The 144,179-nt window shown below is 38.6% G+C and overlaps 7 protein-coding genes and 1 pseudogene across 7 annotated transcripts; 4 read left to right on the top strand and 4 right to left on the bottom strand.

The window, feature by feature from the left end:
* Positions 1-24,060: 24,060 nt before the first annotated feature.
* Positions 24,061-25,026, bottom strand: LOC116600262 (olfactory receptor 688-like). The gene has a single exon (XM_032360410.1). The coding sequence runs from the start codon at positions 25,024-25,026 to the stop codon at positions 24,061-24,063; it is 966 nt and encodes a 321-aa protein (XP_032216301.1).
* A 10,040-nt stretch (positions 25,027-35,066) lies between these two features.
* Positions 35,067-44,898, bottom strand: LOC116600325 (olfactory receptor 52L1-like; the record flags this gene model as incomplete). Its single annotated transcript, XM_032360484.1, has 2 exons — positions 43,909-44,898; positions 35,067-35,075 (listed from the first exon to the last, which is right to left on the bottom strand). Coding segments are annotated over exons 1-2 (999 nt in total), but the record flags the coding sequence as incomplete, so codon positions are not given.
* Positions 44,899-71,484: 26,586 nt separating this feature from the next.
* LOC116600179 (olfactory receptor 56A1) lies at positions 71,485-72,429 on the top strand. Its single transcript, XM_032360304.1, is given in 1 exon segment — positions 71,485-72,429. A coding segment is annotated over 1 exon segment (945 nt).
* Positions 72,430-74,915: 2,486 nt separating this feature from the next.
* Positions 74,916-75,040, bottom strand: LOC116600524 (annotated as a pseudogene).
* A 13,786-nt stretch (positions 75,041-88,826) lies between these two features.
* On the top strand, positions 88,827-89,780 carry LOC116600141 (olfactory receptor 56A4). The gene has a single exon (XM_032360260.1). The coding sequence runs from the start codon at positions 88,839-88,841 to the stop codon at positions 89,778-89,780; it is 942 nt and encodes a 313-aa protein (XP_032216151.1). The 5' UTR covers positions 88,827-88,838.
* An 8,596-nt stretch (positions 89,781-98,376) lies between these two features.
* Positions 98,377-99,336, top strand: LOC116600113 (olfactory receptor 56A4-like). The gene has a single exon (XM_032360190.1). The coding sequence runs from the start codon at positions 98,377-98,379 to the stop codon at positions 99,334-99,336; it is 960 nt and encodes a 319-aa protein (XP_032216081.1).
* Positions 99,337-108,334: 8,998 nt separating this feature from the next.
* LOC116600006 (olfactory receptor 56A4-like) lies at positions 108,335-110,190 on the top strand. The gene is made up of 2 exons (XM_032359936.1): positions 108,335-108,583; positions 109,495-110,190. Exons 1-2 carry the CDS (start codon positions 108,335-108,337, stop codon positions 110,188-110,190), a joined length of 945 nt encoding a protein of 314 aa, XP_032215827.1.
* A 9,506-nt stretch (positions 110,191-119,696) lies between these two features.
* Positions 119,697-120,641, bottom strand: LOC116599823 (olfactory receptor 56A3). The gene has a single exon (XM_032359790.1). The coding sequence runs from the start codon at positions 120,639-120,641 to the stop codon at positions 119,697-119,699; it is 945 nt and encodes a 314-aa protein (XP_032215681.1).
* Between the last annotated feature and the right edge of the window lie 23,538 nt (positions 120,642-144,179).

Raw genomic sequence — 144,179 nt, 5'->3', positions numbered from 1 at the left:
CATTTTCTTACTGTTTTTTTTTTCTCTTCTGGCTATAGTATATCTCCATATATTCCCTGTCTCATTCCTAGCGGTGTTAATTTGTGCCTTCCCTGATTTCCTGGTTTGTCCATGTTAAACATTTATCAGTAGTATGAAAATATTTAAATGTTATACTTATATCCATTTAAATTAATGTTAGCACTGGATTTTTGGCTTTAACTTTTCTTGTCACATTTTGTGCAGAGAGGACTGCACTGACACAGCTCCTCTGGTAATAGAAGAACAACTCCCTCATCAATTCACTAAAGGATTGCTTTCAATTTCTGTTATCAGTTCTAATGATTCTAAACCTGGATTATTTCCTGAATCTCTTAATAAGAACATTTCTCATATCTGCATCAAGCTTTTCCCAGTCCTTTCCCTAGCTTATAATTCTAACCTCCACACACACATACCTACATTGGTTTGTAGCCTCTTCATTCTGTTTTTCCTATAAAGCCAATCCAATGTGAATTATGAATTCCAAAAATTTCTCAAAGTATTTGTACCATTCCTTGTCCATTTCACATATCAAGTACTGGATTAAATTATCTTACATCTTAATTTATGTAGCCATTAAAGGGAAACTTTGACAGATAGGGGAAGTAAATAATATTTTTAGTCTAACATCTTGAATCATAATTATTACAATTTTAACTTAATCTTGTGACATCACTTGTGCTGTATGTATTTTCCATGGTAGACTAGAGTCCAGAGAGACAGTAGTTGTTGTCTTCTTCTTCTTCTTCTTTCTAAAAAAAATATTTTATTTATTTATTTATTTAAGAGAGAGAGAGAGAATGAGAGAGTGCAGAGGGGGAAGGAGAGGGAGGAAACAGTTTCCAGCAGACTCTGCAGTGAGACAGATCCTGACAGGGGGCTAGTTCCCATGGCCCTGAGATCATGACCTGAGCCAAAACCAAGTCTGACACTCAACCCACTGAGCTACCCAGACACCCCAAAACAGGAGTTTTCTGTGTGTTATTTACTTCTCAATACCAAGTGGCTGACTTACTTCCCAGTGCAATAAACATCTTATTAATTATTTGTGATACAGGATGAATGCACAAACTTGATGTCTCTGCTGTGATTCCCTTTTCTTCTTTCTTTCTTTCTTTTTTTTTAAATTTATTTTTTATTTATTTTCAGCATAACAGTACTTTCTTTCTCTCTCTCTTTCTTCTTTCTTCCTTTCTTTCTTTACTTGTTTCTTTTTAAATTAATTAAATTATATTTTTTAAAAAGGTTTTATTTATTTGCCATAGAGAGAGAAGAAGTGAGTGAGTGCACAAGCAAGAGGAGTGGAAGGTTTAGAGGGAGAAGCAGGCTTCCTTGTGAGCAATGAACCCAATGGGGGACTTGATCCCAGAACTGGGATCATGACCTGAGTCAAGGGGAGATGCTTAACCAACTGAGCCATGCAGGTGTCCCTCTTTCTTTCTTTTTTAGTAATTTTTAGTGTTATTTTCTGTTTAGGGGGACAGATCTTCCATCCTAGAATTACATGCTAATGATCTGATGGAGACAGGGTGCCACTTGATAGAAAAAAGCTCATTTTGTGGAGCCTAACAAATAGCATGGAGGATATGGGGAGTTAGAGAGGAGAAGGGAGTTGGGGGAAATTGGAAGGGGAGGTGAACCATGAGAGACTATGGACTCTGAAAAACAATCTGAGGGTTTTGAAGGGGTGGGGGGTGGGAGGTCGGGGTACCAGGTGGTGGGTATTATAGAGGGCACGGATTGCATGGAGCACTGGGTGTGGTGCAAAAATAATGAATACTGTTATGCTGAAAATAAAAAATAAATTAAAAAAAAAAGCTCAGGAATGCTGCAGGTGATTGAAAGTGCAGATTTCTCTCCTTATCTGCTCTGTGTTCTTACTAGTTGAAACTGCTTATGAGGCATTATAGACTGAGCAAAGTAATGATGGTTAGAACCTAGTAAATCCATTTGCAGTAAGTCGTGACTGCAAAATATACGTGGGACCAGTGGACAAAGGGGAGGTCTTCAACATCATTCTCTTAATTCTACATCTTGAGATCCATTCCTAATTCTTCCCCCCTCCCCCCACCTTAACATAGGGAGATTTGATTTGAAAATTTGGCTTCAAATACAATTACCCAGCCATCTGCAAGGAGGACTGCAGAACCCCCACAAACAGAGCCCTAGCTGAATGTAAAATGCAAAAAGAATGGTTGGATTCTAGAGGTTTCTTTCCAGGAAGCAAATCTCAGGGTTCTTATGCAGGTGTGTATGAGATATTCGAATACAATGTACAAGAGTCCACTGCTGTACTTACAGATCCTCCAGGCAGGCAGTGAAACAGACAGAACATATTTCCTATTCTTGAGATGCATTAACCCTGCCCACTGCTCCAGGCATCTTTGTCCAGTGTTATTAGTGATCCTTCTTCCCATATGGAAAACCAAGCAAGGGAGAGGAGGAGGGAAAGATAGAGGTTTCACTCCTATTATGTCCCTCTTGGGGTGAAGGGAATAAAGCCTTCCTCTGGAAGCAGAGTAGAGGAAATAATGTTCTTCCCCAACAGGAAGCAGATGGCTTCTTGCACATTCTTTTGAATGAAGTTGATAATGTTACATGGACTGGGGTTAGAAAAATGGCTTGGAGGATAGGGGCAGGAAATATTTTTTTTGTGGTGCATCATAAATTATGTGTCAGTAGTTTCAAGAGAACAAATCCTTGCAGAGTGTATTATTTTAACCAACACAGAATTAAGTTGGGAAGCAATACCAATGAGTTGTCATGAAAAGCCCTTAAATACTTGGAAACTAAATGTCACACATCTAAATGATCCATGGCTTAAATAAGAATCACAGCAGAAGTTAGAAAATATTTCAGACTGATTGTTAATAACATAGAGCAAAAGTTACGGGACATAGCTACAAAGAAATTAAAGGTAAGTTTATATTTTTCACTGCTTACAATAGAAAAGAATGAAGATTTAAAAGCAATTATTTAAGTTGACAACTTGGGAATTTATAGAAAGAATACATTAAGCCAAGGTAAACAAGAGTAGTGTAAGGAGTTAATAAAGGTAAGAATAGAACCAATACACTTGAGAACAGAAACAATAGAGAGAATCAACAAATTAACAAAAGAACAAAGTTCGTTCTTTGGAAAGATTAATAATATTAATAAGGCTCTGATAAGACTTAGAAAAAGAAAACAATGCAGAAGATCAATATGATTATTGAAGAAGTTATACACACAATACAAAATAACTAAAAAGATAATAAAGGAATGCTACAGTTTTAAACCACCAAAACCAGCGTTTACCTATGAGACTTTAGGGCACATGTTGTGCGAATTCCAGCTCCCAAACATCCTAAGTACAGACTTATAATTAGGAATTCTCAAGGGATAGTCTTTCCTTTTTCAAGGAAAACCTTTTTTTTTTCCTTTTCTTCCATTTCCTTCCTCCCCCTTTCCATCTCCTCCCCTTTTTCCTCCTCCCCTCTACCTTCTTTCCCTTCCTCTCTCCCTAGCTCCCTGCCTTTCCTCCATCTCACTTTCCTTCCTTACATTTTTTCTTTTCTATGAGTTTCCCCTTAATTAGCAACTAAAGATGTCTCCTTCTCAAGTTCTCCCCTTAAGGGAGACTATACTGTAATAGAGTTCTCCAGAGAAACTGAATTAATAGGAGATAGATAGATACATAGATAGCTAGATATAAGAGGAGATTTACTATAGGAATTGGCTCATGGTGTTATGGAGGCCAATAAGTCCCACAATCTGTCTGCAAGCAAGAGAACCTGGACAGCCAGTAGTATAATTCATTCTGAGTCCCAAGACCTGAGAACCAGGAGATTCCTGGTGTAAATCCCAGTCTGAGGCCAAGGGTATGAGAACTTGGGGACTGCTAGTGTAAGTCTTGGAGTCTGAAGGCTCAGGAACCAGGTGCTCTGATGTTTAAAGGCAGGAAAGAAATGGACAGCTCAGCTTAAGAAAAAATTATCCCTTCCTTTTGTCTTCTTGTGTTCTAGTAAGGCTTTCAATAGATTGGCTGATGCCTATTGGTGAGGGTGTGTCTCTATGCAGTCTAATGGGCCAAATGCTAATAACTTCCAGAAACACATTCAGGTGCATTCAGATATAATTTTGCCGGCTATCTGGGCATTTTGCTGTCCAGTTAAGTTGATACATAAAACTAACCATCAAATATATGAACTCCCAGCAAACTCCTTCCTTCCCTTCCCACACTTTGTGTTTTCTCTGACAATGTGATCTATAAACCTAGCTTGGACTCTCTCTTTATGACAATATAATGAGAAAAAATATATATAAGTGGAATAAATAGGCATTAGCTGGCAGTCAAGGTTTACATTTTTAGTTGATTCCAACTTGGAGGAAAGTCTGAAGAGCATTGGAAGACATGAAAGAATTAATTTATGTATAATATGTGAGTCCAGCACTATTTTAAGTGGTATTTATATATATTGATTCTTCTAATCCTCACAAAAATCCTGTGACATGCGTATGCTATTATTATGTTTATGTTAAATAAGGAAACTGAGACTCAGAGAGGTAAAATGATTTTTTAAAAAAGATTTTATTTATTTATTTGACAGAGAGAGATCACAAGTAGGCAGAGAGACAGGCAGAGAGAGAGGGGAAGCAGGCTCCCCGCCAAGCAGAGAGCCTGATGCGGGGCTCGATCCCAGGACCCTGAGATCATGAGCTGAGCCGAAGGCAGAGGCTTAACCTGCTGAGCCACCCAGGTGCCCCTGATTTTTTTAAAAAGTAACATAGCTTCTAAGTGATGGGATTTTTAATTCCAGTAGCACATTCTACAGTCTTTTTCATCAGAGCACCCTGCTCTCCATTCTATATTACACTGGTGGTAATTTGCATTATTGAGATGTCACTCCATGCTACATTTCACTGATGTTTCATTTTGTGCTGGTTAGGTTTTCTACAGGTGAGCCAATTCTAGAGTCCTATTTTGAGAGTCTGTTCGTGGGTCCCATTCTAGTACCAATACTGTATTGTGTAGGGTGTAAGGAGGAAACAGTACTAGAGAAGGATTTAACTGAAAGGAGTTAAAAAGAGAGTATTTATAGAGGTGCTGGCAGGATCAAGGAAACAACAAGAAGAACCCAAGAGCTAACAACATCAGGAAGCCATTACCACCCAGGTCTCCACTACCTCACCCAGGGTAAGAGGAGGGATAGTATTACTCCAACCTGTAGAGCTCTGAAACTGGAAGAGGGGCTTCTTACTAGGATCTCTGGCTAGGGAGAAGCACAACCATGGTTAGAAGTGTATCAAACCAAAAGGTGGGGATAGGAAAAAGTATTCCCTCCTTTCTACCCTCCTACATTTAATCTCCCATAGGTGACTCCTATTGTCTGAACTTGGAAGTCCAAAAGTCAGGTCAGGAAACCAAGCTGAAGCAGGACATAGATATCAGCCTCCATGAACACAGAGCAGGGCAAAGAAAGAGGAAATGGATTTGTGGCTAAATAGAGAATAAATAGCCAAACTTTTTGCCTTTTCTGGTTGGACCCAGGAGGTAAACGAGAAAAATATCTCAAAATGAATTTGGCTGGTTTTACGTTTAACTTCTTCATCTCAAATCTCTTAGAGATATTAAAAAATGACAGTGACTAGAATATCCACTCAGAAATGTGGTTTAAAATACACTGAGGAGGTAGGAAATCTGATTATGTATGACCTTGATTTCATTAATTAGGTAAATACGTTTTGAACCTACTACCTACTTTTTTTTTTAAATTTATTTTCAGCATAACAGTATTCATGATTTTTGCACCACACCCAGTGCTCCATGCAATCCGTGCCCTCTATAATACCCACCACCTGGTACCCCGACCTCCCACCCCCCGCCCCTTCAAAACCCTCAGATTGTTCTTCAGAGTCCATAGTCTCTCATGGTTCACCTCCCCTTCCAATTTCCCCCAACTCCCTTCTCCTCTCTATCTCCCCATGTCCTCCATGCTATTTGTTATGCTCCACAACTAAGTAAAACCATATGATAATTGCCTCTCTCTGTTTGACTTATTTCATTCACATTCTTAACACTGTGTGTAATACCATATACATGGGGAGCAAAATTGACATGGATCCCGTGTTCATGAAGCTAACTGTCCAGTTCTCATGTAGTGTTGTGTATTCCATATTAAGAAAGTTAGTTTTATTTTATGAACAATGAGAAGCTACTGACATTATAATGTAATGAAATTATTATAAAGGAATCTCAATGAGGGCAGGGACTTTATCTACTTTTTACCTCTTTCTTCTTGTGACTAATATAGCACTGGACATATAGTTGATAATAAAAAAAAACCTGATATGTATGTTATACCTGAAGCTGATGTGACATTATATGTCAACTATTACTTGAATTAAAAAAAAAAACTTACCCGATGACTACTTTTATGTAGGGTAAATTAGCTGCCCAAATTCATGCAGATATCAAATAGCTAATTTCAATACAGGATAATGTGAAAAGCAGGAAAAAATATAGTTTCATTAAGAAATTCTAGAAAAGTTCAATATAACCTTTCAGGATGTTGAAAGTGGTATAATGTTTAGAAGGATGGTCTATGGAGTCAAGCAGATAGATGCAGATTTGAATTTCAAGTTGGTTTCAAATCCTGTTCCTCACATCACAACTACTGGTACCCTGTAGCACCATAGCATAAGGTGAGATGAAGGTTCTTTTTTTTTTTTAAATTTTTTATTTTTTATAAACATATAGAGATGAAGGTTCTTAAGAGATCCAATGTTTATAGCAGCAATGGCCACGGTCGCCAAACTGTGGAAAGAACCAAGATGCCCTTCAACGGATGAATGGATAAGGAAGATATGGTCCATATACACTATGGAGTATTATGTCTCCATCAGAAAGGATGAATACCCAATTTTTGTAGTAACATGGACGGGACTGGAAGAGATTATGCTGAGTGAAATAAGTCAAGCAGAGAGAGTCAATTATCATATGGTTTCACTTATTTGTGGAGCATAACAAAAAGCATGGAGGGCATGGGGAGTTAGAGAGAAGGGGGTTGGGGTAAATTGGAAGGGGAGGTGAATCATGAGAGACTATGGACTCTGAAAAACAATCTGAGGGGTTTGAAGTGGCGGGGGGGGGTGGGAGGTCGGGGTACCAGGTGGTGGGTATTATAGAGGGCACGGATTGCATGGAGCACTAGGTGTGGTGAAAAAATAATGATACTGTTATGCTGAAAATAAATAAATTAAAAAAAAAAAAAAAGAGATCCAGCTCATCAGCCCCAGGGTACTAGACTCCTAAACTAGGACTATTCCAGGATGGCTTGAAGAAGGGGGTGGAACAGTGTGAGGAGTTACCTCAGACCATAAAACCCGTAAAACTTTGACTAGAGTCTCCTGTGTGCGAAGGGGTTTACTTTGCACATTCCCATGGCTGGAGAGCCCCACTGTTTGCAATATGGCCATGTCAGAACTCAGCCACAAATTCCCAGATTAGAGCTCTTAACCTCTGCCCCAGTGAAGAGACTGATGGAAGGTAAAGAAAGGCAAGGTGAGGGCGCCTGGGTGGCTTAGTGGGTCAAGCCGCTGCCTTCGGCTCAGGTCATGATCTCAGGGTCCTGGGATCGAGTCCCACATCAGGCTTTCTGCTCAGCGGGGAGCCTGCTTCCTCCTCTCTCTCTCTCTGCCTCTCTGCCTACTTGTGATCTCTCTCTGTCCAATAAATAAATAAAAAATCTTAAAAAAAAAAAAAGAAAGGCAAGGTGAGAAATCCAAGGACAGGGAGCCAGATTCATAGACAGGGACAGAATCCTGAGAGGAGAACTGTCTCCACTGATTCCCCTTCCAGGGTCCATGATAGTGGCTGATTTCCTTACTACTGCAGGAGGGCCCATGAAGATGCCTCCAGACTTCCTTCTGGGCTACTTCCCCTCTCTTGGCTACTGCTGCCTATGCTGGGCCTTTTGTTGCTCAGAGCAGATGTGTCCCTTTCCTACCACTCCTAGAGTTTTGGATGTGAATCACAGGTCTGAAATCACCTGGTCTTGGTCTGAACCCCTGGCCCCCTTCCCAACCCCCAAAGGCTCACCCCATAGCACCCCTCATTGCCATCCAGCTGCCCCTGGAGCAGGTGTCTCACTCCAACAGGAGGTTCCCCAGTGACTTGGAGGCCTGTCTTGGCTGCTCTGGGAACAAACCTAGTCCAAGGACATGGGCCCAGGAGGTGGACAGCTCTGCCAGGTTGAACTGTCAGAAGAAAGTGTGTTGGCCCTTTTTGTCTAAACTTGGTTTCCTCCCCACTCACTCTAGCAAGTAGTCAGTTCTGTTGTAATGGAATGCAGGAGTTCTTCAAAATCACTGTGCTATGCAAAGCTCCACATGAGAAACCACAGGATTTATGAGGAAAATGGAATTAGGAATGTAATACTCAGAAATGTTACCAGTGACACATGAAAAAGATAGAGAACTAGGATAAACCTAGCAGAGTTTGACACATGTTAAATGGTTAAGGAAATACAAATACTGTATTTGTATTTTACTTTAGAAAGTACTTTACAAAGTAAAGACAACACTTTACTTTGAGAAGAACATGAAATTTGGTTTTGAAAGTGAGCGGAAGGGCTGTAGCTTATGAGCTATGGTGAAGTGGTAAAAAGAGCTTCGTCTGAACTTAGAAAATTGTGATTGAGGGTGGAAAGCTGGTGGACTTTGGGAGTGTGTGTGTGTGTTATATCCTAGGACACTTGCTCCCAGCTTGATGCAGTTTTCTGTGTTTGGATTGCACAAAGGCAAAGGTGAAATCTGGTTATCCTCCAATTGTTTTGTAATGTATCAAACCAAGTGATATAGCAGAAGGGGCTGTATCCTCCTTATTCTGTGTTCACAGTCTTCCCCTCGAACCTTCCACATCAATATTTGAAGATTCCAAGGACTGAGAACGTCACAGAGTATCTCTACTGCAGAGTTGTGCCTGGGTCTTTCCATGGCACTTCCTAGTCACACCCTGTATCCTCAGGGTGTGGATACTGTCTTTTACTGACCCATCCTCTTATAAGAGTAATCTTTGTGTGTTGCTTTCACTTCATCACTTTTTAAAAAAAATTTACTTTTTATTTATTTTCAGCATAACAGTATTCATTATTTTTGCACCACACCCAGTGCTCCATGCAATCCGTGCCCTCTCTAATACCCACCACTTGGTTCCCTCAAGCTCCCACCCCCCCGCCACTTCAAACCCCTCAGATTGTTTTTCAGAGTCCATAGTCTCTCATGGTTCACCTCTCCTTCCAATTTCCCCCAACTCCCTTCTCCTCTCTCTCTATGTCCTCCATGCTATTTGTTATGCTCCACAAATAAGTGAAACCATATGATAATTGACTATTATCAATTATCATATGGTTTCACTTCATCACCTTTTTAATCTGTGACCATATCAAATCTGTCCAACGGCTATATTGAAACTGCTTTTACTAATGACTTCCATATTGCCTAATTGAATCAGCATCAAATTAGAAAGAGTCCCAGTAGGGAATAGATGGCCCACTCAAATTAGAACAATTAGGGAAGGATTTATGTATGAAGGGACCACTTAAAAGGATGTCATTAGTAAAAGATCCTAAATCATAGTGCAATTACCCTGGGTTAGTAACAGCACTTGTCATCAGCTTTAGATGTGAAGGGAGGAATCACTAGATTTTTGAAGTAATGAGTTGGCATAGAGAAGGTTACCTTAAGAAGAACTTTTTTGATTGGTGCTGAATTTATTCTGTCCCTTTAGGCATGAGTTATGTTTGTTAACTTTAATGCCACTCTCTCATGTTGATTTTACTCAGATATCTGGTTGTATGTGTTATTAAATAAAATTGTACTGGACATGATGAGCAGTGGAAGTTGATTTTATTCTTATACTAATGCCAGCAATAGAGAAGAGAGCTCAGATCAAGTTTGGATACCCAGTTCCATTAACTCAATGGCAGGGTTGAGTGGGGTAATGTGTCAGATGGAATGAGTTTAAGTCACCTGGGGTGAGCAAGTGGAAATGTGCTGGGGAACTTCAGTGGGAGGTTGATCAATGGGATGTGTCAAGTACATTGAATTATTCCTGAGATTGCCAGTGTTTTTGTCTGTGATTAGTCCATCTGTGTTTGCTAACTGGTGCCCTCAGAAATTAGGCTGGTATCCTTTACAGGGATTGAGAGATGGGGTGCTATCTCTTTACATGTTTATATTTTAGGAGATAGTTCCTGAGTTCTTGAGAAAAGCATTTCCTAGGTTGCCAAACTGGCAAGAGGTTAGGAAAAGATTTATATATACTGCAAAGGGACACAGACTTTATAATTAAAAATTTGCACAAGGAAGTACTCTAAGAAAGCAAAGGACAGGGGATTATAGTCTGGAAGAAACTGTCTGAAGTTTCTCGATCATTGATTGTTTTTTTCCTAGTAGGCATCCCAGGATGATGCTGTAGTTGGTTGATGCAACATGTCATACAGGAGATGTGGGGTATGTTAATAGCTTAATTTATGATTGAGCTTATTCCCCCATGGTTCATGTGGCATGATTATTTATAGCCATGTGGGTCACTGTCCTGTATTCTGACCCAATCTTGAATATTCTGAACCCCCCCCCCCCCACTGTTTCTTTACTTTTGGCCTACTTCTCCAGGAATATATGTCCAGGAGGACCGACCTGCCTGACTACTACTCTGTGCTGCTTATTTATCAGAAGCTTGATTGTATCATGACCTTTTGCTTCTTGTAGTATTAGACATCTCTGAAGCTGAATCAACATTATTTTTGTAGCAGTTTTTTTCCCGTGTATCTTTTGGGCTTCCATTCTGTTCCATCATTCTATCACAGTAATCTTTCATCTTTTGGAGTTTCCTCATGTTTCTTTTTCATAAATGACTCTCTATTTGTTTTGTATCATATTATGAGTTGATTTATTTTTGAATATCTTGTCAATATTAATTGGTTTTGGGGTGGGAGGAGGAAGGGCATGCTGACTTTATCATGTTGATCCAGAGATCTTTGGAACTTATTTACCCTTTAGAACTTTTGACACTTTCTTCATGGCTTATTATTTTTATTAATGTTTGAGAATAATGCATGAAAAGAACATGATGTGTATTGTCTGTTCTTAGTGTTAGCTATTCAGCTTTCCTTCAAATCCACCTTTGTATAACTTTCCTTTATTATAGAGACTGGAAAGCTAAAATACTCTACCCGAGAGTCTTCCTTGCTATTAGAGATGAACATCAGATCAATTTCTGACCAATCACATATAAAGATCTATGGAAGTTTCCTTTTATGTCTCTTCCTGTTGAGAATTGTGTGTGGAGGATGGCGGTCTTTGCTTTGAATGGCAGAGCAGAAAAAATAGAAAGTCTGATCTTTTCTTGGCATAATAGAATTGTCATAACAACTCTGAACTGCCTGATTATCCCTCTCTCTCACGCTTCTGCTCTGTGATGACATAATAAACTCCAATTTGGTTAAGCCATTATAATCTAGTGTCTCTTATACAGCTAAACACAATCATAATTGATTGTTGATTAATGTTAGTGAGGCACACCTTTCCCCTTCTTGATGTTTTGCTCTTTGTGTAGGTCAGCACATCGTTAAAACACTGCTGGCTTCTGTTCACCATTTACTCACTTCTCAGAGTGAAAGTGTTTTCAACATGAGTGACTAATATAAAGAAGAAATGATGGTCATGTAGAGCTCAATCCCTTTCTCTCTTCTTATTTCTGCAACATGGGTCTCTATGGCTGTCATTCATTGTAAAGGTTTTATGCCTGCAGGGTCCTATGTCTTAGCAGTTTGGGAGAGTCAGTTTGATTCAAGAAATTGTTGGCATTTGGTTAATTGACAGAGTATATGGAATGGAGGATATAAAAGACATTCAAAATATGTTTAGAATAGCTGAATGATTTGACAGCCAAGGCAAAAGCATAGTTGTTCAAACTTCTGGGAATTAATACAATTTTTTCAGGAAGCTCTGAAAATGTGGTGGACAGAGACATACACACCTACCAGCCAGGAGAGCACAAAAAACCCCAAAATACATTTGTGGAGAAATAAGTCAAGCAGAGAAAGACAACTATTATATGATCTCTCTGATATGAGGAAGTGGTGATGCAACATGTGGGCTTAAGTGGGTAGGAGAAGAATCAATGAAACAAGATGGGATTGGGAGGGAGACAAACAATAAGTGACTCTTAATCTTACAAAACAAACTGAGGGTTGCTGGAGGGAGGGAGGCTGGGAGAAGGGGGCGTGGGGTTATGGACATTGGGGCGGGTATATGCTTTGGTGAGTGCTGATTCACAGACCTGTACCCCTGGGGATAAAAATACATGTTTATAAAAAATAAAATATTAAAAAAAAGATTAAAAAAAGATAAAGTTTCAAGAAAATACTAGCAAACAGAACTCAGTAATTTATAAAAATGATTATATGCTATAATCAGATGTGTTTTTTTAATTTATTTTTATTCTTTATAAACATATAATGTATTTTTATCCCCAGGGGTACAGGTCTGTGAATCACCAAGTTTACACACTTCACAGCACTCACCATAGGACATACCCTCCCCAATGTCCATAACCCCACCCCCTTCTCCCAACCCCCTCCACCCAGCATCCCTCAGTTTGTTTTGTGAGATTAAGAGTCACTTATGGTTTGTCTCCCTCCCAATTGCATCTTGTTTCATTTATTCTTCTCCTACCCCCTTAACCCCTCATGTTGCATCTCCACTTCCTCATATCAGGGAGATCATATGATAGTTGTCTTTATCCAATTGACTTATTTCGCTAAGCATGATACTCTCTAGTTCCATCCACATCACTGAAAATGGCAAGATTTCATTTCTTTTGATGGCTGCATAGTATTCCATTGTGTATATATACCACATCTTCTTTATTCATTCATCTGTTGATGGACATCTAGGTTCTTTCCATAGTTTGGCTATTGTAGACATTGCTTCTATAAACATTTGGTTGCATGTGCCCCTTCGGATCACGTTTGAATCTTTTGGGTAAATACCCAGTAGTGCAATTGCTGGGTCATAGGGTAGTTCTATTTTCAACATTTTGAGGAACCTCCATGCTGTTTTCCTGAGTGGTTGCACCAGCTTGCATTCCCACCAACAGTGTAGGAGGGTTCCCCTTTCTCTGCATCCTCACCAGCATCTGTCATTTCCTGATTTGTTAATTTTAGCCATTCTGACTGGTGTGAGGTGATATCTCATTGTGGTTTTGATTTGTATTTCCCTGATGCCGAGTGATGTGGAGCACTTTTTCATGTGTGTGTTGGCCATCTGAATGTCTTCTTTGCAGAAATGTCTGTTCATGTCTTCTGCCCATTTCTTGATTGGATTATTTGTTCTTTGGGTGTTGAGTTTGCTAAGTTCTTTATAGATTTTGGACACTAGCCCTTTATCTGATATGTCATTTGCAAATATCTTCTCCCATTCTGTCAGTTGTCTTTTGGTTTTGTTAACAGTTTCCTTTACTGCACAAAAGCTTTTGATCTTGATGAAATCCCAATAGTTCATTTTTGCCCTTGCTTCTCTTGTCTTTGGCAATGTTCCTTGGAAGACGTTGCTGCGGCTGAGGTCGAAGAGGTTGCTGCCTGTGTTCTCCTCAAGTATTTTGATGAATTCCTTTCTCACATTGAGGTCCTTCATCCATTTTGAGTCTATTTTCGTGTGTGGTATAAGGAAATGGTCCAATTTCATTTTTCTGCATGTGGCCGTCCAATTTTCCCAACACCATTTATTGAAGAGGCTGTCTTTTTTCCATTGGACGTTCTTTCCTGCTTGGTCGAAGATTAGTTGACCATACAGTTGAGGTTGTATTTCTGGGCTCTCTATTCTGTTCCATTGATCTATGTGTCTGTTTTTGTGCCAGTACCATGCTGTCTTGATGACGACAGTTTTGTAATAGAGCTTGAAGTCCGGAATTGTGATACCACCAACTTTGGCTTTCTTTTTCAATATTCCTTTGGCTATTGGAGGTCTTTTCTGGTTCCATATAAATTTTAGAATTATTTGTTCCATTTCTTTGAAAAAATGGATGGGATTTTGATAGGAATTGCATTAAATGTGTAGATTGCTTTAGGTAGCATAGACATTTTCACAATATTTGTTCTTCCAATCCAGGAGCATGGAACGTTTTTCCATTTCTTTGTCTCTTCTCCAATTTCTTTCATGAGTACTTTATAGTTTTCTGAGTATAAATTCTTAGCCTCTTTGGTTAGGTTTATTCCTAGGTATCTTATAGTTTTGGGTGCAGTTGTAAATGGGATTGACTCCTTAATTTCTCTTTCTTCTATCTTGTTGTTGATGTAGAGAAATGTAACTGATTTTTGTGCATTGATTTTATATCCTGACACTTTACTGTATTCCTGTACAAGTTCTAGCAGTTTTGGAGTGGAGTCTTTTGGGTTTTCCACATATAGTATCATATCATCTGTGAAGATGACTTCTTCTTTGCTGATTTGGATGCATTTAATTTCCTTTTGCTGTCTGATTGCTGAGGCTAGGACTTCTAGTACTATGTTGAATAGCAGTGGTGATAATGGACATTCCTGCTGTGTTCCTGACCTGAGTGGAAAAGCTGTCAGTTTTTCTCCATTGAGAATTATATTTGTGGTGGGTTTTTTGTAGATGGCTTTGATAGTATTGAGGTATGTGCTCTCTATCCCTGCACTTTGAAAAGTTTGGATCAGGAAGGGATGCTGTACTTTGCATCTATTGAGAGTATCATATGGTTCTTGTTCTTTCTTTTATTAATGTGTTGTATCACATTGATTGATTTGCAGATGTTGAGCCAACCTTGTAGCCCTGGAATAAATCCCACTTAATCGTGGTGAATAATCCTTTTAATGTACTGTTGAATCCTATTGGCTAGTATTTTGGTGAGAAATTTCACATCTGTGTTCATTAAGGATATTGGTCTGTAGTTCTCTTTTTTGATGGGACCCTTGTCTGGTTTTGGGATCAAGGTGATGTTGGCCTCATAAAATGAGTTTGGAAGTTTTCCTTCCATTTCTATTTTTTGGAACAGTTTCAGGAGAATAGGAATTAGTTCTTCTTTAAATGTTTGGTAGAATTCCCCTGGGAAGCCATCTGGCCCTGGGCTTTTGTTTGGAGATTTTTGATGACTGTTTCAATCTCCTTACTGGTTATGGGTCTGTTCAGGTTTTCTATTTCTTCCTGGTTCAGTTGTGGTAGTTTATATGTCTCTAGGAATGCATCTATTTCTTCTAGATTGTCAAATTTGTTGGCATAGAGTTGCTCATAGTGTGTTCTTATAATTGTCTCTATTTCTTTGGTTTTAGTTGTGATCTCTCCTCTTTCATTCATGATTTTATTTATTTGGGCCCTTTCTCTTTTTGATAAGTCTGGCCAGGGTTTATTAATCTTATTAATTCTTTCAATGATCCAGCTCCTAGTTTCATTGATTTGTTCTATTGATTTTAGGTTTTTATTTTATTTATTTCTGCTCTGATCTTTATGATTTCTCCTGCTGGGTTTAGGGTTTCTTTCTTGTTCTTCCTCCAGCTCCTTAGGTGTAGGGTTAGGTTGTGTACTTGAGACTTTTCTTGTTTCTTGAGAAAGGCTTGTACTGCTATATATTTTCCTCTCAGGACTACCTTTGCTGTTTCCCACAGATTTTGAACTGTTGTATTTTCATTATCATTTGTTTCCATGAATTTTTTCGATTCTTATTTAATTTCCTGGTTGACCCATTCATTTTTTAGAAGGATGCTGTTTAGTCTCCATGTATTTGGGTTCTTTCCAAATTTCCTCTTGTGATTGAGTTCTAGCTTCAGAGCATTGTGGTCTGAAAATATGCAGGGAATGATCCTAATCTTTTGATACTGATTGAGACCTGATTTAGGACCAAGGATGTGATATATTCTGGAGAATGTTCCATGTGCACTAGATAATAATGTGTATTCTGTTGCTTTGGGATGAAATGTTCTGAATATATCTGTGATGTCTATCTGGTCCAGTGTGTCATGTAAGGCCTTTATTTCCTTGTTTATCTTTTTCTTGGATGATCTGTCCATTTCAGTGAGGGGAGTGTTAATGTCCCCTACTATTATTGTATTATTGTTGGTGTGTTTCTTTGATTTTGTTATTAATTGGTTTATATAGTTGGCTGCTCCCACATTAGGGGCATAGATATTTAAAATTGTTAGATCTTCTTGTTGGACAGACTTTGAGTATGATATAGTGTCCTTCCTCATCTCTTATTATAGTCTTTGGCTTAAAATCTAATTGGTCTGAATTAAGGATTGCCACCCCTGCTTTTTTCTGATGTCCATTAGCATGGAAAATTGTTTTCCACCCCCTCACTTTAAATCTGGAGGTGTCTTCGAGTCTAAAATGAGTTTCTTGTAGGCAACATATAGATAAGTTTTGTTTTTTTATCCAATCTGATACCCTGTGTCTTTTGATTGGGGAATTTAGCCCATTAACATTCAGGGTACCTATTGAGAGATATTAATTTAGTGGCATTGTATTGCCTGTAAGGTGACTGTTACTGTAAATTGTCTCTGTTCCTTTCTGATCTAATACTTTTAGGCTCTCTCTTTGCTTAGAGGACCCCTTTCAATATTTCCTCTAGAGCTGGTTTGGTGTCTGCAAATTCTTTCAGTTTTTGTTTGTCCTGGAAGCTTTTTATCTCTCCTTCTATTTTCAATGATAGCCTAGCTGGATATAGTATTCTTGGCTGCCTGTTTTTCTCGTTTAGTGCTCTGAATATATCATGCCAACTCTTTCTGGCCTGTCAGGTCTCTGTGGATAAGTCTTCTACCAATCTAATGTTTTTACCATTGTATGTTACAGACTTCTTTTCCCAGGCGGCTTTCAGGATTTTCTCTTTGTCATTAAGACCTATAAATTTTACTATTAGGTAATGGGTTGTGGACCTATTCTTGTTGATTTTGAGGGGGATTCTCTGCATCTCCTGGATTTTGATGCTTATTCCCTTTGCCATATTAGGGAAATTCTCTACAGTAATTCTCTCCAATATACCTTCTGCTCCCCCTCTCTCTTCTTCTTCTGGAATCCCAATTATTCTAATGTTGTGTCATCTTGTGGTGTCACTTATCTCTGGAATTCTCCCCTCATGGTCCAGTAGCTGTTTGTCCCTCTTTTTCTCAGCTTCTTTATTCTCTGTCATTTGGTCTTCTATATCACTAATTCTTTCTTCTACCTCATTTATCCTAGCAGTGAGAGCCTCCATTTTGATTGCACCTCATTAATAGCTTTTTAAATTTCAACTTGGTTAGATTTTAGTTTTTTTATTTCTCCAAAAAGGGCTTTTATATCCCAAGAGGGTTTCTCTAATATCTTCCATGTCTTTTTTGAGCCTGACTAGAACTTGGAGAATCGTCATTCTGAACTCTAGATCTGACATATTACCAATGTCTGTATTGATTAGGCCCCTAGCCTTCAGTACTGCCTCTTGTTCTTTTTTTTTTGTGGTGAATTTTTCTGCCTTGTCATTTTGTCCAGATAATAGTATATGAAGGAGCAACTAAAATACGAAAAGGGTGGCAAATACCCCAGGAAAATATGCTTTAACATATTTTCAGATCAGAAGAGACCCCAAATCATGGGGCGGAGAAAGGGGATAAAAAGAGGTTCAGAAAAAAAAAACACTTAAAAAAACAGAAAACAAATAAAGAAAAAAAATATATATATATTAGATAAACTAGTTAAAAATTTTAAAAAAGAAAAGGGTAAAAGTTAAAAAATTTAGCAGAAGAAGAACAAAAAAATTGAAAAAAAATTAACTGCAAGACTGAAGTATCTTGGGGAGAAAGCCATGAGTTCTCTGCTTTGCTTTCCCCTCCTCCGGAATTCCGCTGCTCTCCTTAGTATTGAAACTGCACTCTTTGGTCAGTGAACTTGTTCCTGGCTGGATTTCTTGTTGATCTTCTGGGGGAGGGACCTGTTGTAGTGATTCTCAAGTGTCTTTGCCCCAGGTGGAATTGCACTGCCCTTACCAGGGGCCAGGCTGAGTAATCCACTCAGGTTTCCTTTCGGGAGCTTTTGTTTCCTGAATGCTTTCTGTTGAGTTCCAGAGGATGGGAATGAAAATGGCAACCTCCCAGTCTCTGGCCCAGAGGAGCCCAGAGCTCAGGGCCCCACCCCTCAATGTGCCCTCAGAGAATAGCGCCCAATCACTCCCATCTCCCTGGCCTCTGGCTGTGCTCCGAGCTCATCCAACCTGCGACCGGTTCAAGGTAACCCTGAGCTGAGAGCTCACTCCTCTGCTCTGTCTTTGTAGCCAGCTTCCCCGTTCTAATACCTGCAAGCTCTGCGACACTCAGACACCCCCAATACTTCTGTGACCCTGCGGGACCTGGGGCCACACTGACCCCGTGTGGGCTTCACCCTGGTTTAGCCTCTGGAGCAATGTCCCTCAGTGGAACAGACTTTTAAAAGTCCTGATTTAGTGCTCTGTTGCTCCACCGCTTGCCGGGAGCCAGCCCCTCCCCCCGTGGTCTATCTTTCCGTTGCTTTGGATTCACTTCTCTGCCAGTCCTACCTTTCAGAGAGTGGTTTTCTGTTTCTAGAATTGCTAGAATTGCTGTTCTTCTCTTCGATCTCCTGTTGGATTTGTAGGTGTTTGCAATGTTTAGATAAGCTATCTAGATGATGATCTGCTACCTGATGTAGTCTCAGCTTGCTACTTCTCCACCATCTTGGCTATTCCCCCTCAATCAGATGTGTTTTATCTCCAAAATGCAAGATTGACTTAACATCCAAAAATCAATTAATGTAACATGCCATATCAGTGGAATATAAACCCAAACCCCATGGTCATCTCAAGATGTAGAAAAAGCATTTGAAAAAAATCTAATACCCATTCAAGATAAAAATACCTACAAACTAGGAATATAAGGGAATGCCCTCAATCTGATAAAGGGCATCTATTGAAACCCCACAGCTAACAGACTTGATGACACAAGATTGAAGGTTTTCCCTCTAAGATCAGGAATGAAATACATAGGTCTGTTCCCACCACTTCTATTGAACATTATACTGAAGTTCTAACCAGGACAGAGGCAAAAAACTGAAATAAAAACTGAAATAAAAGACATTCTGATTGTAAAGACATTCTATCTCTGTTTGCAGACAACATAATCTTGTATGTAGAGGATGCTAAGCAATCCACTAAAAAGCTATTATAATATAAATGAGTTCCACAAGGTTTCAGGATATAAGGCCACTTATACAAAAATTATTTGTGTTTTTTACACTAGTAATGAACTATTCAAAACTGAAATAAGAAAACAATTCCATTTAAAACACAATGAAATATTTAAGAGTAAATGTAAGAAAAGAAGTAAAAATTGTGTACTCTGAAAACTACAAAACATTTTGAAGAAATTAAAGATGAACTAAATAAAGGGAAAGACATTTTGCATTCATGGATCAGAAGAATTAATATCATTGAGATGACAATACTCTTGAAATTGATCCATAGATTCAATGAAATCCCTATCAAAATTCTATCTGCCTTTTTGGGAGAAATGGACAAGTTCATTTTAAAATTCATATGGAAATTCAAGGGACCTGGAAGAGCTAAAGAATCTTAAAAAAGAACGAAGTTGGAGGACTCACACTTTTTAACTTACTACACAGTTATACTGATCAAAACAACATGGTATTGATATGAGGATATACATATAGTTCAAGGGAATAGAACTGCAAATTCAGAAATAAGCTATCACACTTATGATTAACTGCTTTCAACAAACTTATCAAGTCAGTTCAATGGGAGAAGAGTCTTTTCAATAAATGGTACGGGTATAATTGGATATCCACATGCAATAGAATGAAGTTGGACCCTTTCCTCACTTATCATATATAAAAATTAACTTGAAATGGATCATAGGCTTAAATGTAAGAACTAAACTTAAAACCATTAGAAGATAATATAGGAACAAAACTTCAAGACATTGGGTTAGGCAAAATCTATGAGATCAAAAGCACAAGCAACAAAGAAAAATATATAAATTAGACATCATCAAAATTAAAAGCATTTGTGCTTCAAGGGATACCATCAATGCATTAAAAAGACAATATACAAAATAAGAGAATATACATGTGAATCATGTATCTGATAAGGAACTTGTATGTAGAATATTCAAGGAATTCTTACAACCCAATAACAAAAGGACAAACAACCCAACTAAAATTCCAGTTTAAAAAATGGGCAACAGATCTGAATGGACATTTCTCTAGAGAAGATATGCATATAGCCAATAAGTTCAACATCATTAGTCATCAGGTAGTGCAAATCAAAACCACAGTGGAATACCACTTCACACTAACTAGAATGCCTATCATCAAAAAGATAGAAATGAAAAATGGACTTTTTTGGTTTTTTTTTTTTTAGAGAGAGAGTGCACAAGAGCAGGGAGGGAGGGGAAGGGGGCAGAGGGAGAAGAAGAGAAAGTATCTTAAGCAGACTCCACACCTAGTGTGGAGCACAAAGTGGTGCTCAATCTCATGATCCTGAGGTCATGACCTGTGCCCAAATCAAGAGTCAGATGCTTAACCAACTGAACAACCCCGGTGATCCCCAAATGGATTTTTTAAAAATTTATTTTCAACATAACAGTGTCATTATTTTTTTCACCACACCCAGTGATCCATGCAATCTGTGCCCTCTATAATACCCACCACCTGGTACCCCAAACTCCCAACCCCCCGCCACTTCAAACCCCTCAGATTGTTTTTCAGAGTCCATAGTCTCTCGTGATTCACCTCCCCTTCCAATTTACCCCAACCCCCTTCTAACTCCCCATGTCCTCCATGCTATTTGTTATGCTCCACAAATAAGTGAAACCATATGATAATCAACTCTCTCTGCTTGACTGATTTCACTCAGCATAATCTCTTCCAGTCCCGTCCATGTTGCTACAAAAGTTGGGTATTCGTCCTTTCTGATGGAGGCACAATACTCCATAGTGTATATGGACCACATCTTCCTTATCCATTCATCCGTTGAAGGGCATCTTGATTCTTTCCACAGTTTGGCGACCGCGGCCATTGCTGCTATGAACATTGGGGTACAGATGACCCTTCTTTTCACTACATCTGTATCTTTGGGGTAAATACCCAGTAGTGCAATGGCAGGGTCATAGGGAAGTTCTATTTTTAATTTCTTGAGGAATCTCCACACTGTTCTCCAAAAAGGCTGCACCAACTTGCGTTCCCACCAACAGTGTAAGAGGGTTCCCCTTTCTCCACATCTTCTCCAACACATGTTGTTTCCTGTCTTGCTAATTTTGGCCAAATTTTGGCCAAATGGATTTCTTATTGTAGAATGGTCTTAGAGTTTTAGAATAGTGTTATTTGTGGAGATAGTGTAGAGAGTGTCCATGTATTTCCACTCCCAGTTTCTCTATTATTAATAACTTATCTGGTACAGTGCATTTTTCACTTCTAATGAACTAATATTTATAGAATATTAACTAAAGTGCATATTTTATTCAGATATTTTTAGTTTTTACCTAATGCCTTTTTTTCTGTCCCAGGATTCCACCAGGATATAACATTGCATTTAGAACCATTTTGATTGATGGTTTTCTTATGATTAGACCAGGGTTATGTGTTTTTAGAGAAAGACCATAGGGGTAAAGTGCTGTTATTATATCAAAGATACTTATGAACACAATTTATCAGTGTTAGTGTGAACTTGATAACTTAACTTATATGGTGTTTGTCATGTTTCTACATTTCTAAATTTATTCTTTCTCCCACTTCCCATGCTGTGCTCTAGTTGAGGGTGGTATATGTACATAAGTTATTTGGAAATTTTGTACATTGAAGATTTATCTGTTATCCTCCATTCATTTATTTGTTGTATCATCTACTTATATTAGTGTGGGATATTTTGTACATTGAATATTAACCTCATACTAGAACCTCTGATGTGTAAAGAACTTAGAAGTCATCATTCCTGTCCTGACAAGAAGAAAAGTCAGAAAAAAGGAATATTAATAACTTTTCTTGTATCCATTAGGGAATTGATTGTTACAGGACAAAAAGCCACCCTAAAATTTGTTGAGATTGAAAAACACTGGTTTTCCTACCTGGTTACTTAGAGTAGAAGCTGCTGGAGTGGCAAACTGGTAGGAAGACTTCAAAGGTAATATTGAAATATTGCTGGATTACAAATGTGGTCTAGCGTGAGAATGAGAAATAGGCAGGGGCTGCAGTTTTACAGAGGCTCCATTCTATATTATTTACAGCAATCTCTGCAGATTCTCACAGTAAAGATCCAAGAGGAGACCCCTGGCACGGAGAGGGGAAAAGTTAACATTGTGAAATAATCCCAGAGCATTTTCATGATAAAGGTTTCCTCTCCAGGAGAAGAGACTTACTAGAACCATACCCCATGTAGAGGAGGGCTATTCCTCTGACTCTAGGAAGTCAGCCTGTCACCTTCGTTCTCTGATGGGCCCAAGAAAAGTGGTTGGTTTTCAGTTTGTCCAGCTTTATCTTGTTCTAAGAATGGGAGTGACAACTTCTGAACTTCCTTTACGATTTGGAGTGAAAGGAAGTTTCTCCGAGTCTCCCATAATTTTTACTGATTTGTTAGTTTTCCAAACACTATATCCATTTAAAGATGTTTGTCCATCATTTCTACTTGTTCTCACCCAGAGTCTTTCAGTTATCTTATCAGTCATTAATGGAAGTAGAATCCAATCTCTTGGATAACCAGAGGAAAAGAGATTCTAGTATCTTTCTCTTTGGACTTATTTTTTCCTCCCTGAAATTTTTAAAAAGATCTCAAGGACTTGGTCCAGACATCATATAGAAAGAATAACAGGGTCTGACCCATCCATTAGTGTGCTGCTATTTATCAGCTGTCAGTGCTTTTGTTATTGGTATATGGAATCACAATTTTAAAAAGGTGAAAGCACCTGGTCCAATTCTGCCTTGACATTAGGTGTAATAAAACTCTATCTAACTTGCTCTGTCAAAGGAAAGATGATTCAGTTCCTTAAGGATTAATGGCCTAAAATTCTCACATTTCAGTTTCCAAATTTACTGGCACAAGTTAGGTTTCTCTTTGAAAAGTATGCATAATGCCATGTGATTGGGTCAGCATGAGATGCAGTCATATCCACATGTTATATTGAAGCCAACATTCCACCCTTACTGAGCTATACTCCGGCATTGAATGAAATAAATTAAAAAAATGACCAATTTTCCCTTTGTTTCTAAACATCTGTCGTTTCTCTTACGGAAAAAGTTTCTCTTCAGATACTTCTGGTGTTCTTTACACTTTCGGTGACCCATTGGACATCATTGGGATTGTCTTAATTCATTAGTGAAGTTCAAGTAATGTTTAATGTTAACAAAAAGCAGTTGGGATATTCCTCTTTGGGCTCTAATGCAAATAAACTCGAGAGGTGGTGAAGACTTTATAAAGTAAAAAATACTGTCAAATTCTTGACTTACATTTATATAACTAACAGGATCTTCTAGGGGGACTCTAGAGGATTTAAAATATGCTATATTTACTATTGGACAGGAAGAATGCTGCCAACTTTTAAATGGAAAATTCTTTTATTAAGAGACATGTGATTTGTAGTCTTACTTGGATATCATTCCTTCTTATTTTCATTTTTATTTATGTTTTTAAAAGTTAGTAGCAAGGTTGAATAGAGAGAAAAGGGTTAAGAACAGGGTTTGCTTGGGTTCTAAAGTCACTGCCAACTTCTTTCCCACTTGACCTTGGATAAGTTTCTCAATAACAATTGTGTCATCTAAATAACAGTTGGACTTGTTTCAGAGGGTTGTTATGCAATTATATGAGTTAATATTTGTGAAATGTTTAGAACAGTGCCTCACACATAGTGTATGCTATACAAAACATAAATTAATATGAATTGATGTTCCTAACAATTGGGAGACATGCAATCTTAACCCAGGGCTGTTACACTCTAAAGCCTGTGCTCTTTCTGTAACACCAGTTATAGAACACTGCCATTTAAAGTTGGCTCACTTCCTGGACATGTTGTCACCCAAACCAAGCACCTTCTGGAAGCCTGCTCTCAGCTCCTGGGTCCGGAGGGCATACACCATGGGGTTAAAGGCTGGGGGCATGACATTGTGTAGCACATTGAAGAGAGCAGGGATGACAGGCAGCTTTCTTCCTGCCAGCTGGGTGACAGACACAACAATAACAGCTGTGTAGAAAAAGAAAATGAGAATGAGATGGGAGCTGCAGGTACTCAGGGCCTTTGATGTTGCTTCAGCAGAGTTCAGCCTCAGCACGGAGCGAGTAATCAAAGCATAGGAAGCACACACCAGACCCATGTCACTCCCCGCTATAACCCATACCAACACCAACGGGTAAAATCTGTTAATCGTGATGTCATCACAGGCCAGACTGGTGACCCCCAAATTAGAGCACAGGCAGTGGTCAATTTCATTCCTGGAGCAGTAGTGTCGCTGGGCAGCCAGTACAGGCACTGGGATGGTCAAGAGGCCATTCCTGAGCACCATGGACAGTGTGGCTTTGATCACAAAAGCCTCAGTGACTATGGAGGGGTACCGAAGTGGGTAGCAGATGGCTACATATCTATCGACAGCCATGCAGAGGAAGATGCCTGACTCCATGCCCATAAAAGAGTGGATGGCATAGATCTGAGCAAAGCACTCAGGAAGGCTGATGGCCTTGGCTTTAAACCAGAGAATGGCCAGTATCTTGGGCATGATGGTGGTAGCCAGGCCAATGTCCACTATAGCCAAGATACCAAGGAGCCAGTACAGGGGCTGGTGCAGGGAAGGCTCATGTTGGATGGTGATTAAGATGAGGATGTTGGCACCAAGAGCTAAGATGTAGAGCAGAGCCAGGGGCAGGGAGAGCCAGTGCTGCCACTCGTGAATGCCTGGGAGCCCCATGAGGATGAACTCAGACACTTGGAACATGGAGCTATTGTTTATACTCAGGGTAGTATCCATATTGTAGGATGTCTTCTTCTCAGCATCTGCCTATGGATTAAGGGAAGCAAGGATAGTCTGCATTTAGCTTAGGTGAAGGTCAAAATTTGTGTACAGGTATAAGATTCACAAACAATAATTCGGTTTTTTAAATATAATGCATTCTTTATCCCCTTGAGGTTCTGGGAAAAAGTACTTAAGAATAAAAGAATGTTCAATATAGATAATAAGATAAAGATTTAATATAATAAATGTAAAGATTTATTGATTTTATGCACCTGGAATCCTGCATAGAAATTTGTTTTCTCATAGTTTCGTAGGCAAAAAGTCCAAAATCAAGATGTTGGCAGTCCTGGTTTCTTCTAAGTCCTCTCCTGTTGGCTTTTAGATAGTTATCTTCTGGTGTCTTCATGTCATCTAGTCTTTGTGAATGCACATGTCTGTGTCCAGATTTTCTCTTTTGGACACTAGTCACATTGGATTATGGCCTGTGGTCAAGATTTCATTTTAACTTAATTACCTCTTTAAAGACCTTTTTGCCATCTGTTAATTCTGAGGTACTAGAGATTAGAATTTCAATATATGAATTGAGGGATACAATTGAGCCATAACAAGTAAGTAAATTTAGGGAGTAGAGGTGATGTCTCCATTCCAGGGGATCTTCAGAAAGAGAAAAAACGGCAGCAGTTAGAGCTCTAACCAGACTTTTTAAGTGCCCTGTTGCTGGAAAATAGTTTCCGACCTAAAACACCTCATTTAATCTTCACCAAACAGGTGTAATTCATATAAGGAAAGGGACTGAATGATTTATCTAAATAAGGATCATGTGTCGAAATCACTAATAAGTGTCAAAGCTATAGCAAAATTTTAAAGGTATGCATTTAAATTCAGCATTCCTTCTATAAACTCTTAGTGGATAGCTCAGTACCCTATAGGATAGCATTTGTTTCCTCTTCTGTTGTTAAAGTAACGTTAAAGACATATCTGGGCTATATTTTTAAATCACCAACATTATTAACAAAAGATAGGAGGGACTAATGGCAATAAACTTTTATTTATTTTTTCTTTTCAAGACTTTATTTATTTGTTTATTTAGATTTTATTTATTTATTTGACAGACAGAGATCACAGTAGGCAGAGAGGCAGGCAGAGAGGGGGTGGGAAGCAGGCTCCCCACGGAGCAGAAAGCCTGATGTGGGGCTCAATCCCAGGACTCTGAGATCATAACCTGGGCCAAAGGCAAAGGCTTAACCCACTGAACTACCCAGGCATCCCACAAGATTTTATTTAAATTCAAGTTAGTTCACATATAGTATAGTATACTTTCAGGGAAGAACTTAGTAATTCATCAGTTGCATGTAATACCCACTGCTCATTACATCAAATGCCCTCCTTAATGCACATAACCCAGTTTTCCCATCCCCCCTACCCCTCACCCCTCCAGTGACCCTCAGTTCGTTTCCTAGAGTTAAGAGTCTCTTATGGTTTGCCTCCCTCTCTTGTTTTCATCTCACTTTATTTTTCCTTCCCTTTCCCTATGTTCGTCTGTTTTTGTTTCTTAAATTTCAAATGGCAATAAACTTTTAACAACTTCTAGATTTCTGTATGGTACAAGTTGGAAATACAGCATGCATTTTTTTTTTTTGCACACATTTAGACTATTTTTTTTTCTTTGTTTAAGTAATTTCATAGCTTACCCTTGGCCCTTTCACACTTGGTCTTTTCATTTTTGCATTCTTGATTTGTTAATTCTTTAATCTTTGGAGAACTCTTCAAATAATTGTACCAAAAAGTGTACTTGAGAGCTTGATATTGGCAAAATGGTGAACTAGGAAGCTCTCTAGGTCTTTGTTCTACCACAGAACACTAATAAAGCAACAGATTGGCCAAAATAGCATTGTGGGAGTCCTGGGAACTAAGAAACTAAGTGAGGATCTATAGGCACCAAGTAAATGCCCAACCAAGGAAATGCCACTCTCACAACTGCAGGATTTTTCATGGCACTTTTTTCTCACTTTTGCTTCACTCTCTCCCTTGCGCAAGGTGGTACATGCAGGAGGAATCCACCCAAGTCTTAGTTCCTCCCTTGAGATGTAAGGTAAAAGTATATGGTCTTCTGACTGGAAAATCTCATCCTTTTGAGGTTGTCTTAGAGCTCGCCTCATTCCTGTCCTGTTTTCTGATCATAGACCTTTGTTTCTACAAAAGTGAAGAACCTGTGAGAGGGAGGTACTAGAGATGAAGATCAAATAAGGAAAGGCAGCCATGGAAGCCAAAGATAAGGCATGTAGTAATCAAATTCAGAGTTCAGGACAGAATTACTGGAATGTGAGATGTATCCATCCCCTCACCTCTCAGAATGTACATTATTGGTTGTTTTCCTTATTACTTCAGGAGAGTCTTTGAAGAGGTTCTCAGACTGGCACTGCTTTCTGTGACTGCTTCTGCTCTCCTGGCTTTGGCTGCCTGTGTTCAGCCTTTTGTTGTTCAGACCACAGCTGTAGCTTTGTTTGGCATCCCTGGAGTGTGGGGTTTTAGAATAAATTAGATCCCGGGGATGCCCTGATTTGGTGTGCTGCTCTTTAAGCCCTCCCCACTGTATTCTAAGCATCTTCCAGGGACTAATGCTTTTTTATATTGAAATGGGAAAAGGGCTCTAGTGCCCTTAGGGGTTAGTTAAGTAATTTCAGGGAGTGGACTGCTTCAACACTAATCTCACTCAGGGCAGCCCACCAGATGGACATCTTTCCACTCCAGACTCCCCACAGCTTAACTCACCCTTCTCTGATGAATAATGCCCCTCAAATTAAAGGACAGATCTGAAGTATTCCCCCCTTCAGATATATTTTTCCTTCATATCGCTTCCAGGGATTGCCCCTATCTGTTTTCCCCTTTACAAACTTTGTGAGTAAACTCTTTGTTAATTCTTCATCTCTTCCATACTTATTTCATTGCGATTTAATTTTTGTTTCAGCATTGCACAGAAATTACTCTCGCTAATGCTTGCTTTCAAATTGCCCCAAATAATGGATTTTTAGAATGTAGTCTTGCCAGAACCCTCTCTGGTCTTAGTCTGTGTACATTAGTTTCTTCTAGGACCACTTGCCTCTCTTGTCTTTTGTGACTTGGTACTTTTAGTGTTAATTAAACTGAAATAACGGAGTGATATTAAACTTGTATTATAAACTTGATATTAAACTTCAGATCAAATGTTCCTTAATGATAAGTATATTTGTTGATAATTCTGTCTAAAATGGCAGTCCCGTGAGATTAAAAGTCACTTATGGTTTGTCTCCCTCCCAATCCCATCTTGTTTCATTTATTCTTCTCCTACCCACTTAAGGGAGTTGGGGGAAATTGGAAGGGGAGGTGAACCATGAGAGACTATGGACTCTGAAAAACAATCTGAGGGTTTTGAAGGGACGGGGGGTGGGAGGTTGGGGTACCAGGTGGTAGGTATTATAGAGGGCACGGATTGCATGGAGCACGGGGTGTGGTGCAAAAATAATGTATACTGTTATGCTGTAAATAAAAAATAAAAAAAAAAAAAAAAAAAAAAAAATAAAATGGCAGTCCCAATTCTACATTCTTTACATTATCTCTAGGGCACGTAATCACAGCATGCCAAAGTATGGGACTATTTATTTCTTTGTCATTTTGATTTGTAAAATTATTCTCTTATTCTTTGGGTTTTCTTACTTTTTTGATGGTATCCTTTGAAACACAAACATTTTTAATTTTGATGAAGTCCAATTTGTCTATTTTTCCCTCTCACCCTGTACTTTTGGTATCACGGTAGGAAGGCTTTGCCTAAACAAGTCACAAAGTTTTAATTGTACATTTTTTTCTAAGAGGTTTGTAGTTTAAATTTTCATATTTAGGTCTGTGTCTCATCTTAAGTTAATTTTTGGATATGGTAGAAAGAGGGGTTCAACTTCTTTCTTTGCACATAGATATTCAGTGTTTTTAGCACTATTTGTTGAAGACTGTTCTATTCTCATTGAATGATCTTGGCACCCTTGTTGAAAATCATTTGACCATAAATGTATGAGTTTATTTGTGAACTTTTTTTTCTTGAGATTTATTTCATACTTTAATTTCTTTTAGAAATGGTTTGTAATTTTCATTGTATAAGTGTTGTACTTACTTGGTTAAATTTATTCTTAAGTATTTTATACTTTTTTTTTTAGTATTTTATACTGATTAATGGTATTGCAAATTGAGTTATTTCTTAATTCCATTATTGAATTGTTAATTGCTAATGTATACAAATATACCTGATTTTTTAAATGTTAATGTATCCTTCAACATTTCTGAATTTATTAGCACTAATATTTTTTGTGAGTTCTTTACAATTTTCTATACATAAGATCATGTCATCTGTGAATATAGTTCTACTTCTACCTTTTTTATTTGAATACTCTTTATTTATTTTTACTGCCTAATTGTCTAGTCAGTCTACCTAAAGTTTTGTGAATTTTGTTGATCTTTCCAGAGTTGAATCCTGGTTTTGTTGATATTCTTTATTCTTTTCTATTCTCTATTTCATTTATTTCTACTGTAATATTTAGTTTTTCCATCTTTCTTCTTGCTTTGTATTTAGTTTGTTGTTCTTTTCCTAGTTACTTAAGCAGGAAAGTTAGGTTTTTGATTTAAGATCTATCTTTTTTTAAATTTTTTATTTTTTATAAACATATGTTTTTATCCCCAGGGGTACAGGTCTGTGAATCACCAGGTTTACACACTTCACAGCACTCACCAAAGCACATCCCTCCCCAATGTCCATAATCCCACCCCCTTCTCCCAAACCCCCTTCCCCCAGCAACCCTCAGTTTGTTTTGTGAGATTAAGAGTCACTTATGGTTTGTCTCCCTCCCAATCCCATCTTGTTTCATTTATTCTTCTCCTACCCACTTAAGCCCCCATGTTGCATCACCACTTCCTCATATCAGGGAGATCTATGATAGTTGTCTTTCTCTGCTTGACTTATTTCGCTAAGCATGATACGCTCTAGTTCCATCCATGTTGTCGCAAATGGCAAGATTTCATTTCTTTTGATGGCTGCATAGTATTCCATTGTGTATATATACCACATCTTCTTGATCCATTCATCTGTTGATGGACATCTAGGTTCTTTCCATAGTTTGGCTATTGTGGAATGGGAGACGATATTTGCAAACGACATATCAGATAAAGGACTAGTGTCCAGAATCTATAAAGAACTTAGCAAACTCAACACCCAAAGAACAAATAATCCAATCAAGAAATGGGCAGAGGACATGAACAGACATTTCTGCAAAGAAGACATTCAGATGGCCAATACACACATGAAAAAGTGCTCCACATCACTCGGCATCAGGGAAATACAAATCAAAGATCTCTTTTATTTTTTAATGTACCTGTTATAGGTCTAAATTTTGAGCAATGCTTCTGACATATCCCATAAATTTTGGTATAGTGTATATTCATTTTTATTCTTACCAAGTATTTTCTAATTTTTTTTTCAATTTCCTCTTTGACCCAACTTTTTAAAGATGTGTGTTTTTTAATTTTCATGTCTTTTTAAATTTCCAGTTTTCCTTCTATTATTGAGTTTTAATTTCATTCCATTGTGATTAGAGAAGATACTTTGTTTGATTTCAATCTTTTTATATTTACTAACTCTTGTTTTGTGGCCTAATGTATGATTTATCCTGTAGAATTTTCTATGTTCTCTTAAAAAGAATGTGCATTTTGCTCCTGTTGGGTTGAATGTTCTATATATAACCATTAGGTCTAGCTGGTTTATAGTGTTGTTCAAGTTTTCTATTTCTTTATCTTATGTTTAGCTGTTTCATCCATTGTTGAAAGTGGTTGTTGAAATCCCCAAGTATTAGAACTCTTGACATTTTCCTTCAATTCTGTCATTTTTTGTAGCTTTGTTGTTTGGTGGATATAATTGCATTATTGTCACAGTTCCTTGATGGATTCACCTTTTGTCATCATATAATATCCTTCTACATCTAATGTAGCAATTTTTAAAATCTAAAGTCTAATCTGATATTAAGTATACTAATATATATCATAGCTTTCTTTGGTCACTATTTGCATGGATTATCTTTTTCTTTTCTTTCACTTTCAATTTATTTGTGTTTTTGGTTTTAAAGTGAGTCTCTTTGTAGAGATCAAATAGTTAGATCATGTTTTATTTAATTCATTCTGCCAATTTCTGCCTTATAATTGGAGAACTCAGCTAGTTAAATTGAAAGTCATTATGGATAAGGGAGGACGTCTGCCATTTTGCTAATTGCCTTCTACATGTCTTGTATTTTTTGTATTCCTGAATTTCTCAAGTCTCTGTGTTATACAAATATATTACAGTATACTATTTTGATTCCCTTCTCCTTTTTTTCCTCTTTATTTTATTGTGTATATATATATATATATATATATATATATATATATATAAATATATTTTAGTCTTGTCCTGAGGATTACAATTAACACCTTAATTTATTATAATTTTGTTTGAATTAATACCAATTTAGTTTCAATAATATTCACAATACTTTGCTTTTTATATAGTTCCATCCCTTTATATTGTTATTGTCACAAATTACAACTTTATGTCAGTCCTTTAACATAAATTTATAATTTTTGTTTCATTTATTCTTCTCCTACCCACTTAAGCCCCCATGTTGCATCACCACTTCCTCATATCAGGGTAATTTTTGTTTTGTTTTGTCTTTAAATCATGAAGAAAAATGTTTATTAATAAATATATAATTGTCTTTTTAAAAAATTAAAAAAAATTAATTCCACTAAGGTTAACATACAATGTTGTATTAATTTCAGGTATACAACACAGTGACTCAACAATTCTATACATTAGTCAGTGCTCATCACAATAAGTGTACTATTAATTTCCTTCACTTATTGTACCCATTACCCCCAACCACCTCCCTTCTGGTAACAATCAGTTTGTTCTTTATAGGTAAGAGTGTACTTTTTGGTTTGTCTCCTTTTTCCCTTTCATTCATTTTTTTTCTTAAATTCTGCATATGGGAGCGCTTCAGTGGCTCAGTTGATTGAGAATCAACTCTTGGTTTCAGCTCAGGTCATGGTCTTGGGTTTGTGGGATCAAGCCCCATGCCAGGCTCTGGGTTCAGAAGGCAGTCTACTTGAGAATCTTTCTCTCCCTCTACCCTTCCCCCTTTTCACACATACTCTCTCTCTTTATCAAATAAATAAATCTTGAAAAAAATTCCACAGAATTGAGGGTCCATATCTGGGCTCTCTACTCTGTTCCACTGGTCTATGTGTCTGTTTTTATGCCAGTACCATGCTGTCTTGGTGATCACAGCTTTGTAGTAAAGCTTGAAATCAGGTAATGTGATGCCCCCATTTTATTTTCAACAAAACAGGAAAAAATCTACAGTGGAAAAAAGACAGTCTCTTCAATAAATGGTGCTGGGAAAACTGAACAGCTATATGTAGAAGAATGAAACTCGACCATTCTCTTACACTGTACACAAAGATAAACTCAAAATGGATTCCTATCTCATGTTGAAATCTTTTATCCATCCAAAATGTATAAAAGATTTCAACATGAGATAGGAATCCATCAGAATCCTAGAGGAGAACATAGGTAGTAATCTATTCAATATCAGTCACAGGAACTTCTTTCAAGATATGTCTCCAAAGGCAAAGGAAACAAAAGCCAAAATAAACTTCTGGGACTTCATCAAAATCAAAAGCCTCTGCACAGCAAAGGAAACAGTCAAAAAAACAAAGAGGCAACCCATGGAATGGGAGGAGATATTTGCAAATAACAGTACAGACCAAGGGTTGATATCCAGGATCTATAAAGAACTCCTGAAACTCAACACACACAAAACAGACAATCATATAAAAAACTGGGCAGAAGATATGAACAGACACTTCTCCCATGAAGACATACAAATGGCTATCAGACACATGAAAAAATGTTCATCATCACTAGCCCTCAGGGAGATTCATATTAAAACCGCATTGAGATATCACCTTACACCAGTTAGAATGGCCAAAATTAGCAAGACAGGAAACAACATGTGTTGGAGGGGATGTGGAGAAAGGGGAACCCTCTTACACTGTTGGTGGGAATGCAAGTTGGTGCAGCCTTTTTGGAGAACAGTGTGGAGATTCCTCAAGAAATTAAAAATAGAACTTCCCTATGACCCTGCAATTGCACTCCTGGGTATTTACTGCAAAGATACAGATGTCGTGAAAAGAAGGGCCATCTGTACCCCAATGTTTATAGCAGCAATTGTCACGGTCACCAAACTGTGGAAAAAACCAAGATGCCCTTCAATGGACGAATGGATAAGGAAGATGTGGTCCATATACACTATGGAGTATTATGCCTCCATCAGAAAGGACAAATACCCAACTTTTGTATCAACATGGATGGGACTGGAAGAGATTATGCTGAGTGAAATCAGTCAAGCAGAGAGAGTCAATTATCATATGGTTTCACTTATTTGTGGAGCATAACAAATAGCATGGAGGACATGGGGAGTTAGGAGAGGGAGTTGAGGGAAATTGGAAGGGGAGGTGAACCATGAGAGACTATGAATTCTGAAAAACAATCTGAGGGTTTTGAAGTGGCGGGGGGTGGGAGGTCGGGGTACCAGGTGGTGGGTATTATAAAGGGCACGGATTGCATGGAGCACTGGGTGTGGTGCAAAAATAATGAATACTGTTATGCTGAAAATAAATAAAAAATAAATTTAAAAAAAATGGAAAAAAAAATTCCACATATGAGTGAACCACCAGGCTCACCCAACCTCACCACTCCTTCCCTCCAAAACCCTCAGTTTGTTTCTCAGAGTCCACAGTCTCTCATGGTTCATCTCCCTCTCCAATTTCCCCCAACTGCCTTCTCCTCTCCATCTCCCCATGTCCTCCGTGTTATTCCTTATGCTCCACAAAGCAAAACCATATGATAATTGACTCTCTCTGCTTGACTTATTCACTCAGCATAATCTCTAACAGTCCTGTCCATGTTGATACAAAACTTGGGTATTCATCCTTTCTGATGGAGGCATAATATATGGACCACATCTTCTTTATCCATTCATCCATTGAAGGGCATCTTGGTTCTTTTCACAGCTTGGCAACTGTAGCCATTGCTGCTATGAACATTGGGGTAGAGATGGCCCTTCTTTTCATTACATCTGTATCTTTGGGGTAGTGCAATTGCAGGGTCATAGGGAAGCTCTATTTTTACTTTCTTAAGGAATCTCCACACTGTTTTCTAAAGTGGCCGAACCAACTTGCATTCTCACCAACAACGTAAGAGGGTTCCCCTTTATCTACATCTTCTTCAACACATGTTGTTTCCTGTCTTGTTAATTTTGGCTATTCTAACTTGTGTAAGGTGTTATCTCAATGTGGTTTTAATTTGAATCTCCCTGATGGCTAGTGATGATGAACATTTTTTCATGTGTCTGTTAGCTCTTCCTATGTCTTCATTGGAGAAGTGTCTGTTCATATCTTCTGCCCATTTTCTGAGATGATTATTTGTTTTGTGTGTGTTGAGTTTGAGGAATTCTTAATATATCTTGGATATCTGCCCTTTGTACTGTCATTTGCAAATATATTCTCCCATTCTGTGGGTTGCTTCTTTTGTTCTGTTGACTGTTTCCTTTGTTGTGTAGAAGCTTTTGATCTTGATGAAGTCCCAAAAGTTCATTTTCACTTTTGTTTCCTTTGCCTTTGGAGACATATCTTGAAAGAAGTTTCTGTGGCCAGTGTCAAAGAGGTTACTGCCCATGTTCTCCTCTAAGATTCTGAGGGATTCCTGCCTCACGTTTAGGTCTTTTATCCATTTTGAGTTTATCTTTGTGTACAGTGTAAGAGAATGGTCGAGTTTCATTTTCTAGCCAAAGCTGTCCAATTTTCCCAGCACCATTTATTGAAGAGACTGTCTTTTTTCCACTGTTTATTTTTTCCTGCTTTATCAAAGATTATTTGACCATGAAGTTGAGGGTCTATATCGGGGCTCTCTACTCTGTCCCACTGGTCTGTGTGTCTGTTTTTATGCCAGTACCGTGCTGTCTTGGTGATCACAGCTTCATAGTTATCTTGAAATCATGCAATGTCTTGTCCCCAGTTTTGTTTTTCTTCTTCAGCATTTCACTAGCAATTTGGGGTCTCTTCTGGTTCCATACAAATTTTAGCATTGTTTGCCCCACCTCTTGGAAAAATGCCGGTGGAATTTTGATTGGAATGACATCGAAAGTATAGATTGCTCTAGGCAGTGTAGACATTTTAACAATGTTTATTCTTCTGATCCATGAGCATGGAATGGTCTTCCATCTTTTCGTGTCTTCTTCAATTTCTTTCATGAGTGTTCTGTAGTTCCTCGAGTACAGATCCTTTACCTCTTTGGTTAGGTTTATTCCCAAGTATCCTATGGTTCTTGGTGCTATAGTAAATGGAATCGATTCTCTAATTTCCCCTCTGTATTTTCATTGTTAGTGTATAAGACAGCTAGTTACATAAGTTAGTGTATACGAAATGATTTTTGATTTTGTATCCTACCACATTACTGAATTGCTGTATGAGTTCTAGTAGTTTGGGGGTGGAGTCTTTTGGGTTTTTCATGTAAAGTATCATGTCATCTGCAAAGAGAGAGAGTTTGTCTTCTTCATTGCCAATTTGAATACCTTTTATTTCTCTTTGTTGTCTGATTGCTGTTGCTAGGACTTCTAACACTATGTTGAACAAGAGTGGTGAGAGTGGGTATCCTTGTTGTATTCCTGATCTCAAAGGGAAGGCTCTCAGCTTTCCCCATTGAGGTTGATATTCATTGTGGGTTTTACATAGATAGATTTTATGAAGTTGAGAAATGTTCCCTCTATCCCTATGCTTTGAAGCATTTTAATCTGGAATGGATACTGTATCTTGTCAAATGCTTTTTCTGAATCAATTGAGAGGATCATTTGGTGCTTCTCTCTTCTCTTGTTGATTTGTTTGAGCCTGATTGTTGGTATTATGGAGGGCACATATTGCATGGAACACTGGGTGGGGTGCATAAACAATGAATTCTGGAACAGTGAAAAGAAATTAAAAAAATAAATAAAAGTTTTTTAAAAAAAGCACTTATCAAACTCAACACCCAGAAAATAAATAATCCAGCCAAGACATGGGCAGAAGACTTGAACAGACACTTCTCCAAATGAGAAATACAGATGGCCAGAAGACACATGAAAAAATGCTCCACATCACTTGCCATTAGGGAAATACAAATTGAAACCACAATGAGATTTTATCTTACACCAGCTAGAGTGGCTAAAATTAATAAGACAAGGAACAACAAATGTTGGCGAGGATGTGGAGAATGCAGAACCCTCTTACACTGTTGGTGGGAATACGAGCTTGTGCAGCTACTCTGGAGAACAGTATGGAAGTTCCTCAAGACATTAAAAATAGAGCTAACCTATGACCCATCAATCGCACTACTGGGTATTTACCCCAAAGATATAGATGTAGTGTAAAAAAGGGGCCATGCATCCCAGTGTTCATAGCAGCAATATCCACAACAGCCAAACTGTGGAAGGAGGTGAGATATCCTTCAGCAGACAAGTGAATTAGAAGATATGATTCACATATACAATGAAATATTACTCAGTCATCAGAAAGGATGAATACCTACCATTTGCATTGAAATGGATGGAACTGGAAGGGATTATGCTAAGTGAAATAAGTCAAACAGAAAAAGACAATTATCATATGGTTTCACTCATATGTGGAACATAAGGAATAGTGTGGAGGATCATAGGGGAAGGGAGGGAAAACTGAATGGGAAGAAATCATAGAGGGAGACAAACCATGAGAGACTCTGAGCACTGGGAAACAAACTAAAGGTTATGGAAGGGAGAGGTTGGGAGGATGTGATAACCAGGTAATAGGCATTAAGAAGGGCATGTGTTGGGATGAGCACTGGGTGTTATTGCGGCTAATGAATCATTGTACACTACATCAAAAACTAATGATGTACTAAATGTTGACTATAATTGAACATAGTAATTTAAAAAAGTGAGAGGCAAAAAAAAAAAAAAGAACAGCTTTTCTGAGTGATTGTTCTAGTTACAGACATTGTTGAATATCTCTTGGGGGTCTGTGATGAGGAATTAAGGTAAAACCAGCCAGATTCATTTTCTGATTTTTTTTCTCCTTTACCAAACAAGAAGGAAAAGGAAGGAAAATAATGAAAAGACTCTGTTTAGTTTTTTTTTAACCATTTCTTTGTTAATATCTCATTTTGCTCACACATTGTTAACCTAGTTTTATTTGCTTGTATCTCTATGTGTTCTTGTAGTTTACTGAACTTCTTTAAAAAGATTATTCTGAATTCCTTGTCAGACAGTTCCTGCATCACCACTTTCTTACTGCAGTTTTATTAGATTCCTTTGGTGATTTTGTGCTTACCTGAATCTTTGGGATCCTCATATCCTTGTACTGCTATCTGTGCATTGAGGTAATCAGTCTCCTTTCCATATGCTATAGCTTTGCTGTTCAGCTCAGCTTGGGGTACTGAATGGGTCAGCTGGTAGCAACAGTAGCACAAGGCTTGCTTTGTGGTCAGGTAGAGCCACTGTCCAGGCTTCCCTGGTTGTGTAGGTCCATAGGCTATGCTCTTTGATTGTGAAGAGTTTCTGGCTGAGCTGTCTGCATGGGCAGGACCACAGGCTGTGTTCAACAATCAGGCAGGAACATAGGCTGAGGGAGACTGTAAGCTAGGTTCCAAGACTAGGCTAGATCAAGGGTCATTGTTAGGTTATGCAGGCTAGAGGCTAGGCTCAACAGTTGCACATGGCTGCTGACTTTCAGTTTGTTTAGAGTGGAGTGTTTTTTTTATCATTTTTTTCTGCTTTTACCATTTTGTCATTCTTTGAAAATCATTTTTTGTCATTTGATCAGGACTTCCTGGTCAAGCCCAACAGTGAATTTGGTTCCCTGCCTGGATGAGGTCATAGAATAGAGTCCAAAGCTAGTAATGCTTATTTACTGGGGACTCAAATCAGGCAGAACTGCCAGCTAAGCTCACTGGCCAGATGGATCCATGAGCTTAGGTCTGCAGATGGGGTGATCCACTGGCTGAGATCTCTACTCAGCTTCCACAGCAGGAAGGCTGTTCTCTAGCATCTGAGCACTAGTTGTGGTAAACACTTACCCCTATTTTCCATCTCTATATTATGCCCTGTTGTCAAGCCATGCAGATTAACTCATGATCCTTATGAGGCAAGACCTGAGTGGACCTCCCAGAAATCACCCTGCAATGTTGGTGGAGCTGGATGTCCATACTGGGCTCTCCTTTCTTCCTGGAGAAACTGGATAGGACCTTTCAATGCCGTTCTGTGCTATCCTGGTAGAGGCACAAATCAGGCAAAGTGAAACCTCTCCTCTTACTCTTCTAATGCAGTCTTTCTGGGTCTCTGTGGTCCAGGAGAATGCTACAGCCTCACCCTGTGGTTATGGGATTTTCACAACAGTGTCTTGTCTATGGATAACAGCTAGTTTGTCTTCTTGTGAAGAGGACTAAGGTCAGGCAACTTCTGTTACCATCTTGATGATATCATCCCATTTTCTGTTTGTCCTTGGTAAGTGCTATTAGGGCTTTTGGACTGAAAACATGATTTACTTCTTCCCTCTCAAAGTTACTTTTTTTGTTTTTTTTTTTACATCTGCAGAAGTTATAGCTGGAAGTTTGTACCTTTGACCTCCTTCACCCATTTCCCCCACCCCACCCCCATACGCTGCCTATGGAAATCAGCAATTTGTTCTCTCTTTCCGTGAGTATGGTGTTTTTTTTTTTTTGTTTGTTTGTTTGTTTGCTTTTTTTTTTTTTAAGATTTTACATACAGTATTTCTTTTCTGACTTACTTCACTTAGCATACTGCTCTCAAGGTCTATCCATGATGTTGCAAATGACTGGATTTCCTTTTTTATGGCTAAAAAATAATCTATTATGTGTGTATATTATATATATATTACATATATGGAAAATATATATCCCACAATATAGTATGCACACACACCCCACAGTTTGCTATTCATTCACCTGTTACTCATTCATCTATTGAGGAACACTCAGGCTATTCCCATGTCTTGCTATCATGAATTATGCTGCAATGAACCTAGGGATGCAGATATCTCTTTGAGATACTGATTTCATTTCTTTTGGATATATATCCAGCATTGGGATTGTGGAATCATATGGTAGTTCTGCTTTTACTGTTTTGAGGAACTTCTATGGGGCTTTCCATAGTAGCTGCACTAATTTACAATACCCATTAACCAATTTATCAATTCCCATTAACAGCCTACAAGTGTTTCCTTTTCTGGGACACCTGAGTGGCTTAGTCAGTTAAGCATCTGCCTTTGGCTCAGGTCATGATCCCAGCATCTTGGGATCAAGTCCTGCATCAGGCTCCTTGTTCATTGGGAAGCCTTCTTCTCTGTCTCCTTCTGTTGCTCCCCTGCTTGTGCCCTCTCTCTCTCTCTGACAAATAAATAAATAAAATCTTTTTTTTAAAGCTTCCTTTTCTCCACATTCTCACCAACACTTGTTATCTCTTGTTTTCTTGATGATAGCCATTCTAACATTCCATATCCACAAGAGGTGATACCTCATTGTGGTTTTGATTTGCATTTCTCTGATGGTCAGTGATGTTGAGCACCTTTTCATGCACCTGTTGGCCACTTGTAATGTCTATTCATTTCCTCTGCCCATTTTTAATGGGACTATTTTTTTCTATTAACTTGTATAAGATCTTCATACAATTTGTATAATAATCTCTTATCAGATATACAGTTTGCAAATATTTTCTTCAGTTCCATAGTTGCTCTCCACTTTGTTGATGGTTTCCTTGCTGTGCAGAAGCTTTGTGGTTTGATGTTCTACCACTTGTTTAGCTTGGACTTTGATGCTTTTTCTTACGATATCAAATCCAAAAAATCATTAAGAAGGCCAAAGTCAAAAAGTTTACCTCTTCTGTCTCCTTTGAAGTGTTTTATGGCTTCATGTCTTACATTCAGGTCTTAAATCCATTTTGAGTTGATTATTATGTATGGTGTAAGATTAGGTCCAGTTTTACTCTTCTGCATATGGATATCCAGTTTTCCCAACACTATATATTGAAGAGAGAATCCTTTTCCCACTGTATATTTGTATTTGCCTTGTTCTAATTAAATTGTCCATATATGCATGTGTTTATTTCTAGAGACTCTATTCTGGTCCACTGATTTGTGTATAGGTTTTATGCCAATATGATATTTTGATTACTATCAAAACTATTACTATTACAAAACCATTACCTTTGTTATATAGTTTGAAATCAAATGACTAAAGAGATACATAAATAATAATTCAATGAAATTTCTAGAATATGCAGAAATATTCTAGGATTGGTTCAAATACTTTCAAATATTTCTGGAATTTATAAATCTACTGCATTGACTTTATAGAAAAATCAGAGTGAAGAAATCTATAAACCAGGGAAGGTATGTATGTGTGGAGGGTAGAATTATAAGTTAGGGAAAGGACTGGGGAAAGTTAAATCTCGATGCAGATGTGAAAAATGTTCTTAGTAAGAGATTCAGGAGGTGGGAATGCGAGCTGATGCAGCCACTCTGGAAAACAGTATGGATGTTCCTCAAAAAGTTGAAAATAGAGCTACCCTATAACCCAGCAATGGTACTACTGGGTATTTACCCTAAAGATACAAATGTAATTATCTGAATGCTATGGAATGATGTCAATTAGATGCCCCCCCCAACTTCCTTTCTAGTAACATGAACTGGGTAAAGCTTACAAAAGGATTGTCATGATTAGTAAAATGCATCCTGTTTATATGTCATAATTAGTAAAGTTTACCCAAATGTTTATAGCAGCAATGTCCAGAATAGCAAAACTATGGAAAGAACCTAGATGTCCATCAACAGATGAATGGGTAAAGAAGATGTGGTGTATAGATACACAATGAAATACTATGAAGCCATCAAAAGAAATGAAATCTTCCCATTTGCAATGAAGTGAATAGAACTAGAGCATATTATGTTGAGCAAAATAGCAAAATAAGTCAGTCAGAGAAAGAGAAAGAAATACTCCAGAGAAAGACAAAATTATCATCTGATCTCTCTGATATGAAGAATTTGAGAGGCAGGGCGGGGAGTTGTGTGGGGTAGGGAGGGAGAAAATGAAACAAGATGGGATCAGGAGGGAGACAAACCATAAGATACTCTTAATCTCACTAAACAAACAACCGAGGGTTGCTGGGTGGAGGTGAGGAGGTAGGGATAGGGTGGCTGGGCTATGGACATTGGGAGGGCAAGTGCTATGGTGAGTGCTGCGAAATGTGTGAGCCTGATGAGCCTGGACAAATAATACGCTATATGTTAATAGACTCTGCAAATTAAAAAAAAAAAAAGAGATTCAAGATTCAAGAAATAATCCAAGTTTAGAATCGTTAGAACTGATAACAAATTGAAAGCCATCATTTAGTGACTTGATGAGGGAACTGTTCTTGTATTAGCAGAGCAACTGGGTCAGTGCAGTCCTCTCTGTGCAAAATATGACAAGAAAAGTTAGAGCCAAAAAGCCTGTGTTAATATTAGGTTAAATGGATATAAGTTCAAACATTAAAATATTTTCATACTATTGATAAATGTTTAACATGGGTAAGCAAGGAAATCAGGGAAGGCACAAATAAACACTGCTAGGAATAAAACAGGGGATATATGGGGTGTACTGTAGCCAAAATAGAAAATAAAACAGTAAGAAAATGACATAAACATTTTCTGATAGTAAAATTGAATGAGTAAAATAAACATTTTTAGACAAGAACTGAAAACCTTTTCAAAAAAAAATTCCAAAAGACATCCTTCAGGAAGAAAACATATCCTACCTGGATGGTCTGATAGGAAAAATATCTACTCCTTAGGCTATATGTTAGTCAGCTACAAAAAGATTCTCCCGAAACATAGTGGCTTAACCCAGATACAAGCTTCTGTTCCGGGTTTAAGTCAAGGTGGTGGCCCAGATGGCATCAGGGACACAGGCTCTTCTATAGTGTTGCTCTGACAGCTTTAGCACACATTTCTATCTTTTTTTTTCCTATTTAATTTAGTTCTCACTTATTTACATAAATTTACATTTCTAAATATAAATATAATAAATTTATATTTTTATATTTATAAATTTACCCTTTGAAAAAGTATTTGATAGCATAGCATTTGTTTTTCTTCTCTAATCCAATGATGATAGTATAATAAAATTTGTGTTTTTATTGCCTATAAGTTATTCTTTCAAGTTGTTTTGAACATGCCATAATTATATCCATATTTCTATCTTGTGGTTGAAGGAAGCTCTTCAGATCCCACCATCATACTCATATCCCAAGCATCAGCAAGTGGTGTAAATGGGAGGAGAGAACAAACTGCTACTTGGAATAACCTACCTAAACTAAGTACCTCTAGGGCCATGAAGGTTTTCCTGTGGATGTGATACAACATAGAGCACAGTCTGGACTTCCCCAGGACAACTCACCCGAGTTCAAGTCGAGGCCTATGACCAAGCTGTTGAGAACATGTAATTGCTTCTGCAATAAGAACTCATAGGACTCCTCCCTAATTCACCCACATGTGCCAACCAAACTGAAGACTTTATACTCCATCCCTGTACCTGAAACTATTCATTAGGAGTAAAATTTAAAAGAAAGAAGAAATTGGAACATTGACCCTTCCAGTCCCTCCTTTCAACCACTATGGAGTCCCAGGGTAGGACCCTCTCAACACCAGAGCACTATAGCAAGGCAGCAATGACTTGCATCTTCCAGGACTGAATAAAATTTGTTGCTACATAGAAATACAAAAGAGTTAAGCCATATTTTAGGGCAACATCCAACAAACAGGATGCACTTTACTAATTATGGCAATCATCTTGTGAGCTTTACCCAATTTATGTTACTAGAAAGGAAGGTGGGGGGCATCTAATTGACATCATTCCATATCCACATTTTTGGAAGAGAAATTCTTCTCCCAAGTGCCCAAACTACGTCTACATGTATCAATAAAGCTGTGTTTACCAGTACCAGAATCTAGCACATTTTATAGTTAATAAATAATAATACTTACCTGGGTGTTCTGCTTTATTAAATTAAGACTTATAAAACACATGTATATTTAATACTGGTCTTATTTCTTCTTTATCCTAATCAAAAATATGAACAGATGAAAAATGCAAACAGAACTTCTTAAAAAGAAATCCATTCTACACAATATACATTTCTTCCTTGAAAATAGTTTTGTATTTTATTTTTCTAAGAACCTATTTTAGTGTCTCCCCAATTAAATTAATTTAAATACATGACTAACAGTCATATTGTAACAAGAGGTGTTTTCTGACATATTGGCAGTATGAAATGATTTGAGAGACTCTGTTGCTACACAGAACCTGAGTGACCTAGAGCTAATAGCACTAACTTCAAGAATGTGAAGACACTCTAAAACCAAAGACACTGGGATTTCCCATTCCCTTACCAGATGCTGTTGTACACTTATTAGATGAAGCCAGGAAAAAAATGGCTTATCCAAAGCTCTTTTCTCCAGTCCTCAAGTCCCCTCAACACAGGCATAGAGAAATGTTGGGATTAAAAGCAAAAGAAGCCATAGGAAAATAATCACAACTCCAGCTATCTAGGTAACCAAATTAGTGATGGAGCTGAGTCCCCAGTGGTGTTCTTTGCCAGGAGACTAGCAGGACAGAAAGAACTCCTCACTGCAGAATAATCTCTATCCACAGAGTCTAGGCCAGACAGGGACTCTTGGCTGTACCTTTGGCAGCAACCTCAGAAGAAAATAATGGGGATGTGTTCAGATCTGTCCTTTTAGGGAGAAAACCCTCACCACTCGCTGGCGGATCTGCCGGGTCTTCACCCCATAGACAAGAGGATTGAGTGCAGGTGGCACAAGGAGGTAGAGGGTGGCCAGAAGAACATGAACATGATGGGGTACATGGTGGCCAAAGCGATGAGTGAGAAAGGAGAACATCCCTGGAATATAGAAGATCAGGATGACACAAATATGAGATCCACATGTGCTAAAGGCCTTAAGACGAGCCTCTCCCCCTGGTACCTTCAGCACAGTCTGAAGGATGAGACCATAGGAAATACCAATGGCGACAACATCTATCCCAACCACAAGCAGGGCCACTGCCAACCCGTAAGCTCTGTTTACTGTGGTTTCTGAGCAGGCCAGTTTTACCACAGCCATATGTTCACAATAGGCATGGCCTATGATGGTGGCCCGGCAGAAGACGAGTCTCTGCAACAGGATAGGGAAGGGGAGGAGGAGGACCAATCCCCGTACCAGCACTGCCATCCCAATGCGCCCTATGATCCCTGGATGCAAGATGGTAGAATGGTGCAGAGGCTGACAAATGGCTACATAGCGATCCAGAGCCATAGCCACAAGTACACCTGACTCCATGGAAGAGAACGCATGGATGAAGAACATCTGGATCAGGCAGACAGTGTACCCAATCTCATGGGCATGAACCAGGAGTACCGCAAGGGTTTTGGGCGCAGTGGAGGAGGCCAGCACCAGGTCAATGCCAGAGAGCATGGCCAGAAAGAGGTACATAGGCTGGTGCAAGGATGAGTCAGTCCAGATGATGAAGATGATGCTCACATTGCCCATTACAGCAAGAAGATAAAGGACACACAGTGGCAATGCTATCCAGTGCTGGCTTTCCTCCAAACCGGGGATGCCCATCAGGAAAAAAGAAGGATGGAGTAGCCTCCAGCTCGAATTACTAAGGGCCATCGTCAATGGCTTGGACACAGAAGAGAGAAAAGAAACCAAAATCATGATCTCTCCATTCCTGGTGGGTTATCCCAGTGTCTAGATCTGGCCACCATCTTCATGAGAAGGAAGAAGCTGAAAGTGAAACACAAGCAAATAAGTGAGATACAAAGAAGAGAATCCCCTGGTCTTGAGATAATGTCTTCAAGGTGAGACATCCACAATTCTGAACTACAATGGGTCTAGTTTCATTTACAGATAAGAGTACACACTCTGCTTTTAGAGAGATGTTTAAACTCTACCATTCAATTACTTCTTACTTGGAATTTGAGCAGCCCCTCTTGCCATTGCTGAACGCTGTAAATCAATCTGTTCTCTTTAAAGTATTCTCCCTCAGTTTCCACAACACAGCAGCCTCCAGTTGTCCCTCCTATGTCTCCCTTCCCACCCCCTTCTTCATCTACCTCTCTCTTATGTGGTGTTGATTTCAGGGTCCCATCCTCTCCTCTCTTCCCTGTTCTGTACATTATCTCTGATTGAGTTCATCCATTTATTAATATTGTAACCAATTACATCCTTAACTTCTCCCAAATCCAGGTTTCTGAGTCAAATACTTTTCTGCAACCCAGATCTATTTTGCATTTATCTATACCTAAATATCTATACCACACACTCAAGGAATTCAAGACTGAATTAACTTGTTTACTCCCCCAATCCACTCTACCTCCTTCATGCTCATAGCTTTGTATGTTAAATCACTATATGTACCTATTCAATCCAATGTAGAAACCTGTAAGGATCCTTTCTCATTCTTATCTCTCCTCTCTTTTACTTGTGACCAGTTCCTGTTGACTACAGTTTAAACCCTTTTGATCCAGTCATTCTTCTTAGCCCCCAGTGTCACTGCTTAGTGACACACTCCTAACCTCCATCCCCTTAGATCTCTCTGACTTTGATTTCATACCTTTCAAACAAGTCTCCATGTAGTAGGAGGGTGTTTTGTAACATACAGATGTCATCTTCTCACTTCTGAAATTAAAACATTTAGTCCATTAAACCCATGGAATAAAATCATACATTTAAGACTGGTGTACAAAATTTCAAAGTTTATCTGATATACATCACCTTAAATCAATTGTAGTTATCATTATTATTAACATTTATAAAAAACATTGCTAAATATGAGATTATGGCCTCTTTCCTTTTTACTTTGTCCACATGAATCTGTTTCTGTCTCAAATTTTTGCTGTTTATGTCTCACCATGAAGTCATGATGATTCAGTGTTCTTGAAACCCCCATATTAACAAGTCATACAATTAAACAGGTGTTCTGTTTACTCTTCTCCATGCGATTCACTTCTAGGGCATTAAAACAAACAACATGACACTGGATCTGTTTGCATCTATATTTTTGTCTTAAGAAACAGACATGGTCTGAAATAATTGTATTTTTATACATAAGGGAGAGGTTCACATGTATATCTATATAAAAAAGAGTCAGTGAAGACTCAGGTCCTTCAGATTGTGCATCTATAGATCACTCCTAGTGTCATTTTCATGAATCAATGATGACTACAGTATTGTTTCCAATCTCTGAACATAGCAGTTACAAAAATCTGAAATGACAGATAGGCACATAACTCCCAGTGTGTTTTCCTTCCATATTCAAATCCACTTATAACTGCAAGTAACAGTAACATATTTTTATTCAGACCTCCAGGAAAATCCCATAATTACAAAAATTCACATTTTAGTACTTGACATTCTGTGTGGTGAGAAAATTAAGTATCTTTCTTAACTACACCCTCTCTGCTGTAGGTTTCAGCCTATGTCTCAGTTTTCAGCTGAGGAGTCAGAGAACAGCTCTCCGTTTGTGGGAGGTCACCCATTGTTTTGATAGGAGCAGTGTCAGCAGAGAAGTGGACGATGGAGCCCAATACAATGGGTAAGGGAGAGAGAGCAGACACACAGGTACCTGAGTACCACCTGCCTCTTTATGCTGTGTGATTTGTAGTCTAGAGCAAAAGCCTAGGGCTATTTCTTAAAAATTAATTGCTAAAGTCAACAAGAGGTGCCCCAGTGATTCTTAGAGGAAAAGCAGAACAGACTTTTTTCCCAAGACCTAAGGGAAGATATATTTAGTTCTCTGAGCAGGAAGCAGAGTACAATTAGCGAAGAACTGGAGTTGTACATTCATATTTATTCACATAAATTCAGTCCAAGCAACCTGTCTTCTATGAAGCCATCCCTAAATTCTGTAAGGCGTCATGGCATGCCTCCTTTTCTTCCCTATCAAATCACTTTACCAGTCATGTCATTGCACTGACTCCCTTGTACTGGAAAACCTATCAGTGTGTTGGTGCTTGGAGATCAGGGGCTATGTCTTGCTTGAGGCAGCAGTCCTGGGGCAAGTTTCAGAAGTACAGAATCTAGCTAGTACTTAGCAATGTTTACTTAATACTTTATGATTATATTATAATATTATATTACTAATACTATATTATATAATGTAACATTAAATATTACAATATTATTTTACAAATAAATAGATGAGTATATAAAACAACCATAGACACAAACTTGAGGGATTAGCAGATGTGGGTATCTGTGAGGGATGAACTGATTGGGCCTCATGCTCCTCACCTGAAGTGATGTTCTGGGTGCTTCATGTCAGAAGGAACCCTGTTGAATCTCTATGCCAGAAAAGTCTATAGCAGGATCCCAGCTGTGTGTCAGAATTGAGGGCCACCTCTGGTCACTGCTGGTCACTTCTATCACTATCTCTGTCATTGCAGGCAGGGAGTGCAGGCAGCTCTCTGTGGACTATGGCTTGTCCATAATCTCTAAAGTGTCATGGAATTGATCATAGTGGTAAAAGAGAGACTCAGGGACACGGAGATTATGAGAGGGCATAGAAACAATGGGTTCACAATGATGACCTACTAGGAGAGGGAAAAACAAAAATCAAACCCTTAGAGGCAGCGTTCAGGTGTCAAATTCAAGACACATATACAATCAGCAAAATACGCCTGGTACAGGGGGACAATTCTCCTGATCTCCAGGCTACCTCTGAGTATGCATATCTCACAGTCTTGATTCAGGAGAGAACTGAGAAAAAGGAGAAAATTGCCAGACTCAAAGTTTCCATTATGGTCTTCTCTGCTCAGCTACAGAAATACCCTGAATCCCCAGTTTAGTCTACATGATGACCGCCTGCCCCATGAGACTAACATGAGACTAACAATGATGAAGGGGATTTTACATTCAAAAAAGCTATACAGAAATTTCTGAATACCAAAAAGGAAACCAAACACATCACTTGGGTTCAAAGATAAAGATTTCCAGGATGATCTTCTCCTAGCTCTGGCAAGACTTGGGTTAAGTGGGTTAATTAACTATGTCTACATGCATCGTATATGATGATGAGGATGTCAAGCTAGGATGCTAAAGTCCTCTGCGAATGACTATGAAGATTCAACCATGGCTTTCGTTAGTATTGGAAAACTCAAAGGTTACCTTACAGCAATGCATGGTCTGAAGGGCAGAAGCTAAGAGGAATTGAACAGAAAGGTTTAGTTTTGAGAAGTCAGACCTGGGGAGAACAGCTACTCTGAGGCAAAAGAAAATAAACTTAAGACAACAAAAGTTGTCAGACCAGATGTATTGGAAGACTCAGAGCCGCAGTAGCCAACCAAGGAATAGCTCCTATCACAAGGGCTATGAGAAAGCAGAAATCAGCTGTCACTAGCCTTCTCCAAAATGATAAGTCCCAAATGTGACCTCAATTCCCACACCTGAAATCCTGTGCATGGACTTTTAGTTGGTCCTCATCTTCACTCTAAAAGGTAAGTCCATTCTTGATACTTCTCCAAAGCAAAGCTGATGACTGTGAACAAGGCACTGGGAAGTTAAGATGTTATTACCATTTGACAGGTCTCAAAGGACACACAGATACACCTGGACAGAGCCCATGTTAGCCTCCACATTGGCTGGAGGCACAGGGAGCTAAGTCTCCAGGGATAGCTGATTAGGCAGGAGAGTTGGTTATTTCCCTCAAATAACCATCCTGTACTACATAAGAGGGGAGGGAACTGAAAGACACTTGTGAAGTTCACAGTCCCATAATACTAAAATACAGAGATCTAACCACGGTACCTTAGAATACTTCCCCTTCCCCCACAACCCATCACCATGTTACTAAGGTCTGTATACAGCAGTTTGAGGAGGTTTTTTTTTTTTTTTTTTTTTTTGCCTAATACATCATGTCCCACTATCAACAAAAAATTACAAGTCATATAAAAAGCAAAACACATAATTTAAAGAGACAAAGCATGCATCAGGTCCAGACATGGCAGGGTAGCTGGAATTATCAGACTAGGAATTTTAAACAATTATGAACAATAGGTTAAGGGCTCTAATGGACAAAGTACACATCATGCATATAGGCAATATAAGCAGAGAAATGGAAATACTAAGAAGAAAACAAAAAGAAATGCTAGAAATTAAAACCAACACTGTAACAGAAAGGAAAAATGACTTTGATGGGTTTATTAGTAGAATATATATGGCAAAGGAAAGACTCTCTGAGCTTGAGAATAGATCAATAGAATCCTCCAAAACTGAAAAGCAAAGGGAACAAAGTCCAAAAAAAAAAAAAAATGAACAGAATATCAAATGTCTGTGGGACAACTAAAAGGGGTAACATATGCAAAATGGGGTTACAAGAAGAAGAAAGAGAGAAAGGAAGAAATATTTGAAACAATGATGACAGAATTTCCCCCAAATGATTGTCAGACACCAAACCACATCCAGGAAGCTCAGAAAACACCAAAAAGGATCAGTGCCCCAAACAACTACATCTAGGCAATATCATTTTCAAACTACCAAACATCAAAGATAAAGAAAAAAATAATGAAAGAGGTTATGGGAGTAAAAACACCCTACATATAGAGGAATAAAGATAAGAATTACAACTGACTTCACCTCAGAAAATATGCAAGAAAGAAAAGAGAGGAATGAAATATTTAAACAGTTAAGAGACAGAAAACAATAACCCAGAATTCTCTACCCTGTGAAATTTTCCTTCAAAAGTGAATGAGAAATAAAGGTTTTTCTCAGACAGACAAAAATCTCACTGGGTATGACACATGACAAAGAGGACCACACATGTCTGTCTCACAGGCTCTGTTGCAATGTAACATTGACAATTCCTCACCAAGAGATTAAGTCTAACTTTCTTGAATCTGAGTGGCCTTGGTGATCCACTGACGATAGAATGTAACAGAAGTTCAATCCAGAAAAGGCCATTCAGCATCTGTTTGCATGTCTTGGAATGTTTCCTTCCTGGATGCTCCCTCCAAGAAGCACCTTCTTAGAATCCAGGTGCCATGCAATAAGAAGTCTAAAACCACATGAAGAGGCCTTGGGTAGGCCTTCTAGTCAACACTCCCAATTAAGCCCAGTCTTAAAATCATGCCAGCCCAGGAGCAGACATATGAGTGAAGATGTCTTCCACTGATTCCAAACCCTAGCCACATGATTATTTTCACCTGTTTGAGTAGAAGGACGCTACTGACCTCTACTCCACTGTACTGCTTTTGAATTCCTGACCCACGGTATCCACGAGAATGATAAAATAGATGCTATATTATGCCACTATGTTTATGGTGGTTTTCTAGAAAGAGCAGATAACAAGAGCACCAAATTTTTATGAAATAATTTGGAATTTTACTTATGAGTCATTATTGATTTTTTTTAAAGCATATCACTGTCATTAAATTTTTTTTTGAATTTTTAAGTTCACAACTACACTAGCAAAATTCATTTCTATTTGGCTGTGACTCTTTACTAAATTCCTTGTTCATACCAATTTCTAGTATTTTTTTCCAAATAAAATCTTTTTTATTTTTTTTTAAATTTAAATTCAATTAGCTAACATGTAGTACATCATTAGTTTTTGATGTAGTGTTCAATGATTCATTCGTTGCATCTAACACTCAGTCCTCATCACATCACATGCCCTCCTTAATGCCTATCACCCTGCTACCCCATCCACAACTCTCTGTTTATTTCACAGAGTCCAGAGTCTTCATGGTTTGTCTCCCTCTATGATTTCTTCCCATTCAGTTTTCCCTCCCTTCCCCTATGATCCTCCACACTATTCCTTATGTTCCACATATGAGTGAAACCATATGATAATTGTCTTTTTCTGTTTGACTTATTTCACTTAGCATAATCCCTTCCAGTTCCATCCATGTCGATGCAAATGGTAAGTATTCATCCTTACTGATGGCTGAGTAATATTTCATTGTATATGTGAATCATATTTTCTAATCCATTTTTCTGCTGAAGGATATTTCAGCTCCTTCCACAGTTTGGCTATTGTGGATATTGCTGCTATGAACACTGGGGTGCATGGTCCCTTTTTGACACTACATCTATATCTTTGGGGTAAGTATCCAGTAGTGACATTGCTGCATCATAGGTAAGCTCTATTTTTAATGTCTTGAGGAACTTCCCACATACAGTAAAAGAGGATTCCTCTTTCTCCACACCCTCAAAAACATTTGTTGTTCTCTATCTTGTTAATTTTTGCCTTTCTAACTGGTATAAGGTAGAATTTCATTGTGGTTTTGATTTGTATTTCCTTCATGGCTAGTGATGTTGAACATTTTTTCATGTGTCTGTTAGCCATTTGTATGTCTTTGGAGAAGTGTCTGTTTACATCTTCTGTCCATTTCTTGACCAGATTATTTGTTTTTTGGATGTTGAGTTTGAGAAATTCTTTATAACTCTTGGATATTAGTCATTTATATGTAATGTCATTTGCAAATACCTTCTCCCATTCCTTGGGTTGCCTCTTAGTTTTGTTGACTGTTTCCTTTGCTGTGCAGAGCTTTTTATCTTGATGAAGTCCCAAAAGTTCATTTTTGCTTTTGTTTCCCTTGTCTTTAGAGACATGTCTTGAAATAGAAACTAGAGAAACAGTAGAACAGATCAATGAAACTAGAAACTAGTTCTTTGAAAGAATAAATAACATCAATAAACCACTGGCAAGACTTACCCCCCCCCCCAAAGAGGGCGCCCCTGGGTGGCTCAGTTAGTTAAGTGTCTACCTTCAGTTCATGATCCAAGGGTCCTGGGATCAAGTCCTCCATTGGGGTCCCTGCTTGTCAGGGAGCCTCCTTTTCCCTCTCCCTCTGCTCCTCCCCTCTGCTCATGCTCTCTTTCTCTGTCTCTGTCAATTAAATAAATACAAAAAAGAAGAAAAGAAAAAGGACCCAAATTAATAAAATTATGAATGAAAAGGGAGAAATCACAACTAATACTGAGGAGATAGAGACAATTATTTGAATTTATTACCAGCAGCTAACTGCCAACAAACTAGGCAGTCTGAAGAAATGGATGCATTCCTGGGTATGTATAAGCTACCAATACTGAAACAGGAAGAAATAGATGATCTGTTGTCGCAAATGGCAAGATTTCATTTCTTTTGATGGCTGCATAGTATTCCATTGTGTATATATACCACATCTTCTTGATCCATTCATCTGTTGATGGACATCTAGGTTCTTTCCATAGTTTGGCTATTGTGGACATTGCTGCTATAAACATTCGGGTGCACGTGCCCCTTTGGATCACTACGTTTGTATCCTTAGGGTAAATACCCAATAGTGCAATTGCTGGGTCATAGGGCAGTTCTATTTTCAACATTTTGAGGAACCTCCATGCTGTTTTCCAGAGTGGCTGCACCAGCTTGCATTCCCACCAACAGTGTAGGAGGGTTCCCCTTTCTCCGCATCCTCGCCAGCATCTGTCATTTCCTGACTTGTTGATTTTAGCCATTCTGACTGGTGTGAGGTGATATCTCATTGTGGTTTTGATTTGTATTTCCCTGATGCCGAGTGATATGGAGCACTTTTTCATGTGTCTGTTGGCCATCTGGATGTCTTCTTTGCAGAAATGTCTGTTCATGTCCTCTGCCCATTTCTTGATTGGATTATTTGTTCTTTGGGTGTTGAGTTTGCTAAGTTCTTTATAGATTCTGGACACTAGTCCTTTATCTGATATGTCATTTGCAAATATCTTCTCCCATTCTGTCAGTTGTCTTTTGATTTTGTTAACCGTTTCCTTTGCTGTGCAAAAGCTTTTGATCTTGATGAAATCCCAATAGTTCATTTTTGCCCTTGCTTCCCTTGCCTTTTGCGTTGTTCCTAGGAAGATGTTGCTGCGGTTGAGGTCAAAGAGGTTGCTGCCTGTGTTCTCCTCAAGGATTTTGATGGATTCCTTTCGCACATTGAGGTCCTTCATCCATTTTGAGTCTATTTTTGTGTGTGGTGTAAGGAAATGGTCCAATTTCATTTTTCTGCATGTGGCTGTCCAATTTTCCCAGCACCATTTATTGAAGAGGCTGTCTTTTTGCCATTGGACATTCTTTCCTGCTTTGTCGAAGATTAGTTGACCATAGAGTTGAGGGTCTATTTCTGGGCTCTCTATTCTGTTCCATTGATCTATGTGTCTGTTTTTGTGCCAGTACCATGCTGTCTTGATGACGACAGCTTTGTAATAGAGCTTGAAGTCCGGAATTGTGATGCCACCAACGTTGGCTTTCTTTTTCAATATCCCTTTGGCTATTCGAGGTCTTTTCTGGTTCCATATAAATTTTAGCATTATTTGTTCCATTTCTTTGAAAAAGATGGATGGTACTTTGATAGGAATTGCATTAAATGTGTAGATTGCTTTAGGTAGCATAGACATTTTCACAATATTTATTCTTCCAATCCAGGAGCATGGAACATTTTTCCATTTCGTTGTGTCTTCCTCAATTTCTTTCATGAGTACTTTATAGTTTTCTGAGTATAGATTCTGTGTCTCTTTGGTTAGGTTTATTCCTAGGTATCTTATGGTTTTGGGTGCAATTGTAAATGGGATGGACTCCTTAATTTCTCTTTCTTCTGTCTTGCTGTTGGTGTAGAGAAATGCAACTGATTTCTGTGCATTGATTTTATATCCTGACACTTTACTGAATTCCTGTATAAGTTCTAGCAGTTTTGGAGTGGAGTCTTTTGGGTTTTCCACATATAGTATCATATCATCTGCGAAGAGTGATAATTTGACTTCTTCTTTGCCGATTTGGATGCCTTTAATTTCCTTTTGTTGTCTGATTGCTGAGGCTAGGACCTCTAGTACTATGTTGAATAGCAGTGGTGATAACGGACATCCCTGCCGTGTTCCTGACCTTAGCGGAAAAGCTTTCAGTTTTTCTCCATTGAGAATGATATTTGCGGTGGGTTTTTCATAGATGGCTTTGATGATATTGAGGTATGTGCCCTCTATCCCTACACTTTGAAGAGTTTTGATCAGGAAGGGATGCTGTACTTTGTCAAATGCTTTTTCAGCATCTATTGAGAGTATCATATGGTTCTTGTTCTTTCTTTTATTGATGTGTTGTATCACATTGACTGATTTGCGGATGTTGAACCAACCTTGCAACCCTGGAATAAATCCCACTTGGTCGTGGTGAATAATCTTTTTAATGTACTGTTGAATCCTATTGGCTAGTATTTTGTTGAGTATTTTCGCATCTGTGTTCATCAAGGATATCGGTCTATAGCTCTCTTTTTTGGTGGGATCCTTGTCTGGTTTTAGGATCAAGGTGATAGATGATCTGAACAGACCAGTAACCAGCAAGTAATCAAAAACTTCCCCGAAACAAGAGTCCAGGGCCAGATGGGTTCCAAGGGAATTCTGCCAAACATTTAAAGAAGAAATCATACCTATTATACTGAAACTGTTCCAAAAAGCAGAAATGGAAGAAAAACTTCCAAACTCCATCTGTAAGGCCAGCATTACCCTGATCCCATTACCAGAAAGACCCCAGCAAAAAGGAGAATTACAGACCAATATCCCTGATGAACATGGATGCCAAAGTACTCAAGAAATCCTACTCAAATGGATCCAACAGTACATTAAAAGGAATATTCACCATGACCAGGTGGGATTTATTCCTGGGGTGCAAGGGTCATTCAACATTCGCAAATCAATCAACATGATAGATCACATTAACAAAAGAAGAGACAAGAACCATATGATCCTCCCAATTGATGCAGAAAAAGCATTTGACAAAATATAGCTTCTTTTCCTGATTAAAACTCTTCAAAGTGTAGGGCTAGAGGGATCATACCTCAATATCATAAAAGCCATCTATGAAAAGCCCACAGCAAATACCATTTTCAATGGGGGAAAAACTGAGAGCTTTTTCCTTAAGGTCAGGAACACAACAAGGATGCTCACTCCCACCACTCTTATTCATCCTAGTACTAGAAGTCCTAGCCTCAGCAATCAGACAACAAAAAGAATAAAATGCATTCAGATTTACAAAGAAGAAGTCTAACTCTCTCTCTTCACAGATGACATGATACTTTATGTGGAAAATTCAAAAGACTCTACCCCCCAAATAACTAGAACTCATGCAGCAGGCCAGCAACATGGCAGGATACAAAATCAATCCACAGAAATCAGTTGCATTTTTATACACTAACAATGTAACTGAAGAGAAATTAAGTTGTTCTAAATACGCTGGTCAGATTATGTATGACCTTGATTTCATTAATTAGGTAAAAATATGTTGATCCTACTATATTCTAACAATGTGTGTTTAGAACACCACATTAATGGGGAACAAAACTGACAGTGATCTGTCTATCCAGTTCATGTGCAGTGTTAAGTAGTCCATATTAAGATAGCTAGTTTTATTTAATGAACACTTGGAAGCTACTGATACTATAATGTAATGTGAAAACTATAAAGGAAACTTAATAAGGGCAATGACCTTAACTACTTTATACACTGTTTTATACCTGTGACTATTCTAGTGCTAGTTATATGTTTGATAATAATATGTAAATATTTATTGAATGTCTGAGATTTACATAGGGTAAATTAGTTGCTCACTCCATATAGATATCACATAGCAGAGTTGAATTCAGAATACTATAAAAAACAGGTAGTAGGATAATTTCATTAAGAAATTCTGGTAAGGTTCAATGTAACATTTCAGAATTTTGAAAGTGGTATAATATTTAGAAGGATGGTCTGTTGGAGTCAGATATATCTATATTTGATAAATCTATATCTAAGCTGTTAGATATAGATTTGAATTTCAAGTCAGTTTCAAATCCTCTCAATAAAACAACAACAAAACATTGTACAAAATATACAAAATAATTGTTCTGAGGACGCTGGACCTGAGATAATGGAGGGCAAGGATTCCAAAGAGATGGGAAACAAAAGAGTTGAGTCCTGTTTATTGGAGAAAGATTGTTACAACTTATTGGAGAGAGATTTCAAGCCATCTTGAAGGGAAGGTGAACTTAGGTGTAGCCTGGCAGTCTTCCTATGGTGAGAAGGACATGGGAATCAGGGAATTCCAAGGTAGCCAGAGTTCACAGGGTAGAGTACTAGAGGAGAGAGAACAGTATAGAAAGAGAATTCCAAAGATCTACAGAGGACCTCCTAAAGTATTCAGCAGATGGGTGCATGCAGGTGTGGAAACCAACTAAAAATATTTGAGGGAACAAAAAACAAAAATAAGACTTACATAATTACATAACAATTTCTGGTTGGCTTTTCAGAATCATCTAAGTTGAGACCTGTGTGCCAGACAGACCCTTTTACCCTCTTATCAACTAGTCTTTGGGTAGAATTGTCCCAGGGAGAGAGCAAAACCTTGGAGGCTATTGCTCCCTTTTTCCAAAGGTAATGCCCCTTAAAAGAACACAGCTGAATGTCCTGTGGTCATCATTGATACACTTTAGGGTGAAAGAGGAAATCCTGGTAAACACAGTAAGTAAAGGAAGAAAGAAGAGTTCTAAGGATCATAGTAGAAATGGTTAAACTATGAGATACCACCTTACACAAACTAGAATGGCCGAAATTAACAAGACAGTAAACAATGTGTATTGGAGAGGATGTGGAGAAAGGAGACACTCTTACACTGTTGGTGGGAATGCAAGCTGGTGCAGCCACTTTGGAGAACAGTGTGGAGATTCCTTAAGAAAGTAAAAATAGAGCTTCCCTATGACCCTGCAATTGCACTACTGGGTATTTACCCCAAAGATACAGATGTAGTGAAAAGAAGGGCCACCTGTACCCCAATGTTCCTAGCAGCAATGGCCATAGTCACCAAACTGTGGAAAGAATCAAGATGCCCTTCAACAGATGAATGGATAAGGAAGATGTGGTCCATATACACTATGGAGTATTATGCCTCCATCAGAAAGGATAAATACCCAACTTTTGTATCAACATGGACGGGTCTGGAAGAGATTATGCTGAGTGAAATAAGTCAAGCAGAGATAGTCAGTTATCATGTGGTTTTGCTTATTTGTGGAGCATAAGAAACAACACAGAGGACATGGGGAGATGGAGAGGAGAAGGGAGTTGGGGGAAATTTGAAGGGGAGATGAACCATGAGAGACTGTGGACTCTGAAAAACAATTTGAGGGTTTTGGAAGGGCTGGGGTTGGGAGGTTGAGTGAGCCTGGTGGTGGGTATTATGGAGGGCACGTTTTGCATGGAGCACTGGGTGTGGTGCATAAACAATGAATTCTAGAACACTGAAAAGAAATTAAGAAAATAAAAATTTTTAAAAAAGTATTTAAATGAAAACCTGATTAAATGTAGAGATAAACCATGTACATGGAAAGGACACATGAGCATTTTAAAGATGTCTTCTCCTAAAATGAATTCATAAAATCAATGCAATTTCAAGAAACATTCCAGCAAAGATTTTCAGAGGAATTTGGTGCAGTTATTCTAAACTGTAAAAAAAAAAATAAAAGTTTCACCAAGTGGAACAGAGTTTTAAAAAAGATTTGTCACATCTTAACAGATAATAACATACTACAAACTCATTGCATATCTAATAGTTGTCCCTAGTGCAACAGCATGGGATATAATAAAGAGTTTATAACAGGTTCATGTATTTAAGTTAAATTGATATGGGATAATATCATTTACATGTATATAACTTTAATATAAATATAGAAAAACACAGATGAAAAATATGCAACAGATTGCTTATATAGTTATTTCTGGTGAGTGACATTTTGCTGGACTTTAAATGATATGCAATATTATATAATTTGAATGTTAGAATGTCAGTGGATTATCAGAGGGAAGATTAAGAACTGCCACTGGTGGGCTGTATTGTTCAGAGTGAGAATTCAAAGGATGAGTATCAGATTGGGGAGAAAACTATCAGTTTACATAAGTAGAAAACAAATGTAAGAAGTCAGTGAATTGAGGGGCTCATTTAAAGGTCACTACTTAGGAACTTGTGGAGAAAGAGTAAAAAAATAAGTGTGGGAGAAGTGGGAACTACAAAGCAGCTCTTTCATTTTCTATCAGCTTGATTGTAGCATCCCTTTTGAATTTCAGTTTTGGCCATCAGTCTATTTTGGTGCTATCTTTGTACAGTCCTGTTGTGTTCCAGGTGTGTACTTTTCAGCACAAGTGAATAGAGCTGTATTATTGGATTCCTAGCACAAACAGCTCATGTCCTGCTTGCCAGCTGAGTGGTTATCTCTTTGTTTTCTTCATTGCTTCTATTTTGGTTGGGCCAATCCTCCTGTGCAATATAAAGCAACAGGAAGCTCCAGACTGCTAGAGTTACACCGATCCCAAACAAACCTAGAAAGGTCACTAGGAGACAAGTTTCTGCCATTTTCTAATGTAAGGTAGCTGGCAGGTGACTTATGTTTACAGGTGGATCAGATGAGAAAACAAGAAAAATAAATTATTTATTACCTAACTAAATTGTCTAAAATCAGTGGGAGATACTATGGGCTAAAAATCGCATCTCAAATTATTTCTCTTGAACATATTCTTTGCTTGAAGTCTAAGCCTTTCCTAAACTCCTCCCAGATGCATCCTTAATTTAAGTAACTAAACTGTATGTATCTTCTCCTATAATTGTTATTACTTTATGCATATGCATTTATTTTTCAGTGGAGTCTTATTGCTGGGAAAATGAAATATTTGAGTACTTCGATCAGCCTGTACTCAAAACTTAAACTTTTTTGCTTAAAATCTCAAATTTTGAGTTATTTTATTTTTGTGGTTGATGTATCTCTAATATATAGACTTGAAACATCTACTTTTGGCTATCACCTTCGACCTTCAGGCTCAAATTTTCAACTATCCCTAGTACAGTCACAATTGTTGAATATCTAGTGTCACAAGCCATTGGCGGAATCCTCTTCATACTATCACTCATTCTTTCCTTGTTCTGATTTTATTTTTTGTCTAGCCCTTCTATAGCCCATCATTTAAGTACATTTTTTGAAATAATCTAAACTCCTTCAGTCTCTCCCTCCATTGTAGTTGCTTGAAAAAGCCCAAACTCTGTTTAAATCTAAATATCTGTCTCCTCTGTGAAAGATTGACATTTGCTAGGAAAAAAAAATAAACTTACTGATTTCATGTTAATTGATTAATTAAATATTTTATATATTTATTTGAGAGAGAGCACAAGTAGGGGCTATGGAGGGGCAGAAGGGAAAGAAGAAGCAGACTCTCCAACTAAGCAGGGAACCCTAAGCGGGACTCCATCCTGGGACTCTGGGATCATGCCCTGAGCTGAAGGCAGACTCTAACCGACTGAGCCATCCAGGCACCCACATTACATTTGTTATTACAAACTTCAGATGTACACTCAAAAAACCCCCAGAAATCTTAATGTGTGATGTCATTACAGTAAATGAGCCCATATCACCAAGTTGTCCAAGATAGAATCCTAAGATTCATATTTGACTTCTAATTGAATAACTCATTTCTCATTTGTAATTCATCATTATATTGATTTGACTATTATTCCAAAATTTATTCATTCAAAGTCATTTCCTCTGCCACCAATCTGTTCCATGCCACCACCATCTCTTGCCTGGATCAGATAATAGTCTGTCTGCCTTTTCTGTTTCTACCCTTGTTTTTTTTAAAATTTTTTATTTTTTATAAACATATATTTTTATCCCCAGGGGTACAGGTCTGTGAATCACCAGGTTTACACACTTCACAGCACTCACCAAAGCACATACCCTCCCCAATGTCCATAATCCCACCCCCTTCTCCCAAACCCCCTCCCCCCAGCAACCCTCAGTTTGTTTTGTGAGATCAAGAGTCACTTATGGTTTGTCTCCCTCCCAATCCCATCTTGTTTCATTGATTCTTCTCCTACCCACTTAAGCACCCATGTTGCATCACATGAAAAAGTGCTACCCTTGTTTTCCTTCCTATTCATACCTCTCTTTGTTAAGACCTTTTTGATCTTCCTTACCTTACCTAATGCTCCCTTAGTAATGCTCCATGATGGTACATGAGAGGATTTTGTATATTTTCTTTTTGTATAATTACCAGCATTTATGTGTTTTATAATTTTGTATGTATTACCAAAAGAATACCTTTTAAAAATATTTAATTAAAAAGTACTGGTAAATCACAACATTGTATCAAAAACCAATGATGTACTGTATCTTGGCTACTTGAATTTATATTAAAAAAAGTAATGTGTGTACATGATTCAAAATTTTGAAAATTAAAAAAAGAGTTCATTAAAAGTAATTCATTTTCTTTTTTTTTTTAAATTAATTTTTTATTTTTTATAAACATATATTTTTATCCCCAGGGGGTACAGGTCTGTAATTCATTTTCTGTTTCAATTATTATATATCTGATTTCATGGTCCCCCCAAGAATGGGGACCAACAAATTAGAAAATTCTTTTCCTTTCATATAGAAGTTTCAGAGGTGAACATCTAAGGCTGAAACCAGAGCTTCACCAGTTTCTCTCTACCTTCATTATCATACTTAAAAACTGACTTTTGTCCTCAAAGTTGCTGATGGTTTAAGCTAGAAATTCAGGTGTCAATCCCATGCCTGTTCCATGAGAAAAGAGTGAGGGTTAATGACCTTCATTTCTCAACTGATTTAGTTCACCTTAGAGTCTTTTTGGAAACCCCACCAAATGACATCTATTAGTATTCAGAATCTGAGAGGTATAATATTTTGGCAGTGTAGGTGGGCACCCAAATAAAATTGTGGTTTTTGTTAATAAGGAAGAATTGGGGCATTGGGTACACAACCAGCAATCTCTAAGATACCATTCTGTTCTATCTGCCAGGCACAGAATTTTCTTTCCCGAAGCAACTTCTCTTATAGGTTTCTATATCCTTCCAGAGGTAATTTGATTTTACATAAGAATATATATAATAACACACACACACACACACACACACACATATATATATTATATATATACTTATTTATGTGTATTCTTTGTATAGCATTAAAATAATATATGGCATTCTATGCACTGTTTTTGCCTCTTTTTTGCTGAACAATATATTTTAAAAATTATTCAAATAAGTACATTTATAGATGCCTATTTTCTTTTAACAACCACAGAAGTAGAATGAGCTCTTGGAGAATAGGAACCATGTTTGCCTTATTTGCCATTGTATACAGTGCCTAATACAGTTTGTGGGGCATAGTTGGTAGTTAGTATTTGTTTAATGGATAGGTCACACCAATAGCAAATGCCAGGGCTAGTATTCAAATCTGCTTGTGATTTGAATGGTTTTATTCCCATGACCTTATCTACAACCTTGATATGTTAGGTGACAGATTTCCTTGTATTGAAGTCTCTTTGCATTTTTCAAAAGATAAATATATTTGTCAGTTAAAAAACAGTTTCCTAAACTCAACTTGCTAGGATTTTGTTTAGGATATCAATACCTGTGGTCACATTCATCAGTAAATAGAAGGGTCATTTAGAACACAGACATTGGAATCAGATTGACATGGCTATGAATGTAAGCTAATTTTAGTGTGTTTGGGACAAGGTTCTATCTTTCTATTTATCCCCTACACAGTGGGATAATAGTTCCTACTTAAAAGAGTTGCACATTCATATCTAAGGGAGATGATTCAATGAGAAAAAATGTAAACGAACTTAAGTGGTTTAAGTCACTCAGAAGGGTCACTCAAAACTTTACAATTACTATTATAATAATAAAGGAGGTCTCTTTTCCTACACAATTGACCATGGTTTCCATGTCAGGTTTGTGCACCAGATCATTGGCTTCTGGCTTCTGGGCAAGTACTTATCTTAGCTTCAAATCATTTCATTCTTTACCTCCTAACTCCCTTCCTTCAGGAGCACCGTAAGAGTTCCCAAAGGACTCAGCTCTTCATCCCCTAAGTCTGCTTTCCCAAGCCACCTTTCCCCATATGGGTCCAAAAAAGGGAAGATAGAAGAGGAATAGGAGCTCATAAAACTCTTCAGACTTATTTATTAAAGTCCCAGCATGGTTACCAGTACAGCTGATACATCATAAAGCACTCATCCTTTGACATCTTCTGTAAGTTCCAGGGTCAAGGGAGGGTAAGTAGCACAGACTGAATTGGATCTAGATGGGAAGAGTGACAAGGCAGGCAGAGATCTTTTCTAACAGGCAACCCCAATTAACAGGGAGAAAGGCAATGAATGAGGAGGTGGCAGATGTGGTGCCTCTGGATGCATTAGCATCCAGAAATCCCTAAGCACCTCTGTAAGGAGCATGCTAGGTTTTCTTTCTTCCCTCTAAAAGAGGACCCCATTTCCTTGCTTGGTTAGGAGACCTGAATTTAGACTTCATCTTGTCTGACCAGGAAGAAAAAAAGGAGATCTATAAATCCTACAGTGAAATAGGGGCTGTCAGTATACTGAGTTTAGTATGTCACTAGATACCTGGCACAGAGATTCAGGAAAAAAATGTTGATCAAGAAGCTTCTCCCCCAAACTTTGTTTCAGTAGAGCAATTTAAACTGCAGAGAGAGAACTTTCTTTCATATTCAACCAGGCTCCATTTCTCTGATTTCTCTCTGATGGTCCTAGTTTTGCCCTTTCCCCCAAGATAGCCATTCCTATATTTTGAAGTTATTACTAATGTTCTTGTTTTTGGCAGTTCATACATCTGTAATTTGTAGATTTTTATCATTCTGTAACTTTTATCATCCTGTAACTCATATGACTTAATACAATGTACTGAGTTGGATAGGATACTCCAGGTGAAGTAACCAGAATAGGGTTGAGAAAGATTCTCAGCTATATTGCTCTTGAGATTGTATGTTTATGAAATAAATTTATACACACACACACACACACACACACACACATAACATTTAGAAAAATGCCTGGTAAGGGGGTGGGATTATGGACATTGGGGAGGGTATGTGCTTTGGTGAGTGCTGTGAAGTGTGTAAACCTGGCGATTCACAGACCTGTACCCCTGGGGATAAAAATATATGTTTATAAAAAATAAAAAATTAAAAAAAAGAAAAATGCCTGGTACATGCTAGACACTTGGTATATTTCAGCTAATATTGTCAATCCAGTTTTAGAGACCTAAATCAATGTTTACTCTATGTGCCACATCATTGACTTATGTTCATATGTGCACTTCTACCTTTCAGGATGTCTAGGAATCTGTTCTTTTATCCTTCTCTCCTATTCCAGATTTCTTATTCCCTCCCCCTGCCCTGTTCTCCTTAAGCTGTGAAGAAATGGCATTGAATAGATTCTGAGCTGAAGTGGTAACACTGGGTGGCTGGAGGCAAGTGTCCTGGGCTTGATGAGTTTCAGGCAATAGAGATTTGACTTTTCCACAAGTTAATGACCAATACGTGAAGAACAGAAGCAGATACATAGGAGAATTGATCAGTGAGTGGCCTTTGAGAAGAAGCATAAACAGTTATGAAGATTATATAAAACAATGCTTAAAGAGGACAAAGTGCTAAAGAAGGTTATTCAACAGGGATGAGAAAATAGGATACAGTGAGGATAAGGGTCAAGGAGGAGAGGAAAGACTGATGCAGGGAGATAGATTTTGTATGGATAAGTTGGTAATGACGAGACTGGAGGGAATTCAAGAAAATTCTAACCACCATTATTAGAAGCAATAGGGTTGCTTTGTGTTTGTATTAATTAGGGCAAGGGCAAAAATTTTCTTAAGTCAGAGAACTAGCTCAGGGTTTTACCATTAACCAAGGAACAGGCTCTTGAGGAGGACCGTTAAACTGTGGCATAAAGAAGCCCCCAAGTTCCAACAGGCATTTTGTGCCCTGCCCTGCCTCCTCAGTGACCACCATTTGTAGTATTGATCAGGACTTCTCTCTCTTCCTCAGTGTCCCCTTCAACACATTGAAACTCTGGCTAACTCACCTCTCTCACTTTCCCTTCCATGAAATTTTTCATCAATGTAGAACACCAAGGCCCCAGTAATTAAAAAATCTTTCAACAGATTTTTTTATTAAGAATCTGTGGGGTGTTAGAGAACGTTGGTGTGTATAAATGGAAAAGTGTACTTTGTCTTCAGATATTTCACAGGAGAGTGAAGAGGAACAAGGAAGTACAAAATTTATGTGTTAAGTGTGACAGAGAAAATAATAATAATAATAACTTTCTCAGTGAGCTAACTACTTCAGTTATCCTACTTTCCTTCTGAATTTTAACCTTTCCATAAACAAATAAGCATGCTGCAGTATGTTTCATTCCTGTCTTGCCTTTTTCTTCACTTATGAACTTAAAATGAGGCTCGTTAGCTGTGTGTTCAATCCTCTCCATTTACATGTCCTCCCTTACTAACTTCATCACCCTTTGTTCTGGTTTCTCTTGGCACCAGTCCAATGACTTGTTCTTGTCCAGGTCCCTATAAAATTTAATGTCTATTAATATTCTCATGTTATTGAACTTCTGCTTAACTGACAAGTTGGCCATATACTCCTTGAAGTTTTCTCCCTCATTTTTCCTAGGTCACCATATTCTTCTGATTTTTTTCATACTCTTCCAGACCCATCATTTATGCCTCTTTTTTCTTTTTTCACCCTGGTGTTGCTGTTTTCCAAGTTTCAGTCTCAGCCTTATGCTATTCCAACTACTTCAGCTATGTGCTAATGCTTTCTGAATTTATATCTTAAACCAGAATCATTCTAAATTGTTCAAACTCCTCATTTCTGACAGTCCAAGATAAATTTCTATGTAGAGTGTAAATACCTCAGCCTTGACATATACTCAGACACACCAAACCTACTAATCCTCCTGTGTTTCACATCTTAGTGATTCTGTTTATTCAAACCAGAGAATTCTGGGCTTCTCATCTACTGTCTCTTTCATAACTGTCTACATTACTACCAGCATATGATGCTTCTTCCCATCTTCAGTGCTCAGACTTTGTTCATACAACACCTCATCTGGGCAATTGCAGCTTCCTTTATTTTTGCTTCTGTTCTGTCTCCTTACTCAAATCATTCATAGCATTGCATCCAAAGTGATCCTCTCACAGCCCATACCTAGTCACCTCTCTCCCCTAATGAAAGTATTTCTGTCTTCTCTTTTTATATAAGATTAATTCTAAAATTTTTAACATATAAAAGGTCCTTCATGTTCTGGTTTTCTCTTATTTTTCAACTTTGTTTTCTGCTCTTTCTTTCAATTCCTCACCCTCTTGGCTCCAGTCAAATTAAATATTTCACAGAGTTTTCCTCTGAAGTTTTTCTCCAAGTTATTTCCATGCTTTTACATAACCCATTTCATGTACCTGAAAGGTAGTACCCACAGTTTTTGTGCACATATTTTGTGCACACATTTTGTGTCTTCCACATTCATCAAAATCAGCCCAGGTGTTATTAACTCTGGAAAGTCTTCCCTTTTCTTCTCAGGCTGATTTTGGAAATTTTGTTCTATGCCCCTCTATCATTCTGCTTGTAAAACGATTAATTTATTATACACATATTGTTGTGCACCTCTTCATGTCAAGCACTGTGCCAGTTGGTGAGCATGGTCCCTATTATCATGGCATGAAATGTTTAAATGGACTTGGGGGAAGGAGTATATAATCACATTATTACACACATACAAACTGTGAGGGTGGAACACTGTGCTATGAGAACATAAAATAGAAGATCTCGATCTTGCCTGGAGAGGGTTAGAGAAAACTGCTCAGAGAAGGGAATATTTGAACTGAGATGAATAGGATGAATAGAAAGTAAGTGGATGTGGAAGTATAAGTAGAAGCATGGGAGCACAGTCTTCCAAGAGAAATGGGAGCAGAAAGTGCATATTGTATTTGAGGATCTGAAAAGAGGACAGTGTGGCTGGAGCTCTGGGAACGAGAGAGAGAGAGAGAGAGAGGTATCAGATGAGACTGGAAAATGGGGAAGGAGGCAAATGATATATGACCTAGTATTCATTCATTCATTTACTTATTAATTAATTAATTAATTCAGTTAACTATGAGCACCTATGAAGGAATCTACCTATACACTGTACGTGTAGTGTGAAAAACACCAGCAGACATCGTTTCTTCTCTCATGAACTTGTGATTTAATAAAGTTAAGGATTTTGTTTTTATGCCTATTAACAATGAGAAGTCAATGGAATATTTTAAGCAAATGAGTGTCAAGATTCTCTGTGTATTTTAAAATTTTCCTCTGACTTCAGTGTAGAGAAAGCTTTATAATGAAACCTAGAACACAGTAAATTTCACTTGAGAGACAGTGGTACTGTAGTCTTCGCTGGTGACAGTGGTGATGGAGAAATAAGTGGACCCAAGAGCTAATTTAAAGGGAAAATTTGATTGATTTTCTTGGTGGGTTTGTGATGGGTGGTACTGGTGAAGGATATGTTCAAGGCAGCTTCTAGCCTTTGACTTGTGAGATAGTCCAGATGCATATGCTATTCACTGAGACAGGAGATGCTAGAAAACCAGGCTTGGGAGAAAAATGGTAACTTAATTTTAAACCTGGTGAGTTTTGATGAAAGACCCAAGTTGATATGTCAAGTAGGCATTTAATAAGGTTTAGGCAAGAGATATGATTTAGTAATCATCAACATGGAGATGGTAATTGAGCATATGGACAAGTAAGTGGAAGACTGAGCAGAGCAGATTAGCACAGAGGAGAGAAGAAAATCAAAGAGAACCCAGGACTGAACCTTGAAATTTATGCCAGGGTGGTGGATGAAAAAAAAAACCACATAAGAGGGTGCCTGGGTTGCTCAGTGGGTTAAGCCTCTGCCTTCGGCTTGGGTCATGGTCTCGGGGTCCTGGCATCAAGCTCCGTATCAGGTTCTCTGCTCAGCAGGGAGCCTGCTCTCCCCACCCCCCCGCCCCGCCTGCCTCATTGCCTATTTGTGATCTCTTTCTCTGTGTCAAACAAACAAACAAACAAACAAATAAATAAAATCTTTTTCAAAAAGCACATAAGAGAAAATGAGGAGACCAGGAGGTATGAAAGAAACCAGGAGATTGTGTTGCAAACCAAGTCAAATAGAGTGTGTCAGAAAGAGGATCTGATTGATTGCTTCAGCAAGATTTTTTTTTTTAAGAGGCATTTTGTGGGTCTATAGGAGGAGGCCATGCCAGGAGTTGTGGAATGGATGTGAGGTGAGGACCGGAGACAGTGAGTGTGGCAGTGCTTGTGAGAAGTTTGTGTGTGAAGACAGGGGAAAGGAGAAATAGCTGGAAGGAAAGAAAGAGGCTTTTTAATTTTTATTTTTAAAGATGAAAGATACTGGAGAATGTATGAAAGACAAGGCAGATCCAATGAAGAATGAAATCTGACTCCAAGTTAGGGAATTAGAACAAATAATTGATCGTATAACTACCAGGCTAAGAAAGCTACAATTCAGAGTAGGAGGTGGAAGGTTTGACATTTCAGGCTGGGCAGACTCTCAGTGGAAGGAAAGAAGGCAAGTGTGGGAGAAAGTACAAGTAGGTTATTAAGTTTTATCTTGGGAAGTTGAAGAAAATATCACTAGATACCTCTTTTCTCTGCAAGGTAGTGTTTGATGCCATCTTCCAAGAGAGTTTAAAAAGAATGAAGAAGTTTTTTGAAAAAGGCTTTGAAAGAAGGGACAGTTGATCAGGCAAGCTTTGTAGGATGGACAGGCAGCATTGAGGGCTCATTTGAAGTTGGTAACTAAAAATTTATAGCTTTTACTAAAATGAAGACTCATTCTAAGAACACTTGGTATGACTAGGTACAGGCCCTGGAAAGTGAATGGTTGTATTCAAATAGGATTGGAGTTTTAACAAAGGACTGATTTAATCAATTTTGTATTCTATTTTCTTCTAATATACCATGAGTTTGGGGAAGGGATATAACAGAATCATAAATCAAAAATTATATTAGATATGTAGGTGACTACCTAATTAAAGGTTTCCCAACCCACATCAAAGTCAATAATTATCTCAAAAACACCTATTAAAGACCCTTCTCATGCCTCCTTCATCTTAGTACTGAATAGTTGTAAAAACTAGGTGTGTTTTGGCCTATATTGTTAACATTTTATTTTCTTCACTGGTACCATGCTGACATAATTTGTTGCACATTTTTAATGTTGTGAGGTTATTCCCTAGGATTATCCACTTATAAAATCTCAGTTTTTAGACTGATTCATTATTCTTTCATTGGCCATAGCTTTATTTTTCAAATCTCACCAGTCTGTCTTTATGATATTGACTGGGATTTGCCTTTTGGAATGAGTGTCCTATATATCATTAGATTCCTAAAGAGTGAGAGGCACACTTTAAAAAAAAAAACAACACTTTGGTTTTATTTATTTATTTTTCATTGTTCCAAGATTCATTATTAATGCACCACACCCAGTGCTCCATGCAATACATGCCCTCCATAATACCCACCACTAGGCTCACCCAACTTCCCAACCCCCACCCCTTCAAAACTCTCAGATTGTTTTTCAGAGTCCATAGTCTCTCATGGTTCATCTCCCCCTCCAATTTCCCTCAACTCTGTTCTCCTCTTCATCTCCCCATGTCCTCCACGTTATTTCTTATGTTCCACAAATAAGTGAGGCCATATGATAATTGAATCTCTCTGCTTGACTTACTTCACTCAGCATAATCTCTTCGAGTCCCATCGATGTTGATACAAAAGTTGGGTATTCATCCTTTCTGAAGGAGACATAATACTCCATAGTGTATATGGACCACATCTTCCTTATCCATTCGTCCACTGAAGGGCATCTTGGTTCTTTCCACAGTTTGGCAACCATGCCATTGCTGCTATAAACATTGGGATACAGATGGCCCTTCTTTTCACTATATCTGTATCTTTGGGGTAAATACCCAGTAGGGCAATTGCAGGGTCATAGGGAACGTCTCTTTTCACTTTCTTGAGGAATCTCCACACTGTTTTCCAAAGTAGCTGCACCAACTTGCATTCCCACCGACAGTGTAAGTGGGTTCCCCTTTTTCCACATCCTCTCCAACACACGTTTTTTCCTGTCTTGTTAATTTTGGCCATTCTAACTTGTGTAAGGTGTTATCTCAATGTGTTTTCTGATCTTAACGGGAAGGCTGCAAGCTTTTTCCCATTGAGGATGATATTTGCTGTGGGTCTTTCATAGATAGATTTGATGAAGTTCAGGAATGTTCCCTCTATCCCTATACTTTGAAGCGTTTTAATCAGGAATGGATGCTGGATTTTGTCAAATGCTTTTTCTGCATCAATTGAGAGGACCATGTGGTTCTTCTCTCTTCTCTTATTGATTTGTTCTATCACATTGATTGATTTGCAAATGTTGAACCATCCTTGTAACCCAGGGATGAATCCCACCTGGTTATGGTGGATAATCTTTTTAATGTACTGTTGGATCCTGTTTGCTAGGATCTTGTTGAGAATCTTAGCATCCATATTCACCAGTGATATTGGTCTGAAATTCTCCTTTTTGGTAGGGTCTTTGCATGGTTTGGGGATCAGGGTAATGCTGGCTTCATAGAAAGAGACTGGAAGTTTTCCATCTGCTTCAATTTTTTGAAATAGCTTCAGGAGAATAGGTGATATTTTTTCTTTGAAAGTTTGGTAGAATTCCCCAGGGAATCCATCAGGTCCTGGGCTCTTGTGTTTTGGGAGGTTTTTGATCACTGCTTCAATCTTGTTACTAGATATCAGTCTACTCAGGTCATCAATTTCTTCCTGATTCAATTTTGGGAGTTTATAGTTTTCCAGGAATGCATCCATTTTATCTAGGTTGCTTAGCTTATTGGCATATAGCTGTTGATAATAACTTCTCTTTTTAATTTTTAAAATTTTTTTTTATTTTCAGCATAACAGTATTCCTTGTCTTTGCACCACACCCAGTGCTCCATGCAATCTGTGCACTCTCTAATACCCACCACCTGGGTCCCCCAACCTCCCACCCCCCACTGCTTCAAACCCCTCAGGTTGTTTTTCAGAGTCCACACTCTCTCATGGTTCACCTCCCCTTCCAATTTCCCCCAACTCCCTTCTCCTCTCTAACTCCCCATGTCCTCCATGCTATTTGTTATGCTCCACAAATAAGTGAAACCATATGATAATCGACTCTCTCTGTTTGACTTATTTCACTCAGTATAATCTCTTCCAGTCCTGTCCATGTTGCTACAAAAGTTGGGTACTTCTGATGATTGTTTCTACTTCCTTGGTGTTAGTTGTGATCTCTCCCTTTTCATTAATAATTTTATTAATTTGGGTTTTCTCTCTTTTATTTGGATTAGTGTGGCCAATGGTTTATCGATCTCATTGACTCTTTCAAAAAACCTACTTCTACAAATAAGTGAAACCACCACTTCCTCATATCAGGGAGATCATATGATAGTTGTCTTTATCATATGGTTTCACTTATTTGTGGAGCATAACAAATAGCATGGAGGACATGGGGACTTAGAGTGGAGAAGGGAGTTGGGGGAAATTGGAAGGGGAGGTGAACCATGAGAGACTATGGACTCTGAAAAACAATCTGAGGGTTTTGAAGGGACGGGGGGTGGGATGTTGGGGTACCAGGTGGTGGGTATTATAGAGGGCACGGATTGCATGGAGCATGGGGTGTGGTGCAAAAATAATGAATACTGTTATGCTGGAAATAAAAAAAAAAAAAGAATTACTGAGGAAAAAAAAAAACCCAAAAACCTACTTCTAGTTTCAATGATATGTTCTACTGTATCTCTGGTTTCTATCTCATTGATCTCTGCTCTATCTTGATCATTTCCCTTCTTATGTGTGGAGTTGGTTTGATTTGTTGTTGGTTCTCCAGCTCTTTAAGGTGTAGAGACAGCTGGTTTATTCTGAGGGAGGTATGTATTTTCCCCTTAGGACTGCCTTTACTGTATCCCATAGGTTTTAGACTGAAGTGTCTTTATTCTCATTGATTTCCACGAATTGTTTAAGTTATTCTTTGATCTCCTGATTGATCAATGTGGTTTTGATTTGAATCTCCCTGATAGCTAATGATGATGAAAATTTTTTCATGTGTCTGTTAGCCATTTGTACGTCTTTGGAGAAGTGTCTGTTCATGTCTTCTGCCCATTTTTTGATGTGATTATCTGTTTTCTGTGTGTTGAGTTTGAGGAGTTGTTTATAGATCTTAGCACTTGTCTGTAGTGTCATAATAGATATAGGTATATAGATATCAGCCCTTTGTCTGTAGTGTCATTTGTGAAGGTCTTCTCCCAGTCCATGGATTGGAGAGGTACACTTTTGAAGCAAACTAAAAAAAAAAAATTGCCTCTTGTATTTGTTCACACAAATAGTCAAAAGAAGCCTCAAGATTCATTCCATGGCTTCACCCAGCAACTACTCCACTGCTCCAGTCTCTGAATTCCTCCTCATCTGCTTCCCTAACTACCAGAGTTGGCAGCACTGGCTGTCCCTGCCTCTTAGCCTCCTCTTCCTCCTGGCCATGGGGGCCAACACCACCCTGCTGATCACCATCTGGCTGGAGGCATCTCTTCATGAGCCCATGTACTACCTGCTCAGCCTCCTCTCCTTGCTAGATATTGTGCTCTGCCTGACAGTCATCCCCAAGGTCCTGGCCATCTTCTGGTTTGATTTCAGGTCCATTAGCTTCTCAGCCTGCTTTCTCCAGATGTTCATTATGAACAGTTTCCTCCCCATGGAGTCCTGCACATTCATGATCATGGCCTATGACCGCTATGTGGCCATCTGTCACCCACTGCGATACCGATCCATCATCACTGACCAATTTGTGGCCAAGGCTAGTGTCTTCATTTTCACTCGAAGTGCCCTTCTCACTGCACCTATTCCTATTCTCACTGCCCGGCTCCATTACTGTGGGAAAAACGTCATTGAGAACTGCATCTGTGCCAACTTGTCTGTGTCCAGGCTCTCCTGTGACAATTTCACCCTTAACAGAATCTATCAGTTTGTGGCTGGTTGGACTTAACTGGGTTCAGATTTCATCCTCATCTTCCTCTCCTACACCTTTATTCTAAGAGCTGTGCTTAGGTTCAAGGCTGAAGGGGCTGCTGTCAAAGCCCTGAGCACATGTGGCTCTCACTTCATCCTCATCCTGTTCTTCAGCACCATCCTGCTGGTTGTTGTGTTGACAAATGTGGCCAGAAAGAGGGTCCCCATGGACATCCTCATCCTACTCAATGTCCTTCATCACCTCATACCTCCTGCCTTGAACCCTATTGTATATGGGGTTCGGACCAAAGAGATAAAACAAGGAATTAAGAAATTGCTGTGGAGACATATGTAAATACATAAAACAGATATCTAATTCCTTTTCCTCGTTCTCCTCAGTGATTTTTCTAGGCAGTGAATTGAACAAAACCTTGGTGAGTATTTATTATACACTCTGAAGCTCACTTCTTAATTGACCCAGATTTCTTCCTTTATTCTTCTCACCTGGTTTGGGTGAAGGTAGACAAGAGGAAGAAACTTATATTTCTTGAGTAATTGCTTTGAGCCTAGGCAACTTTATTTAAGTAAATTTAATCTTTCACAACATTTCTGTAGGTCTTATTATTTCCATTTTACAGAGTAGGGAAAAAAAGATGCTTTTCAAAGTGAAAAATGCCAAGAATCACATTCTCTGGGTAGTGGCAGAGATCAAAATCCAGACTCTAGAGCGTGGGTCCTACAAAAATGCCCCTTCAAGTGCAATTGATGCTGGATACCAGACCTCTATCTCCTTTGCTTGTGTTTTGTCGTTCTGGTTATCTATTTCCTGCATATACCTACTTTCTTGAGAACTGGAAGTTTCTCAGAGAAGGCACAGTCCTGCCTGGCAAAGCATCTGCAGGTCTATAGAAGAACATTCATAGTAATATACAGCAATGCCAGCTTCCTGTTCTAGCTTACACACTATCACAACTTTTAATGAGTCTTAGAATGGAGGATAGGTTGAGAGAGAGAGAGAGGTGGGGAGAAAAGAAGCCATTTCCAGAAAATGGGGTAACTGACTAAGACAGTAGGTTAGTCACTTCCCCTAAATGTTGAAGCTCCCTATCCACTGAATTGAAAATCAGGTCTTCTTTGATCTGTTGACTTTGCTCAAGAGCTCTAGTTGAAGGTGAGAAGACACAACAAAGGGTCAGGTTTTGGATAATAGTGAGTTTAGTCAGAAGAAGAGCAAAGAGATAGCACTGGTTATTTTCAGAGATTTAATGCAAGCAAATGGTTTAATGGATGTTGGAAACTTGAAACTAAAACAGACAATGCTGAAGTAATTGCAGAGGTAACACCTGTGGGAAGAATCTTACACTTGGGAAGAATTTGGTCTTTGGACCTTAGAAGGCTGAAGATAGGCCCATTGGACTGTATCTCACAGTTCTGAGGAGGGTGCTACCTTCAACTGGTACTGCTCACAGGAGCTCAGAGGAGGTGCTCTCAGAGCTGGGACTGAAATCTCTGAGGGTGGGACTCTGTCCTGCTGCTGCTGGTACCTCAGAGGAAGTTTGGTGAGGCTGATTGGATCCTAGGAGTTCCAAACCCAAACCTAAATCAAACTTAAACCTGACCAACCAACAAATCCTGGAGACTAGAAAAACTCCACTGCCAGGTGAAGAGTCATTGCTCAGGGGTACTGATGAGACAGGGATAGGAAGAAGCAAGTATTCCCTGGCCTGCTTTAGGCTTCCAGTCTTTTCCTGCTGTTCTCTGGGGGTGGAAACTAAAAGGCAGCCAGCTGACAAAGAAGAGTTCCAGAGTCCAAGTCCCAGCATCCTAAAGTAGATCTGGATGTTGGGTCTGGGGCTGAGAGACAAGAGTTAATGACCGTGAGGCTCCTGTTAGTTATGAGTCTGAGAGCTTGTTACCACACCAGGGACAACTGAGGCAGCACCCTGTACTGTACACCAGCTCCCAGGGACTGGACACAGACTCAAGTCCTCTCATGTGGGTATGCAAAGAGACATGGCATCAAAACATGCTGTCACAGGGGCAGCTTTCACAGCTGTTGCAGAGTCTGGAGTTAGCTCTGAGCAGGAACAGAGAATGAATCCCATGCAGGGATTCCTCAGAGTAACTGCAGCTCAGGGTTGCCTTGGGCTCCAGGGCAGACTCTTCCAAAGCTACACTCAGTAACAGCAGAAAAGAAAAATGACACCCGTTTGCCTACAAGAAGAGGCTCTTATTACCCTCCAGCTTAGCTCTCCTTTCCTCAAGCAGAGCCATAGGTGTGATTCAGCATTTGTCATTTTCCACAAGAGACTTCTCTCACAGGGCTCCCCTCCATCTCACAGCTGCTGGAAGAGTTTATCCACTACAGCCTTCCTCCTGTCCTTCAGAGCCCAGAAGGGCCAACTTCAACACTGATGGCCAAAAATGATACAAATAATCTCAACATCCTTGCATACTGATAATAGTGATAGTAATGACAATGAATAGGAAAGCTCAAATGTTTTAAGCACTTGCAATATACTAGCATCTGTACACAATAACATTAATTTTCATAAGACCCTTGTGTGGATGATTATAAAAATTAGTTTTGAAAACATCTAATAGAAAGGACGCAGTTCCTAGGAATAGGATACATATTGTCAGGTGTTATCGCCCAGAATTTGGTCCACTCCGTGGGTCTCTCTAGGAGTGCTTTCTCCACCTCTGCTATGCTTCTCCCAGGTGCAAATCCAGAAGGGACTCAAAGAGAAATCCAGTTAGTTGGTCATATTCAGATCTTAATTCCTGCGCTAGGCTTCTCTAGATCAGTGCAAATAGCCACCATATTTATAAGACTCAATTATATTTTTATATTTTATATATATATTTCAAGTCGTCATGGCAGGGTATTGGGAAATGTTTTCAATTAGCATTAATTGTGCCTCGGATAAACCTCATTGGCTATGATCCTGCCACTATGCAAAGCTTATATTATATATATATATAATATAAATATAAATGTGTATATATTTATATTATATATATGTATAATTATATAATCCAATAATTATATTGACTCAAACTGGGTGTACACAGTTCTAGAAACTACAGCTTGTGCTAGGGATTTGTAAGGGATGTAGGGACCAGCACACCTGTTGTCATCCCTCAGAGTGATGAGCATAGCTTCTGGCATATCAGGGGGCTCAGCAAACATCCCCTTGCTTATGAAATTGAAGCGACTAAGCGAAGAGTTAACCAATAGTGTGTACAATGCATCTTTCATTGCGGACTCTGAAAAACAATCTGACGGTTTTGAAGGGGTGGGGGGTGGGAGGTTGGGGGACCCAAGTGGTGGGTATTAGAGAGGGCACGGATTGCATGGAGCACTGGATGTGGTGCAAAAACAATGAATGCTGTTATGCTGAAAAGAAATAAAAAAGAAGTCAATGAAACCAGATGCTGTTGATTCTTGTAGAAAATCATTAAAATTGATAAATCATTAGCCAGACTTATTAGAAAAAAAGAGAGAAGACACAAGTGAAAATAACAGGAATGAGAAAAGTTCTATCACTACACATTCCACAGATACTAAAAGGATAATAAAGAACCATTACAAACAAATGTATGTGCATAAATTCAACAACTTAGAAACACAAAAATAACCAAAACTTCAACAATTATTAGACTGAAGCCTTTAAGAAGTTATTCAAGTGGGTGCCTGGGTGGCTCAGTGGGTTAAGCCGCTGCCTTCGGCTCAGGTCATGATCTCAGGGTCCTGGGATCGAGTCCCGCATTGGGCTCTCTGCTCAGCAGGGAGTCTGCTTCCTCCTCTCTCTCTCTCTGCCTGCCTCTCTGCCTACTTGTGATCTCTCTCTGTCAAATAAATAAATAAAATCTTTAAAAAAAAAAAAGAAGTTACTCAAGTGACTAAGCATTGGTTTCTTTGTAAAATGGTGAGGTTGTTGAGGAGTAAATGAAGTTCTTAGCTGCTATCATCATCATCATCATCATTTTGAATTCAGACTTGTACTGCAAAAGAAGATCTGGATGTAACTGAGAAGAAACCATGTGACCCACAATCAGCATCCTTAGGAGCAGTTTGATTTGGTAAACCATTCTCTTTGGACTCTGATCTTATTTCAGTCTTCTCTTTCTACCTAAAAATTTTCCTGTTCACTTGAGGGTTCTTACTGGTGCTTTGTGCATTAAAAACCTGACTAATCACATCAATAAATTGTGCTGATTAAAAAAAAAGTCCTCTTAGTACAGTCTTTAAACATGTCTTGAATGGATAGAATGAAGTAGCAGAAACTAAAGGTGTTTTAAATGGACACTTTAAAGTTACAAACTTCCAGTTTTAAGAGATAAGTACTGGGGATGTAATAATGTACAGCATGACAACTGTGGCTAAAACTGCTGTATGGTATATTTGAAAGTTTTTATGAGACTAGATCCTAAAAGTTCGTATCACATGGAAAAAATTTTTTTTCTTCTTTTTTGAATATACATGAGATACTAGATAGTAACTAAACTATGGTAATCATTTCACAATATATATAAGTCAAGCTATTATGCTGTACACCTTAGACTTCTATGCTGCATATGTCAATTATATCTCAACAAACTGGAAGAAAAAACAAGATGTTTTGCCAGTTTAAGTAAAAATCCGTGGAGTTACTTTGCTAACACAGAATGACTGTGGCCCAAGTGTGCTGGAAAGGGGTGTTTTTAAAAATGTGAGAAGGAGAGGAGTGCCTGGGTGTCTCAGTGGTTAAGCCTCTACCTTTAGCTCCTGTCATGATTTCGGGGTCCTGGGATTGAGCCCTGCATCAGGTTCTCTGCTCAGCAGGGAGCCTGCTTCCCCCTCTCCCTCTCCCTGCCTCTCTGCCTACTTGTGATCTCTCTCTGTCAAATAAATAAATAAAGTCTTTAAAAGAAATGTGAGAAGGGGGGCGGGAGAGGCCAACCACTAGCCATTTACCTCACTCCCTGCTTTGCACATTAGTCACATTTGCAAGAGTAATGCAGAGCTTTTTGGAAAAGAATATCTGAAACCATTGAACACTGCTATTCAGGACCAGTGCAGATTTAAATGAAGAGCCAGGGGGCACCTGGGTGGCTCAGTGGGTTAAAGCTTCTGCTTTCGGCTCAGGTCATGGTCCCAGGGTCCTGGGATCGAGCATCGGGCTCTCTGCTCAACAGGGAGCCTGCTTCCTCCTCTCTCTCTGCCTCTCTGCCTACTTGTGATCTCTGTTTGTCAAATAAATAAAATCTTTGGGGGAAAAAAAAAAAGAAAACCCTTTAAATGAAGAGCCAGTAGCAAGAAAAAGCAACAAATCTCCTGGAATTAAATTATCTGGAGGAAAAGGGAGTTTATGCTGGTGACCCGTGCTCAAAGCCAAGACCTAAATACTGTTGAAGGAACAAAACTACATTTTCCACATATAATAAAGTAGAGTTTGGGAGCCTTTGAGTACACAGTCATCCTGATATGCTCTTGTTTTTTAGATATATTCTAAGCCTATGGGTGTTAGCAATGAGAGCTGTGATGTCAGAGGCCCCATGTGGGACATCAAATTGTGCAGCCAGGGAATCTATGAAGCCTTGTGTTAGAGCCAGGAGAAATAAATGCTTCATAGCCTGCAAGTCAACACTGCTCTCTCGTGGATACTAACAGGAATAGCAATACTGGGGTGAACCCCGTTCTCAAACCTCTGCTTGATGTTTGAAAGGTGACTGAAAATTCTGTTATGAAAACTCCTGGTATCTCCAACACTTAGGGAAGAAGCAGTGAGTGGCTACAAGAAAATACTGTACTTCCTGCTCATAAGGCACATGGGAATTTAATGATTAACTTAAAAAAAGAAAAGATTATAACATTTATACTCTGGTTTTCTTTTCTTCAGTGACATCCAAAATTAATATCAAACCAATGACATGAGTCTGGAATTCATAAGAGTAGAATGTATCTTGGTATTTAATAAGATGTTACATTAGCAGTATAGGCTAAGGATTATGCATGGTAATTAATGTTTATTCATTTCTTCATCTCCTCAGCCAAAAATTAGTTGAGTGCTTTGTGTGATTAACACATTAGTGATTAATATAGAGAGTTAGGAATAGATAAACTACTTTTAGAGAATTTATGGTCAAAACAGTCCATGAACTATCATTTTACCCAATTTTTCCAATTAGTCAATTGAACAAAAAGGTAAAATCCTAATGGTCATTCAGCTAACAGACTGGAATCAACTGAGAAATCAGGCGTATTTGCTAAATAAATCCATTTTTCCTATCATGTTGTCTAGAGATTGAGGTACATTTTTAGACTTCACCTGGACAGCTTTGTAATTTTCTGATATATTTGTGTTCCAGATTATGGATAGCAGAGGCAGTGCACATCAAAACCATCATATATCAAATTAGTCAATGCAAGTAAAGTTAGTTAATACAACAAGGATACCACAGTAACTTAGCACAATACTATTTTACTTCTCATCCAAGCCCATTCCAGTGCATGGGGGCTTTGCTTCATGTCAATACTTAGGAATCCAAGCTTCTTCCTTATGTAGATCCTCCACGTATTAAGCCCTAGGAATGTCCACAGATATTTCTGAATCTGGCTGATGTACAAATTTTTTTTAAAGATTTTATTTATTTATTTGTCAGAGAGAGAGAGAGAGAGAGAGAGAGAGAGAAAACACAAGCAAGGGGAGCATCAGGCAGAAGGAGAAGCAGGCTCCTGCTGAGAAAGGAACCCAATGTAGACTTGATCCCAGGACACTGGGATCTTGACCTGAGCTGAAGGCAGACACTTAACTGTCTGAGACACCCAGGCATCACATTGTTCCAGATCTTGTAGGAGATTTTAGTGGCTCACTCTGAGAGAGGTTTATGTCACTTTTTCTTTCATTTCATTGGCCACACTGCTCACATAGATCCAGCTGCCTATGGCTGAGACTGGGTCACTGAATAATGATTTCTTAAGAGAAATGATACAAGATACTCTTGCAAGTAAAATATACTTACCTTCTCCCCAAGGGAGACCACCCAGGCTCTCACACAGTCCAAAATCTCAAGCAGGGAGTGTCTTCTCCATCAAGTCCTGATGTGATTCCTTGTGGATCAGTCATTTTTCTCACCGCATAGGTAATGGTGGAGTACTGGTACCCACCATTAAGATTCCCATTTGGAGGGGAGGTATGGAATTCATTCAGTTGAACTTGTCCATGGTAATGCTGGAATATTTTGAGGGCAGGCACTGCCACATTTTTACCCACTGAAGTGGTGAAAGTTCCTTGACTAGACACTGGTTATGTTCTCTGGGAGGCACTTGCCGTTGTTTCTCTGGCCCCTTGTTCTGCCTTTGGGGGGCTGTGTCTTCTTCATTGTCCCCCATGGCATTATGACATGCAGGCACTGGAATATGTGACTTCTTTTGCATTACTGCATTTGGAGGCTGCTTCCAGCTCATAAAATATTAAGATCAATAATTGCTTTAATTATTTATCTTGATATTAAAGATATGGATACAATGCATATTTAATTAATTAAAGTTGAGTTTGATAGACTGAACTTTACTATATTATTATGAGCATTCAACTATATGCACTAGTACTTCTGGAATTTTAGAAAAGGGTCAGCTCTTAAGTTATTTTTCTCTTCATTAAGTTAAATTAATATACAATTCTTAGGTTTCTTCCTCTGCCCCAAGGAAAACATTCTTAATTATTAAGAATTTTAAATTAGAAAGGTACAGCATAGGGGAATATAGTCAGTGGTATTGTAATAGTGTTGTATGGTAATGGATGGGAGTTACATTTGCAGTCAACACAGCACAATGCACAGACTTGTCAAATCACCACGTCGTACACCTGAAACTAAAGTAACATTGTGTATCAACTATACTTCAATAAAAATATTAATAAGGAAAAATAATTGCTTTAATTATTAATCAAAAACTTTCTTTAAAAGCAAAGCTCAGGTGTCTTTGTCAACAAACACCCTCAAAACCCAACCAGGTTTCTGATCTATTTGTATCAGGCAGTTCCATGCATTAGTAATCACACATACATATGTTCTTCAGTATAATTTAAAAAATTTTTCTTTTGTTTCTTTGTCTTTTCCAGTTCACCATGCCACTCCTTTTTAGGAAATGGTGTCTATCTAAGGCCACTGGACTTGAGTACAACAACTATGCACATAATCTACTTTTCTTAGTTCTGGTTTCTATTAGTCTGTGTTTTTCAAAAACAGTCTAAAACTTTCTCTTAACCTCTGATGTCCCAAGCAGTAGGACAGTTTTTCAAGACTCCATATTTATGGACTTTCTCTATTATCATTAATTTCTGCTTGAAGATCAGCCAATTTCCTGCTAAGCTCATCTACTTATCATAATAGCTTATCAATGAAATAAACAATTGCAAATACCCACAATTATTTTCAACTGTAACCAACCATTTCCCCCAGACTTACTATTTAGTAGACATGTCAGCTTTCCTTGTTGTGTGATCTTTCTAACATTGGTTGTCAATTTTCTCAGTGCCTGCAGTGTTAGTCAGGATATCTTGCTAGCTGATGAAATGAACAAGTCCAATGTGTTAGGGGTTTAACACATACAACTTTATTTTTTGAGGACATCCATCCAATGCATGTGGAAGAGGAGGCTCTCCTCCATGCCATCTTTAAAAAAAAAAAAAACAAACAAACCTAACTTCTTCCATTGTGTGGTTACATAATTTCCAGGGCTTCACGTCTTCCATGGATTAAGTTCAACTGGCCAGAGTGGTGGGGAGAGAGGGTAGAGGGCATCAAGTAGGCTGTAAAGATTGTGCCTAGAAGAGGTATGTTCCATCTCCTTGGTCAGACTCAGTCTTACAGTCCCACTAACTATAGGTGAGACTTGAAAATGTAAATGTATCTGTGTGTTTAGGAGGAGGAAGAACTCAGTTTAGTAAACATAGCCTTGTCTCTGTCATTTATATCCACTGATTGTCAGATGAACTTCAGGTATGCAGTGGGAAGGGGGAGAAGTGGTGGGAGAACTCAGGATATTTTGTGGCTCTCCTGGTCTCTCTGAGACACTGTGAGCGCTAGAGCCTGGTTTGCTCTTTGTTTGCCTCTTTCAGAACCCTCATTAAGTAGATCATCAGGTTTTATTTTAGACTCATAAGAGAGAAGCAAATGAGCCTTTCTGAGTTCCTTCCATGTTTTCTAGTCATCCCCGTAACAGTAGTAAGGATGAAGAGAGGGACATTAGTATCTGCATCTTAGTGGATTGGTACAGGGATTTCAATGCCCTGCCTTCCAGACTCAGTCTGTGGCCCAGGACTGTCCAAACACATTCCTGAAAGCTGCCTTAGGATTTGCTGGGATGACATCAAGAACCTGACATGGGAATCAAATGAGTAATGCATTTTTTGCTTATTCCTTGAGTTTGTACAGAATTCTTCTGGCCTGTCAAGAGACATTGCTGTTAGGACACAGCAGGTGGAGGACCTGGTGAGTTAATCTTCCAGGGAAGGAAAGATCTTGCTGGATTTATTCCACAAAGTCACTGAATTTATTGCCTTCACTTGGATGTTTATAATAGAATTAAGAACTGTGTCCTGTTTGAGAAAGAGGCTGTGAGTTTCCTTAGACCTATGCTTGTTTCTGAAAAGTAAATATTGATTTGTCTGTAAATGGAGCCAAAAGAGATCTGTTCATGGGTCCATGTCCTGAGAGCTGGGTGAAGATCAGTTTCCTTGCTGCTGCCTTTGGAGGAGTCTGAGGAAGTCTGTGCACTCTGTTTATCCAGCCAACTACTGCCCACTAGAACGTATTTCTGAGACTGTAAGATTACACTTCTCTACAAGTCTTTTTTCTGTTGTGGGGCAAATACTGCTTTGGTTAGTATCACCACCTTCACTTTCCTTTTGCACCATCATCTTTTTTCTCAGCCAAATGGATTACATAGTTCACCCACCCCCTCCTCATCCTGCAACCCTTAGTATTTTCTCCATATTTATGAGTCTGTTTCTCTTTTGTTGTTGTTGCTTATTTGTTCATTCATTAGCTTAAGTGTTTTTTTAGATTCCACATATAAATGAAATCACATGGTATTTATCTTTCCCTATTTGACTCATTTTATTTAGTATAATACTCTCTATTTGTGTTGGCAAGATTTCATTCTTTTTTATGGGCAAGTCATATTCCATTGTGTAGATATATACCACATCTTCTTTATCCATTTGTCTATCAAAGGATATTTAGGTTGCTTCCTATCTTATATATTTATATATATTTATATAACATATATATGTATAACATGTTATGTGCTCCATATGTCACATTATAGATGTTATATATGTACTTCATATTATGTTATATATATACTTTATATTTAAAATATATATATATACTGTACCTTATATATATACATATGTGTGTATGTATGTGTGTATATATATACACACACACACATACATTTCCACAGCCTTCTGATATCTGTTGTTGCTCTTGATAAGTATACTACCAGTCAATTGCTATTCTTTTGTAAGTAATGAATCATCTCCCTTGCTGTATTCAGAGCACCTCATCTTTAAGGTTCTGGAATGTTAGCATATGTGTAGGTTGTTAAAAAAATAGATTTGAGAGCACAGAAAAAAGCCCATATTTATATGGTCAATTAATCTACAATAAAAGAAACAAAAAATATACAATGGGAAAAGACAGTCTGTTCAATAAATGGTACTAGGACAACTAGCAAAAAAGTTCTTACATCACACACAAAAGTATAATCAAAATAGATTAAAGACCTAAATGTAAGACCTAAAAACATAATTCTACTACAGGAGAACATAGGCAGTAATCTCTTGTACATAACCTTAGCAATATTTTTCTGGATATGTCTCTCTACACTAGGAAAACAAAAGCAAAAATGAATAATTGGGACTACACCAAACTAAACTCTTGCACAGTGAAGGAAACCATCAACATAACAAAAAAGCAGCCTACTGAATAGGAGAAGATATTTGTAAATAACATATCACATAAGGAGTTAATACCCAAAATACATAAATAACTCATACAACTCAACATCAATAAAACAATCTGATTTTAAAATGGGGAGAGCTCTGCATAAACAGCTTTCCAAAGAAGACATACAGATAACCAACAGACACATAAAAAGATGCTTGACAACACTAATTATCAAGAAAATACAAATCAGAACCACAGTGAGGTATCACCCTGCATCAGCCATGAGGGCTGTATCAAAAAGACAAGAAATAACAAGTGTCAGCAAGAAAATGGGGAAAAAGGAACCCTCGTACACTGTTGGTGGGAATGTAAAGTGGCAAAGCCACTGTACAAAAGAGTATGGAAGGTCCTAAAAAAATTTAAAATAGAAATACCATATAATCTAATAATTCCACTTCTGGGTATTTACTCAAGGAAAACAAAAACACTAATTCAAAAAGATAGATGCACCCCTGTTTTTTTTTAAATTTATTTTTAGCATAACAGTATTCATTATTTTTGCACCACACCCAGTGCTCCATGCAATCAGTGCAATTATATTATATATAATATATTATATATATAATATATGTTATATATATAATATAAGAGATTTTATATATAAATATATAAAATCTCTTATTATTATTACTTGTGTTATTCTTGCTGTGACTTTATGTAAAGTTTTAGTCTCCCTCTGTAAGATGACAGAAGCCATTTTTTAAATTTTTTTTTTTATTTTAAAGATTTTATTTATTTGACAGACAGATCACAAGTAGGCAGAGAGGCAGACAGAGAGGGGGGCGTGAAACAGGCTCCCCACTGAGCAGAGAGCCCGACGCGGGGCTCAATCCCAGGACCCTGGGATCATGACCTGAGCCGAAGGCAGAGACTTTAACCCACTGAGCCACCCAGGCACCCACAGAAGCCATTTTTTAATGTACATATTTCAAATGTAGTTCCTTGTCAAAGTAGGGTAAAAATATTTGTTCAAAGAAAACTAAAAGTAATTTTATCCTTACAACAAATCTGTGTTGGAAAGTTTGTTATGCCTATATTTCAGGTGAGGGAATTGTGGTTCTGAGAGCTGATGAACTTTCTTCAAGGAAAAGCAATGAGAAAGTAGTAGAACAAGAGTTCAAATAGAAACCTCCAATTATCTCTTCCCAATATCCCTATGATCTGACAGTGAAGAGGGATTATTCATTTATAAGAAACATGGGGGCCAGGGTATTTTGCCCAGAGTGAACTGTATGCTCGCTCTAGCAACATTCTTTCACTGAATGATGATTCACCCATGAAATAGTTTTCTTCATTTAGCATATCTATCACTCTATTTGATGCTGACAAGGTCCTTGGCACTTCAGGCAGGACCTCCAAGTAGCAAGGAGGAAACAAGATTATATTCTATCTACATTCCTGTCCTGAAGTCTCTTCCAGTAGTTGTGGGCAGGAAAGTCTAAGACCTAGAACCAGACTCACTTGCTCTCCTCTCTGCAAAATTCCTGTGCTCAAAGCCTGAAAGATCCTACATTTAGCCTGAGAATCCCTATCATAAGACACATCTGGGAAGGTCCACAGGAATGGTGATCTTTTAAGTTCTACTGTGCACTACTTCAGAGTGGGGGCTGCACTGGTGGCAGTTACACTTGTTCCCAAGGAAACAATGCCAAGTGTTTCTGTGTGGAAGGTAAAAATTGTTAATGGTTGATCTTTCTGCAACCACAGTTAGATAACAGAGTTTAGACAAAGAACGACCATGAAGGTGAAACCTTGGACATGGGACCATGTGTGTAAATGGCTCCGCCCAGGGATTTGCTTGGATGCAAACCATGGATGCTCCCACTGCAGGAGAAGGACTCACAGGGAATGTGCTCTCTGGCCCCTTGGTTGCCCATGGTTCATGCTCCTCTGAGATCCATGCTCCTTTTTTGGCTGGAGATATCCCTGTGTCACCTCTTCCACAGAGTTATAGGGCTGAGGAGAGTTTAGTCAGTTCTTCACCATAGGAGCATGCACATAAATTTTCCTGGAGAAGATTCTCATCACACAGTTTCCTTACCTTTCTTTTCTCAGGGTTTCTTTATTTAGACTTCTCAAGAACCTCTGACCTCTCTTTATTTTATTGACAGTGCTGAATCAAACCTTTTACAGTATATTCTCTTGGGAAACAGACCGTGGGACTTCAGGGCCCTAGTGCTTAACAAGAGCACCAACTCCCGTGAGCAATGGGGAGAGGGGCCACAGTGGAGGCAGAGTTCATAATACCAGCCTCCAGAGCCCTTGGAGGGGCCAGTTTAGTGCTTTCTCCAGCAGCCAGAAACAGCAGCAGTGCAGCCTTCTGAAGCTGGTGAGTCTCAAGCTGGACCAAGCAGGATGATTGTGAGGAAGGAGATAATGAGGAGAGGAGGGACTCCAGGACCTTAGTATGCAAAGCAAAAAGAACTCTTTCAGTAGGACCTGGTATACATGCTCACCCAGCCAAGATGCTTAGATCTGGTATAAGGCTGAGTGGCAGAAACTGACCTAATGCTGTTAGAGGTGAGGCTGAGTCATTTTGTGTCCATCCAGGGTTTTTTTTTTGTTTTTTTGTTTTTTTTCTTTTTTGAGTCTGTAGACTCAAAGACCCCCGCCCCCCACCAACCGCATATCATGGCTGGGACCCCAAGACCCCAAGACCCCAAGACCTTCCTTTCTGTGCTCATCTAAATTCATCTATGAGCCAGGTGATCAGTCTGTTTTCTCATATGCGCTTGGGTATTCTGTTGTAATTTGTTTAGGCAAGGCTTATGTGACCTTTCCAGACTGTCAATATATCACTGGCAGAGACCATGTTTGTTCAATAGCACTTAGAACAAGGATCACCCCTCTGTAGATGTCAGTCTGCCAGTACAAATGAATGGAACTTAATATTGAATATCAGAGCAATGCCCCAGATGGCCAAAGAGTCCTCATTTCTCAGATTAGGAGACCTCAGTGAAACTGAGGAGAATGCAGAAAGAGAAGAAGGATGGTCCCAGCTTTTAAGGAATTTACTAACAGAGATGAAAGTATATTACCACCTGGGAGAAAATATCAGTGTTACAGGAGTTAAAAGGTCCTTGGTGATGTTCTGGACTCTAATCTCTCTGCCCACTCAACCTCTCTTACACTAAACTCTGTAAGTCTCACCACACTTCAGATATATCCTTCTTCTTTGCCTGCAATAGCTTTCCTTCAGATGTTCATCACTTTTCCCTTGGACTCCTCAGGCCTCCCCAGAAGATTCTACCCTTCTGTGTGATCCCCTGTGTCCCATCAACCACATCACTTCCCAGTCTCAAATCCTCTGTGCTTCCTTACAGTGTACATGATCATGCCTTTTCTCAGGCAGACCTCACACGGTTGTGCCTGCACACCTTACCCATGTCTCCTGACACTCTGCTCTCCTGCCTGCTTCCCCCAAGAACATAGGATCAACCAGCCCCTAGCATCTTTTTACCAGTCATGCTGAACATCCACATATATGTTTCTTCTCTTGCCATTGCCTACAAAGAGAGTCCTCCTTTCCCAGGTGAATGTGGCCTCATATTTGTATCCTTCTCTGATGCTCTCAGCTAATAGTGTCTCTTGGCCTAATAGGGCCTCAGGAAATCGTAGACCTTTTTTTCTCCCCACAACAACATCTGAAGTTAAATATCATTTATTGATTTCATGTGAGGAACATATACATCACAGAATTTAAATAGCTTTCAAGGTCCTTTAATGTGTGTAACAGGCTTCATTTCTGTTTGAAGCTAAATTTTCAACCATATCACATTGCTGTGTTCATCTGTGTATTTGCTCTTTCCGACTATTTGTAAGATCATCTTTATTACCACAAGTATACTGTCTTATAAGTGCGTGTAAGTCAGTTTTCCTCTATTAGTTTTTGCCTAATGCACACTATACATTTGTAGGCCTAACATTAAGACTAGGTATACGGAAGTCACTGACCATTTTCTTGCTTATTCAAGAGATCAGGTTATGCTGAGGATATAGACCTTAAGGTTTATGGAAAGGACAAGATTTTACTGAAAAGGCAGTTATGTTTTCTATCCTTTTTATGTCTCTGATTCACATTGAGAGTCATTTCCTAATCACATATGAAAATACAAGGCAGAGTCGATGCCTAATTGTCCCTACTTTATTTTAGTCCTTGAATCTTTGGTTTGTTTTAAAGCCCTTTAATGAGTAGAAAGTGTGTGAAGTGTGTTTTTGTGTGTGTGTTCACATGCTTGCACGCACATGTGTGTGTATGTGTGTGTGTGTTGTATAACCTATATTTGGGAAGTCTGGGATATTCAAATATTCAAAATGAAAATCTTATCCAATCTATTGGCTCCTATCTTCTGTGGCAGCTAGTCTGATGCCTTGTTTTCCAAATTTATTCTTTTTGAAGAGATTTTTCAGGTACCACAGGTGAACAGGATCAGTAATCCCACCTATACTGTTGAGTTGCTACCAGGGATCCCTCTCCTAGTTTACTCTGACTCCCTTGCTGTCTTCTGATTCTTTGGCTGGGACAGCCCTTACTGTCACTCTTCTTTGTACTTGACCACTCTGTTCTTTTTTTAATGGTCAGGGAAATAAGATAGTTTTCAAAAAAAAAAGAAATAACTAAATAAAGCAGAGGGTTTTATAGAGCATAGATTCCACACGGGTAGAATAATTGGATTTTGGCCACAAGGGATCACAGATAATGTTGCTTACCAGATAAATGAATTCTGTATAGGTTTATATACCTGAAACATTAGTTCCAAATCTACCTTTGGTGAATCTACTGGTATACCCCTCAGTAGTAATTGTCTGGTGTACCCCTCAGTACTGACTGTCTCTGTTACCAGAATATGAAATTTATAGGTGTTTCTAAAGAATCCAAGCCAAAGAAATACTCTAGAACATCACAAAGAGAAAACACAGAAAACCGGGAAGAGTGTTAAACTCTATGCTTTTAAGAGTGAAATCCTCTTTGGGACTAGAAGATATTACTGCTTTTAGATAGGGTTAAGGGATGCCCTACCTTTAATCCAATATTCTTACAGAATGAAAATTAGAAACCCTGAAGTCAGGCCTTGTCTGAGTCAATGGAGTAGAGGCTGGGGTTTTCTGGAGACTTCAGTTCTGCTTAGTCCTGCTAAACAAAACTCTCATAATTTATTCCTTCTAAATTCCAAAGGAAGGTAGGGCTTAAGTTAAAATTGTGTTTGTTGAGGCTAAATAACGTATAGTTGCTGAAAGCAGAGAATTTAGTCAGACTCTTTTGTCATAGTCCTGGCTTCACCACTTACTGGCTGTCTAATTTTGATCAAACTACTTCACTCCTCTGCCTATTCCTTTTAATTACCTGGAAAATTAGGATAATGATATTATTTACTCTTAAGTGTTTTATAAAATTAAATGTGATAGTGAATATAAACTTTCAGCATAATGTGTAGCACGTGATAACTTCTCAGTTAAAGGTTAGCAATTATTGAGATGCGATGATAATGATGATTTGAAAACTTGAGCCGGGTTAAAAGCCCTGATGAAAACCTGGGTTTTAATACATGTAGAACACATATGTGATGAGCACTGGGTGTTATATGCAACTAATGAATTGTTGAACACTACATCAAAAACTAATAATGTACTTACTATATGTTGGCTAACTGAATATAATAAGAAAAAAAGAGAGAAAAAAAGAACACATACTTGATATGTTGATGTATTTTTGTCCTACTTTTGAAGGGACTCTGGATTTTTAGCTTGTTCAGGATACTTTATATGGCTTCACCCAGCAACTACTCCATTGCTCCTGTTATTGAATTTCTCCTCATCTGCTTCCCTAACTACCAGAGTTGGCAGCACTGGCTGTCCCTGCCCCTCAGCCTCCTCTTCCTCCTGGCCATGGGGGCCAACGCCACCCTGCTGATCACCATCTGGCTGGAGGCCTCTCTTCATGAGCCCATGTACTACCTGCTCAGCCTCCTCTCCCTGCTGGATATTGTGCTCTGCCTGACGGTCATCCCCAAGGTCCTGGCCATCTTCTGGTTTGATCTCAGGTCCATCAGCTTTTCAGCCTGCTTCCTCCAGATGTTCATCATGAATTGTTTCCTTGCCATGGAGTCCTGCATATTCATGGTCATGGCCTATGACCGTTATGTGGCCATCTGCCACCCACTGCGATATCCATCCATCATCACTGACCAATTTGTGGTTAGAGCTACCATATTTGTTGTGGCCCGGAATGGCTTCGTTTTTCTTCCTGTTCCAGTTCTTTCATCTAGGCTCAGATACTGTGCAGAGAACATCATCAAGAATTGTATCTGCACTAACCTGTCTGTGTCCAAACTCTCCTGTGATGACATCACCTTCAATCGGCTCTACCAGTTTGTGGCAGGCTGGACCCTACTGGGCTCAGACCTCATCCTTATTGTTCTGTCCTACTCCTTCATCCTGAAAGCTGTGCTAAGGATCAAAGCTGAGGGTGCTGCCGCCAAGGCCCTGAGCACATGTGGTTCCCACTTTATTCTCATCCTCTTCTTCAGCACAGTCCTGCTCGTTCTGGTCATCACTAACGTGGCCAGGAAGAAGATTCCCCCAGATGTCCCCATCCTGCTCAACATCCTGCACCACCTCATCCCCCCAGCTCTGAACCCCATTGTTTATGGTGTGAGAACCAAGGAGATCAAACAGGGAATGCAGAAGCTGCTGAGAAGGTTGTAAGAGGTAAAATGGATCAGATCCACCTTTGGAAATGTTAGTAGAATTCAGGAATTATTTTTATGTTGGAAAGGAAATTTTACTTTTTAATCCCAGAATGGATTCTGATTCTTTTTATCTCAGACAACAATGAAAAGATTCTGTGAATCCTTGTTTCCTCCTGCTTCAAAGGAAACCATCTTTCCTGGATTCTGTGGTCACTTGCAAATTTGCCCTGACTGACTCCTTATCTGAGGGTCTTGCCAAGCCTTAGCCAAGTGGAGCTGGATTGGAGTGGGAGTGTTCGGCCTCAAAGAAACAAACTTTATAGTTAAAGAAATCTGCCTGTCCCGATTTGCAAAGAACACAGATGACTCTTCTGCCTCCTGTTTCAGACATGGCTTTTGTGTTGTGAGGGGTTGATTGGGCTGAAGTAAGGACATTCAATCAGAATTTTGGTATTTGGCGTTGAGTGCTTTATTGTGAATATCCCTGACTCTCTTTGTTGACACCTGTGGCAGATGTGTCATCTCCTGGCTCCTCAGATCCTTAATAGGGGTTGACCCTATTAAGGTTTTCCATTTGTGCAACTTCCCTGGGCGCATCTTCTCCTACTCACCCTCCCTCCTTCCTTCCCTTCCTCCTTTCCTTCTTTCTTTCCCTTTTCTTTCCTTCCTTCCTTCTGTCCATCCTCTCTCTCTCTCTATCTCTCCCGCTCTCTCTTTTTTTTCCTTCCTTCCTTCCTAAGATTTTTTTGTTCAGATTTTTATTTGTAGAGGAGGTAGAAAATTTTTTAGGATTTTTTTTTGCGGGGGAGGGGTAGACTTGTATTGTTTGAAGTGTCTTATGTTCTTTACCTCATTATCTTCATGACTCTGTAATCCTCACTTTATCCCATATACCTCCTACAAAGAACTTAGAATGCTACATCACATTTCAGACACCATCCCTCCCCAACTATGACCTGTGCATCCTAGGCACAACTCAGCTGTCCAGTTCATTCCTTCTATTGCCATATTTGCTTCGACCTTCAGCCTGGGCTGGTATAGCTGTTGACAGTTTTTCCAGGATGACATAGAAGCTCCAGACTCTGATTTTCATGAATAAATGTGTTCCGCTATTTTGTTATCCCCTTCATGATGTCACATGTTAGTCCAATGTTTCCAAGGAACATTTTATAATAACTACCTGTCTCTTTTGTGGATGAAAATTAAGAGTTTGTAGTCTGTTATTTTACCAAGCATCATTTGAAGAACATTCCCATTGGACTATCCTACTTTCTTTTGTGTCAAAACTTTTCTTGGGGTGCCTGAGTGGCTCATTCAGCTAAGTCATGATCCCAAGGTCCTGGGATTGAGCCCTGCATTGGGTTTCCTGCTTCTCCCTCTCTCTCTACCACTCTCCCTTGTTGTTCTCTCTTTCTCTATCTCTCTCTGTCAAATAAACAAGTAAAATCTTAAAAAAAAAACAGAAAAATGAAACAAAAATATTTTCTTTGATGAATGACTTATATTTAAACTTAATATTTCTGTACTATTTTTTTTAATTTTTTAAATTTTTTTTTAATTTTTAATTTTTTATAAACATATATTTTTATCCCCAGGGGTACAGGTCTGTGAATCACCACCCGAATGTTTATAGAGGCAATGTCCACAATAGCCAAACTATGGAAAGAACCTAGATGTCCATCAACAGATGAATGGATCAATATTTCTGTACTATTTTAAAAAGTTATATATTTTGCAGCAGTGATCCTCTTTTCTTCCTTAGAGACCTCTATGTTTTGGTTCTAACAGACTTTCAGACTTATCTCAAACTTTCTTTGTTTCCCCTACTGAGCTAAAGCAAACTGCTCACTTTTCCTGAACATCCCCTTTTTGTGTTTGCTGTCTGTCTTTAATCATTTGACCCTTTCAAGACGAACCTTCATTTACTAGTATCATTACTGCTGAACCCCATATTTCCCATGAGGCTGAAGTCAAGCAGCACTTTGCACAAGGGGGACTTCTTTTAATGACTCTCACCTGGAATCGCTACTCTAGCATCTTTAGTATCTATATGCCTTTCTCTGATGGTGTCATGAGTTTCTTTTTGGTTGTGAGACTATTTTATTCATCTTTTTAATCTGCATGTTTAATTTTATGCTTCCTTATGTAGAAGACTTTAGAATAAAGATATATCAAATAGGGTGGAACATTTTATTAGTGCATATCTTGTCCCTACTGTCCTTTGAAAACTACTAAGGAACAATGATCAAATCTTACTGTAATATGTGTTTTTATAGTACCTAATACAGAGACTATTTTTAGCCAACAATAAATGGAATTTATATGAAGAATCACCCTCAGGTTGGAATAATCAGAGTAATTGGGATTTGATTCTTAGATAGACCAATCTGGCCAAATTTGCCAATTCAGGTTTTATGAGCTTTGGCTAAACTTCTTTCTTTACCTTGAAAATGGTGATAATGATCCTTATCTCTTACCATTGTCTTGAAGAGTAAATAGACTAAGTATGAAAAATTTTTCTCAGTACCTTGAATGTACATACCTTAATTACATAGACATTAAATGAATTGTTATTATTATTTTCCTAAGCACACTGCTTTCCCCGCTGCCCTCTGAGTATGAGGCAGGTTATTGTTTCACACCTCATTTTCCTTGAAGTAACAGATATTTGTGTCATTTTGTCTTCCTCTAGCTCTATAGTCATTTTATTACTAATACATTTCCTTGAGAAATCTTTTATATATGTGATGGTTACTTTTGAAACTCCAAACTATTTGGTGCTCCATAAATCTGTCAGTCAGGAATATTCTATTCATATCTATTTCAATCTGGGTATGCCAATAGGCTACCTACAAGTGTACCTTCTGGAACTGCAAAGGTCGCCATGGGTGATACATGGCTATGAAACCATCTAGTGCTCACCTCCTTTGAGGCTCTCTGGCTTCCAATGTCACCTGTCCCCCAAAGCTGCCTCCATGTTTCCATCTGGGACAGTGAAGGGGGAAAGGCTCTGGCACACCGGTCATGAAACAGCAGTCTGCTTTCATCACACCCAGACAGCTGTTGTAGTACATTATCTTACTGACTTGCGGCCACATGGTATGCAGATACTTGATTGCTTTACAAACCCAGGGCAGTAGAAAGGAATATCACTCTCAATTTACCTGTAAAGTAACCAAAGAAATAAACAGAGCCTAAATTCTGTAACACTTATTTTCTACAGGTCCCATGGAGTTCTTACTTTAGTCCAATTCCCCTTTTCTAGGCTATAAGGCTCCTGCAATTTCTCTCAGAACCAGCTATGACTTGGCACTTCATCTGAGAAAAGCTGCAAAGCTATGATTCTCTGCTTTGGAATTGTTCTCAGTAGAAAAGAGTGATGGTATCATTCTTTGGTCTCATCACCATTGTTTGTATGCCTTTCTCTTTTCTGTTATGATTTCATCTGTGTGTATTATATTTCCTAATTTAGACTCTTCCTGAGTGAGGGCTTCTGGTTCTGGCACATGGATGCTACATAAACCAGATGGTAGCAGGAATCTGGGATCTTCCCTTCTGTGCAGGAAGAGGTGGCAGGGTTAGAAGAATAAAGTAGAGCAGCATTACCTCAGTCCTAGGCAATAATCAGGGGCAGTGGTAGCATAGCTAGTGAGGTGAGGGTAATATCAAACCCAAGATTCCCTTTGGAAGACATAGAGACAAGTTCAAAGCAAAAGAGGCAGTGTCTTACCCAGCTATGTCCCATCATCTGAAATGTGATGACAAACCCAGTCATGGGACTCAGACCTTGTGGAAGTGAGAAAGAGAGAACCGTGTCCAGCCTCTTCTCCAACTCCTTCACTCCTATTTCTGGTACCTAGAAGTTTTCCACAGCATTTCCCCTTTACTGCTGTGTATACTCAGATGAAGCCTATACTCATCAATAAGTTAGGTTTTCATGTTCTTATCATGCCCTCTCATTAATAATAATTTTTTGAAGTGTCCATTTAATTGGCTATTTCCAATTAAGCCACTGCACTGTGGGTAATAGAGGAAATGATATGTCCATAACATGCTAGTTGCATGGCCCATTTTTGTACAGTGGCCATAATGAGATGACCCTAGTTTAAGGATAATATTAAACTCTCATTTAATCATAATTTTTCTAAGAGTACACTTAAGACCTTAAATAAATATCTCTCTGTTCTTTTTTTTTTTTAAGATTTTATTTATTTATTTGACAGACAGAGATGACAAGTAGGCAGAGAGGCAGAGAGAGAGAGGAGGAAGCAGGCTCCCCGCTGAGCAGAGAGCCCGATGTGGGACTCGATCCCGGGACCCCGAGATCATGACCTGAGCCGAAGGCAGCGGCTTAACCCACTGAGCCACCCAGGCGCCCAATATCTCTCTGTTCTAAGTCTAGAAATATTTGTTTTTCAAATGTATGTGCTCTTTATTTAGAAGCACCCTTCTCCCAAAAGTTTTCCTCAACTCTCTCCTTGTTCACTGCTATTCCTATATTAGATTTTTCTTCTCTGTTTTCTCTGCTTTTTTCTCTGCCTCCTCTCCTGAGAATATGGACCTTAGGCTCTATGTTCAGATGGCTAAAATAGTTTTAACTTCTGTGGGCTGTGGGGAGGGAAGAGACAAGATGGGCCGTAGGGCCTTAAAAATAGCCTCTGGAGCCTCTGAAGGGCTTGGCTGGGTGGTGCAGTAAATAGTCATAAATAACAGCAGTAGAGTACAGCCTCCTCAAGCTGGTAGGTCTGGTTTGGAGGCAGGAAAATCGTGAAGATACAAATGACACAGCATGTTGGCCTCCAGGTATTCAGTATTCAATACGAGCAGGGAGAAGGAATTCTTCTGGTAGAATTGTAGCAGGCCTGGTGCTACAGATTCCAGTTCTATCAAGTGGTCTGAATCTGGTGCATCACCGCTTTGAACCATGGGGTTTGAACTCATGAACCTAAGATCAAGACCTGAACTGGGATAGAGAGTTGGATGCTTACCTGACTGAGCCACCCATGTGCCCCCGTATCACTGCTTTTATTTAGGAGCAAATTTTTTCTAGTATAAGCTATACCCTTCCCATTTAGAAAAGCTGAGATCAGGGTGAGTGCTCTTGAATTAAATCTATATCTTCATTATTGCTTATGGCAGCTAGAGGTCCAGAGTTGATTTCCTCAACTGCAATCCTGGTTCCCTACAGAAGATTGCCGTAGAAGCACTAAATTGGATAGGACTGGTAATCCCAGTTGCCTTGATTACTCCCTCTTGGCCATACGCTCTCATCCTGCCTTGTCTCCCAATGCTCTTTCTTGCTTCTCTCACTGGGACAGAATAGATTTCTATTATTCATGTTACCATGTTCCCCAGAAGACTGAATGTGGAGTCAATTCCCTATTTTTGGTTCACTGTAAAGGAAAAAGAACATAATGACTGGAAATGAAGCAGATGAATTTATAGGAATAGATTTATTTCTTTAGGGTAACTGGAATCTAGTCACAGGTAAGTTTGTATGGTCTAAGAGGACAAACTGTTTTGTCTGGATTTATGTTTGAAGCTATAGCTGTAACCTTGAGTCTACCCTCTGAACTTCCACTTCTTTGTCACCCTTTGTAACAAAACCTAGTTCCAGGCCCTGAATATATCTTATGTGGAAGAATGGTGTTCCTATAGACCACATTTGGAGATACCTAGATATTATGGTATTCTTTACTGACTAGTGACTCTGACTCCAAAAAATATTTGATCACCTCACTGGTTTAAGTTAGGGGTCAGGGAAAGAGTGACAATCTAACTTGAGTCAGGGAGGTAGGGGCTGCTGGAAAGTCCTAATCTCTGATAGAAGTATCTATGTTATCTAAGCTGGGAGCTCTGGATGTGTTGATTATCTCTGTCCTTAAGCATTCCCATCCTGAAGTTTGAAAGATCAATTTACTAAATAATCTCTAAAGGAAATTTGATGGGGAGTATTGAAAAAGAAAATAAACTATAAATTTGAGCTGACCCAGGATCAAATGAATGGAATTTCCATAAATAACCCAAGATATAGATACTATTTGCCAATACAAAAAGTAAATTCATGTTAAGAAAAATAGAAAGAGGAATGTTTAGTTTCCCAGAACTCTAGATACAATGTCCAATACAGTATACATCCAGTCCACATGTGGCTATCAGTGCTTGAAATGTGGCTAGTCAGAATTAGGATGTGCTGCATGTATAAAATGTGCCTGATTTTGAAGACTTAATGCAAAAACAAAAAGAATGTCAAAGCTCTTTAACAGTTTTTCAGATTGATACATGTTGAAGTGATAACACTTTGGATATATTGAGGTAAATAACATATTATTAAAATTAATTTCATGTATTTCCTTTGAGTTTTTTAAGGTAGCTACTAGAGATGAAAAATTATGTATGTGGCTCACAATGTATTTCTGTTGGAACTGCTGCTAGAGATTATATAGCAAATATGGAAACTGATAGACAATATTATTGATTAGGCAATATGGAGAAACAGATATATTTTTTCCAATTTCAAAATCTGCCTTCAAATATTTACACTTAATTTACCTTCTTACCTCTCAGGAAAGACAGGGAAGTTGGATTTAGGAGGGTTGAACACTGATTAGAACCATTGCCCTTGTTTTTTAATTTTTTTCTTTTCAGCGTAACAGAATTCATTGTTTTTGCACCACACCCAGTGATCCATGCAATATGTGCCCTCTCTAATACCCACCACCTGGTTCCCCCAACCCCCCACCCCTGCCTCGTCAAAACCCTCAGATTGTTTTTCAGAGTCCATAGTCTCTCATGGTTCACCTCCCCTTCCAATTTCCCTCAACTCCCTTCTCCTCTCCATCTCCCAGGACCACTGCCATTGTTGATAAAAACTGGCTTATTTTGAGTATCCTCAAAGCATGGAAAAGAAAGTGTCACTGAACATGTCACTCAGCGTTCTGAGATAAGCCTCAGCATGGCAGCCATATAAAGCTTATCTCAGAAATGTCTTAAATGCTCATAACGGGTTAGGGTGTACCAGGCCAGGAGTCCATGTGAACCTGGGTTCAGTGTTTGTGACTGGGTTTGTGACTGATGGATAATCCACATGGAATCAGATGAAGACAGCGGTTGTTACTACCCCTCACTCTTTGGTAGTAGTGTTGGACTAAAACTGCTGACTCCTGCAATTTCTTGTTCTTATTCCTACTGTTTGCCCAAGATATTAGGAGACTTTTTCATACCTTCTTGTCTCAAAGTATATTCTTTTTTAGACTTCTCTAAGATGCTATTTCCTGTATAAATGATAGCCATGACTCTACTGAAGTCTTTTTTTATTGTGTTATATTAGTCACCATAAAATATATCATTAGTTTTTGATGTATTGAAGTCTTTAGGTATTTCATGTTGATGCATGTAGTCCTGATTTCTCCTTTCTCTGTGATGTCATCTCTTGGAGAGGAACAGGGGTATGCATTTGTGCTCTATCAATAGAGCCTGCATATGTGTCTTGGTATAATAGGTGGTACTAGTATAGTAGGTAGCTGTAGATTCAGACTTCATAATTTCAAAGCATGGCTACACCACTGTGATTTTAATAAAATGACTTTACTTACTCTTGCCTTTGTTTCCTCATATGTAAAATTGGACTATCAATGGTGTTTTGTTATAAGGAGGATGATCGTGTAATTTATCAACTAAGTTGGGAAACTATTAAGAGTGTGTAAGGGCTTAAATGGGAATTATCCCAGACAAATAGGAAATATGGTCATTCTACTATCATCCTACTTACAGGATTTTTAACAGGATGGACGAGTTCATATTTATAAAGTACTTAGGAGGGGATTATACAAAGTGAAATAAGTCAAGCAGAGAAAGACAATTATCATATGGTTTTACTTATATATAGAACATAAGGAATAGTGTGGGACACTAGCGGGGAAGGGAGGGAAAACTGAATGGGAAAAACTCTGAGAGGGAGACAAACCAGGAGAGACTCTGGACTCTAGGAAACAAACTGAAGGTTACAAAAGGCAAAGGGTGCAGGGATGGGGTAGCCAGGTGTTAGGTATTAAGGAGGGCATGCACACATGGGGCACTGGGTGTTATATGAACTAATGAACACTACATCAAAAACTAATGATGTACTATATGGTGGCTAACTGAACATAATAAAAAAAGAATAGTGGCAGACACTTAACTATTATTTTTTTTTGAGTCAGGATTTATTATTTATTTTTTTAATTTATTTTTTATTTATTTTCAGCATAACAGTATTCATTATTTTTGCACCACACCCAGTGCTCCATGCAATCCATGCCCTCTATAATACCCACCACCTGGTACCCCGACCTCTCACTCCCCACCACTTCAAAACCCTCAGATTGTTTTTCAGAGTCCATAGTCTCTCATGGTTCACCTTCCCTTCCAATTTTCCCCAACTCCCTTCTCCTCTCTAACTCTCTATGTCCTCCATACTATTTGTTATGCTCCACAAATAAGTGACTTATTTTTGGAACTATTATTATTTTTAAGTGATTCTATGAAAAATAAGTTACTTCCCCATGCATATTCTTATTGTTTGGATGGATTTATTTTTGTCTTACCCTTTAAGGTTTTCTGAAGTGTCAGTAATGAGTAGGACACTTTATATGGATTCACCCAGCAACTACTCCACTGCTCCAGTTTCTGAATTCCTCCTCATTTGCTTCCCTAACTACCAGAGTTGGCAGCACTGGCTGTCCCTGCCTCTCAGCTTCCTCTTCCTCTTGGCCATGGGGGCCAATGTCACTCTGCTGATCACCATCTGGCTGGAGGTCTCTCTTCATGAGCCCATGTACTACCTGCTCAGCCTCCTCTCTATGTTGGACATCATGCTTTGCCTTACTGTCATCCCCAAGGTCCTGGCCATCTTCTGGTTTGACAGTAAATCCATCAGCTTCTCAGCCTGCTTTCTCCAGATGTTCATCATGAATAGTTTTCTGACCATGGAGTCCTGCACATTCATGGCCATGGCCTATGACCGCTATGTGGCCATCTGCCACCCACTACGATACCCAACCATCATCACTGACCAATTTGTGATTAAAGCTACGATCTTTGTTGTGGCCCGGAATGGCCTTCTTACTATGCCTATCCCCATACTTTCTTCCCAGCTCAGATACTGTGCAGAGAACATCATCAAGAATTGTATTTGCACTAACCTGTCTGTGTCCAAACTCTCCTGTGATGACATCACTTTCAATCAGCTCTATCAGTTTGTGGCAGGCTGGACCCTACTGGGCTCAGACCTTATCCTTATTGTTCTGTCATACTCCTTCATCCTGAAAGCTGTGCTAAGGATCAAGGCTGAGGGTGCTATGGCCAAAGCTCTAGGCACTTGTGGTTCCCACTTCATCCTCATCCTATTCTTCAGCACAGTCCTGCTGGTTCTGGTCATCACTAACGTGGCCAGGAAGAAGATTCCCCCAGATGTTCCCATCCTGCTCAACATCCTGCACCACCTCATCCCCCCAGCTCTGAACCCCATTGTTTATGGTGTGAGAACCAAAGAGATCAAGCAGGGAATCCAGAAGCTGCTGCGAAGGTTGTAAGAGGTAAAAATGGGTGAGAGCTAACCTGGAGAATTGAAATTGATGATGGGGGATAGTTTTCATGATGAATAGGAAATTTAGTTACTTCAGGAATAAGTTTGGATTTTTCATTCTCCAAATTTTCAGTTGATTATGGGGATATTCTTATCCTGACTCCTACTTTCCCTGCACTGACTGGAACCTTAGTTTTTTTGCATTCTGGTGTTATTTGGAAATTTCTTTTAACTTCAGCTGTGTGAGAGAGACTTGTCAAGTTATATATAAGTACAGGGTCTTAATTAGAGTGAATCTCTTTTTCAAATAAAGAAAAAATAGTATTCTAGTCACTTTCAGTTCCTCTCAGTTTCCTCAATTGCTTAATACTTAGATATGTATTAGACCACTTGGTTCTACCTGACACAGTTCCAAATGGTTTTGTGTCATGAATGGATCTCCTGTAAAGTTACAGAAGTTGGCTCTAAACCTTTGATTCTTACAGTGAGAGAATGATATGTATCACCCACTGCCTCCTGTAAGCCCTGCCAGATATTGTTAATATATTTATCTATTGCCACTTCTCTGGATTATGAATTTCCTGGAGTTCTTTACTTATTTTTAATGAATTAAAAAATACTAAGATGACTCATTTTTTTGTGTGTGCATTTTGTTTTAAGTGAAAGTGTGTGTCCTGTTTTCAGATGTGCTTTACTAACTTGTGTCTACATCCCCTCCTATCTCACTTTTCTATCAGATTTCAGGCACTATCTATATCCCCAATTTTTCCTGCTTATCTTAGATATACAGTTAAGTTGACTTATTCATTCTACTTTCAGCTCTGTTGTGTCAATCCTCATAGTCTGTGCTGGTGCCAATATAACATCCTATGGGATCCAGACAACCATATTAGTGGGTTATTTGAACAAGTACAGGTGTGTTTAATTCTTTTCAGTTTCCTTCCTGATCATGCCCTGAAAATGGTGGGGATTCATGTATTAGACAATATTTCTTGGGATTAATTTGCATTGGCAACAGAGTCCCCTCTTTATTATTATTTTTTAAATTATTTTTTATTTTTTAAACAGGCAATTAGATAAAGAAGGTATGGTCCATATTTACAATGGAATATTACACCTCCATCAGAAAGGATGAATACCCAACTTTTAAAAAAAATTAATTTTTTCAGTGATCCAAAATTCATTATTTATGCACCACACCCAGTGCTCCATGCAACATGTGCCCTCCTTAATACCCACCACCAGGCTCACTCAACCCACCTCCCCTCCAAAACCCTCAGTTTGTTTCTCAGTGTCCGTAGTCTCTCATGGTTTGTCTCCACTTCCGGTTTCCCCCAACTCACTTCTCTTCTCCATCTCCCAATGTCCTCTGTGTTATTACTTATGTTCCACAAGTAAGTGAAACCATATGGTAATTGACTCTCTCTTCTTGACTTATTTCATTCAGCATAATCTCCTCCAGTCCTGTCCACATTGATACAAAAGTTGGGAACTCATCCTTTCTGAGGGAGGCATAATACTCCATCAGAATATATGTATATATATATATATATATATATATATATATATATATATATATATGGACCATATTGTATATATGGACCATATCTTCTTTATCTATTCGTCTGTTGAAAGGCATCTTTGTTTTTTCCACCATTTGGTGACTACAGCCATTGCTGCTATGAACATTGGTGTACAGATGGCCCTTCTTTTCACTACATCTGTATCTTTGGGGTAAATACTCAGTAGTGCAATTGCAGGGTGATAGGGAAGCTCTATTTTTACTTTCTTAGGAATCTCCACACTGTTTTCCAAAGTGGCTGCACCAACTTGCATTCCCACCAACAGTGTAAGAGGGTTCCCTTTTCTCCACATCCTCTCCAAAATACGTTGTTTCCTGTCTTGTTAATTTTGGCCATTCTAACTTGTGTAAGGTGGTATCTCAATGTGGTTTTGATTTGAATCTCCCTGATGGCTAGTGATGATGAACATTTTTTCAGGTGTCTGATAGCCATTTGTATGTCTTTGGAGAAGTGTCTGTTCATGTCTTCTGCCCATTTATTGACGTGGTTATCAGTTTGTAATACCCAATTTTTGTATCAACATGGACAGGCCTGGAGAAGATTATGCTGAGTGAAATAAGTCAAGCAGAGAGAGTCAATTTTATCATATGGTTTCACTTACTTGTGGAACGTGAGAAATAACACAGAGGACATTGGGAGAAGGAGATGAGAAGGGTGCTGGGGGAAATTGGAGGAGGAGATAAACCATGAGAGACTGTGGACTCTGAGAAACAAACTGAGGGTTTTGGAGGGGAGGTGGGTGGGGGGTTGGGTGAGCCTGGTCGTGGGCATTAAAGAGGGCACATATTGCATGGAGCACTGGGTGTGATGCATAAAAAATGAATCTTGGAACACTGGAAAAATAAAATAAAGCTTAACAGAGTCCCCTTTTGGATACTGAGAGCCTCACATATAAGAGCCATTTGAGAATGTCTTCTAACATAGCTGATCTATGATGTACCTAGCCATTCTTGGAAAATTTACAAACTAATTTATCATTCCTATAGCATTTAACCAAAATAATAGCTTTTATCCACTCTCTTTTCTCTTTTCCACAGCTCCAAAGACTGATCCTAACCAAACACTGTCCTAGTCACCCATCATTCCATTTGTTCCTAGCTCATTATTTTCATATTATACCCATTGATATTTTTTCTTAAAGTTTATGTTCCAGAATCTTCTTCCATATAGAAAACCAGTGCCAGTGTCTTCATTTGACAAACTGCAAGTCTCACATTTTTAAAAATTCTAATTAATTTCTTTATTTTCAGCATAACAGTATTCATTATTTTTTCACTACACCCAGTGCTCCATGCAATCCATGCCCTCTATAATACCCACCACCTGGTACCCCAACCTCCAAAAGCCCTGCCACTTCAAACCCCTCAGATTGTTTTTCAGAGTCCATAGTCTCTCATGGTTCACCTCCCCTTCCAATTTACCCCAACGCCCTTCTCCTCTCTAACACCCCTTGTCCTCCATGATATTTGTTATGCTCCACAAATAAGTGAAACCATATGATAATTGACTCTCTCTGCTTGACTTATTTCACTAAGCATAATCTCTTCCAGTCCTGTCCATGTTGCTACAAAAGTTGGGTATTCATCCTTTCTGATGGAGGCACAATACTCCATAGTGTATATGGAGTATACATCTTCCTTATCCATTCGTCCGTTGAAGGGCATCTTGGTTCTTTCCACAGTTTGGCGACCGTGGCCATTGCTGCTATAAACATTGGGGTACAGATGGCCCTTCTTTTCATGACATCTGTATCTTTGGGGTAAATATCCAGGAGTGCATAGACCAGTGGAACAGAGTAGAGAGCCCAGATATAGACCCTCAACTCTATGGTCAATTAATCTTCGACAAAACAGGGAAAAATATACAGTGGAAAAAAGACAGTTTCTTCAATAAATGGTGCTGGGAAAACTGGGCAGCTATATGTAGAAGAATGAAACTTGACCATTCTCTTACACCGTATACAAAGATAAACTCAAAATGGATAAAAGACCTCAACGTGAGGCAGGAATCCCTCAGAATCTTAGAGGAGAACATAGGCAGTAACCTCTTTGACACTGGCCACAGAAACTTCTTTCAAGATATGTCTCCAAAGGCAAAGGAAACAAAAGCAAAAATAAACTTTTGGGACTTCATCAAAATCAAAAGCTTCTGCACAGCAAAGGAAACAGCCAAGAAAACAAAGAGGCAACCCATGGAATGGGAGAAGATATTTGCAAATGACAGTACAGATCAAAGGTTGATATCCAGGATCTATAAAGAACTCCTCAAACTCAACACACACAAAACAGATAATCATATCAAAAAATGGGCAGAAGATATGAACAGACACTTCTCCAGTGAAGACATACAAATGGCTATCAGACACATGAAAAAATGTTCATCATTGCTAGCCCTCAGGAGATTCAAATTAAAACCACATTGAGATATCACCTTACACTACTTAGAATGGCCAAAATTAGCAAGACAGGAAACAACATGTGTTGGAGGGGATGTGGAGAAAGGGGAACCCTCTTACATTGTTGGTGGGAATGCAAGTTGGTGCAGCCTCTTTGGAGAACAGTGTGGAGATTCCTCAAGAAAGTAAAAATAGAACTTCTCTATGACCCTGCAAGTCTCAATTTAAACACCACCTTCTTTACAATCCTTCCCTTTATTCACCCCAGCAGAAGTAATCTATCTTAAGCAACATGTGTATCTCCCTCTAACACTGGATTATGAATTCCTGAGTCTGTTGAGAGTTATTCATCTTCTTAACTTTATTTACTTATGACTAGTAGCACAATTATTTACATATCTTAGTTATTTTTGTTGAGCTAAAGTGAATAATTTATACATGCACATCTTGTTTCTTATTTCTTCTGAAAATTAGGGGAAAGATCAAGTTGTTAATATAATGTGTTCTCCAAAGCACTTTACAAAAAACCTTATATAACTCATGTTCATGTTGAACTTAAGTAACATAGTACCTAATATTGCTTCTCTTGGATGAGATAAGACTGAATCTCTATTTATTTGAATGTGAGGTATATAAGTTGGTACTGACTGGATGTGTAATTTTTGATTCACTGATCTGAGCTCTCATTTTCTCATTTCAGAATAGTGATAATAGGCCTTTTATTATGTAATTTATATGATTATTGGGTGACCCACTCTAAGAAAAGTTTTCAACTAGAGAATTAAACATCCTAAGAACTTATGAATGGGAACCCATTTTATTATTTTCTTATAAACACTGATTTCTCTCATGTCTTCAAAAGAAGATGCTCTTCATTATCTTATACACCATAACACATTTCAGAGATGCTCTGCCCTGCTCTGTGTGTCATTCCTGGTCCTCAGTGCAATTTCTTGATTATTGTGCATTACTGACTTTTAAAATCCTTTCCTTATTTAAACCTCATGATGTTGTGCGATGGCACACTCAGTCATTCCTTGTTCTAAGTAATCTTTTAAAATCTTGGTCCTGCCACCTCATTTCAGATGTTGGCAGTTGCCTAAGAGTCTGGCTGGAATGCATACAGACTAAAAGCACCTCTCTTCACAATGAAAGCCTGGAGGGATCTCAAGAGAGCCAGTGAAGAACATGTACTCACAGATTCACTACCTGTATTTCTATAATTTTTCATGTCACTATTTCATTTTTTATTAGTTTTTTTAATTTTTAGCATAACAGTATTCATTATTTTTGCACCACACCCAGTGCTCCATGCAATCCGTGCCCTCTATAATACCCACCACCTGGTACCACAACCCCCCCCCCAACTTCAAACCCCTCAGATTGTTTTTCAGAGTCCATAGTCTCTCATGGTTCACCTCCCCTTCCAATTTACCCCAACGCCCTTCTCCTCTCTAACTCCCCATGTCCTCCATGCTATTTGTTATGCTCCACAAATAAGTGAAACCATATAATTGACTCTCTCTGCTTGACTTATCTCACTCAGCATAATCTCTTCCAGTCCTGTCCATGTTGCTACAAAAGTTGGGTATTCATCATTTCTGATGGAGGCATAATACTCCATAGTGTATATGGAGCACATCTTCCTTATCCATTTGTCCGTTGAAGGGCAACTTGATTCTTTCCACAGTTTGGTGACCGTGGCCATTGCTGCTATGAACATTGGGGTACAGATGGCTCTTCTTTTCATGACATCTATATCTTTGGGGTAAATACCCAGTAGGGCAATGGCAGGGTCATAGGGAAGCTCTATTTTTAATTTCTTGAGGAATCTCCACACTGTTCTCCCAAGAGGCTGCACCAACTTGCATTCCCACCAACAGTGTAAGAGGGTTCCCCTTTCTCCACATCCCCTCCTTGTTAGTATTTTAATGATATATTTTTCCATTCTTTTGTTTTCAATCATTCTGAAAATATGTCTTTTTTAAGTGACATGAATATATTCAATATGATAGTCTTAGTCTTTTACTTAATACTTGGTCCACTTACATAAATGGAATTGCTGATTGCTTTATAGCTACCATCTTATGATTTGTATATTATCTCACACATTTTAATTTCCTCCTTCTTCTTTCTTGTCATTCTTTGGATTAATGAAATTTTTATGCCTTTGGTGATTATCTCTTTTGCTGATTATTTTGGTGATAATCCCAGAATAAAAATTGATATTCTTGACTTACTGCAGTCTATTTAAACACACTGTTTGTAGCATTCAGGATTCCATCTAGTTGTTTTCCTTTCAGTGACATATTTTCCCTGTGTGAAGATATTTCTAAAACTTAATGTAAGTCAATGATGAGATAAGTCATCATAAAGCACTAATTTTAAAAAACTATTTTCCTAGGATGTAGCTAATATGTAAGATGAAGTCATTTATCTTCCTAAAGTGTGTTTTAACTCTATCTTCCTGATCCCTGTGATATTCCAGATACCCCTAGTGATATTCCTTTCCATTACAAGTAGTACATCTCAGTTTATGTAATTCTCAGACACCTCAAAAGAAGCTATGAGCTAATCACTGCTCTTACACTTACTCTGAGTATAAATATAGAAATCTCTTTTTAACATTAGAAATGTGTGTGTATCCGCAGGAGGCAGGAACCCATGGGAGCAGGATGCCCCAACTAACTCTTCATATTTCCAGCCACAGGAGAGTGGTGGCTATTATAGGGACAATATCTGCATAAAGTTGTCCAAAGTCACAATATTCTGGTTTCTCTTCAGGCCACATAAATCTTTCCAATTCAACCAAATCCATAAGGAGAAGTCATACATTGCCTGACAGCAGTTGGATGGTCAAACTGTCATTTGGAGCAGAATTTCTCTGTAAGTATTTTTGGGAACAGTACACTGAAAAGCCAAGCACAAGTGATACTTTGAATTTGGTCTTCAACTTAATTCACTATTTATTTAAAAGTATGTTATTGTATTCTTCAAAGAGCTGGAGCAAACAATCCTAAAATTTTTATGGAATCAGAAGAGACCCCGAATTGCTAAGGAAATGTTGAAAAAGAAAAATAAAACTGGGGACATCACATTGCTTGATTTCAAGCTTTACTACAAAGCTGTGGTCACCAAGATAGCATGGTACTGGCATAAAAACAGACACATAGACCAGTGGAACAGAGGAGAGAGCCCAGATATGGACCATCAATGCTATGGTCAAATAATCTTCGACAAAACAGAAAAAAATATACAGTAAAAAAAAGACAGTCTCTTCAATACATGTATTGGGAAAATTGGACAGCTATGTGTGGCAGATAACTTTTGAATTAGGAGACCAGAGATTGGCCAGAATTGTGCTCAGTTAAGTAAAGATAATGGGAGAAGCAGCCAATGTGATATTGAAGCTGAGCAGAGCTGACGTTAGGACTGGCAGCACGAGGTGGCAGTCTTGGATTAGGGTAGCCTAAATCAGTGGCTAGGTCATTTATGACAGGTGGCTGTAGCTTTGTCATTCTCAAAGCATGGTCCCTGGAAAAGCAGTATTGACATTACCTGGGAACTTGTTAGAAATGTAAATTCTTGGCTTTCCCCTCCAGAACTATTGAATTGGCAATTCTGGAGGTTGGTATCAGCAATCTGTGTTTCAACTAGTTCTCCAGGTGATCTCATTTGAGATCCACTGGTTTAGATAAAGGAGAATCCTGATGAGAAGCCCACACTGTAGATTCAAGGAAAAAAAAAAAAAACAGCTCTAAACCTTGATTGGGAGATGTGTGTGTGTGTGTGTGTGTGTGTGTGCATGTGTGTGCGCGCGCGTGCTCGTGCAAACGCCTGGGGGCACCCCAATAACATGCCGCAAAATCCATCTGTGAAAGATGGTTTTTTCCCCTGCCTCAGAGGAGAACACAGCAGACCCCTGCAACTTCTTCCCATCAGGGTCTGGAATGGTTAAGATACTTGAAAAGAACTGAAGCTCCAGTTGTGCATTGTCCTGTCTTGGGGGCATATTTCAGTATTCCTTTAGTTCTTCTCTTGTTCTAGAGGCCTCATTTCCTTATTTTTTTTCCCTACCGAGGAAATACAGTGTTTTTTTATTTTATTATTTTAAGTTACTTACCAAATATAGATGCAAGTAAGATACTTGCAAGTAAAAGGCAAGTAAGATATCTTTTGTATTTATTATTTTCACCCTGAGGTTTTACCACTAATTTTTCCCCATTCTGCCTTATTCAGCTTTTTACTGAGTGTTAAACAAAAATACTGGTGGTTCGCAGTATAGAAAGATATGGAGATGCTAATTTAAAAGAGTTAAGGGTATTATGATGCTTTCAATAATCTGTCAGTTTCATATATCTGACTTGTACTTATTGAGTGCCTGTGATGTCCGCAGATGCATGAGGTCCTTTTCTCTGAGCTATGATAAAAAGACAAGACTCCCTTGCTGACAGATGGAGCACTGACTGTTTGGAAAACAAATAGGAAATATTATTTGTATAGGAGAGTTTTTTTTAAATGTTTTAATAGCAGCATGCTCAGGATATTTAAGAATCATAGAGAAACAATGGAAAGGGAAAGCATCTAGATATGGATGCAGAAAGAGTAACAAGAAAAAGCATTCCTAAGAGCTGTAACTCTTGGTCCAGATAGGATGGGACAAACAGAAGTTAGTTATTTGAGGGCAAGAGAGTTGATGTAGGAGGAGGATATGACTTGTAAAAACACAGAGGTGAGACAAAGTGCAAAGCATGTTCTATCAGTGATTCGGTCTATTTGTGGAGTTGGAATATACTTGTGAAGGGAGTTATTCTTTATTCATAAATTATGAGTGCTAAGGACATTGTTTTAACAAAGAGTAACTTGTACAATTTAAACTTTAGACAGATTTTATGTCAGCAGAACCATGTAGAAACTTGACAGCCTAGAACAGAGGCAGGTACATTGGTTAGGAGGTTACTAATGAAACAGTCAAACCCTGAATTCATGTCTTTTCTTTCAACCAGTTTCAGGGCCACTTGACCGTCATGGTACTATTTCTCAACAACACAGGCACCCAGGTGACTGAATTCCTGATGATCTGCTTCCCAGGAATGCAGGACACACAGCACTGGCTATCTGTTGTCCTGGCTCCCCTCCTGGTTTTGGCCATTGGGGCTAACTCTGTGTTGTTACTCACCATCCAGCAGGAGACATCTCTGCACGAACCCATGTACTACCTGCTTGCCATCCTCTCCATGCTGGATATCATCCTCTGCCTCACTGTCATCCCTAAGGTCAGACCCCACTCTAGATTCACTTCCAGGCACTCATTCATCTTTCTGTGAATAGTATTGTTTTGCTACTGTAAATCCTCCTAACCCTGAAGGCAAACCCTCAAAGAGTTGTCCATAGCATCACACTGGGTCCATCACATCTCCCACACATGTCCCCCTTCTCATTTTCAGTGTCCACTTTTTTTTTTTTTTTTAAGGTTTCATTCTTTCCCAACTAATGAGTCCTCTCTCAATGTTTGAGTCAGGGATGTGCCAAGTTTTGACCTTCTTTTGAGTACTAGGGAGAAATTCTTCTTGACTCAGAATGACCCCACATTTACATCCAAGAGCTCTAGAATTTACTTTCTAAAAATATAACTGGATGTATGTTTACATTATATGCCGAGATAAGAATAATAATTAGAAGAGGTTTTTTCTTTCTTCCTTCCTTCCTTTCTTTCTTTCTTTCTTTCTTTCTTTCTTTCTTTCTTTCTTTCTTCTTTCTTTCTTCCTTTTTTTTCTTTTTTTTTTTTTTGGAAGAGGTTTCTTATGTGTACAGAGAGATTGGAGGGTATTTAAATATAAGTATTAGACTTACTGAGTTTTGATGTTCTTGTGATGCATTTAGGTGGGCAGATGTGTTCAGCTGGAGTTCGGATAAGAACTCTAAGGTTGACCAAGAGAAGACATCCTAGAAATAAATACTTACAAGCAAAAGGCATGGTCTATAAATGGAGAGAAAGGGGTATAAATCTGGCTCTAATTGGGATGCCCTTAGAAGATACTTGAAATTAGGATATTGTACCAGCTGGGATTATGGGGACTGTGGCTTGGGGATATAGATGGTTGTTGAAACCGTGGGGTTTTCACCAAGTTTAGGTACCCCCTGGGATGGGAATAGATGCAGTTTTTGAGAATAATGATTCTGGCAGGTCCTGCTCATCTTCTGGTTCAACATGAAGACCATCAGCTTTGCAGGCTGCTTTCTGCAGATGTTCGTCATGAATACATTCCTTCCCATGGAGTCCTCCACCTTTCTGGTCATGGCATATGACCGCTATGTGGCCATTTGCCATCCTCTACGCTACCCATCCATCATCACTGAAAAATTTGTCATTTATGCAGCTATCTTCATTGTCTTTCGCAATTTGCTAGCCACATTACCTACACCAGTTTTGGCTGCCAGGCTCAACTACTGTGCCAGCAATGTGGTAGAGAACTGTATCTGTGCCAACATTTCTGTAGCAAAGCTCTCCTGTGGGGATATTCACCTAAATAAGCTCTACCAGTTTGTAAGTGTTTGGTGTCTACTGGGTTCTGACCTCGTGCTAATCTTGCTATCCTACTGCTTTATCCTGAGGGCTGTTATGCGTCTGCAGTCAGGAGGTACAGCCACCAAAGCCTTGAGTACTTGTGGTTCCCATCTCATTCTTATACTTTTCTTCTATACATTGCTGCTAGTATTTATCTTCACAAACAAGGCAAGAAAGAAGGTGCCCTCAGAGGTACCCATTCTTCTCAATGTCTTACACCACCTAATCCCACCAGCCCTGAACCCCATAGTTTATGGAGTACGAACCCAGGAAATCAAGCAAGGGATTATCAAGATACTCAAGTACCAGTTCTGAGAGATATGAGTCAAAGACCAGGGATTATGGAAATTTGTTTTAGTGTTGGTTTCATCTGAATGCCACAAGGAGCATATTAACATCCATGATGCTACCCTCATCTTGAACTTAAACCTTCTACAGCCACTATCACAATATTTACCCTCACAACTCCTCCTCAAACCCTCTTGAACACATGTTTGGGCATCAACTGCCCTTTTATTCTAACCCCTTGCCATCACAATCCTTCAATTCTAGCTCACTAAATGATTAACTTTTATATACTTCTCAGTCTTTACATTCTGAGTCCCTGTCACAATTAATTCATAGGACAAGGATGAGACAACACTTTAAATAAAACATGCGAAATATGACTCGGGTCAGGGGAACCAGTGAGGATGTAATTTGAATAGTCTAAATGAAAAGTAATAATGACCTGGATTAAGGTGGTGAGTAAAAATTGAAGTGATGGGTCACAAGATTTGCTGAAAGTCTGTATTTAGGGTATAAAAGATGGAGAGGAATAAAGGATGACTCCAGGGCTTTTTTTTTTTTTTCAAAAAGTTTAAAAGTTTTTTTTTTTAATTTAAATTAAATTTAGGTAACATATAGTGTATTATTTGTTTTAGGGGTGGAATTTAGTGACTCATCAGTTACATATAACACCCTTGCTCATTGCCTCAAGTGCCCTCCTTCATGCCTATCACTCAGTTACCCCATCCAACCACCCACCTCCCCTGAAGAAACCTCAGTTTGTTTCTTATAAAGAGGCTCTTTATGGTTTGCCTCTCTTTCAGTTTTTTTCCCATTTTATTTTTCCTATGCTTTCCCCATATGCATCTGTTTTGTTTCTTGAATTCCACACATGAGTGAAATCATATGATATTTGTCTTCTTCTGACTTATTTCACTTAGCCTAATACTCTCTAGTTACATCCATGTTGCTGTAAATGGCAGGATTTCATTTTTTTTTTTTAGATTTTATTTATTTGACAGACAGAGATCACAAGTAGGCAGGGGGGAGACAGAGAGAGAGAGAGAGGCAGAAGCAGGTTCCCTGCTGAGCAGAGAGCCTGATGTGGGACTTGATTCCCAGACCCTGGGACCATGACTTGAGCCAAAGGCAGAGTCTTTAACCCACTGAGCCACCCAGGCATCCCTTAGATTTCATTCTTTTTGATAGATGAGTAATATTCCATAATATATCTATACCACTCTTTTTTTTTAAAGATTTTTATTTATTTGAGAGAGAGAGAGAGAGAAAGAGAGAGAGAGAGAGACAAAGAGAGACAGGGACAGAGAAAGAGAGAGAATAGAGTGGAGGCAGCAGCAGAGCAGGGGAGAAAACTACCCCCTGAGCAGGGAGCCTGACATGAGGCTCAATCCTAACACCCTGGGACCATGACCTGAACCGAAGGTAGATGCTTAACCAGCTGAGCCATTTAGGTACCCCTACACCACATCTTCTTTATCCATTTATCTGTCTATGGACTTCTGGGTTCTTTCCATATTTTTAAAAGTTTTAATTTAAATTCCAGTTAACATGCAGTGTAATATTATTTTCAGGTGTACAATATACTGATTCAACACTTTTGCACAACAGCCAGTGCTGATCACAGCAAATACACTCCCTGATCTCCATTACCTATTTAACCCACTCTCTCACCCACCTCCATTCTGGTAACCATCAGTTTGTTTTCTATATGTAAGAGTCTATTTCTCCAAGGCTTTTTTCAAGAGTAGTTGGAAAGTCAAAAGTGCCATTAACTGAGGATCCAGTTTTATATGTGATATTAGAAGTTTAGCTTCAGACACTTAACTCTATTTCCATATCAAACTCCTACAAATGACACCCTTTAAAATGAATTTTATGACTATTAAATATACAAATGGAGAAGGAAAAGTAAGCAACGGGACTTGTGGCACTGTTCAGGGACCAGGTATAAGCCAGAGACAGAAGTTTGAGTCATTAGAGTATAAAGGATGTATTTAATCCTATTTAAATGTGTGATACAAATTATGTCAATGAATTATCCACTTATTCCTATCCATTTCTTCAAGAAATTTGTTCACATGTTGGGTACTCTGGATGCATACTTGGCTGCCACCTCCCAAAGACTATAATCCCAGCAAGATCAGAGACTGTTTATTTTTTCTTTGTATCTAGCACTTTGTAGGTGCTTTTTCAATTAATAAATAATTTTGACTCTTAAAACTTTTGTTCTCACTATGTGGATCTGGATTATGGAGTCTTGATCCAAACAGTAGTATTTGTGGATGAAATTTCATATACTGTTATTAGTAAGCAATAAAAGTTATATAACTTTTTTTTTTTAGGAAGAAAGACATTCATTAGCAGAGTTTAGCAGAGTAATGGGCTTCTTATATTCAAAATCAATGATAGAACTTTAAAGTAATATTTAAATAGTTGCAAAACATAAGCAGTAATCTCCTGACGTCATCTTGGCAGTGATTTTTTTGGATGGATGATACCAAAAGCAAAGGCAACAAAAGCAAAAATGAACTATTGGGACTACATCAAAGTAAAAAGCTTCTGCACAGCAAAGGAAATCATCAACAGAATGAAAAGGCAATCTGTTAAATGGGAGAAAATATTTGCAAATCATATTACCTGATAAGGGGCTAATATTCAAAATATATAACAAACTTGTACAACTCAAAAACCAAAAGAAAAAAAAGGCAAAAGAGATAGTCTGATTAAATAATGGATGGAAGATCTAATAGGCATTTTTCCAAAGAAGACATACAGAAGGCCAAGAGGTATATGACAAGGTACTCAACATCACTTATCATCAGGGAAATGCAAATCAAAACCCCAGCGAGATGTTACCTCACACCTGTTAGAATGGATATCATCAAAAAGAGAAGAAATAACAAATATTAGCAAGGATGTGGAGAAAAAAGAACACTTGTGCATTGTTGGTGGAAATGTAAGTTGGTACAACTCCTATGGAAAACAACATGGTATCCCAACAAATTAAAAATAGAACTTCCTATCAACCCATCCGTTCCACTTCTGAGCATTTATCAGAGGAAAATGAAAACACTAACTCAAAAAGATATGTGCACTACTATGTTCATTGCAGCTTTGTTTGTTTGTTTGTTTTATTTATTACTCAATAGGCTCCATGCCCAAGGTGGGGCTTGAACTCAAGACCCTGAGATCATGAGTCTCATGCTGTACTGACTGAGCCAGCCAGTCCCCCAGCCGCATTATTTATAATAACCAATATATGGATATAATCTAAACGTACATTGATGGATGAATAGATAAAGAAAATGTGATACACGCATGCATGCACACACACACACACACACACACACACGAGAATATTGCTGAGCCACAAAAAAAAAAAAGAAATGAAATCTTGCCATCTGTGATAACATGGATGGACTTTGAGGGCATTATGGTAAGTGGAATAGTCAGGTAGAGAAAGACATACTGCATGATCATACTTACATGTGAAATCTAAACAAACAACAAACAAAAACCCCTGTGCTTGTAGAAACAGAGAACAGATTGATAGTTGCCAGAGGCAGGGGGAGTGAGGGGTGGGTGAAATGGGTGAAAGGGGTCAAAAGGTATAAACTTTCAGTTATATAACAAATAAGTCATGGGGATGTATAGCTATACATCTAAACCTGTATTGTATACTATGAAGTTGCTATGAGTGTAGATCCTAAAAGTTCTCATCATTAAAAAAAAAAAATTGGGGCTGCCTGGGTGGCTCAGTGGGTTAAGCCTCTGCCTTCAGCTCAGGTCATGATCTCAGGGTCCTGGGTTCAAGTCCCGCATTGGGCTCTCTGCTAGGCAGGGAGCCTGCTTCCTCCTCCCTCCCCCCCTCTCTCTCTCTCTCTGCCTACTTGTGATCTCTCTCTGTCAAATATGTAAAATCTTAAAAAAAAATATTCTAACTATGTATGGTGACAGATGTTAAGTAGACTTACTGTAGTGATCATTTCATAATATATTCAAATATCAAATCCTTATGTTGTGCACCTGAAACTAATATGTTGTATCAATTATGCCTCAATAAAATTATGCCTCATAATTACACCTCAATAAAAACACAAATTAAATAAAGACATTCACACAGGAGGATGTTACTAAACATGTTGTCAGTAGGAAAAAAAACCTCTGACTGGGCAGGCTGAATGTGTCGCTGCCCCCACCACTCCAAGTGAGATCCCAGAATCATTGGTAAAGTGTATGGGGAAAGATGATTGTTTTAGGTCTCCTTTATTTACAGCTACCCTGGCCAGATTTAATAACCTACTATTCAGCTCAGATCTACCTCCACTGATGTCCAGTCTAGGAGTAATGAGGATGAAATTATGCAATAAGTCCATATTTGAAGAAGATACTTCAAGTTGTGCACAATTGTAATTAAACTTGCCCAAGACATAGTAGTGTTCTCTCTGTTGTAAGCATTCCAGCTACTGTACTATTATAACAATAGGGTCTAACCTTTAAACTCTGGCCTCTTCTCCTGTATGTCTCTGGTTTGTAGGATTGGGTCCTTGTCTGGTTCTTTGAATGTGAGTTCCCCTTTACTAGTTTTGCATTGACCTCTAGTCTTTGTCAGGTCTTGATATTCACCTGCTTTTTTTTGTTTGTTTGTTTAAGATTTTATTGATTTATTTGTCAGAGAGAGAGAGCACAAGCAGGCAGAGTGTCAGGCTGGGGTGGAGAGAAAAGCAGGCTCCCCGCTGAGCAAGGAGCCTGATGTGGAACTCCATCCCAGGACCCTGGGATCATGATCTGAGCTGAAGGCAGCAGCTTCAGTGACTGAGCCACCCAAGCATCCCTGATAGTCACCTTCTTCTTCTTCTTCTTCTTTTTTTTAAGATCTTATTTATTTATTTGACAGACAGATCACGAGTAGGCAGAGAGAATGGGGGGTGGTGGTGAAGGGAAGCAGGCTCTCTGCTGAACAGAGAGACTGATGTGGGGCTCAATCCCAGGACCCTGAGATCATGACCTGAGCTGAGGCAGAGGCTTAACCCACTGAGTCACCCAGGCCCCCCAAGAAATAATTTTTTTTAGTTTTTTTTTCTTTTATTTATTTTCAGAACAACAGTATTCATTATTTTTGCACCACACCCAGTGCTCCATACAATCCGTGCCATCTCTAATACCCACCACCTGGTTTCCCCAACCTCCCACCCCCTGCTGCTTCACACCCCTCAGATTGTTTTTCAGAGTCCATAGTCTCTCATGGTTCACCTCCCCTTCCAATTTCCCGCAACTCCCTTCTCCTCTCTAACTCCCCATGTCCTTCATGCTATTTGTTATGCTCCACAAATAAGTGAAACCATATGATAATTGACTCTCTCTGCTTGACTGATTTCACTCAGCATAATCTCTTCCAGTCCCGTCCATGTTGCTACAAAAGTTGGGTATTCATCCTTTCTGATGGAGGCATAATACTCCATAGTGTATATGGACCACATCTTCCTTATCCATTCGTCCGTTGAAGGGCATCTTGGTTCTTTCCAGTTTGGCGACTGTGGCCATTGCCGCTGAGTTTATCTTTGTGTATGGTGTAAGAGAATGGCCGAGTTTCATTCTTCTACATATAGCTGTCCAGTTTTCCCAACACCATTTATTGAAGAGACTTTTTCCCACTGTATATTTTTTCCTGTTTTGTCAAAGATTATTTGACCATAGAGTTGAGTCCATATCTGGGCTCTCTATTCAGTTCCACTGGTCTATGTGTCTGTTTTTATGCCAGTACCATGCTGTCTTGGTGATCACAGCTTTGTAGTAAAGCTTGAAATCAGGTAGTGTGATGCCCCCAGTTTTATTTTTGTTTTTCAACATTTCCTTAGCGATTCGGGGTCTCTTCTAGTTCCATACAAATTTTAGGATTATTTGTTCTAGCTCTTTGAAGAATACTGGTAGAATTTTGATTGGGATAAACTCAAAATGGATAAAAGACCTCAACGTGAGACAGGAATCCATCAGAATCCTAGAGGAGAACATAGGCAGTAATCTCTTTGATATCAGCCACAGCAACTTCTTTCAAGATATGTCTCCAAAGGCAAAGGAAACAAAAGCAAAAAAAACTTTTGGGACTTCATCAAAATCAAAAGCTTCTGCACAGCAAAGGAAACAGCCAAGAAAACAAAGAGGCAACCCACAGGATGGGAGAAGATATTTGCAAATGACAGTACAGACAAAAGGTTGATATCCAGGATCTATAAAGAACTCCTCAAACTCAACACACACAAAACAGATAATCATATCAAAAAATGGGCAGAAGATATGAACAGACACTTCTCCAATGAAGACACACAAATGGCTATCAGTCACATGAAAAAATGTTCATCATCACTAGGCATCAGGGAGATTCAAATTAAAACCACATTGAGATATCACCTTACACTAGTTAGAATGGCCAAAATTAGCAAGACAGGAAACAACATGTGTTGGAAGGGATGTAGAGAAAGGGGAACCCTCTTCCACTGTTGGTGGGAATGCAAGCTGGTGCAGCCTCTTTGGAGAACAGTGTGGAGATTCCTCAAGAAATTAAAAATAGAGCTTCCCTATGGCCCTGCAACTGCACTACTGGATATTTACCCCAAAGATACAGATGTAGTGAAAAGAAAGGTCATCTGTACCCTAATGTTCATAGCAGCAATGGCCATGGTCGCCAAACTGGAAAGAACCAAGATGCCCTTCAACGGACGAATGGATAAGGAAGATGTGGTCCATATACACTATGGAGTATTATGCCTCCATCAGAAAGGATGAATACCCAACTTTTGTAGCAACGTGGATGGGACTGGAAGAGATTATGCTGAGTGAAATCAGTCAAGCAGAGAGAGTCAATTATCATATGGTTTCACTTATTTGTGGTGCATAACAAATAGCATGAAGGACATGGGGAGTTAGAGAGAAGAAGGAAGTTGGGAGAAATTGGAAGGAAAGGTGAATCATGAGAGACTATGGACTCTGAAAAACAATCTGAGTGGTTTTAAGCAGCAGGGGGTCGGAGGTTGGGGGAACCAGGTGGTGGGTATTAGAGAGGGCACAGATTGCATGGAGCACTGGGTGTGGTGCAAAAATAATGAATATTGTTATGCTGAAAATAAATAAATAAATAATCAATCATAAAAAAAGAAAAAAAAAGAAATGACTTTCAGATGATTGATGGAAAGATGCTGGTAAATATATATAGGTGTAAGTATTATTTATTTCATTTTTAGAAGTAAATCCCACTTTTATTTTCAGAAGTGTCACTGGTATTTATTTACACGTATGTTGAATTAAGGTCTTTCTCTGAAATAGCAATATTTCAACAGTGAAATTTTAGTTGGCTATCTGGTCTATATAATAAAGTTGTATAATGTGAATGGAATTTAGACCTAATATTCCCTGCAATTATTGTTTATTATTAGAGTGATGTACATGTATTTTCATTTTCAATGATATACTAATAGGAGTCCAATAGTAGCAAACCGAAGACGTTAGAAGAAAGACTTATACTGAATGGAGGATTAAAAAAAACAGACAATGTGTGGCAGACCAAACCTGATGTAGGTTAGTAATTTGTCAAATAGTTTCTTTCAAGAAAAATGGCCTATATTTTGGGAACTGTACTGATAGTGGACTTTGAAGTACTTCCATCTTAGGATCAGAAGGCAGGAACCCATAATTTTAGGTATAGTAGAACTTCCCGGAATTGATATATCCCCCATCAGTAATTCTGGGAACATGTGAATCCTAAAGACCAGATGAAGATGCAGATAGTATGACAACTTTCTCATTACGCTTTGTCTGTGGGGGCCCCCCTGGCTATTGGACCAAGAAGTCAACATACATGTAGCCCTGCCATTAGGAAGGACCATAGATTTCCTTTGGCCAGGTGAATGCAGGCTGGGACCTGTAAATGATGTACATGTACAAATTATCTTCTAGGAAGGCTTGAATTTCAACTTGTGAATGAAATCATGTATTGTGCTCTTTGGAAGTTATCCCCAATACAATGTTTATATTTCCCACTTAGTTTCAACTATCATGGTGGGGGGGGGTGTCAAGAGGGGACGTGTTCATGCCCATGCTGAAAGGCAAGAAGTATGGAAACAAGACTCAATAGCAAGCATGATACCCATCTTAAGGTAGAACATGGTTTCATAGACCTTCATAGAATGAGACTTATATTCTAAAATAACTTGTTCATTGTTTTCATATAACAAAAGAAGATGCCGAACCTCAGTGAGGGTACTAATTTGTTCCTGGTCACAAACTCATATGTGGTTATGCAAGTACTCGAGTGCAGAATTTCTAACTCACCATCTCAGAATTTTTCTCTTTTTCAAGTTACCTCATTTCTTTATACCTCATTTCTACTTCATTCTATGGAGAGGAAAATATGTCTTCAATGTTAGGGGATCCAGATTGCATTATATTCTGTCAGCATATGTGTTCTTCAATGACTGTACATTTGTTCTATGCATCTTTGTGCCCTTGAAATCTAACAAAGTTGCTATACCAGAGCAGTTGCCTAGAAAATCTTGGTTCAATAAGTAGTGGTCTTAGTATATTTAAGTTTCATTACTGGAACATCTGATGCTGTGACATATTTGTACACCAAGCAGAACCCTATATACATATCACATGTTTGAATCCTGAAGATGAAGCTTCATGCACACAATGGTGTGAAGAGAGTAAAGATGAGGCTTTGCGGGATAACTTCTCTGAAACCCAGGTAATCCCATTTCTCCACATGTGGGCAATTTTTGCAAGGGCTCTGCCCTTTTGAGGGTTGCACCAGGAGGACACAATATTTTCTTGAACAAGAATAGGAAGAGAAGAAAGTGATTGGCTTGTTTGGCAGAAACCGAAAGAGCTTTACATATGAACTCTAGCTATGTTTTTGTCTTTCAGAGCTGACATTTAAATACTGTGGTCTTATTCAACATTTAAAATCCACAGTTATAAATATATGTATTTTAAGGATTTATTTTTTGGAACGAGAAAGAGAGAGCACAAGTGTAGTGGAGAGGGACAGAGAAAGAGGGAGAGAGAGAATGAAGCAGACTCCCATCTGAGCACAGAACCAAATGCAGGACTTGATCTCATGACCCTTAGATCATGACCTGAGATAAAATTGAGTTGGATGCTTAACTGACTGAGCCACCAAAAACCCCCACAGTTATATAATTTTTGAAAAATTACCTGTACAGAAATAGTAAATATGGCATTAACTGGGATTTAGTTTTCAACTAGAATTCATTCTCCTGAGTTTTCATGTTTTAGACAAAATAGAACTATAAGGATTGGGGGAAAAATTTAAAAATTCACAGAAATGCTACATTTTTCTTGGGGAAGTGTCAATACTTGAAGCATAGGAATAGAGTCAAGAAGCTGTTTCAGATTTAAACTTACTTCTTTCCTTGATCTTATATCTCAACTTATGTGAAGCTATGAGTTTCAACCTAATTTTCCATTAACTGATTTATAAGTCACCCTAATTTAGGAATGCAGAGATCCAATTGTCCTTATTGCCACCCTTTGTTCAGTATTCTGTGGATTCCTTGCTTGATCTCCTGGGTTCTTACTCCATAAACAATGGGGTTGAGGGCTGCAGGGATGACATGGTGGAGGACATTGAGCAAGACTGGAACATCCAGGGAGACTTTCTTCTTCGCCACATGAGTGAGCACAAAGACCAGAAGGATGGTGCTGAAGAAGAGGATAAGAATGAAGTGGGAACCACATGTGCTCAGGGCCTTGGCCACGGCACCCTCTGCCTTGAGTCTCAGCACAGCTCGAAGGATGAGGCTGTAGGAGAGGAATATGAGGATGAGGTCAGATCCTAGCAGGGTCCAACCTCCCGCAAATTGGAGGAGGCGATTGATGGTGACATCATCACAGGAGAGCCGGGAAACAGACATATTGGCACAGATGCAGTTCTCAATGACATTGCTCCCACAGTATTTGAGCCGGGCAGAGAGGATGGGAATTGACACTGTAAGAAGTGCATTCCTGGCCAAAATGAAAATGGCAGCCTTGACTACAAACTGATCAGTGATGATGGATGGGTACCTCAATGGGTGACAGATGGCTACATAGCGGTCATAGGCCATGACCATGAATGTGCAGGACTCCATGGCAAGGAAGCAATTCATGATGTACATCTGGAGGAAGCAGGCATAGAAGCTGATGGACTTGAGATCAAACCAAAAGATGGCCAGGACCTTGGGAATGACAGTGAGACAGAGCACCATGTCCAGTAGAGAGAGCAGGCTGAGTAGGTAGTACATAGGCTGGTGTAGAGAGACCTCCAGCCGGATGGTAATTAGGAGAATAGTATTAGCCCCCATGGCCAAGAGGAATAGGAGGCTGAGGGGCAGGGATAGCCAGTGCTGCCAGCTGGGGGATCTGACGAAACAATTCAGGAAGAACTCTGAAACCCCATTGGAGCCATTTCTGTGAGGTGTCATCTTGTGGATTTTGTTTCTACAGATTCTCTTTGATGATCTAAAAAGATAGGATTAGAATTAGTTTCTGACTATAGTTAAAATGGAAGATAAATTCAGCATCATTGTAATCACTTTAGTGCTCAAGCAGGTTATCTTGCTTTCACTGGCGATTTTGCATGTTATATAGAGAAAGAAATTAATTTCAGTCTTTAGCAAATTTTATTTCTTCTCATTTCTCAAATATTTCTAATTCCTTAATGAAGCAATCTTATAAAATAGAATTAGCAATTTCAGTTAGCTGTGAGTCAGCATCCTCACTTATGGAAAAATAGGCCCTCTGTTTTCAGTAGTGTGAAGGTGGTGAGATTGGTCTTCAGTTAGTCCTCTCTGTATCCCTTTACCCAGTTGCCCAGCTAATGTTCCCAACTTCCACAGCAAGTACTGCAGAGTGTTGTCACTCCTTTCTTCCTATGTACCTTTTTTTCACCATTTATATACAGGAGACACAAAGATTAAGTATTATCCTTATTCTCAAGAAAGTGACAATCCATTGGGGATAAAAAAGATAGATAAGTATGAAGACAACGGTAAGTATAATGACAGAGTAGTATGCAGAATATTTTGGGAGTGTAGGTGAAGATTAACTTCATTTACGTGGAAGTTAAGTGTTACCAGGACTCCCCTCCTCCTGAATTTTTTTTTTTTAAAGATTTTGTTTATTTGACAGAGAGACACAGCGAGAGAGGGAACACAAGCAGAGGGAGTGAGAGAGGGAGAAGCAGGCCTCACCTGGAGCAGGGAGTTAGATGCAGGCCTGATCCCAGGAGCCCAGGATCATGACCAGACCCAGGCTGATGGCTGACACCCAATGACTGAGTCACCCAGGTGCCACTCTCCTGCTGGTGAATATTAAAGGGAAGCCCAAAGAAGGCTGTGAAAAAGAGTTACCTTTTGCAGTGATGCAAGCCTGCAAAATGACATCAGCATTACTGGAGTCTTTCAAATCATGCTCTGTAGGGCCTCTAGATTTGTCCCTCTGGTACTGATGTTCTACTCAGGTGTCATCCCGTGATTGGAAATTACTCTGCTTCATCAGTGTTTAAACCACTATTTTGCATTTGTTTCACTAGCAGGAAAATAAAAATGCCTGCAGTGTATTGAATGAATTTTCAGTACTTAACAGGCACTGTGGTATAGGTACAATATCTCAGTTTACAATTAAAACAACTATGTGAAATCTGTCTTAATATGACTTTGTGAGTGAGGAAAATGAGGTGAAGAAAATTCCAAGATCACAGATAGTGAAACTTTCAATCTAGATGCAAAATTCTATTTTATATTAAGCCCAGTTTTCAGTCACCTGTACTGTACTACATCTAATCAGCAATGGAACACAGAATTCCTCTGAGCCCTGGGACACCTGGGTGGCTCCGTTGGTTAGGCATCTTCCTTCTTGTGATGAGTACTGGGTGTTGTACACAACTACCGAATCTCTGAACACTACATCAAAAACTAATGATGTACTATATGGTTGCTAACTGAAAAAAAAAAAAGTAATAATGGCATCCTCCTTTGGCTCAGGTCATAATCCCACAGCCCTGGGACCGAATCCTGTACTGGGCTCCTTGCTTGTCATGGAGCCTTCTCCTCTCTCTACCTATTTATTCCTTTGCTTCTGCTCTCACAAATAAATAAATAAACTCTAAAATAATTCCTCTGAGCCCTGTAATGCCATGATATTGTTTGGTTCCTCAATCTCTGTAAAATAAGAAATCTATACTTCCAGGGTAGCCACAATTTTTGAAAATTGATTACAGTAGTAGAGAGGTAGTTTTGAAATGGGGGCTTAGGAGATATGAAAATATTTTTAACAGAAGTATGAACGGAGAACTGAAAATTGCTTTCGATCATCAGAATCTATTTCATGTAGCTGTTAAAATGGCACACTTGTTTCTGTGCATGTCCTTGCTCCTACACTTCCAGTACTGATCACTTTGTGTTTTGGTTGTTGTTGTTTGTTTGTTTGTTTGCTTGTTTTTAAGACCTGGACCTTCTTACCAATGGCTCTGGGGACTGCTGGGTCAGAGAGAGATAGTGAGAATTACCCTCCTCTTCCCCGCACTCCTCTCTTCATTCCTTTTGATATTCTGCTTTAAAGTCAAGCAAGTGCTGTCCTATTAGTGTATGGCAGAAACTGTGTGTCTCTCTCTGAAGACAAAAGTAATTTCCAGACACTTGGAGAGTTTACCTTACCTCTCACTTCTTTCCCTGGTGTTAAGCATAGCATATGTTAACAGTGCTTCCATAGATTTCAGAGTGGTTTCAAAGTTGTCTCTTTTGTGCCAGTGAGACACACAGCACACAGGCAGATTTGCTAGTAGAGCAGCTAATTCCATCAAAGCACATTCAAAAATTTCAATGTTACATTCTGACACAGTTTCCTCCTCTCACGACTTGTCTTTTGCCTTTAATTTTTTATTTCAGCTTCTCCTCTGCTGACAACTTACACAGTAACATTATAGCACTTTCATTCTTAGCACAGCCTCAAATCTCACCTTAGTCAAGCTGGATGAAGGATCCCTGCCTGCTTTCTAGAGGATCCAGACACATGGAAGCACCCCCGCTGCAGGAAGAGAGGGTCCATAAGGAAACCTAAGAGGAAGCAGATTTTTTTTTTTTTTTCAGTTTTCTGAGTAGTCTTGAAAAGATCATTTCCATTGCTAGGATAGAATTTTTGGAGAGCACAAAAGAAGTATTTCCCATCCCTCTCTTACTTCCTTCTTTTCTTTTCTTTTCTTTTTTTCTTTTCTTTTCTTTTCTTTTCTTTTCTTTTCTTTTCTTTTCTTTTCTTTTCTTTTCTTTTCTTTTCTTTTCTTTTCTTTTCTTTTCTTTCCTTCCTTCCTTCCTTCCTTCTTTCCTTCCTTCCTTCCTTCCTTCCTTCCTTCCTTTCTCTCTCTCTCTTTCTTTTCTTGTCTTCCTTCCTTCCTTTCTTTTCTTGTCTTCCTTCCTTCCTTCCTTCCTTCCTTCCTTCCTTCCTTCCTTCCTTCCTTCCTTCCTTCCTTTCTTTCTTTCTTTCTTTCTTTCTTTCTTTCTTTCTTTCTTTCTTTCTTTCTTTTTCTTCTTTCTTCTTTCCCCCTCCTGACTCTTTATTCAACCAATGATTTGTCGAGCTCAACTCTGGGCTAAAGTACTTGGATATACCTCTATATTTTTCATTTCCTTTTTCAATCTTCCTCTGGAATCAGAAACCATCTATGTATGGCAAGTAGGACTGAGACACCAAAGCTATGTCTTTCCCTCATTAAGGACAGGGTGTGGAATCCTTCTGAAGTTGGAGACCAAGGCAGGGAATTTACTTAAGCCCTTTCTCAAGGCTCTGCAAAGTTATGGTACCCTGGAAACACAGAGTTGTTAATTTGGAGGGGATGAAAAGGTCTCCTGGCCTCAAGATATTTGAAGAAACTTGTGAAATAGTCCCTCCGGTCTGCCCTTCAAATTATGGACTGGATCTAGAGATAGAAAGGAAATTACTTTTTTTTTTCTTGGCAGCTTTTTCTAGTATTGGGATTCCAGCTTTTAGAAATTCTTTATCTTGAGCTAATATAAATTGTTCTCCCTCTTCTTGCTCTTATACACATCCTTATTTTCTGACCTTTGTCATGACATAGAGTGAGCTTATTTCTTCCTCTAAAGAATCCAGTACATACCCACAGATTTCCTCTTGTATGGCTTCTAGATCTACCAACTTCACACTAAAAACATTAATTCATTTTACTGGGTCCTACGTTTTAGCTATCCCAAGACATTGGTTAATATTCCATGGACAAACTCCAGCTTAAGTATATTTGTGGTACATGAAGCCCCAGATTTGTTCAAGGCAGTTAAGAACGTCCTTTCATCACACAGTTACCTCTGTTTAGACAACTCAAGCACCCTTGACTCAGAAAAGGACAGGAATACACATCTGGACTGAAGAGATGGGGCCCTGTCCTCTGGCAAATCTTGACATCTGTGTGGTGCAGGTGCCTCTCCAGGCTTTCCTTCACAGACTCACTTTCAGAGGATGTGATAGCATGGGTTTTGCCTCCATTGATGTTGGAGCTCAGACTCTAATAGCCTCAGTGGCCTTTGGGACCCTGCCACGGGGAAACCTGTCCATTCTTATTCCCTTGATAGGGAGATGGAAATCAAGAATAGCAATCTCATAAGGCCCTACTAGGATGGATAGGCATGTAGTTAAGGAAGAGAATGGTTTTCTATGCTTGAGAAAAGAGTCTTGGGGATCCCATCCCTAGAGGCACTATGTTGTGTCTATGACCTGCTTTGGATCATTTATCTGAATGCCAAGGATTTACCTTTACACCTGTGCATTGATTTGTGTACATGTATGGTATCATCTCCCTCCAAGGATGTGCAAAGTCATCTGCACGTTCTTATGGATTTCAGGCATGTGCTCAAGGAAGGACTGGTATTGTCTGTCCATGTTGTTGAATGAATAATCACTTATGGTGACTTAACCATGACATTATAATGATAAAAGGGACGTGAAACAAAAATTTTACCAATTGAGAAATGAAATGCATTTTCCAGAGAGGATATCCACATAGAAGTATTTTTGTTACAATAAAAATGTAATTTGATTTTAATTTTTCACTCAAAAGTCTCTAAATAAAAACTGATCCAAGGTACAACATGGAAACATAGTTCATTTCTTTTAACTTTGAATGGCATTCTATTGTATGTATATAGCTTTTTATTAATACAAGCAACATTTCATTTATTTACTTATATTTAAATATTTTAATTTTTAATTTATTTTTATAGATTTTATTTATTTATTTGACAGAGAGAGAGATCACAAGTAGACAGAGCAGCAGGCGGAGAGAGATGGGGAAGCATGTTTCCCACCAAGAAGAAAGCCTGATGCGGACCTGGATCCCAGGACCCTGAGATCATGGCCTGAGCTGAAGGCAGAGGTTCAATCCTCTGAGCCACCCAGGAGCTCCTTGGTTTCAATTCTTAATCTACATCTTTGATCCATCTGCATTTTATTTTTTAAATGATTTTACTTCTTTATTTAGAGAGAGATCACAAGTAGGCAGAGAGGCAGGCAGGGAGAGAGGGGGAAGCAGGTTCCCGACTGAGCAGGGAGCCCAATGCGGGCCTCGATTCCAGGACCCTGAGACCATGACTTGAGCCGAAGGCAGAGGCTTTACCCACTGAGCCATCCAGGTGCCCCATTCATCTGCATTTTGGCTTGCTTTGAGGTATGCATTAGGGATCCAATTTTTTTTCTCTCTCTCACATGTGGATACCCAATTAGATAAGGCCATTAAATGTATAATCTATGTTTTACAGACATGTCCATATTTAAACATGTCCTATAAATCGGCACATTCTCTAATACAAACACAATAAAGACACTTGGGAAATTCAGCAGTTGATCACACAGTATTATATTCTACATATTCAAATTGCTCCTAATTGTCCCAACAATTCTTTTTAAACTTTTTTTATTTTTATTTTTAAAATTTTATTTATTTCTTTTCAGTGTTCTAGAATTCATTGTTTATGCACCATACCCATTGCTCCATGCAATATGTGCCCTCATAATACTCACCACCAGGCTCACCCAACCTCCCACCCTTCTCCCCTCCAGAATCCTCAGTTTGTTTCTCAGAGTCCACAGTCTCTCACGGTTCATCTCCCCCTACAATTTCCCCCAACTCTCTTCTCCTCTCCATCTCCCCATCTCCTCCCTGTTATTCCTTACGCTCCACAAATAAGTGAAACCATATGATAATTGACTCTCTCTGCTTGACTTATTTCACTCAGCAAAATCTCTTCCAGTCCTGTTCATGTTGATACAAAAGTTGGATATTCATCCTTTCTGATGAAGGCATAATACTCCATAGTATATATGGACCGTATCTTCTTTATCCATTCGTCTGCTGAAGGGCATCTTGGTTCTTTCCATAGTCTGGTGACTGTGGCCGTTACTGCAATGAACATTGGTGTACAGATAGCCTTTCTTTTCACTACATCTGTATAATTTTAAATTTATTTATTTATTTATTTATTTATTTATTTATTTATTTGAGAGAGAGAGAAAGAGGCAGCACACTTAGAGAAAAAAGGAGAGGGAAAAGCAGACTCCCTGCTAAGCAGGGAGTCCCCATGTGGGACTCAATTCCAGGACACCCTGGGATCATGATCTGAGCAAAGGCAGATGCTTAACTGACTGAGCCACCTAGATGGCCTATTATAGGCCACATTTAGGTTGGGACCTTGGTGTTAATACATTAGGAGGAATATTGTCATTTAGCATTTTCTTAATGGACATGTGAAAGTTTCCTTGTGGTGTATACCTAAGCATAGGATTACTGAATCAGAGGGTTCAAACATAATTTTCTCTTAACTATTCTGGATACTTATGCAATCCTACCAGAATTAGATTAAGTATCTTCATTTGTTATATGCATGACAGTATTAGATATTATCCAATATCTTCTTTACAGATATGATGGTTGAAGGTAGTCCTCATTATTTTGTTTTAATTTTTGATTGCTTAGTGTTTATTTCTTATTATTTTTCTTAGTGTTTTTTAAATAAACTTTTAGTCATTCTGGCTTTCCTTTCTCTGAATTATCTGTTTATTTTTGTTCCTCTTCTTTCTTGATAACTTACAGAATTTTTTATTTAAATTTTAGAACATTTAATTCTAGTTTTAGATTTTGCTAATATTCTCTCCTTATCTCTCACAAATTTGTCTATTTTTGAACATGATGTCTTTTGTTAAGTAGGAGAGCAATCTGCTTTATTCAAATTCCACTGATTTAAATGTTAATCTCATTGAAAAACTCTCACAGAAACACCGGGAATATATTTGACCAAATATCCAGGCATTTCATGACACAGTCAAGTTGGCAAATAAAACTAACTCTCACAATCTGTTTTAGTAATTTGTGTCAGTCAAGAATTTGTCCAATTTATATAGTTGTCAAATAGTTGTGAAATTTATTGGTAGGAAGTTCACAATTTTCTTTTATTATATTTTTACATTTCCTGTAATGATGTCCTTTTTTTTTTTCATCCCAAATTTTGGAAATTTGCACTTTTTTCTATTTCTCTTTAAGTGTACAAAGCAATGTTTCTTTTAAAATTTTTATTTAAATTAACTTTAGTTAACATATACTCTATTATTAGTTTCAGGGGTAGAATTTAATGATTCCTCAGTTACATGTAACATCCAGTGGTTTTTACATGTAACATCCAGTGGTTATTACATCACATGTAGTCCTGCCCATCACCCAGTTATCCCATCTCCCTTCACCTCCCCTATAGCAACGCTCAGTTTGTTTTCTGTAGTTAAGAGTCTTATGGTTTGCCTCCCTCTCTATTTTAATCTTATTTTATTTTTCCTTCCCTTCCCCTATGTTTGTTCATCTGTTTTGCTTCTTAAATTCCACATATGAGTGAAATCGTGTGGTATTTATCTTTCACTTACTGACTTACTTCACTTAGCCTAATATCCTTTAGTTCTATCCACAGTATTGTAAATGACAAGATTTCACCTTTTGATGACTGAGTTAATACCACATTGTGTGTGTTTGTGTGTGTGTGTGTGTGTGTGTGTGTGTATACACACACATCTTTATCCATTTGTCAGTCAGTGGACATCCGGGCTCTTTCCATAGTTTGGCTATTGTGGACATTCTTGCTATAAATATTGGGGTGCAGGTGCCCCTTCTGATCACTTTGTTTGTATCCTTTGGATAAATACTTGGTAGTGCAATTGCTTGGTCATAGGGTAGTTCTATTTTTAAATTTTTGAAGAACTTCCATACTGTTTTCCATAGTGGCTGTATCAATTTGTATTCTCACCAACAGTGTATGAGGGTTCTTCCTCTTTTTCCACATCCTTGCCAACATTTGTCATTTCCTGACTTGTTAGTTTTAGTAATTCTGACCAATGTGAGGTGATACCACATTGTGGTTTTGATTTGTATTTCCCTGATGCCAAAAATATTAAGCATTTTTTTTCATGTGTCTGTTGGCCATTTGCATGTCTTTTTTTGGAGAGATGTCTGTTTATGTCTCCTGTTCATTTTTTGACTAGATTATATTTTGGATGTTGATTTGATAAGTTCTTTATAGATTTTGGATACTAGCTCTTTATCTGATATGACATTTGTGAATATCTTCTATTCCATAGGTAGCTTTTAGTTTTGTTGAGTGTTTCCTTTGTTGTACAAAAGCTTTTTATCCTAATGAAGTCCCAATAGTTCATTTTTGCCTTTGTTTCCCTTGCCTTTGGAGATGTGTCCTGTAAGTAGTTGCTATAGCCAAGGCCAAAGAGGTTGCTGCCTGTGTTCTTCTCTAGGATTTTGGTGGATTCCTGTCTCATATTTAAGTCTTTCATCCAATTTGAGTTTGTGTGTGTGTGTGTGTGTGTGTGTGTGTGTGTGTGTATAGTTTAAGAAAGTGATCCAGTTTCATTCTTCTACATATGGCTGTCCAATTTTCCCAGCACCATTTATTGAAGAGACTATCTTTTTTCCACTGGATATTCTTTTCTGCTTGTCAAAGAATAATTGACTGTAGAATTGAGGGTCCATTTCTGGGTTCTCAATTCTGTTGCATGGTCTGTGTGTCTGTTTTTGTGCCAGTTCCATGCTGTCTTGATGATTATAGCTTTAAAAAACAGTGTCAAGTCCAGAATTGTGATGCCTCCAGCTGTAGTTTCTTTCTCAACATTCCTCTGGCTCTTTAGAGTCTTTTCTGGTGTAATACAAATTTTAGGATTATTCCATCTCTGTGAAAAATGCTAATGGTATTTTAATAGGGATTGTATTGATGTGAAGTTGCTTTGGGTAGCATAGATATTTTATGATTAAATAAATATTGATTATTCCAATCCATGAACATGGAATGTTTTCTCATTTCTTTGTGTCTTCCTCAATTTCTTTCATAAGCATTCCATAGTTTCTAGAGTATAGATCTTTTACCTTTTTGGTTAGGTACATTCCTAGGTTTCTTATGGTTTTGGTACAATTGTAAATGGAATTGATTCCTTAATATCTCTTTCTGTCTGCTTCTTTGTTAGTACATAGAAATGTGACTGGTTTCTGTGCATTGATTTTATATCCTGTAACTGTGCTGAATTCCTGTATCATAGATTCTGGCAATTTTTTTATGGAGTCTTTAGGTTTTCTACATAGAGTATCATGTTGTCTGTGAAGAGTGAAAGTTTGATGACTTCTTTACAGATTTAGATGTATTTTATTTTATAATTTAATTTAATTTAATTTAATTTAATTTTGTTTTCTGACTGTTGGGGCAAGGACTTCTAGTATTATGTTGAACAACAGTGGTGAGAGTGGACATCCCTGTGCTGTTCCTGACCTTAGAGGGAAAACTCTGTTTTCCCCCAGTGAGGATTGTATTTGCTATGGGTCTTCCTCTATCCCTACCTAGTGGAGGGTTTTTATTAAAAAAGAATGCTGTACTTTGTCAAATGATTTTTATGCATCTATTGATCAGATTATATGTTTCTTGTTCTTTTTAAAAAAAATTGATTTGAGGGCACCTGAGTGGCTCAGAGGGTTAAGCCTCTGCCTTCGGCTCAGGTCATGATCTCAGGGTCCTGGGATTGAGTCCCTCATCGGGCTCTCTGCTTGGCAGGGAGCCTCCTTCCTCCTTTTTCTCTCTGCCTGCCTCTCTGCCTATTTGTGATCTCTCTGTGTCAAATAAATAAAATAAATCTTTAAAAAATTAATGTGATATATCACATTAATTGATTTGCAGATGTTGAACCATGCTGTAGGCCAGGAATATGTCCCTCTAGATCATGGTGAACAATACGTTTTTTTAAAAAAATTTTCAACATAACAGTACTCATTATTTTTGCACCACACCCAGTGCTCTATGCAATCTGTGCCCTCTCTAATACCCACCACCTGGTTCCCCCTACCTCCGACCCCCTGCCACTTAAAACCACTCAGATTGTTTTTCAGAGTCCATAGTCTCTCATGGTTCACCTCCCCGTCCAATTTCTCCCAACTTCCTTCTCCTCTCTAACTCCCCATGTCCTCCATGCTATTTGTTATGCTCCACAAATAAGTGAAACCATATGATAATTGACTCTCTCTGCTTGACTGATTTCACTCAGCATAATCTCTTCCATGTCCCGTCCATGTTGCTACAAAAGTTGGATATTCATCCTTTCTGATGGAGGCATAATACTCCATAGTGTATATGGACTACAGCTTCCTTATCCATTCATCCGTTGAAGGGCATCTTGGCTCTTTCCAGTTTGGTGACCGTGGCCATTGCTGCTATGAACATTGGGTACAGATGGCCCTTCTTTTCACCACATCTGTATCTTTGGGGTAAATACCCAGTAGTGCAATTGCAGGGTCATAGGGAAGCTCTATTTTTAATTTCTTGAGGAATCTCCACACTGTTCTCCAAAGAGGCTGCACCAACTTGCATTCCCACCAACAGTGGAAGAGGGTTCCCCTTTCTCCATATCCCCTCCAACACATGTTGTTTCCTGTCTTGCTAATTTTGGCCATTTTAACTGGTATAAGGTGATATCTCAATGTGGTTTTAATTTGAATCTCCCTGAGGGCTAGTGATGATGAACATTTTTTCATGTGTCTGATAGCCATTTGTGCGTCTTGATTGGAGAAGGGTCTGTTCATATCTTCTGCCCATTTTTTGATATGATTATCTGTTTTGTGTGTGTTGAGTTTGAGGAGTTCTTTATAGATCCTGGATATCAACCTTTTGTCTGTACTGTCATTTGCAAATATCTTCTCCCATTCCGTGAGTTGCCTCTTTGTTTTCTTGGCTGTTTCCTTTGCTGTGCAGAAGCTTTTGATTTTGATGAAGTCCCAAAAGTTTATTTTCGCTTTTGTTTCCTTTGCCTTTGGAGACATATCTTGAAAGAGGTTACTGTGGCTGATATAGAAGAGATTACTGCCTATGTTCTCCTCTAGGATTCTGATGGATTCCTGTCTCATGTTGAGGTCTTTTATCCATTTTGAGTTTATCTTTGTGTACGGTGTAAGAGAATGGTCAAGTTTTATTCTTCTACATATAGCTGTCCAGTTTTCCCAACAACATTTATTGAAGAGACTTTATTTTTTCCACTGTATATTTTTTCCTGTTTTTTCAAAGCTTAATTGACCATAGAGTTGAGGGTCCATATCTGGTCTCTCTACTCAGTTCTACTGGTCTATGTGTCTGTTTTTATGCCAGTACCTTGCTGTCTTGGTGATCACAGCTTCGTAGTAAAGCTTGAAATCAGGTAATGTGATGCTGCCAGTTTTATATTTGTTTTTCAACATTTCCTTAGCGATTCGGGGTCTTTTCTGGTTCCATACAAATTTTAGGATTATTTGCTTCAGCTCTTTGAAAATTACTGGTGGAATTTTTATTGGAATTGCATTAAAAGTATCGATGGCTCTAGGCAGTATAGACATTTTAGCAATGTTTATTCTTCCGATCCAAGAGCATTGAATGGTCTTCCTTCTTTTTGTGTCTTCTTCAATGTCTTTCATGAGTGTTCTGTAGTTCCTTGAGTACAGATCCTTTACCTCTTTGGTTAGGTTTATTCCCAGGTATCTTATGGTTCTTGGTGCTGTAGTAAATGGAATTGATTCTCTAATTTTTCTTTCTGTATTTTCATTGTTAGTGTACAAGAAAGCCACTGATTTCTGTACATTGACTTTGTATCCTGCCACTTTACTGAATTGCTGTATGAGTTCTAGTAGTTTGGGGGTGGAGTCTTTTGGGTTTTCCATATAAAGAATAATGTCATCTGCAAAGAGAGAGAGTTTGCATTGCCAATTTGGATACCTTTTATTTCTCTTTGTTGTCTGATTGCTGTTGCTAGGACTTCTAATACTATGTTGAACAAGAGTGGTGGGAGTGGGTATCCTTGTGTACCTGATCTCAACGGGAAGGCTGCAAGCTTTTTCCCATTGAGGATGATATTTGCTGTGGGTTTTTCATAGATAGATTTGATGAAGTTGAGGAATGTTCCCTCTATCCCTATACTTTGAAGCATTTTAATCAGGAATGGATGCTGGATTTCGTCAAATGCCTTTTCTGCATCAATTGAGAGGACCATGTGGTTCTTCTTTCTTCTCATATTAATTTGTTTTATTACATTGATTGATTTGCGAATGTTGAACCATCCTTGTAGCCCAGGGATGAATCCCACCTGGTCATGGTGGATAATCTTTTTAATATGCTGTTGGATACTGTTTGCTAGGATCTTGTTGAGAATCTTAGCATCCATATTCATCAGTGATATTGGTCTGAAATTCTCCTTTTTGGTGGGGTCTTTGCCTGGTTTGGGGGTCAGGGTAATGCTGGCTTCATAGAAAGAGTCTGGAAGTTTTCCTTCTGCTTCAGTTTTTTGAAACAGCTTCAGGAGAATAGGTGTTATTTCTTCTTTGAAAGTTTGATAGAATTCCCCAGGGAATCCATCAGGTCCTGGGCTCTTGTTTTGGGAGATTTTTGATCACTGCTTCAATCTCGTTACCAGATATTGGTCTATTCAGGTTGTCAATTTCTTCCTGGTTCAATTTTGGGAGTTTATAGTTTTCCAGGAATGCATCCATTTCATCTAGGTTGCTTAGCTTATTGGCATATAACTGTTGATAATAACTTCTGGTGATTGTTTCTACTTCCTTGGTGTTCGTTGTGATCTCTCCCTTTTCATTCATAATTTTATTAATTTGGGCTTTCTCTTTTTTCGTTTGGATTAGTGTGGCCAATGGTTTATTGATCTTATTGATTCTTTAAAAGAATCAGCTTCTAGTTTTATTGATACATTCTATTGTATCTCTGGTTTCTACCTCATTGATCTCAGCTCTAATCTTGATTATTTCCCTTCTTATGTGTGGAGTTGGTTTGATTTGTTGTTGATTCTCCAGTTATTTAAGGTGTAGAGACAGCTGGTGTGTTCTGTTTTTTTTTTTTCAATTTTTTTGAGGGAGGCTTGGATGGCTATGTATTTCCCCCTTAGGACCGCCTTTGCTGTATCCCATAGGTTTTGGACCAGAGTGTCTTCATTCTCATTGGTTTCCATGAATTTTTTCAGTTTTTCTTTGATCTCCTGATTGATCCAAACATTCTTAAGCAAGGTGGTCTTTAGCTTCCAGGTGTTTGAGTTCCTTCTGAACTTTTCCTTGTGATTGAGCTCCAGTTTCAAAGTATTGTGATCTGAGAATGTGTAGGGAATAATCTCAGTATTTTGGTATCAGTTGAGTCCTGATTTGTGACCCAGTATATCGTCTATCCTGGGGAAGGTTCCATGTGCACTTGAGAAGAATGAGTATTCCGTTGTTTTTGGGTGGAATGTTCTGTATTTATCTATGAGGTCCATCTGGTCCAATGTATCATTCAATGCTCTTGTTTCTTTATTGATTTTCTGCTTCAATAATCTATTTCTGAGAGAGGTGTGTTAAGATCTCCTACTATTAATGTATTCATATCAATATGAGTCTTTATCTTGATTAACAGTTTTCTTTTATAATTGGCTGCTCCCATATTGGGGCCATAGATATTTACAACTGTTAGATCATCTTGGTGGATACTCCCTTTAAGAATTATGTAGTTTCCTTCTGTATCTCTGACTACAGTCTTTAGTTTAAAATCTAATTTTTCTGATATGAGAATTGCCACCCCGGCCTTCTTTCGAGGCCCATTGGCATGAAAGATGCTTCTCCATCCCTTCACTTTTAGTCTGGGTGTATCTTTAGGTTCAAAATGGGTCTCTTGTAGACGACATATGGATGGATCCTGTTGTTTTATCCAATCTGCAACCCTATGCTGTTTTATGGGCGCATGTAGGCCATTCACATTGAGAGTGAATATTGATAAATATGTTTTTATTGACATCGTGTTACCTTTGAAGTCTTTCCTTCTGTAGATTGTCTCCATATTTCTGTTCAATGCTATTCTTAGGATTTTTCCTCTTTTATAGAACTCCCCTTAATATTTCTTGCAGTGTCGGCTTGGTGGTTGCATAGACTTTTAAGCCTTGCTGGTCTTGGAAACTCTTTATCCCTCCATCCATTTTGAATGTCAGTCTTGCTGGAGAAAGTATTCTTGGCTGCATGTTCTTCTCATTTAATGTCCTGAATATATCTTGCCAGCCCTTTCTGGCTTGCCAGGTCTCTGTGGACAGGTCTGACGTTATTCTGGTGGGCTTTCCTCTGTAAGTAAGGGGTTCTTTGTCCTAGTGGCTTTTAAGAGATTATATCTACAATTATGCAAGACTCGATCCCAGGACCCTGGGATCATGACCCGAGCTGAAGGCAGAGGATTTAACCCACTGAGCCACCCAGGTGCCCCTTGATGATTTTTGTAGGTTTAGAGGAAAGCAAACTGCTCCCTGACCTCCCTCTCAGAGAGAAGCCTCAGTCTGTTCTTCTGTGATGTTGCAGAGCCCATATAAATTTCCCCTTGGCCGCTGGCAGAGCAGATTCCGAGTCACCGTCCCTGGGGACACAGGATCTTCTGCTTATACCCAAAACCACAGCAGCGGCAGCTGTCTGGGCAGCTGCAGACCATCAGAGAGGTTCCAAGCAGCGATTGCCCACTGTGATTTTCCTGCTGGCCCAGACTGGGAGTGCCTGGTCTTTCTGGGTCTAAGAGCACCTGCTTGCATGCACCTCTCTCAGGGGAGGCTGCAGGTCTTGCGCACATCTCAGTTTCTGAGAGCGGGGCACAGGTTCGAAAGCACAAAGGTGGGCCTTCGCGCACCTCTCTCAGGGGAGAGTTTGGGGCTTGTGTCTTAGGCTCTGAAACAATGACGGGGTCTAAGAGCACCGGGTGGGCCTTTGTGCACTTCTCTCAGGGGAGGATGAGGGGCACATGTGTCTCAGGCTCTGAAACAGGGCTCGCGGGTTCTGTTGTCTGGCGTGGCTCCCAGCCCCTCACAGGAGCCAGACCCCATGCAACCTCAGGTGCACTGGCGGCTCAGGGACCAAGACTTAGTTTCTTCGCTACAATCTCTCTGGCTCAGTGCCAGGGGAGGCTGTCCTGGGATTGGGGACTTAAGCTCCTGTTCTAGCCACCCTGATACCCACAATATCCCCCCCGTGATCCTTTGCTCTTTTGGAGTGCTTTCAACCAATCTCCACGTTAATGCTGGTTCCCAGATGCAGGGCACTCTCGCTCATATTAGGAATACTCCTTTCCAACTGGTCACCTCTGGTGGCTCCCTCCCCATTTTGTTTATCTTCCGATATCAGTCCCACGTTCCCACTCCGCTTTACCTGCCCACTGGCGTCTTCTGCCCCTGTAGAGATCCAGACGTGGATAATTCTGATCTCAGGCTGATTTCATGGGTGATTGGAGTTCTTTGGTAGGTAACCAGCTCACTTTAGGGTACAGGTTGAAAAGGCGCCTCCTCCTACTTCCCTGCCATCTTGTCATGAATAATACTTTTAATGTACTGTTAGCAACATACTATTGGCTAGTTTCTTGGTGAGAACTTTTGTATCCATGTTCATCAGTGATATTGGTCTATAATCCTCTTTTTTAGTAGTGTATTTGGTCTTGTGATCAAGGTAATGTTGGCCTCATAGAATGAGTTTGGAGGTTTTCTTTCCATTTGTGTTTTCTGGAAGTTTCAGAAGAGTAGGCAGTATATCTTCTTCAAATGTTTCGTAGAATTCCTCTGGGAAACCCTCTGGCCCTGGACTCTTGTTTGATGGTATATTTTTGATTATTGATTCAATTTCTTTGCTGGTTATGGGTTTGCTCAGGTTTTCTACCTCTTTCTGATTCAGTCTTGTTAGTTTATAAGTTTCCAGGAATGCATCCATTTCTTTCAGATCGTCTCATTTGTTGGCATGTAGTTGCTCATAATATGTTATAACAATTGTCTGTATTTCCTTGGTATTGGTCATGATCTCTCCCTTTAGTTCATGATCATATTAATTTGGGTCATTACTTTTCTTTTGGATAAGTCTGGCCAGAGGTTTATCGATCTTACTAATTCTTTCAGAGAATCAGCTTTTAGTTTTATTGATCTGTTCTACAATTCTTCTGGTTACTATTTCATTGATTTCTGTTCTAATCTTTGTGTTTTTTTTTCCTGCTTGGTTTAGGTTTTATTTGTTATTCTTTCTCCAGCATCTTTAGGTGGAAGATTAGCTTTTGTATTTGAGATTTTTCTACTTTTTTGAGAGAGGCTTGTATTGCAATGTACTCCCCTCTTAGGACCATCTTTGCTGTATCCCAAAACTTTGAACAGTTGTATTTTCATTTTCATTAGTTTCTATGAATTTTTAAAATTCTTTTTTTAATTTCCTGGTTGACCCAGTTCATTTTTGAGTAGGATGATGTTTAACCTAGTGTGTTTGAATTCCTTCCAAATTTCCTTTTGTGACTGAGTTCAAGTTTCAAAGCATTGTGGTCTGAAAATATGGGAAATAATACCAGTCTCTTGGTATTGACTGAGATCTGATTTGTGACCCATTGTGTGATCTATTCTGAAGAATGTTCCATGTGCACTTGAGAAGAATGTGTATTCTGTTGCTTTAGTGTGGAATGCTGTGTTTATATCTGTGAACTCCATCTGGCCTAGTCTGTCATTCAAAGCCCTTGTTTCCTCATTGGTCTTTTGCTTAATTGATCTATCTATTGCTGTGAATGTGGTGTTGAAGTCCCCTACTATCATTGTATTATTATCTTTTTTTTAAAACTTTGGTTATTAATTGTTTGCTATAACTGGCTGCTCCCAAGTTAGTTAGGAGCATAAATATTTATAATTGTTAGGTCTTCTTGTTGGGTAGACACTTTAAGTTTCTCAAAGTGTCCCTCTTCATCTTTTACTTCAGTCTTTGGTTTAAAATCTTGTTTATCTGATATGAGGATTGGTGCCCCAACTTTCTTTTTAATGTTCATTAGCATGAGAGATGGTTCTCCACCCTCTCACTCTATATCTGGGGTGTCTTTGGGTCTAAAATGAGTCACTTTTAAGCAGCATATTGATGGGTCTTGTTTTTCTTAATCCATTTTGATACCCTATGTCTTTTGATTAGAGCATTTAGTCAGTTTTACATTCAGAGTAATTATTGAAAGATATGAATTTAGTGCCATTGTATTATCTGTAAAATTGTTCTTCCTGAAGGTTGTCTCTGTTCCTTTCTAATCCTTGTTAATTAGGAGCTCTCTCTCCACTCAAAGGATCCTCTTTATTATATTTGCAGGGCTGGTTTAGTGTTCACAAGTTCTTTCAGTTTTTGTTTGTCCTGGAAACCCTATCTCTCCTTCTATTCTGAATGGCAGCCTTGCTGGATAAAGTATTCTTGGATGCATATTTTTCCTGTTTAGCATGTTGAATATATTATGCCTGTCCTTTCTGTTCTGCTAGGTCTCTGTGGACAGGTCTGCTGCCAGCCTTATATATCTACCCTTGTAGTTTAAGGATCTTTTGTCTTGAGCTTTTTTTTCAGGCTTTTATCTTTTTCTTTGTAATTTCCAAGTTTCACTATAATATGTTGGGTTGTTGAACATTTTTTTTTTTTTGAGGGGGTTTCTCTGTGCCTCCTAGACTTGAATGCCTGTTTACTTCCCCAGATTCAGGCAATTCTTAGCTACAATTTGTTAAAATAAACCTCCTATCCCTTTTCCCCACTCTTCATCTTCTGAGACTCCTATAATATGGGCATTATTTCACTTTGTGGAATTGCTGAGTTCCCTAAATTTGCCTTTGTCACTCACTTGTTTTCTTTCCTTTTTTTTCTCAGCCTTATTCTCCATTATGCTCTTTTGAAGCCTGGCTAGTATCTCTATAATTATTATTTTAAATTCTAGTTCACACATCTTACTTATATCCATATTGATTAAATCCATGACAGTGTGTACCATTTCCTGTTATTTATTTTGAGGTGAACTCTATTTTCTCATTTTGTACAGAAAAAAGAACAAGAGAGAAAGAGCCTTAGATCAGGAGGGGTTTTGTTTGTTTGTTTGTTTGTTTGTTTCTGTTTGTTTTTGCAAAGGTTTTTAACTACTAATTTAATTCTTTAATAGATATAGATCTATTTAGGTGATCGTTTTTACTCAGGTGAGTTTTGGTAGTTTTTGTGTTTCGAAGAATGTCTTTAAATTATCTCAGTTGAAGTGTTTATTGTCATAAAGGTGTTCATAATAATCCATTATTACTATCTTTTTAATATGTATAGGATCTCTAGTGATGTCACCTATCTCATTCCTAATACTGATAATTTGTATCTTCTCTCCCTCTCCCTCCTTTCTCCCTCTCTCCTCCTACTCTTTATCCTTCCTCCCTGTCTTTCCCTAATTTGTTTGGCTTATTCTTAGGATTTTATGTATTTTTTACTCTTCTGAAAGTAAAATATTTTGCTTTGAATGATTTTCTCTATTGTGCTTTGTTTTTAATTTCATTGATTTCTGTTCTGATATTTATTCTTTTCTTTATTTTGGTTTAGTTTATTCCTGTGTTGTTGTTGTTGTTTTTAGTAATAGAAGTTGATCATTGATTTGAGACATTGTTTCTTTCTTTCTCCCTTTTTCCTTTCTTTATTTGTTCTTTTGTTTTTTCATTTTTTTGTTATTTTTTTAGAGAGAGAGAGGCAGGAAGAGGCAGAGGGAGAGGAAGAAAGGAAATCTTAAGCAGGCTACATGCCCAGGATAGGCTCAATCTCACAACTCTGAGATCATGACCTCAGACATGAGGTTGGATGCTCAAATTTATGAGTTGGACGCTTAATCAACTGAGCCACCAGATTCCTTGAGACCTTGTACTTCTAATAAAGACTTTAATAGTATATCTTTCTAAGTACAACACAGGTAATAACACCGGTTTGAACTGTGTGGGTTTGATTATACAAGGACTGTTTTTTTTTAAATGTATTTATTTATTTATATATATACATATATATATATATATATATTTATTTATTTTAAATATTTTGTTTATTTATTTGAGAGAGAGCATGAATGGGGAAGGGACAAGGGGAGAGGGATAAGTGGACTTCCTGCTAAGCAGTGAGCACAATGTGGGGCTCAATCCCAGGACTCTGGAATCATGACCTGAACTAAAGGCAGCCGTCTAACTAACTGGGTGAGCCAGCCACCTCTGGACTATCTTTTTTTTTAAGATTTTGTTTATTTGACAGGTAGAGATCACAAGCAGGCAGAGAGGCAAGCAAAGAAAGAGAGGGGGAAGCAGGCCCCTGCTGAGCAGAGAGCCCGATGTGGGCTTGATCCTAGGACCCAGAGACCATGATCCAAGCCAAAGGCAGAGCCACTGAGCCACTCAGGCCACTCAATGCACTGAGCCACTCATGCCCCCACCACCTTTTTTTTTTTTTTCAATACAGTGCAGTATTGTAAATCTATTTTCCCTTTCATGTAATTTTCTTAACATTTTCTTTTCTCAAGCTTATTTTGTTATAAGGACATGGCATATAGTACATATAAGGTATAAAATATGACTTAATCTGTTATCTAAATTGTTGGTAAGGCTTTCAGAGAATAGTAGGCTATTAGTTAAGTTTTTAGAGCATCACAAGTTGACTATGTAAGGGGTCAGTGCCTTTGATGCTTATGTTGTTCAAGTATCAACTGTATTGGTTTAGCAGCATTTCAAAAATTTTGATATCTTGTATTTTAATTTTTCTCAGTGCAAAATACTTTCTACTTTTCATTGTGATTACTTCTTTATCTCATGATTAATTTATACATTTGTTTTTTTGCATGTGAATACCTTTTTTTGAGTGTTTATTACATTTTTTATTCTTTAGCACCAAAAATTAAACAAATAAAATTGAACTTTATTGATGTACTTTTAGGAGCATTAAGACTTATATAGATTCACAACCAGCATTGTAATAAGGATGCAGAATAGTCCTGCCACTTTGTATCTACTCCCTTGTAGTGTACTGTTTACTTTTTAATGTTTGGAAATTTTTTCAGAGATCACTCTATTATTTATATCTTAACTTAATCCCACTGTGGTCAGAGAATATACTTTGCATGAATTCTTTTAGGTGCATTGGGATTTATTTTATGACCTAGAATATGATTTTTTTTTTTAATGAAAGTTCAGCATGCACTTGAGAGAATGTATATTCTTTGTAGAAACTCATCTTTTCTGGTTAATGTAGCCATTCCCATTTTATTTTGATTAGTGTTGGTGTGGTATATATTTCTATCCCTTTATTTTATTTTTTTTATTTCTAACTTATTTCTTTTTTTTTAATTTTAAAAATTTATTTTCAGTGTAACAGTATTTATTGTTTCTGCACCACACCCAGTGCTCCATGCAATTCGTGCCCTCTCCAATACCCACCACCTGATTCCCCCAACCTCCCACTTCCTGCCCCTTCAAAACCCTCAGATTGTTTTTCAGAGTCCATAGTCTCTCATGGTTCACCTCTTCTTCCAATTTCCCTCAACTCCCTTCTCCTCTCCATCTCCCCTTGTCCTCCATGCTATTTGTTATGCTCCACAAATAAGTGAAACCATATGATAATTGACTCTCTCTGCTTGACTGATTTCACTCAGCATAATCTCTTCCAGTCCCATCCATGTTGCTACAAAAGTTGGGTATTTATCCTTTATGATGGAGGCATAATACTCCATAGTGTATATGGACCACATCTTCCTTATCCATTCATCCACTGAAGGGCATCTTGGTTCTTTCCACAGTTTGGCGACCGTGGCCATTGCTGCTATGAACATTGGGGTACAGATGGCTCTTCTTTTCACGACATCTGTATCTTTGGGGTAGATACCCAGGAGTGCAATTGCAGGGTCATAGGGAAGCTCTTTTTTTAATTTTTTGAGGAATCTCCACACTGTTTTCCAAAGTGGTGCACCAACTTGCATTCCCACCAACAGTGTAAGAGGGTTTCCCCTTTCTCCACATCCCCTCCAACACACTATCCCTTTATTTTTAACCTAATTGTCTTTATATTTCCGGTGTGTTTTATATGGTTGCATTTGTGTGTGTGTGTGTTAAATTGAAATATATTTATTTATTTTTAAAATTTATTTATTTAAAAAATTTTTAAGTTTATTTTCAGCATAACAGTATTCATTGTTTTTGCACCACTCCCAGTGCTCCATGCAATCTGTGCCCTCTCCAATATCCATCACTTGGTTCCCCCAACCTCCCACCCCCCGCCTCTTCAAAACCCTCATTTAATTGAATCCTTTTCCCCCCAATCTGTCAAGCTCTGCTTTATAGTTAATGTGATTTATGGATATAGTTCACTGTATGTATGTATGTATGTATGTAAACATTTATTATGTTCAGTTAGCCACTGTATAGTACATTAGTTTTTATTTTATTTTATTTTTTAATTTTATTTCTATTCAGTGTTCCAGTATTCATTGTTTATGCACCCACCCAGTGCTCCATGCAATACAAGCCGTCCATAATACCCATCACCAGACTCACCCAACTCCCCACTCCTTTCTCCTCTCAGTTTTTGATGTAGTGTTCAATGATTCATTAGTTGCATATAACACCCAGTGCTCATCTCAACATGTGCCCTCCTTAATACCCATCACCCAGTTACCTGCTTCCCCTCTGAAACCCTCAGATTGTTTCCCAGAGTCCATAGTCTTTCATGGTTTGACTCCCTCTCTGGTCTCCCCCCCCCCCCCCAAACTTTAGTTTTCTCTCCTGTTTCCTCCATGCTAGTCCTTATGTTCCACATACGAATGAAACCATACGATAATTGTCTTTCTCTGGTTGACTTATTTCACTTAGCATAATCCCCTCCAGTTCCATCCATGTTGTTGCAAATGATGGCTGAGTAATATTCCATTGTATATGTTACCACATCCTCTTTGTCCATTCATCTGCTGAAGGGCATCTTAGCTCCTTCCACAGTTTGGCTATTGTGGACATTGATGCTATGAACATTGGGGTGTATGTACCCCTTCTTTTCACTACATCTGTATTTTTGGGATAAATACTTAGTAGTGCAGATCCTGGGTTGTAGGGTAGCTCTTTTTTTAATGTCTTGAGGAACCTCCATACTGTTTTCCAGAGTGGCTGTATGGGCTTGCATTTCCACCAAGAGTGTAAGCATGTTCCCCTTTCTCCACGTCCTCTATAATTTGCTTTAAATAAATCACTTGGGCATTTGTTCTCTCTTTCTTTTCCTTTCCTTTTCTTTTTCCTTTTAAATTACCTGAGTATATTTTTAAAATTTATTTATTTTTATTTTTATTTTTTATTTATTTATTTTTGAGTGCATTAACAGTTCATTTTTATTGTTAAGTAACATTCCATGGTGTGGATTTTTTCTTTTTTTTTTTTAAATTTTATTTTTTATAAACATATATTTTTATCCCCAGGGGTACAGGTCTGTGAATCACCAGGTTTACACACTTCACAGCACTCACCAAAGCACATACCCTCCCCAATGTCCATAATCCCACCCCCTTCTCCCAAACCCCCTCCCCCCAGCAACCCTCAGTTTGTTTTGTGAGATTAAAAGTCACTTATGGTTTGTCTCCCTCCCAATCCCATCTGGTTTCATTGATTCTTCTCCTACCCACTTAAGCCCCCATGTTGCATCACCACTTCCTCATTTTTTAAATTTAATTTTATATTTTCAGTGTTCCAAGATTCATTGTTTGTGCACCACAACCATTACCAGAGTATATTTTTAAAACTGCATTTTAATTTATCTTTTCTCTTAGGAGTTTTATTTTGTATTTTGGGGGCTTGCATTAGAGATTATAGTATGATCTCTAAATAGTCCCAATCTACCTTCAAGTGATAACACATCATTTCACATATAATGTAATGATTTGCCATGATGCAGTTCTATCGCTTCCTTCCTTTTGTGCTTTTATTTTCATACATTTTATAAACTGCATGCTGCATTGATATTACTTTTGTTATAGACAATAATTTTTAAATAACTATAAATTATTTTCAAATCTTACAATTTACCCATGTAACAACAACTTTTGATGGTCTTTAGACCTTTCTGTACAAGTGCATTTATATCAGATATTATTTTCTTTCTTTCTCTTGAAACTTTTCGAACATTGTTTGCAATATGAGTATGATGGTGAAAACTATTTCAGTTTTTGTATATTAAAAAACACATATCTATTTTTGAAAATATTTGTGGAGGATAGAATTGTACATGACATTTTTTTCTTTTTCAGTCCTTTAAAGATAAAGCTCTATGTTTTCTCACTTGCATTGTTTTTGATAAATCTGCTCTAATGTTTAATATAGTCTGTTGGTTTTTATTTTTTTTATTTTTTATTTTTTATTTTTTTAAAGATTTTATTTATTTATTTGACAGGCAGAGATCACAAGTAGGCAGAGAGGCAGGCAGAGAGAGAGGAGGAAGCAGGCTCCCTGCTGAGCAGAGAGCTCGATGCGGGGCTCGATCCCAGGACCCTGAGATCATGACCCGAGCCGAAGGCAGCGGCTTAACCCACTGAGCCACCCAGGCGCCCCAAGTCTGTTGGTTTTTAAAAAGAGTTTATTTATTTGAGAGAGAGAGAAAATTTATTTGAGAG

Source organism: Mustela erminea, chromosome 9 (genome assembly GCF_009829155.1).
Source record: "Mustela erminea isolate mMusErm1 chromosome 9, mMusErm1.Pri, whole genome shotgun sequence".
NCBI lineage: Eukaryota > Metazoa > Chordata > Mammalia > Carnivora > Mustelidae > Mustela > Mustela erminea.
Note: the sequence above shows the minus strand (reverse complement) of the source record. Positions and strands in the feature narration are given on the sequence as shown.

Coding starts and splice junctions, on each gene's coding strand:
- LOC116599823 (XM_032359790.1), bottom strand. CDS start 120,641: ATGACACCTCACAGAAATGGCTCCAATGGGGTTTCAGAGTTCTTCCTG.
- LOC116600262 (XM_032360410.1), bottom strand. CDS start 25,026: ATGGATACTACCCTGAGTATAAACAATAGCTCCATGTTCCAAGTGTCT.
- LOC116600006 (XM_032359936.1), top strand. CDS start 108,335: ATGGTACTATTTCTCAACAACACAGGCACCCAGGTGACTGAATTCCTG. Junction 108,584..109,494: donor GCCTCACTGTCATCCCTAAG/GTCAGACCCCAC, acceptor TGATTCTGGCAG/GTCCTGCTCATCTTCTGGTT.
- LOC116600113 (XM_032360190.1), top strand. CDS start 98,377: ATGAGTAGGACACTTTATATGGATTCACCCAGCAACTACTCCACTGCT.
- LOC116600141 (XM_032360260.1), top strand. CDS start 88,839: ATGGCTTCACCCAGCAACTACTCCATTGCTCCTGTTATTGAATTTCTC.